General features: G+C 39.1%; 8 protein-coding genes and 1 long non-coding RNA gene across 22 annotated transcripts; 2 read left to right on the top strand and 7 right to left on the bottom strand.

Moving 5' to 3' along the window:
• Positions 1 to 26,633: 26,633 nt before the first annotated feature.
• Positions 26,634 to 39,105, top strand: LOC139974564 (acyl-protein thioesterase 1-like). 2 transcript variants are annotated; one of them, XM_071981792.1, is made up of 8 exons: positions 26,634 to 26,839; positions 30,858 to 31,073; positions 31,931 to 31,962; positions 32,260 to 32,325; positions 33,140 to 33,258; positions 34,207 to 34,382; positions 36,405 to 36,569; positions 37,214 to 39,105. In XM_071981792.1, exons 2-8 carry the CDS (start codon positions 30,873 to 30,875, stop codon positions 37,265 to 37,267), a joined length of 813 nt encoding a protein of 270 aa, XP_071837893.1. In that variant the 5' UTR covers positions 26,634 to 26,839; positions 30,858 to 30,872; the 3' UTR covers positions 37,268 to 39,105. The 2 variants fall into 2 exon arrangements, with proteins under 2 accessions (XP_071837893.1, XP_071837894.1); XM_071981793.1 differs by lacking the exon at positions 26,634 to 26,839 and adding an exon at positions 29,548 to 29,617.
• Positions 39,106 to 40,702: 1,597 nt separating this feature from the next.
• Positions 40,703 to 55,323, bottom strand: LOC139974556 (uncharacterized). Of its 6 annotated transcripts, none has more exons than XM_071981776.1 (3): positions 54,009 to 55,301; positions 43,278 to 43,491; positions 40,703 to 42,984 (listed from the first exon to the last, which is right to left on the bottom strand). In XM_071981776.1, exons 2-3 carry the CDS (start codon positions 43,476 to 43,478, stop codon positions 41,341 to 41,343), a joined length of 1,845 nt encoding a protein of 614 aa, XP_071837877.1. In that variant the 5' UTR covers positions 43,479 to 43,491; positions 54,009 to 55,301; the 3' UTR covers positions 40,703 to 41,340. The 6 variants fall into 6 exon arrangements, 4 of the variants coding, with proteins under 4 accessions (XP_071837877.1, XP_071837878.1, XP_071837879.1 ...); XM_071981777.1 differs by lacking the exon at positions 54,009 to 55,301 and adding an exon at positions 45,374 to 45,482; XM_071981778.1 differs by lacking the exon at positions 54,009 to 55,301 and adding an exon at positions 44,048 to 45,278.
• A 2,949-nt stretch (positions 55,324 to 58,272) lies between these two features.
• Positions 58,273 to 129,997, bottom strand: LOC139974557 (uncharacterized). Of its 4 annotated transcripts, none has more exons than XM_071981781.1 (3): positions 129,830 to 129,997; positions 61,112 to 61,349; positions 58,273 to 60,565 (listed from the first exon to the last, which is right to left on the bottom strand). In XM_071981781.1, exons 2-3 carry the CDS (start codon positions 61,310 to 61,312, stop codon positions 58,859 to 58,861), a joined length of 1,908 nt encoding a protein of 635 aa, XP_071837882.1. In that variant the 5' UTR covers positions 61,313 to 61,349; positions 129,830 to 129,997; the 3' UTR covers positions 58,273 to 58,858. The 4 variants fall into 4 exon arrangements, with proteins under 4 accessions (XP_071837882.1, XP_071837881.1, XP_071837885.1 ...); XM_071981780.1 differs by lacking the exon at positions 129,830 to 129,997 and adding an exon at positions 70,754 to 70,825; XM_071981782.1 differs by lacking the exons at positions 58,273 to 60,565; positions 61,112 to 61,349 and adding exons at positions 122,646 to 127,767; positions 128,321 to 128,558 and having other exon boundaries at positions 129,830 to 129,995.
• Positions 72,711 to 74,445, top strand: LOC139973565 (uncharacterized). The gene is made up of 2 exons (XR_011795246.1): positions 72,711 to 73,355; positions 73,905 to 74,445. It is a non-coding gene; the product is annotated as an uncharacterized lncRNA (long non-coding RNA).
• On the bottom strand, positions 77,983 to 84,388 carry LOC139974558 (uncharacterized). Of its 2 annotated transcripts, XM_071981785.1 has the most exons (4): positions 83,938 to 84,387; positions 82,976 to 83,086; positions 81,619 to 81,832; positions 77,983 to 80,421 (listed from the first exon to the last, which is right to left on the bottom strand). In XM_071981785.1, the coding sequence occupies exons 3-4, from the start codon at positions 81,817 to 81,819 to the stop codon at positions 78,778 to 78,780; spliced, it is 1,845 nt and encodes a 614-aa protein (XP_071837886.1). In that variant the 5' UTR covers positions 81,820 to 81,832; positions 82,976 to 83,086; positions 83,938 to 84,387; the 3' UTR covers positions 77,983 to 78,777. The 2 variants fall into 2 exon arrangements, with proteins under 2 accessions (XP_071837886.1, XP_071837887.1); XM_071981786.1 differs by lacking the exon at positions 82,976 to 83,086 and having other exon boundaries at positions 83,938 to 84,388.
• On the bottom strand, positions 86,076 to 93,488 carry LOC139974559 (uncharacterized). Of its 2 annotated transcripts, XM_071981787.1 has the most exons (4): positions 93,331 to 93,458; positions 92,667 to 92,977; positions 90,429 to 90,642; positions 86,076 to 90,040 (listed from the first exon to the last, which is right to left on the bottom strand). In XM_071981787.1, exons 3-4 carry the CDS (start codon positions 90,627 to 90,629, stop codon positions 88,397 to 88,399), a joined length of 1,845 nt encoding a protein of 614 aa, XP_071837888.1. In that variant the 5' UTR covers positions 90,630 to 90,642; positions 92,667 to 92,977; positions 93,331 to 93,458; the 3' UTR covers positions 86,076 to 88,396. The 2 variants fall into 2 exon arrangements, with proteins under 2 accessions (XP_071837888.1, XP_071837889.1); XM_071981788.1 differs by lacking the exon at positions 92,667 to 92,977 and having other exon boundaries at positions 93,331 to 93,488.
• On the bottom strand, positions 97,047 to 99,443 carry LOC139974562 (uncharacterized). The gene has a single exon (XM_071981791.1). The coding sequence runs from the start codon at positions 99,162 to 99,164 to the stop codon at positions 97,788 to 97,790; it is 1,377 nt and encodes a 458-aa protein (XP_071837892.1). The 5' UTR covers positions 99,165 to 99,443; the 3' UTR covers positions 97,047 to 97,787.
• Positions 105,073 to 119,519, bottom strand: LOC139974555 (uncharacterized). Of its 3 annotated transcripts, none has more exons than XM_071981774.1 (3): positions 119,404 to 119,519; positions 108,265 to 108,478; positions 105,073 to 107,971 (listed from the first exon to the last, which is right to left on the bottom strand). In XM_071981774.1, exons 2-3 carry the CDS (start codon positions 108,463 to 108,465, stop codon positions 106,328 to 106,330), a joined length of 1,845 nt encoding a protein of 614 aa, XP_071837875.1. In that variant the 5' UTR covers positions 108,466 to 108,478; positions 119,404 to 119,519; the 3' UTR covers positions 105,073 to 106,327. The 3 variants fall into 3 exon arrangements, with proteins under 3 accessions (XP_071837875.1, XP_071837873.1, XP_071837872.1); XM_071981772.1 differs by lacking the exon at positions 119,404 to 119,519 and adding an exon at positions 110,359 to 110,918; XM_071981771.1 differs by lacking the exon at positions 119,404 to 119,519 and having other exon boundaries at positions 108,265 to 108,918.
• LOC139974561 (uncharacterized) lies at positions 113,886 to 119,186 on the bottom strand. Its single transcript, XM_071981790.1, has 3 exons — positions 119,133 to 119,186; positions 118,343 to 118,556; positions 113,886 to 117,936 (listed from the first exon to the last, which is right to left on the bottom strand). The coding sequence occupies exons 2-3, from the start codon at positions 118,541 to 118,543 to the stop codon at positions 116,293 to 116,295; spliced, it is 1,845 nt and encodes a 614-aa protein (XP_071837891.1). The 5' UTR covers positions 118,544 to 118,556; positions 119,133 to 119,186; the 3' UTR covers positions 113,886 to 116,292.
• Positions 129,998 to 132,566: the final 2,569 nt, after the last annotated feature.

Raw genomic sequence — 132,566 nt, 5'->3', positions numbered from 1 at the left:
CCATCCATTTCCGGGAGTCATCATCAGGGGCAGACTGACCCATGACCTACACCCATGAGTAAAGCGCGGTCATTACGCCAGTGTTGTAAACAGCCACACTCAAGTCACAAAACAGTCAGGTAGTTAGCGAATCCAAGAAGATTGTAAAACAATTTCCCATAGAACTAACACAGTGACTTGAGTCTATGATTAAACTGGTGCCAGGAAAATCACTGATAATTACTTGTACTTAGGATGAGGTGTCTCATTACAACTCTGTACTATGCCAACTCGACCAGAAGCATAACCAGATATAAACAGGTGACATGCAATCATACCCCCACCCCCGCTTCTCATCCCCCTACTCCCTGGCCCAGTCCTACCAGTTGAGCTGCAGGGAGCAGTCTACCCTTGATGCAGCAATAGAAATGGGTCAACAGAGGAGAGTCTGCATTCACCTAGTAAGCCCACTCATGGTTTGGGTTTTGGCTGAGAACTTTCTAAACTTGTCACCTCTTGACATCTGGATATGACACTTTTAGGCTTTCTCTGTTGAGGACAGGTTTTGGTTTGAATTCCTAATGTGATTCGTGAGAGAACTTAACGAACTGAGCATTGCTTAAGAAAACTAATAAATATTCTGATTTTAAACACTTATCTTCAGGCGGTTATCGGTCATACCAAAGGGCCCTGGCAAAAATGAGTCCACACCAGCTGCACTGGCCTAGTTACGACACTGCCCATAGCCCCCATCCCCTCCTCGCATCCTCTCCCAGGACAAAGTGACTAGATTAATCCCAAGTTCTGAATGCAACTTTATTGTAAAAATGAATAAGGCCCACTGGTTCTAAATTACCAACTATCATTTTTACAGTCATTAACGAGATCATCATGAAGAGACATAATATTCAATGGCGTGCACGAACATCAGAAAAGAACTTGAAGGTTGACTGAGAGCACCAGATTAATTTTGGTATATAGACCGCTAAACAGTTCTGCTATCACCGCAGGATGTACTTCGTTACAACTTTTAATATTTGAGAAACAACCTTCAGTACATCCGAGGCGCCTATCAAGTAAAGCGGCTGGACTACATAGTTTAACACACTATCCCTTAGTTCAATTTCTCAGATGCAACACAAAACTCAATAGGAAAACAAGACCTATAAGCCTGAAATATTTGTTTAAATTAACATTAACAGTTTATCAGTTACAAATAGTGTTGAATGTCGACCAATGGTGCTCTGCTGTTCATATGAAGTTACAGGAACAATATTTTGGTTGAGTTATTGCCATTTTTGGTTTCTTGCTGGAAGCAAAGGACCTATGCAGTCGGGTTAGCGTGTGTGTGTGTGTGTGCGTCTGTGACACTTGCTTTGATTCACGATAACTCAACAACGTACGTAGTGTTGGATATCTGTGGATGTATTATAGTGAGGTGTGCCCTATCGTTTTTAGCATTGAACTTATGAAAATTAATGAGGTTATGGGGTCAAACGTAAAAAAGTTACATTGCAATAACTTGAGACCTTTGTTGGTTAATAGCTGGTACATGCAGGCCATAATGTTTTATTTACACCTCAAATGCATTCCGGCACGAATTTGTGGTGCCCAATATTTTGGGGTCCACAGTTTTTGGGATTCAATATTGCGGGAGGGGGCAATTATGTCTTTTAGCCACATTATTTGGGCCAAATATTTTTGGGGCCATTTATACGCAAATTTTATTGGGCCAAAGTATTTGGGAGGGGACCAACTTTTCAAATTTCAATAACGCCAAAAACTTAAATCAGATTGTATCCAAATATGGAATACATTGTTTGGTTAACATATGGTACACGTGGGCATAAATATTATGATATTGGGTGAGGACATACACCGCTTTAATATTCCACTAAGCAAGGAACCATTGTGCCCTTTGAGCTCTTGTTTGGAGAGAGGCCAAAATATTAAAATTCCAATAACTCCACAACCTTAAATCGGATTGTAACCAAACATGGAATACAGTTTTTGGTTAATAGCTGGTGCATGTATTACAACACTTTAATATTCCACTTAAGCTAGGAACCATAGTGCCCGTTGTGCTCTTGTTAAACAATGGATTAACATTTAGGCCTACACTAAGGAACTGACGTCATCATCGAATTATCCTTAAAGGAGCATTCCAGGACTTGAGCATACTTTAATGATTAATATCTCGCAAACCAGACTATATACAGAAACATTACCGACACTCAACTCATTCCTATTTCTTGGACAGTCAATATGACGTATTAAGACTAAATTCATCCTTAAATAATAACCAAACCTGCTTTGATGTGAGTGAAGCTAAAAAATATATATTCTTTTGTGCATTAAAAGCTTGTAGACGTTTCATTTCTTTCGTTTACTCTCTTTTTAATTGGGGTTGTCATTTTTGCTGTTTTAGTTGTTTAGTGTAGTATTTTTGCATTGAGCCGATGAGGGCGCTGCCGGAATCCGCCTGCTGCTGATAGTAGACCCACTTCGATTGTCATGAAAAGTCATGAAAATGAAAGAATAGTGTCTCTTACATTCATTTAAGGTGGTGATTTGATGGCACAAAAATTATCACGGGGTTAAATTGAGCAATTAATTGGGGTTGCCATTTTTGCTGTTTTCGCTGTTTAGTGTATCATTTTTGCAACTAGCCGATGAGGGCGCTGCCGGAATCCATCTGCTGCTGACAGTAGACCCACTTCGATTGTCATGAAAAGTCATGAAAATGAAAGAATAGTGTCCCCTCCATTCATTTATGATAGTCATTTGATGGCACAACAATTATCACGGGGTTAAATTGAGCAATTAATGGGGTTGTCATTTTTGCTTTTCGCTCTTTAGTGTAGTATTTTTGCATTGAGTCGATGAGGGCGCTGCCGGAATCCGCCTGCTGCTGATAGAAGACCCACTTCGATTGTCATGAAAAGTCATGAAAATGAAAGAATAGTGTCCCCCACATTCATTTATGATAGTCATTAGATGGCACAAAAATTATCACGGGGTGAAATTGAGCAATAAATGGGGTTGTCATTTTTGCTTTTTTCGCTCTTTAGTGTAGTATTTTGCATTGTACCGATGAGGGTGCTGCTGGAATACGCCTGCTGCTGATAGTAGACCGAATTCGATTGTCATAAAATGTCATGAACATGAATGAATAATGTCCCTTACATTCATTTAAGGTGGTTTTTTGATGGCACAAAAATGATCACGGTAGTAATTTGAGCAAATAATTGGGGTTGTCAGTTTTACAGTTTTCGCTCATTAGTGTAGCATTTTTGCATTGAGCCGATGAGAGCGCTGCCGGAATCCGCCTGCTGCTGATAGTAGATCCACTTCGATTGTCATGAAAAGTCATGAAAATGAAGAAATAGTGTCCCCTCCATTCATTTATGATAGTCATTTGATGGCACAAAAATTATCACGGGGTGAAATTGAGCAATTAATGGGGTTGTCATTTTTGCTTTTTCGCTCTTTAGTGTAGTATTTTGCATTGTACCGATGAGGGCGCTGCTGGAATACGCCTGCTGCTGATAGTAGACCCACTTCGATTGTCATGAAACGTTATGAAAATGAAAGAATAATGTCCTCTGCATATATTGATGGTGGTCATTTTGATGGCACAAAAAATATCACGGGGTTATATTTAGCAAAACATTGGGGTTGTCAAATTACCTGTTTTCGCTCTGTAGTGTAATATTTTTGCATTGCGATTTTATAAAATACCTTAAATCACATTCAATCCTCATGATTTTTAAGACCATCAGTAGTTTATTTCATCCTCTTTAATATCCAAGCATAAAAAAGAATGGTGATGACTCACAAAATCTCCCAAAAATCAATAAAGCAGGTTAGTTTAGGGTTATTTTCCGAAGTTTAACCTCTCAGGTACACTAATCTAATTAATTTGTGATACGTATAACCTAGGAGTTTATTTTCCAATCTCCTACGAGCAAACAGACAAAGAATATACAACATCGATAAAAACTTCACTTGTCAATTGAGTAATTGAGCCTTAAGAATGAGGTACAGTTTGTGCCTTCATTTAATTCCTTAAAATTAACAGACTAAAAAACTTCGCCAATTCTGTCTATTTCCCCTGTCCCTTCGTTCACAAAAGCATCTCACTTCGCATGGTAACGTTTGTGCTGTTAACAACATTTTCCGCATATTTCACATAATTTGCGGTCAGCCTTGGACCCAAACAGCCAAGCTCCGCGACTACAGTGTTGAACTTTAGCGACGACGTTTTTTTTGGAGATACCTTCCTTTGCTTCCTTGGAATGCTCGATTATCTGTGCAACCTGCATGAATTCAATACCCTATTCGAGGTAGACGGTGTTAATTTTTCAGCGATCTGTCAGAAGTCTGTTGGCCAGCTTCAGCCCGGTCTATTATTCCTATGGCATTGGCGCGAATGGAAAGTGTAAATTACTGGTACAGGTTGCTGATGACGGCTACTGTACTCAGATGTGAAGATTAACATGAAGATGACGGCAACTGGGCAACATGGGCTTGAAGCCTGGACGTAAAGTTTAGACTCAAATGTATTCACTTGACTTGAACTTTTTATGTTTGAGAAAATTATATGAGCCAGGCTTTGTGGCTGACGCAGCTTAGGCCCCAGGACGTAGCCTAAGCCCTTACTTACCAAGGTAGACCTACAGTACTAGAGTCAAGTGAGCCGCACATTCAGCCGTACATTCGTTAACGGCATAACCTTGTTAGACTAACGGTTGGTGAATTACTCTGTTGAACAGCTATGTTTAAACTAAATTGGGGGTCGATGGGGGCAGGCATAAATTTTGATAAGGACTATAATTCTAGTGGAGGTGCTAATAGGCATTTTGAAAGCAAGGAAAGTGATAGTCATAGTTCTAAGTAACATTATCAGGAGGCATGCTTAGGCTAGGTACAGTTTCAGGGATAAGCTGAAGATTGTCTTTACCAATGCTAGAAGTATTCGTAAAACTTTTGCTGAATTTACTGTTCTTGAGGATTTGAAACCTGATGTGTTTGGTATCACAGAATCTTGGTTAAGGGAGGACATTGATAGTGCTGAGGTTTCTTACCCGGGTATGTTGTGTATCGTCAGGACAGGAGGGATACTCGAAATAGAATTTGTGGGGGAGTTTAATGTATGTCAGGAATGATATTGTAAGTGTTGAGAAATCAGACTCAGTTGCAAGGTTCTTTTGTAAATTCTGTCTGGTGCGAGTTGTCCACACACAACTCCAAGAGGTCCAGTGATGTTATTACTATTGTTGTTGTTTACTGTTCTCCTAGTAGCAGTGAAGATAACGATGTCTTGCTGTTTGATTCAATTAGAAAGGCTGCTAAAGGTGATGTTGTTATAATGGGCGACTTTATTTTCCTGACTTTAATTGGATAGATGGTTCCAGTAGTAGGAAGGGTAGTAACTTTCTAGATGTTTTGCAAGATTGCATTTTACATCAGCATGTTACTTTCCCTACTGGGGGGGGGGGGTAACATCCTGGATCTTGTTTGGAGTTTTGATCCAAGCAAAGTTGTTCATTTGACGGATTTAGGAAAACTAGGATTAGGAACTAGAAATCATGATATACTAGCTTTTGATGTTGTTTGCAAGGTCGTAAATGCTGTTAGCAAGGAAAAAGTCCCTGATTTTTCGAGATCAGATACAGAGGCAATTGAAACTTTACTAAAGGGTACAGATTGGAGTAATTTTTTTAGAGTTATGAGTGCTTCTCAATCTTGGATCCGTTTAGCTGATAAGTTAAAGGTTATTATGGAAAATCATGTTCCATGGAAGAATCGTCGTCGTAAAAGCAGTATGCCTTCCTGGATGAATAAGAAAGAAAGATGTGCAACTAGGCAAAAATGTAGAATGTGGAAGTTGTTTAGAAGGGCTAATTCTGAATCTCTTTTGGCCAAGTTTAAAATTCATCAGCTAAAGGTAGAATGCTTAGTCTCTGCAAAATTGAATTTTGAAAGTAACATTGCCCTAAATATTAAGGATAACCCAAAAGCCTTCTTGTCTTATGTCAGGTCAAAGCAGAAAAATTAAAATACTATTTTTTCTTTTAGGGCACCACAGGCAGATAATATAGTTACTGATTGTCAGGATCTTGCAGTTCTTTTGAACAACTATTTTGTGTCGGTTTTTACAAGGGAAGATATTAGTGGTATTCCAGATTTTCAGGGGGGAAGTGATAGTCCTAAACTGGATACGATCTTATTAAAGGAGCTGCTTTGTCTAAATGTTTCTAAAGCTTCTGGAACTGATGCAATCCATCCGTATTTGTTGAAGACTTTTGCACACAATTTCTGCGTTCCACTCTCATTGGTTTTTAGTAAATTTATGAATGAAGGTTTTGTTCCTAAGGACTGAAAATGTGCTAATATTAACCCAATTTTCAAAAAGGGTGATAAGTCTAAGCCCTGTAATTATAGTCTCACTAGTGTTGTTCTTAAGGTCATTGAGTCTATTGTTAAAGTCTATGGTCAGTCACTTCAGCAGTCAGTCTTTGATCAGAGAGTCTCAAAAAGGCTTTTGTCAAAAAGTCTTGTCTCATTAATATTCTTGAGTTTATGGAAGATGTAACAAGCTCACTAAATAGGCAGAAGTATCATATGTAGATCTTGTGTTCCTGGATATCCAGAAGGCCTTTGATTAAGGTCCCCACCAGCGTCCTTTAGTAAGGCTAAAGAGTATGGGTGGTCAATGGGAATTGACTGTCTTGGATCGAGAATTGGCTTGGTAATAGGAAACAGAGGGTGGTAATTAAAGGCTGTGCTTCTTCTTGGCAGGACGTTACTAGTGGGGTTCCAGAAGGGTCTGTTTTGGGTCACTTGTTTGTCGCCAAATGACATTGACAGCTCTTTTGTGTACAGCTACAGTAAGAAGTTTGCTGATGACACCAAATTGTATTCTGAGGTCTCTTCCAAAAGCGATTCTGAGAAGTTTCAAACAGATTTGGATTAGGTTTTTCCTGGTCTCAGGGATGGCAAATTATGCTTTTTAATATTGATAAATGCAAGGTGATGCACATTGGTAGTAGTAACCAAAAGTATACCTAAAACCTTAACAGTGTGGAGTTACAGGAGGTCTTTGTTGAAAGAGACCAAGGTATCTACAATGACTCATCTCTGCAACCTTCTAAACATTGTCTCAAAGCTGCTAAAAGAGGTAATAAGGTGTTAGGTATGATCAAGAGGAACTTCAGTTTTCAGAAGTGAAAGAGGATATACTGTAGTTGTTAGGCTTTATAAGCAGTATCTAGAGTATGCTGTGCAGATTTGGAGCCCATAATTTGCTAAGGATAAGGAAGTACTCGAAAAGGTCCAGAGGAGGGCTACTATGATTAGTTCCTAAAGAGTGTTCCTTATTATAGGCGGTTACAACTGTTAAATATCACCACACTGGAGCTTAGGAGGTTATTTGGTGACTTGATTCAGGTTTTCAAGATTGTGTATGGTTGTGACAATTTATCTTTCACTGACTTTTTCATGTTTGCTATCAGTAGTTGTACCAGAGGTCATTGTCTTAAACTCCAAAAGTCACAAGGTAGGATTAATATTCAGCATAACTTTTTTTCTAATAGGCTTGTGAATGAGTGGAACGGTTTGCCTGAGAAAGTTGTACTTGCAAGTAGTGTGAATGGGTTAAGAATGCTTTGGACAAGCACTTTAAGCATTGTAATCGGGTCTGAGTGTTTGTGTCTTCAGTTTTTTCTTCTCTCATAGGGTCTTTGATGGGGACTTAAGTGTCCTTCTTGATCCTTTTTTTCTACTAAACTAAACTAATAATAACAATAAATACGTTTAGGTAGGTACTACGTTAGGTCTACAGACCAAAAGATTAGAAGTCTGGTAGAAGCTAATTTCAGTATTCAAGGTGCCAGTGAACTGTCGTTCTAAGTAACATATTTCTTCTTGGTAATTTGTTTGGCCGTAATAAAAGTCTGTTCAGGTGATGTAGAATTTATTCAGCAGGTGGTTCAAGTCCACCAACAGATAACATTAAGCCACTCAGTTTCCAAGAAGAATTTGACCATTTGTGAATGAAATGATGTGACTTAATTGCTATAGACAGAATGCAAAAATGCATAGTGGTTTCGATGATGTAACATGAGCAGTCTCTTCATGCACCTGATGTAATGTATAGTAAGGGTGTACAACATATATATACTTGATCTTAGTAATACAGTGAAAATCAGTGTGATGTGACAAACAATACATTCACAATGCCACAGGCTGTCCTGAAATGACCATTCACCTCAACAAGAAGCTTCATGTACTTCATGTCATAGATACATCAACATACTTAATATGACATCAGTCCTTGTTGAAATATTGTGTAAAACATGTTCCCCAATCTGACCCCTGGTGAACTCAAACGCCCATTGACCTCAGCCCACAACATTAAGGCTTCTTGTACTCAATGTGTCCTTTTTAAACAAGAAAACTGGGAGCTGATTTTGTTAAAGCTCATTACCAGCTGCTTTTGATTGGCAAGAAAACCTTGGCAGAGTGTGTACAGTAGGTCTAAAGAAAATTACAGCAGCTCTCAGTCCAGCAAACTTGGAAGGATCAAAAACATTGCCCACCTCAGGAAGGACAAAGAGTGTAGCAACTTCTAACAAACAGATAAAACTTCTTCATTTTATATTTCTTTGTTACACATACAATGCAAGAATCATATCAACGCAACAATCAATCTTTACAATGTGAAGTTTTTATCTGGCACACAAGAGGTACAAACAACCCACTGACAGGAATCTGAGGGTGGGGCAGGTGCACTCTATAAGGTCTTCTCCCACAGTTTCCCAGACCTTGAGCAAATTTTCAAATTCACAACTAGAAATACAAATTTCCCAAAGGGGATGGGTGGGGGAGGGAACCCCTTGTTCCCTCTCCCAGATTTGCCTCAAAACCATTACTTGGAAATAAGCTTACTAAAGCTTCACCATATTACATATAGGGGCTTCATAAACCACATTTTCTCTAATGGACAGGCACCTCACTTATTTCCTTCTCACTGGTACCCACTTCAGACCCAACATCCATGGACAAACATGTCATGCTTTCTCTTGTAGAGCTGCATAATATCTAATCGTGAAGGAAGAAGAGGCTCTGTATATATAGCCCAGATGAACAAGTATGATGTATCAGGCCACATATTCAAGAAACTGATCTAGGCTGGTAGAAGTGTTGTATAGGATCAAATCACATTGTGACATTTGTAACAAAAAGTTGTACTTTATGCTATATTCATCCTGAAGTTAGGAACAAGATTGATGAATATGTGGCACAACACATTATATCAGTAACCTTAATAAGGAAGAAACTTGAGCATTTTTTTTATACATATATATTTTTTACTATCATTCCATCAAGAGTCCAAACAATGTAAAATTCATAATAACATATACTTTATGACCATTAGTCAATATTATCAACAACCAATAAATCATTAAACTTCAAATAAAGATTTCCAGTTATGCCATCTGATATCAAAGCAAGCCTCTGAAACATGACAGGTGCCATTTCCCCACAAACAGAACAATAAGAAACTACATACATCTGGCACTATGTAAAGGCAGGTTTTCACAATTTGACCAACTCAATCTAGAAGAAAAAGTTAAGGCGTGGCAAAGTGAAGACAACCGAGATTGTTTTTTCTTCGCAAGTGCTCAGACAAGCCAAAACAAACAGCTATCTCAGATGTGCGGGTCCACAGAAAGCCCAAAACACAAGGTATTGTCCAAGAAACAGATGATAGGGATGACTTGGATGATGACAGCTATGACACCAGAGAAAGCACTACTTTCCTGTTCATCCATCAGACCAGCCAGTAACAACTGCTATTAAAGCATTTATGGAGACATGTACTCATTGATGCCACCTACAAGACCACAAAATATGCTCTGCCCATTCTTGGTACAGTAGTTGTGAGGACCAATGTTGGTTATATTCCTGTGGCTGAATTCATCACAGAGGATGAAACGACTGTTGCGATAACAGAGGCCCTTGACATCAAAAGATGGAACCTTGAATGGAACCCCAAGTTCTTCATGCTTGACTATTCCGAACAAGAACACCAAGCACTGCATGCAGTGTTTCCTGGTACACAGAAATTTTTATGTGCCTTTCACAGGGAACAGGCATTGGAGCAAGGAAATAAGTTAACTCAACCCTACACAAAGTTATTAGTACTTTTCTTTTTCAAAGTTTTTAGCAAAGCCACACAGCAAGAGCTTCCTAGTTTGATTCCTGGTCAATGCACCTGTGTTATGTCTTTATGCAAAGCACTTATTAACTCTTTGCCGACAAAGTTGGTGAAGAGGGGACATAACATTGTTACTGTTCATCTGTGCATTTGTCTGTTGGTCAATTTGTCTCTCTGTATGTTCACACATTAGCCTTCCCTCTGTATGTAAATCTGTCAGATCAACCTCCACAAAGCGTCTGGAAAAGTAGTAAGGAAAAACAATTGTCAATAGAAATATAATACACTTTAATAATAATTTATTCTGATTTGGTAAATAGGTAAGCCCTAGTTGGTGTCTATGGGGCAAAAGTTGAGCATGTTTCTTTTAGAAACTAATGTCAGACTAATGTGGAAGGCTGGGTGTGTTGAAGTGCAACAGAGTGAGTAAAGGTTGTAATTAAGCTTGGACTGACTATATTGTTAGAAGTACATTTGGTAGATCAGTGGATGGCAAAAGGTGGGTGGGGAGAGTAGGTGAATGAATGGAGGTATGTGAATGGTGTGTTAGATGAATTGGGTATGGTAGATTAATGGGGCACAGTGAGGAATAAAGCATTGGATTAATGGAGCATGGGAAGTGAATGAATGATGACTTGGTATTGCATTCTGAGGGTTTCACTGAAGTTAGTGTCAAGGTGTTTCGACAACACAGCTAGTTGAGGCTAGTGTCAAGGTGTTTCGACAACAAAACTTGGTATTGCATTCTGAGGGTTTCACTGAAGTTAGTGTCAAGGAGTTTCGACAACACAGCTAGTTGAGGCTAGTGTCAAGGTGTTTCCACAACACAGCTAGTTGAGGCTAGTTTCAAGGTGTTTCGACAACAAACCTTGGTATTGCATTCTGAGGGTTTCACTGAGGTTAGTGTCAAGGTGTTTCGACAACACAGCTAGTTGAGGCTAGTGTCAAGGTGTTTCGACAACAAAACTTGGTATTGCATTCTGAGGGTTTCACTGGAGTTAGTGTCAAGGTGTTTCAACAACACAGCTAGTTGAGGCTAGTGTCAAGGTGTTTCGACAACAAAACTTGGTATTGCATTCTGAGGGTTTCACTGAAGTTAGTGTCAAGGTGTTTCGACAACACAGCTAGTTGAGGCTAGTGTCATGGTGTTTCGACAACACAGCTAGTTGAGGCTAGTTTCAAGGTGTTTCGACAACAAAACTTGGTATTGCATTCTGAGGTTTTCACTGAGGTTAGTGTCAAGGTGTTTCGACAACACAGCTAGTTGAGGCTAGTGTCAAGGTGTTTCGACAACAAACCTTAGTATTGCATTCTGAGGGTTTCACTGAGATTAGTGTCAAGGTGTTTCGACAACGCAGCTAGTTGAGGCTAGTTCCAAGGTGTTTCGACAACAAAACTTGGTATTGCATTCTGAGGGTTTCACTGAAATTAGTGTCAAGGTGTTTCGACAACACAGCTAGTTGAGGCTAGTGTCGAGGTGTTTCAACAAAACTTGGTATTGCATTCTGAGGTTTTCACTGAAGTTAATGTCATGGTGTTTCGACAACACACCTAGTTGAGGCTAGTGTCAAGGTGTTTCGACAACAAAACTTGGTATTGCATTCTGAGGGTTTCACTGAAGTTAGTGTCAAGGTGTTTCGACAACACAGCTAGTTGAGGCTAGTGTCATGGTGTTTCGACAACACAGCTAGTTGAGGCTAGTTTCAAGGTGTTTCGACAACAAAACTTGGTATTGCATTCTGAGGTTTTCACTGAGGTTAGTGTCAAGGTGTTTCGACAACACAGCTAGTTGAGGCTAGTGTCAAGGTGTTTCGACAACAAACCTTAGTATTGCATTCTGAGGGTTTCACTGAGATTAGTGTCAAGGTGTTTCGACAACGCAGCTAGTTGAGGCTAGTTCCAAGGTGTTTCGACAACAAAACTTGGTATTGCATTCTGAGGGTTTCACTGAAATTAGTGTCAAGGTGTTTCGACAACACAGCTAGTTGAGGCTAGTGTCGAGGTGTTTCAACAAAACTTGGTATTGCATTCTGAGGTTTTCACTGAAGTTAATGTCATGGTGTTTCGACAACACACCTAGTTGAGGCTAGTGTCAAGGCGTTTCGACAACACAGCTAGTTGAGGCTAGTTTCAAGGTGTTTCGACAACAAACCTTAGTATTGCATTCTGAGGGTTTCACTGAGATTAGTGTCAAGGTGTTTCGACAACGCTGCTAGTTGAGGCTAGTTCCAAGGTGTTTCGACAACAAAACTTGGTATTGCATTCTGAGGGTTTCACTGAAATTAGTGTCAAGGTGTTTCGACAACACAGCTAGTTGAGGCTAGTGTCGAGGTGTTTCAACAAAACTTGGTATTGCATTCTGAGGTTTTCACTGAAGTTAATGTCATGGTGTTTCGACAACACACCTAGTTGAGGCTAGTGTCAAGGCGTTTCGACAACACAGCTAGTTGAGGCTAGTTTCAAGGTGTTTCGACAAAAAACCTTGGTATTGCATTCTGAGGGTTTCACTGAGATTAGTGTCAAGGTGTTTCGACAACACAGCTAGTTGAGGCTAGTGTCAAGCAGGGGCGTATCCAGGATTTTCCAATAGGGGGGCGTCAGGCATGAATGATCGCCATCCTGGGGGATGGGTCTAAGGGGAGCAGTGTACAATTTTTGCTTTCCAAGAAGGGCTGAAATGCAAAATGGTGTCAAATGCATGGGCGGCGATCCGTACTTCCGAGTGGGGGGGGGGATATGACCTTGTTGCCTATCTAAGCGTAGCGCCACCATGGGTTGGCGCGAAGCGTATAAGAAAATTTTGGGATTAACAAACCCTCTAGATGGCCGGAAACGGCACTTCCCGAGGTTTCCAAGCGGCATATACCCAACTTTAAAATAGGGATGTCATGTCCGAAATATCTCATAATCAGGATCCAAAATACTTTTTTTTTTTAATTTTGGGTGTTATTTTGGGAAAATTGCCCCTGTCAATCTTGTTTCAGGCGCAACGTTAGAATGTTCGAGAGCTCTTTTATATTATTCGATGAAGAAAATGGCCTCATGCAGGCTATTATAGGCCTATACACATGCAATACACAATTACACATAGTTACATTCCTAGGTACCGATTGCTAGGGCATCCAGGTGAAACGTGTATTAAGCATTACCCTGGTAACATGAGATTCTCAGCTGTTCGAGGGAACATGTACGTGTGTAGGCCTACTATAGGGACTATATGAATACTATGAGGGTGCATATACTATATCAATCACCGACATCTCACATAAAGGTCGTCATTAATTTTTTTTTTTTTTTGCTAAACTTTTTTTTTCTTTTTTTTTTGGTGACGGCCAATAGGGGGGGGGCGCGCGCCTGTTGCGCCCCCCCCCCTGGATACGCCCCTGTCAAAGTGTTTCGACAACAAAACTTGGTATTGCATTCTGAGGGTTTCACTTACCAGACACAGTGATTCAAACACTTGGAATTCCATGCAGGGTGTTTCACTTACCAAATCCCAGACACAGTGATTCAAACACCTGGTACAGCAAACTGAGTGTTTCGTGTACCATCTTAACCTAGGGCCTAGATCTGAGGGTTTCGCTTACCTTAGTGATGCAAACAGTTAGTACCGCACACTGAGTGTTTCGTTTTCCATCATTTCTTGACTTGTTTTTATGCATTTCGGTTTAACAATGCTCTAAAAGTAACTAGCATCTTCATCTCTATCCCCAGCACATCCCAAAACTCCACAATACGATCAGCGAATCTGAAACGGAAATGACGTTAGAGGTCAACTAGCTGTTTTGTCGAAACACCTTGGAACTAAGAGGGTGACGGTGTCACAGTATGTTAGCACCAATCAAAATAGATCTTAAAGAAGGTTTGGGGTTTCAGCCAATCGCTGCCAAGCACCCCAAATCAAGATGTCTGCGCCCATAGATGTAAACAAAGTGCAAAGCGTATACGGGAAGAATGGCGATTTCCAGCCCGACTTCAAGCGTGTATAGTCAAGGTGAAGGAGCATAGAAATAGAGAAATGGCGAGCGGTCGATTCGGGCGCTTTGGAAGTGATGGAGAAGTCCGAATTTCGATATAGCCTACCTATAACTAGTAGTAGGCATAGTATTAACTACTGTACAGTAGTTACTACTAGTACTACTACTAGTAGGCGTAACTGTATTTTAGGAATGTAACTGTGTTAGCCTTACTTAGGCCTGCAAACTGTACTGCCAGTGTCATGCACGGCAATTCACTCTGGTATTAATAATTATTAGTACCCTAGGGCCTAGGATCAATACTTAGCTTTGTACTGTTGGATCCAAGGGGAGGGGTGTCATGCTTTCCCAAAGGCGATTCACAATATGTCTAATGCCCCATTGTTTGTCCTTTGTACACTGTATAACAATGTGCAGTGTATTGTCTGCAATTTTGAAAAATATAATATTATTATCAAGTACTCACTCCACATGTTCTTCAGCACTAGGCTATACTGTACGTATTTCATGGACTTTTGTGGATGAAATTGGAAGCCCGTAGTTTGTAATGACTTTATAAACTGCAGTGATTGAGATCCTTGTTTGGACAAGGTGTTGAGCTATTTTAATAAAATTGTGACAGGTGATCAGCATAAGATCCAAGAGAACTTGATATGTCATTCAAAAGCATGACTATCCAGTCTGGCCTTAATTTCAAAAGATGGTTTCCTGACAACACACCCTGGCAGAAGATGCCAATGATCGTTAACATGCTGATAAAAAAGATAGTACAAGCAGTATAGAAGCACAACCAAAAAACACTGGAAAGGAAAGTTAAGCTGCACTCAAAGACACACAAAATATTTTGCATGGTTCCATGACTGGTCTATGGAAGTTGTCATCATGGTATTGTATGAACGGAGACTCTGGAGCAAAATGTTGTTATTCCATATTTAATGGAGTGGCACCTGGTTAATGGAGATCAAGCACAGTGTATGTAAAATACTGGTGTAAGTCTGAGCAACTGGATATTCGAAAGACTCCCCCATATTGGAATGTTACTTTTAGCTCAAACAAGCTATGCCACTTGAACTATTGTGACTCAGAATCTTCACTCTGTAAATCTATCTAGCTGTTATCCATCTGTTATTCATCTTTCTACAGTACCTTTTTGAAGTAACTACTGAATGGGTGGTGTGAAAGCCCCTCATAGCACTGGGACTGTATGACATCCTTTGGCTTAGCTATCCTTTACCAACTTTAAACCGTGCAGTCTTGTGTTTGAGGCAAGTGGGATTGCTTGACAAAAGATTGAACTATTAAGTTTATGTAGACAGCTCAAAATTGGCAAAATACAATTAGCTTCCTAGTTGTATTAACATGTAATAGATAACCATCAAGGTGGTAATTTTGTTCACCATACATGTATCTGTGCTAGCAGCCTAGGATGTCATCATTTACAGTTTGTATTTAGGAATTCTATAAAAATTATGTCTATTTCTTTCAGGTTGACACACGATGTAGTCGATTACTTATTTATGAATCAAGTAGAGCCTTGTTTACAGGAAATCTGCAGCATATCATACAACATGCCAGTTTCAGGGTTTGCAAATCACTCAATCTTTTGGTATATATGACCAGTTTACAGCACTTGGTAATTATCAGTAGTATTAAAAAAGCTATATAAATTTAGGGTTAAAATTTCACAACTTGAGTGTGGTATTACATTTATCTATGGTTGTTTAAGTGCTCTGGAAACTCTTTTTGTGATGGATTTTTGTGAAAGTTGGATGCAATTTCCTCTGCAATGTCACAATTGCAACCACAAGCATTCCTCTGGCAACTAGAAATGTTCATCCTCTCAGTTTAGTCACAGAGCCGGTGTTCGTTCAATCATCTGTTGGCAAAATTTTCAGACATTGAATGAGAAGAAATTCAATAATTTCACCTATGGCAGTGAGCAAAACTTTTGCCAAAAGTGGGCAAAACTGGCAAATACTCTACACAAAATACCAGACATCACACTCATATTTTCATGCATATTGTGTTGAAACTTTTTATCTTTTCATTCTATTTATGTCAAGAGACATGTTGAAGGGCATAAGATGCCTCATAGAGAAAGGTTCATGAGTGCAGTAGTAGCAGAAAGACATGACAGTAATCACATAGAGACTGATTCGGCTGGATAACTGAAAATTATATGTTCTACTAGTTTTATCAATTTTTATGTCTTTCACCAGCCATGATTGCTAATAATGAAGGCATACTGTGCATACCTGAAAAGGCAATGGGTTGGGAGGAGGCATATTTCTTGGTTTTGCAGGTTTATGTGTATGTAGTTGTTTAAAGCTGCAGTATGGTATAATGCAGTTGAACCTCATATTGTGATAAGTTAAATACTGTCCCTGGATACAGTTAGTATTTTACCTTTGCAGACATTCTTAGATGTTTACTCATTTAGGTACTGTAAAACTTCATAGGATCAAGCAAATGATCCAAATAACTATGATTGATCACAATTCAAGTCAATTGAGAAAGCACTGTATGCAAGCAGAATAACAATTAGAATGGTTGTTCAGTGATGATAAAAAAAGGGGGTGTGGCAGAAAAGGTTTGTAGGTATATTTGCTCTAGTTACTATCATAATTATCATGTTTCTGCCACCTAATCATACAGTTAATCAAGAGGAATTTTATACTAGTGACTAATAATTAGTAAGCAATGTTAAAATAAATAACAATTCTCAACATTAAAACGCTATAGAAATATGCCCTTTGCAAATCACAGGTGATATATGTTCTGTTCCTTTATTAACAGATCTATTTAGTCTAAAAAGGTTCTTTTCACTGTGAAAAGGTATTTTTTGTGGCATGAAATAGTTATCTTTCGGCAGGGTTCATATTATGTTATTTTCTGAACATTGCAGTAAATGAACCCACCCATTGTATGTTAAGCATTCTGTGGTTTCAGTCAGTCTTTTCAGTCAATTAACATTTTCTTGCTGTCAAGGTAAAGTAGTATGCAATTACCTCTTTGTTTAATTAACAAGACATATCATGTTGCATTGTGCCTGGATCAAAAACAACAGTTAACTTAAATTTATGTGCATTTTGTGTACGGCATTTTGTAGTTTTGGTTCCTTGCTGAAAGCAAAGGAACCTTTGTAATCAGGTCGGTGTGTGTGGGTGTATATGTGTATGTGTGTGACACTTAAGTTTTTATGCACGATAACTCAACAAGGGCTATGATTGATCAATGCTATATTTGGTGGGTGGGTGGGTGGTCCATAATTTGTTGATAAATATATTGATTTTGGTGCTCATATCATGAATATTAATGAGGTCACAGGGTTAAACCTACAGTAGACAACCATAAGTCACAGTCCCATCAAAAGTGAGTGTGTTATTGATAGGTAGCTTACACATGGATGTGTGTTACAATTGATAACGTGTGTATTTATGAGGTGTGGCTTTGTAAGGCAATTACTGATCTTGCTTCATCATTACATACTTGGAGTGTTCCCTGTTAATCAATGAGCAGCAGCAGGAACCATGAAATGTTTTCATTCTGGTTGACAGTACCTTGCCATGCCAAATGTATCTTGGAAATACCATAGCTGGTTGTGTTTCATATGTAAATTAGTATGTGTGCTTTGTGCTTGCTTATTTCTACTTACGATCTAGTTGCTGGAAAAAAGCAGTGATTTGTTTTGTTATTCAAGTGATATCAAAGCATATTTGTGGTGAATAAAGGCAATACTTTAATCTGGTGACATTGCAACAAGAGGACTGTACTTGGTGATTTCAATAAACTCAAGTCGCAATTGATAATGGTATTTGGTTGTTTATTTCATTAACTATTATTGACAGATGGATAAAAATCCACATTCTTGACATTTTTATTATTACGGAAGGGACTCCGTCAGCATGTCTACAGCACATACTGAGCAGAACATTTTGGGTGTGTCTCCCCTGGGGATACTGAGCAGAACATTTTGGGTGTGTCTCCCCTGCCCCCCCCCCCTATCTGTCATACCCTCACACTGGATGTGAATGACTTTGCAAGTGTGGGGGTCCATGTTTAATGTTACCACAAAAAACATGACCCTCTAGGGAGGCTGATTTATTTATAACATTTCCACTTTGCCCCCTCCCCCATACCCAAGTGTTTTCGTAAGGAAAACTCGGAAAGTTGCACCTACAACAGCACTCCTATAATGCTAACAACAGCCCGATCATTTAAGTTTGGAAAAGGCAATGGTCAGGCAAAACTCTTCTTCGCACCAACATCATGCAGTATACTACTGCCAAGGGGAGTGGGGGGGGGGGGGTATCAATAACCTCTCATAGGTTGGTCTGATAGGATGAAGAATCTCAACACTTTAAGGCTTATAGCTTTGAAATATGACAGGTTATGTATCTTACATTAATGTAAACAAAAAGGTATACATGGCTCTGAATGTAAGTAGAACATAAATTAGCTCTAAATGTAAGCTAACAAGAGCGCCCTCTACTAATATTTATTTGTTCCTTGGCCACATTTGCATGCCATTTTAATCACGGGACATTTTAAATCGGGCAAGACTATAAACAATAGTGAGTCCCATCTGTGGTCTTGTACCAACAACATAAGTTCTAAATCAACGTGGCCTCCCACTGTGGCGTAGCCAACATTCAATTGTTAGGGGGCAAGATTTTTCTTAAGAGGGGTTGATGGTAGGAATTACCAAGAAATTTAACGGGCACCTCGTCTGCACAAATACACATCTAATGGTTCAGTGGAACATGACACACTTTCACTTAATTTACCTTTATTGCGGAGACAGTCGTCGTGGTTTCTGCATAATTCCGCACAATATGAAAATGATACAGTGAATAAATTTGCTACTCTAATTCACAAGATGCCCAGATTCCCACAGAAACAAGTTTCACTAGGCCTATAGGACCTATACGTGCAGTGAATATTCTCCAGAAGTGGCATCATTGGTCGCTGAAAATAAACATGGGTTGCTAGCGTTAGTTTGTAACGGTTATACAACTGGCCAAATTATTGGCGCTTATTCTGTAGGACGATATTGTGGGTATGATGAAGGCCCAAAATGTATAATATTTCGGTCTGATTACCAAGTTCTGACCTTACATGAAGTATGAACATGAGCCCTGAGGTATGAATACTTGTGATCAGAACACGAAGAAATGTTAAAAAAAAAGTATAATTTTGAATACATCACTGGATCTCATTTGGGGGGGGGGGGGGCAAGACTGTAGCACAAAGCAAATTTGAAGAAGAAAAAAACCTGGCTCCCTCTGGCTACGCCACTGGCCTCCCCTAGCTGTATAGACTCGGAATGATATCATAATTATCTACCCTTTCATTCTCCTCTCAATCCCTACAATAATGCATTTGATCGTCGACCTGATCATTGCATCAATGGACCCAGCGAGTCCAATTCTATCACAAACAGTATTTTTATCTATATTTATGACGTTATATTGTGGAGCGGTATTTTGCACCAATGTAAACTTTGCCCGACTGGCTTGAAATTCTATATTTAAATAATATAAAGACAAAGCTCAGTTTTGCAATGTCATATCGATTGCCTCCGACCTCTGGTAATTGTTTTATTATATATTTTAAATTTTTGTATGTCTTTTATAACATGCCGCCTTTTATTCAAGTATAAGAAAAGATGTGAAACTTAAGAAGTAGGCCTAAGAGAAAATGTCATGCTGTATATACGCCACAAATTATCATGCCATTGAATGTTGCATTTCCGACTTATTGACGTACACGACTACGTCACATCCGCTTGGAGTTAAAAAACGGGAAAATCGGGATTTAATTTACAAAACGTACCTTTCCAATTAGCTTTCAAGGTAATTATAAGTTTCAAGTTCACAAATCTTTCCAGTGCTGTGGGGTTTGCCTTAGAAAGTATTCTTATGAAGCGCCCTCACATGGAGAGCAACTTCCAATGAGCTTATACATGGATATCACGTGAAAGCATCGGTCTGCCATAATATGCATTCGGAGGTTCAGCTTCCTATAGACCTCTTCATTTAGACACCATAATTAATCAGGCTAATCCAAATGGTAAACCTTTAGGGTGTGGGTTAACGCCATAATTGTTTCGAAAATTCTTTTCGAAGTCGAAATCCTTTCCACTGAATGCCGCACTTTTTAGTTCCAACCAAGATTTTGACTTTCTTAAGACTTTAATATTTTGGACATGCCATTCTCCTGTGATTCTGTGACGTTATCACACTCGTTTGGAAGGTGTGGAAGTTTTCCATAGAAACTATTAGTTCTGCAAGTTTCTTTCGATTTTTAGCCTCAGTTTGAAAATATGGCCAGTTTAGCACTCTAACCTTTAACCTTCTAAACCAGAAATGGTATGAGCATCCGTCTCGAATATGTTTGGGAACTAGTGACCCACTAAGCCATACAATTAGAAGATCGGACCCCCACCCCCTTCAAAGACCCCCCCCCCACTCTTACGGAATACCTTTGAGAAAACAGGTGTATTGGACTATATATGCTACAAAACATGTGCATTACTGTGTATAGCTGATCATGTGAAGGTTTATTTAGAAGCACTCCTTCCTTCCGCAAATTGTTCTCATCTGTTATTGGTATATTTCGAATCAGCCTGCTGAACTTTGGTCCGGTGGTTAGCTATTCAAACATCTTACATCACTGCTCATTTATTAGCCGTGCTGCTGTGGTATTTTTCTTTATTATTCACTTTTCTTAAAGGATAAGAACATCATTTACAAAAGGGCAATGAGCAGCCTATAGTAATGAACAAATAAGAAACCAGAAAGTCAAAGATTTAGTGATTCCTTGCCGGGCCCATAGGAGAAATTTTGTTAGGGCTTTGATTTCAACTAGAGATTTGGATATACCATGTTTGTAGGTTATTCACAGTTTGGGCTGTATTGACCTTCACCAAAACATGGATCATCGACATACCAAGTACATATCAAAATCTTATTGCTTACTACAAAGATACTGGCCAGAGAGAACCTACAGGAACTCAGCAACTTACGCGAAATGCAGCTCGTACACCGGTTTCGTTGCGACAGTTTTGTACGGATGCCTGATCCGGACGACGAAATGATATAGGCTTGTGCATCATGATCGTAATGCAGAAACATGTATGTGATGATAGTATGGTCGATGTTGGGTACCGTAGATTGGGTTTTCTGAAAACTACTTCTCTTGACCTCAAAGGAAATTTGACACGCATGAAATTCCACAGCGATTTTGTTCTCACCAAAGGCAATCTACGTGCTTTGTTTGTACATTAACGCAATTTCACTTTTAGAGTAATTTCTCACAAGATTTTCAGACTTTCACCTCAGATCTGCTGACCTCACATGGCTGTTGACCCGCGTCCAATATAATAGGGATCTCCTACACAATATGGGCCATCTACATACTAAGTATGAAATCCTTCCAAGTTACCCCTTCCTACAAGATATTGTGTTTACAAGCAGTTTAAGAGGTTTTTTAGTTTGACCTCTGGTGACCTCAAATGACCTTTGACCTCCACCAAAAACAATAGTAGTCTTTTTCCTAATATGGGTTACCCATATGAAGAGTATGAGTTACATACAATCTTCAATTGTTGAGATACGTGTTTACAAGAAAGTGTCTCATACACACACACACACCCACGCACGCACGCACGCACGCACACGCACTAACCCACACAATCACCATCGCATTGATTTCTTCAGCCTTTGGCAAGGAATCAAAAGAGGCCTCTTTCTGGATATAATGCCCCAGAGAACTACAGCAACTGAAATACAATGACTCAGACTTTTCTATTTTATTCCTTTTATTTCAAACCAAAAATATAGTATAAATGTAAAAATACACGAGGTACACAAAATATGAATATATAGGGTAAGAGAAAAGATGTGATAAGGAGCTTGAAATAAACTTGATTGAAATGTACTGTAAAAGTCATTACAATCCCAGTTACCTATACCACTCCACCCCCTCCGAAGACTTAATAATAGAAATATTGATGATAATGATGATAATGACGATAATAATAGTAACAACAACAATAATAATTAGAATGATGATGATAAAGATAACAATAGTAATCATAGTAACAACAACAACAAAAATAATAATAGCAATAAGAATGATGAGGATGACAATGACGATAATCATAATAAAAGTAATAATAGTAAAAACAACAACAATAATAATAATAACAACAATAAGAATGACGATGAATAATAATAATAATAATAATAATAAAAGGCATTTATACATTAAGTTGCCCATGGATTGGTGTACCTGAAACTCTCGACCTGCCCACCCTCCCTCACATCACCCCTCCGCTTTTCTTAATGGATGTGTGCAAGTAACCATGGTTCACTATTTCACTCAACAAATGCTGCAACATGCTTGGACCACAGAAACAATGAGTGCTCCAAACCACCGTACTTCAGATGTTGTCAGCAACTGTTTCCATCGTCGAGGCATTTCAAGTAACACACTTTGCATTGAATTGGTGCCTTCATGAATAAAATGTAGTAAAATAAACGAATAGTTTGGAAGCAATACAATATATTTCGTAGATTTCAGGAAGTTAAGAAAACAAAATTAACAACTGTTCATAACTTTCTGCAGATCATTTCTCATGTTTTTGCTTTGTCGTGGCTCCTGCTTCAAGGTGTCCTTGTTATTACAGGGTATTAAACAAAGTCATTGCCCACGAAACCATGAGTATGATGCATTGAATTCAATGAATTTTTAATTATTTCTAGAAGTATAGAACAAATTAAAACCATGGGATAAACACAATCATTTCACATACTGAAAGGTGCCTTGTACTTACTGCATTGGTCAGGAGAGAAAACCCATAGGTTACCTTCATGTTTAAAGTTAAGCCTCTATTTTTCCATTTCTTCTTTGTTATAAGTGATTTGCTTGTAATACTATCAAGAATATTGTTTCCCAGAAGACATACTGTGTTTATGCTTCTAATTGGCAACACCTATCAGTTTTAGTCAGATACCTCCAGCCCCTCAACCTCCACCCTAAAGTACTACAAAGTGCTTACTGGCAGGTGGTGGTTCCCAGTGTCAGCCACTATAGAATAACAATACTTGTCCATACTTTTGGGGGTATATTGGAACAGAGATTAGTCGAACTTTTGGCTTTAAAGGTAGTCAGTATAGGCCCCAAATTCTAGCATGCTATAACTGCTAGAAGTTTTCAAAAAGTACTTTCCTGGAGGTCTTTACTATACAAACTGTTCTCAGAAATTTTTAAGGAACACACAAGATGACTAAATGTCCCAGTTAGGAATTTTCCTCAAAGTTTGTAATAAAAAAATTTAAAGAATATTGACCAAAGGTGACCATATTTGAATATCTAGCATAGTTAGCCAATAAAGTACACCTTTAAGAGGAACCCCACCTGGAATTAGTGATTTACTTGAAACACTCTCAATGCATATCTACTTTCTTTTAACCGGGCCTCTATATTGCACAAAACTTTTTACTCATTAACTTTTTCCTTGCAAGAATATAAAGAAATTACAAGAGACCTTTACATAGCCACAGGAACAGTGACACCAATTTATGTGTTCATTATGCTGTCCCCAATTCTCCATAGGCTAAATGTATGCTGTGTCCACCAATTTCCATTTACCAGTTTCAGTATTAAACACTTCTGGGGTGGTACAGTGCCCTAAAATGGACAAAAACTAGACAGATAATATATGTGATTCAGTGACTAATGCATGTCCTTAATGGAAAACTGGGGAACACAGAATAGCAAATACGAAGGGAGAATTTATGGAGAACACTATACAAGATGAACATTGTTCATGATAACTTTATCTGGGGTGGTTAGGTGCAAAGTTAAGCACAAATGGATTACATACAAGTGAAAATATCGGTTTTTTTCCAGTCATCTAATGGTGCTTATGAACACATTGGCTTTACAAGAGGTGCTCAAAATCATCCAATGTTAGCTCAGCCATGCCAACATGCTGTAATATTTGCATAGTTCAACAATTTGTTTCGCTGATGAGAAATGTATGCCTATGTGTGTAATAAAAATTTCTTTTGTTTAAACATATGGGCCTACAGAGCATCCGGGTGGGAAACTTCAGGTCCACTAACTACAGACATTTCCATACACATGTCTTATGGTGGATAACCAGTTTGCTGAAAGCTGTTCTTCTCTATAATAGTTATCTGTTCCAGTAGTTCCAAAGTCTGAGATGGCAACATCCAGACACATTTTCTTTAAACAGTTTTTGTTGTTGTTTAATCTGAAGTTAGCTGCCGAGCTAACAACTCATTTTGAGCCTTTCATTGGAACACCAGTGGATGGTCTATAATGAAGTCATGATAACTTTAAAATTACCCCTACTGTTCGCATTTGTTATGTAGAGTGATTGACACTAGAAAGCTAGATTACTGTATCACAAAGAAAATTCCTATGTAGACAATGTGAGGAAATTCAACGAGAGCTTTGCCATTGAAAAATCCTGTAATTCCTTTTGTTACAAGTCTCATGATGGTGCCGAATACTTGACCTTCTTTTTGGAAACTGTATGGCTGTATGATATCTGTTGATGGAATTGAACCATCTGCTGAATGAATTCTGCATCACCAGAACAGATTATATAATGGCCTAACAAGTTCCAAAAAGAAAAAAATCAATTTGGTCTATGTTTCTAGCACCTGGAACTTTAAAACTGAAGTCCAATTTTGGAGTTGAATGTCAAAGAACAAATCATACCTCAATACAATTGCCACACATACTGTAGGGAATGAAACTTTGGAGAACCATCAGCAGGGGGATGAATGTATGAATATGATGAATGTGGAGTAAGTCATGGATGTGGAGTAAGTCTCCACTATATGGAAAATACATTGCATTCCACACAGCCCACCTATTTTGAGAAGACTTCATCAGGGGAAGAATAATCTTGTGCAACCTTTAAAATGTTTTTTTTTGCAGACAATGTTATTAATGGCACAATCAATTTACAACGAATATCATTACATGTACAGGCCTATTGAAGTTCAATGAGTTTACACAGTTGGAGACCATTGCATTTCAATATCTCAATCAGACCTTTGTTTGTCTTCAAATCTATCATATTTCTGAAATATCATGGGGAAGTAGGAATAATATCTTCTTGTTTGAACAAATGTAGGACTGGAAAAGAAACATTATATAGCCTAGACCAGGGTTGTCCAACCTACGGCCCGCGGGCCACAGTCCGACCGGCCTCAGGGCTGCGTCCGGCCCGCCAGAGATTATCTACGGTGCAGAATTTTTGTGAGCAGATATATTGATAACAATTTGAAGCTATATAATCATCATCCGAACCTTCTGCGTCCAAAAAACTGCATACAGGTCAGTTTTTGTGACACTCTCTCAGTGGAGGGGGAGGGGCGGGCGGCTGAACTTTATTCATCCGTTTTATCAGGACGGAAAATAAATCAGTAGTACCATCAGGGCCTGACTTTAGAATCCGTACCATATGAATGTGAAAGCTTACTTCGAATCGGCAGAATAACAAACTGTATAATCAGTGCGCTCTGCTCGCAGTGCTCACATTTTGTTGCCTTGGGCTTCGGGCAAAAAATCGAGCGTAGACTAGGGTTCATGCGGCCCCCTCCTTCATCATAATCATTCCATGTGGCCCTCCTCTGCAAAAGGTTGGACAACCCTGGCCTAGACCTACCTGCCTGGAAGATCCACATGAATCTTCAACACGTCCCTCATCATGAGTTTGGTTTTCAGATAAATAGGTACAGGTGCCATACGAGCTGTAAACGTTAGGCCTTTGCCTATTTAATTATTAGGGCCTAGCCTACTCCAGTCTCACGTCTCAGTGTGTAACTGACTCATATGGACGAATTGTCAATTTGTCAAGTAACGCAATAACGTTATTTTGTGAAAATCCGAACACTTTTACCTGCTAGTCCTCGGCACAGTCACCGGGCACACATGCATTGCGTTCATATCAAAAATAGGAACTGAAGCCTTCACTTTGGTTGTTCAGCGTAATAAAGTGACTGTAACTAGCATAGGCCTTGGCTATTAGTGCGTAATTCCATGTACACTACTGAAACCAGGATCGGCATAAGTTTACACAAGGGCGCAGACATGTTGTTTATCCAGGAAATGCCTGCGATTGGCTGAAACCCCAAACCTTCTTTAAGATCTATTTTGATTGGTGCTAACACTCTGTGACAACGTCGTAGTGCTAACCTCAGCCCTTGCTACCGCGACTCCGTTCAATGTTGTCGAAAGTTATGTGTCAGCATGGTTGCGAGTCTGTTTTGCATAAAAGGCGGAGTCTTAGTGGAGGGCATAGTAGTTATCAAATGAAAGGTCCTCCCTTTTTGCAAATTTAAACCGCTGTACTAGTGCCAAAATATACAACAATGTCGCATTGTGTAACCATTTTGGGGCGTAGATTTCAGCCATTTCATGTTGTACTTATGATAGCCGAAATAAGTTGCCAAAATTGACATCAAAAACCTCTTGCCAGGGCAGCGAATGATCGTCGTTTTGGGGTACGAAAGGCACCTGTCACCCCAAATTCCTGAAAAAAGGAGCACAGACATAGGATATCAACTTGTGAAACGAAAGCTTTAACATTGGAGCATTTTTGTTAGTTCGAGTGAGTCTGCATATCAAATGACCTGGATAGTATTACTGGTTGAGGTCTAGCCTAGGCCTCACGTTAGGCTATGACTTAAAATATTTATAATATACAGTAGGGCCATTCCACGTCACGTAAGTCACAAATCAGAGAGACATTTGACACTTGTTTTCAATCTCCAGTTCAGTGCAAGTCTAGAGTTAAGTCATATGCCTATCATTCCTGAACTTTGAATACCCACAATAAATTCTGTCACCACTGCAAAACGTTAATGCTTTCCCATTGCGAATTATAGCGCCCTCAACTTGTGTCACGTAAGTCACGCAGAGAAATGAAGAATTTCAACTTTTTGAAGGAAATCAATAAATCCTGTGAAGTATTGAGAGAAATCTGCTAAATTGCCTATTATATCTGAAAAGGACACATTGAGGAATAACTTCAAGGTAAAATTTAATTGATATGCATTTTATACCGGTATTCGTATGCAAATTAGCGACGTCACGTAAGTCGCAAAAAATTGTCACGTAAGTCACACGTGTGAAACTGCTCAGTTTCCTCTCACAGTTTCCAAAGATACAAGTAACACAGGCTAAGGACATGTTTACAAGTTCATTATATTGAGATTGGGGGAAGGGGAGGGGTCTATTCCACATAAAAATAGAATCTAGAAGTTCACTTGTACACAAAAAGTCCTATAGACTAGTTCTGCGAAATATCTTAACTTAAGTGCTACAGTAGCTAAATAGTTTCTTAATTAGGAGTAAACAAGTTTTTCTAGACTGGTTAATACAGAATACTTAAAATGTATTTGCATTTCTACATTTTTGGTTATAATCTAAACCTTTTTGGTAACACTTTAGTCACTTTTGGGAATTTGGATTAAAATAATTAATCCATATAAATCCATGGGGTAAAGGCAGAAGGTGTCAAGATGTGTATTTGGAAAACTGCATTAGATACTGAAGGAGATCCACTAATGTCAGTTACTTAAGTTGTTCTCCCAGCTCTGACCTCTCATATTAAGGTAGATGACAGGGTTGTTGTAAAATATGATGATGTACTGTACCCAGGAGAGGTTACAAATATGGTTCCTGCCACCACCACAATGTGGAAATGGCCTCTTACGGTAGATAAAATCTTCTACCAGCCCGAAAACATTATTAAAACAAATTTTACCCCCTGAAGCACCTTGTGCATTTCAGGGGAAGACTGCAATTCACATTTAAAGAAGTCTCAATACGTGTTTGCTGATGAAATTCGGAAAACAAAAGTTCTGAAGCAGATTCAATGTTTCTTAACTTCTAAATGCACTCTGACCAGGGGGGTTTAATGGAGAAAACTGTCGCAATCAAACAAAAGAAATTTATTTTCTGCCCGTATGATGCGAACGATTTACTGTAAAATCATTGCAACTGCCCATATCAGCACGTTCATTACACAAATGTAACCTACTTTACTTATACTCTTATCGTCCACTTTTTTTTACCCAATTAACGGAGGAAACTCTTGAAAATACCTGTTTATTCATTGCAATGGAAGGAAATGATACAATTTTGCAACGTACTGTAAATCAGTAAGACCGAAAGAAAGATACTATTCAAGAGAATGAAAGAAAGATACAATTCACGAGAACAAACCTACCACAGGAGAGCCACGAAAGTGAAAGTACTGTAGTCCTAGGCATAACCGTTGTAAACAAAACAGAGAGATTTGATTGGCGCATGATCTGCCGGCTGGGTTTGCACATTTTGATTGAATTTTGTAGAATCTATGGACTTGCTAAGAAATCTGTTGTTTATGGACATATATAAACAAATAAAAATAACGAATATTGATATGGAAACTGCATAAAAGGGTGTCATTCTCACTGAGCTTTCAGTGCAGTAAACTGGAAAAGTTGAAGTTTAAATTTGGCAAACCCGTCATGAGACTTTAAGGTAACAAGAAATATTGTTCTTAGTTTGAGCTGTTTGAGACATTTTTTGCAATTCACTTATGTAACCTTTCAATTTTACTTCAATTATAAATATTGTTACTGAATTTTAAAACTGAGTAGGTATCTTTGATAAAGAGGAAGGTGTTATAAACTTTTTATAGTATAAAAGACATCAAAACTGTGTGAAAGTGTTGAGAATTAACTTGTCACGTAAGTTACACTTCCCTTTGTGACTTACGTGACGTCACGTAAGTCACACATTTCTGGAGTCCATAAATTTGTTAAAGTTTCTTAAATTTATCAAAAGTGGTGGTATTACAGATCAATCTTTATAGCTACCTTTTCAATTGTAGCTCACTTTGCTCTAGCACACTACATATCATGTGAGGAAAACATTTGCTCTTATTCTTGTCACGTAAGTCACAGCCTGAGTGTGGCATTTTTAACATAATCTGTGTTAACAGTAACAAAGAAAATTTGTTAAATTTTGTTATTAAATAGATTAGCAGACTGCATTTAACTGCCACATTAAAAGAAAGCTTGTACTTTCCTTTCATTTAAGGATTTTTTCTACTTTAAATTATTGTTTGATAATTCACAGTGAAGGTGCCTACAGTTTGAGATGGATACTCATTGCTATAACCCAAGATTGAGAAATCAGAAGAAGAAAACTTTAACAGTTTAAGAAAGTCTAACCTTCTTACTTTCAATTAAACACAAAGTTAGACATCTAATAACCCTTTCTAATTTTGCCATGTTGGGACCACTTGGTGTGGAATGGCCCAGTAGCAAGAATATAAGAATGAATTGCAGGCCCACTGGAACTTAAGCTATGCCGGATAAACGAACCAATGCCTGCTGTAAGATAACTTTGTTACATAACTTACAGTACAGTCCCATAGATTGTGTGATAAAAAAAAACTAAAAAAGAAAACAATGGCTTTTGAATGCCTGGGCCTAGCTATTATTAAAGGCCGTGGCTATTCTTACGACTAGTCGTAACAATTATTTATTAACTATTCTTACGACATTGGCGAATTCATGCGCTATAAAGTAAATAAAGCAACTTCGCATGTAGTAGCGGTAACCCTTACCCCTAACCCTAACCTAACCCAACCCCTAACCGGGAAATATTGTTACTCCTAGTCGTAAAAATAGTACTCCTAGTCGTAAAAATAGCTGCGTTAAAGCAACTGCGCATGCGTAAAAGGGAATTATTGTTACGACTAGTCGTAAGAATAGCCACTTTGATTATTAAAAGTATTTTTTATGCTTGACCTCAGTTGTTGGGCTTCCTTTTCTCATATTTATCTTGAATCTTAATCATGCCATTTCAAGACCATCACCATAAGTCATAGTGTAAATAGATCAAACAAATCATATGCTGGCAGGCAGTTACTTGAAAATCTTTTTGGCATGTGACCAACAGAAAATGGTACAGTAGTTGGTCACCTCTAAATCCTCCTTAAAACTTTGTAAATATTACAATCTGGAATCTAGGAATGGCTATGGTAATTGCACTGCAGGTTTGACCTAGTTCAGACAGACACACAACCAAAACTAGAGGCTGCATAGAAAGTAAACTGGGCTTATGTGTAAAACTGTGTATACAAACTGTAAGGGGAAATCAAATGTTATGCTTCTGTTGAGCGGCCCTCATCTAGGAATCACTCAGTGTGCAACTGTGAGGTGTGTGCTGTATGAGGTTTGTTTTGCAAGCTCCACATGCAATACCAACTATCATGGAATAGGCTTAAGAGTTATCTATCTCTCACTTACTGAACAATGATCATTAGAACTTATTTCAAAGTCATAAATAGAATTTTAGATGTTTATAATGTTTATGTTATTTCAAGAACAAGTTCATATTTTGTGGCTTTAACCAGTAGTCGCCATGATACATAGAGACCTTAAATAAACATGACAAGCAAAGACCTCAATGCTGCTTGATTTCTTTAAATGAAATTAATGTGCTAGACTTTTTGGTATGTTTACTTTTTGGTATGTGTGCTCACATAACATACATTTTTAAGAGCTTAAGTTCATTGTTCGTAAGTATTCACCTCTTCATAGATGAGAGCATGTTGAATTTATCTCCAGACCCATTCATCTTGAATGCTTGGCCAAGTCTTGACTCGGGTGTCTGTAAGGGGTCAACCAAGTGGACTTCATACAGCTGGCCACCTGTTACGTTTGACCACCATACTGAGCACCCATTGTTTCTCATCAACGTTTGGTTTCCAAGAAACATTTATGAATGTGATGGCTGCAACCAAGTCAGCAGATGTTAACCCAAAGGCTAACCACACAGCTACTGTAAGTATTCAACAATCACTGCTTCATGAACATAGTCAAATCTGGCAACTTTGATGTAATCTTGAATTAAACAGGAAACACGTTACATGTAACAGAAGATATCACAGATTATTGCCCAAATAATATAAACATCAAGATTTGTATGTTATATCTCAGTAACAGAACAAGCTGTTATGCTAGGATTGGATCAATGTACCACAATATACTATACTTTGCAAGCAATAAATTACATATTTTTGAAGTCACAAACTTTGCTCTCCCCTTATTCCATCACCAAAGACCCAACCTTTTCTTCTATTTCATCTTAAAGGAACATCTTAGGCAATTGACATACTTTAAATGTGAATATTTTAAACACTAGGAGAATATACAGAAACATTACTTTAACCAATTGTTTTGTTTGATGAACTGTGATGTAGTAGCACACACTTTCTGCCTAAAATCATCCTGTAATAAGCAAAACCGTATGTTAATGAGAGTGAACTTACTGTATATATACTGGTGTAGCAGTTAGAGCCCCACAACCAATCGCTTATTAGTTATAAATCCACCAGGAAGCAGACTCTCTTGCCCTATTCAAATGGAGTACCTTCATCTATATCAGTATTTGAGAGTGGTCTGATGCTGAGGTACACGCTCCTCTAACAGTCCCAGTCTGAGCAGAAATGATTGTGACAATTGTATACCTGCATGGGCATTACCCATTGAGAAGAGGAAGGCATCATTTAAGCCTGGTGATCCTCACATGAACAGGGTTTCAAATGAGCAGTGATAGGATTCCCTAACCCTTGGGTTCAAAAAGCTTCAACAAAACTTAAATAGATCATGGATATTCCTGTCTCTTTCGTTTCTTACAGGTTTTCTTTCTTCATGGACTCGGGGATACAGGGTAAGTAACTGTTTGGAATTTCAATTCTATTTACATGTTTAACTTGAGGACCTTTGTGATACTCAATTTATTTGAGTTTCTTGCAGAAAACTGTTGTGAGAGTTACTGACAAGCTGTAGCATCTTTAGGATAATTTTTACATCTGTCAAGCTTGAGAGGTAGTTATCTCTCAGGTTTGATATTGTTAAAATGGTTTCTTCTCTGTGTGTAGTATTTCAGTGCCAGACTGGTATTGGTTTTGTATTTAAATGCCTGAAATAATGTATTCAGTTTCAATCTTTCTTTGTTACATTTCAGGCATGGCTGGTGTGATGGCTTTAGTGGTATTAAGGAAGACTATATCAGATATTCTTGCCCACATGCGTAAGTGTCTTAGGTCATTACATAACTGGTTTTATTTCATTCCTAAATTCAGTTCTTTATATTGTAATTTGGAAGTATTTCTGGTTTCTGTGTATTTTACTGAAAGGGCATGTGTGGAACTGTTTGTCATCAGAACAGCACCACCCAACTGTGACTACTTTATCTTTTGTGATTGGTGATTACAATGTACACTTCAGTTCATATTAAAGTACCCTAGCCTAGGGTTAGTTATTTCTGTGCTTTTGTATGCAGGAAAAGGTACCAATGACTACATGAGTTTAACTTCAAGTGACTATCAGTTAATTCTGTGTCTTTGTAAGTAGGAAATGTACAAATGAATTAATGAATTTAACTTCAAGTTACTATCAGTTAATTCTGTGTCTTTGTAAGCAGGAAAAGTATCAACGACTAAATTAGTTTAACTTCAAGATACTATAAGTTAATTCTGTGTCTTTGTAAGCAGGAAAAGTATCAATGACTAAATTAGTTTAACTTCAAGATACTATAAGTTAATTATGTGTCTTTGTAAGCAGGAAAAGTACCAATGACTAAATGAGTTTTAACTTCAAGTTACTATCAGTTAATTCTGTGTCTTTGTAAGCAGGAAAAGTACCAACTACTAAATGAGTTTTAACTTCAAGTTACTATCAGTTAATTCTGTGTCTATTTAAGCAGGAAATGTTATAAAAAGTCCTTAATTGAGTAAAACTTCTAATCAAGCTGATTGTGGACTTGGTCGGTTGGTCTGTAATTTATTCTGTGTACTTTAAGAGTATTATTTCTCATTCATTTCATTCTCATTTTGATCATACAGGCCTGTTCAAAGTGTGTCATTGAATCATGGTATGAAGATGCCCTCATGGTTTGACATCCAGTCACTCTCATTCTCTGGGCCTGAAGATGAAGCAGGAATCAAACAGGCTAGTTTAAATTGTAAGTGAGAAAAACACGATGCCCTCATGGTTTGACATCCAGTCACTCTCATTCTCTGGGCCTGAAGATGAAGCAAGAATCAAACAGGCTAGTTTAAATTGTAAGTGAGAAAAACACTCAAGTTACTCTCATTCTCTGGGCCTGAAGATGAAGCAGGAATCAAACAGTCTAGTTTAAATTGTAAGTGAGAAAAACACTCAAGTTACTCTCATTCTCCGGGCCTGAAGATGAAGCAGGAATCAAACAGGCTAGTTTAAATTGTAAGTGAGAAAAACACTCAAGTTACTCTCATTCTCTGGGCCTGAAGATGAAGCAGGAATCAAACAGGCTAGTCTAAATTGTAAGTGAGAAAAACACTCAAGTTACTCTCATTCTCTGGGCCTGAAGATGAAGCAGGAATCAAAAAGGCTAGTTTAAATTGTAAGTGAGAAAAACACTCAAATAAGTTATAGCAAAAAAAGATTTGATTGATGGAGTAAGTGGGCTGCCAGGTTGGGGAATACTTTACCAAATCAATCCTCGAAGGTGGAAGTTAGGAGTCTTAAACGAGGGAGTCCTGTGATTGAAATATGCCTACAATCCACCATATGTGATGATATGATCAATCTGTATTGACATTTATGAGTGTACTCAGTATTGCTTACTGAGATTGCTGAATATGAATTATTCTTTGATTAGTATGTTTCACAAAATTGAATGAGTCTCTAAGAATAAGTTGGTATATTTAGTATTCCAGAGACTTAGTCATTTCATCATGACAACATTTTCTGACAATATAGATTTTTCAATTTCATCTGTTACGAATCAAAATTAATAACAGTAAAAAATATTCATTTAAACTAACTCAAAGTTATTTCTTTTAAGAGAATAGTTAAAATCAACAGAAGCTTTCATAATTGATATTTGAGTAATCATTACTTTTCTTTCATATTTTGATGGAATTTGCAGTACAGTCTTTAGTCCAAGATGAGGAAAAGAAAGGAATTCCGTCGGACCGAATAATAATCGGTGGCTTTTCACAAGGGGGCGCTGTTGCATTACATGCTGCTCTAACAATGAACAAGAAAATTGGTGGTTTGATTCTTTTGAGCACTTGGCTTCCTCTTCATGCAAAAATTTTGAAAGTGAGTTTTTTTTTTTATGACTTTTCTCTTGAGAATCAGTTATCATTAATTTACTTGCAAGTGTTATTTTGTGCTTTTATACAGTTTCATCAAAGAGAAATATGTAGTTACAATCTGAGTTGCCAGATGAAGATTTGAGCAATTGGTTGTAATTGCCATTATCATTGTTCAACTGATATCTCTGATATTTTAAATCCTTACATTGGTCAATATCAACTCCTTAACAATACTTAATAAAATCTGTACAGAATCAAAACCTGCACAGTGCCAGAGTAGGAAAATAAGAATAGTAGTAGGCGTAGGAACCGGGGGGGGGGGGGGGGCTGGGGGCACCAAAAAAAAATATGGAGGGGCGGAAGTATCATTCCACCCCCCCCCCCCCCCGGTTCGCAAGTCAGAAAACCCCTTTTTCATTTCCAAATGAGAAAAAAATCTCATTTGGAGCACCAAATTGTATCTAAGGCCAGGTGAAAATGCAAAATTATATACAAAATGGAGTGGGTGGGTTGAAGTGTGCTATATTGCACCAAATTGCATCTGAGGCCACCTGGAAATGTAAAAAAAATCATTTAGACCCCTCCCCCAGGTCGGCCATCAGTCTTCAGCCCCCCCCACTCATAAGTACCTTCCTACGCCACTGGTTTTATCCATTTATAGTACACCACAATTCCTCGTTATTTTGACCTTTTGATAAAACATCAATGAAATGCCATATAAAACACCAAGTATTGGGTAAGTTTATACTTCAGACCAGTAACCTGTACCAGCAGAGGAAACATTCCATACTGTTCGGTATGCATGTATTTGTCAATGGCAATACCATGGCTGTAAAATATCTTCTATATTGAATTGGGTGTTTCAACTTTCTCATTCCGGCTTTGGAATATAGAGAACATTAAGAAATGACCCTTAGTGTCCAAACTTTCCAGTAATCTTACTGAGTGAGTCTTGTAAATAGTGTTAAAGTAGGATTGGTTGAACTTTAACCTCTTCATTTTGTGGCTGTGATGGTAAATTAAAGAGGAAAAGACCAGCAATAACAACACACAATACCACAGATTCTCTCTGCTCTTAATTAATTATTGTATTGTTCAGTAAGAACATCAACTATATTTCTCACTCAAGATGATGCAGTTACAGTATCTGTTAGTTAACCTCAAGTGGCCTAATCATTTGGTGGTTCCTCCAGCTATGAGTTCAATTTTTCAAGTTAAGCAGAGAGGAGCAGAGAAATATAAGTATAACAAAGGGCCAGAGAGAACCATAATCTCAATTTACAGAGGTTGAACAATGTATGGGATAAGCCAGGTTGGATGCAGTAGTTTAATGTGCAGGGCAAGCTGGTTGGGTGCAATAGTTTATTGTGCAGGGTAAGTCGGTTGGGTGCAGTAATTTAATGTGCAGGGTAAACAGGTTAGATGCAATAGTTTATTGTGCAGGGTAAGTGGGTTGGGTGCTTTAGTTTATTTTGCATGGTAAACAGGCTAGGTGCAATAGCTTAATGTGCGGGTAAGCTGGTTGGGTGCAATAGTTCATTGTGCAGGGCAAGTCTGTTGGAATGCTGTTGGGTGCAGTAATTAAATGTGCAGGGTAAACAGGTTAGATGCTATAGTTTAATGTGCGGGGTAAGCCGGTTGGGTGCAATAGTTTATTGTGCAGGGTAAGTCTGTTGGGATGCTGTTGAATGCAGTAATTTAATGTGCAGGGTAAACAGGCTAGGTGCAATAGTTTAATGTGTGGGGTAAACAGGCTAGGTGCAATAGTTAAATGTGCGCGGTAAGCCGGTTCGGTGCAATAGTTTGAGACATTAAGGGCCGTCCCAACTGTTAAGAACAAGATTGTGGACCGAATTGTTTTTGTGGACCAGATTGAAATCCTTTGGCAGGCACTATTAGGCCTCTATACTGCGTATTAAGAACCTATCTTGTTTTATATCTCCCTCAAAGTTTTATGTTGTCTACCTTTTCATCTGTTTGCTATAACATTTTCTCTCTCTTTTCCTGTATTTTACCTTATTTCCAGGAAGTTAAAGGAGATAAATCCTTTCCAGTATTTCAAGCTCATGGCACATCTGATCCAGTGGTGAATTTTGCCCTGGGTAAAATGTCCTATGAGAAAGTAAAATCAGTACTACCTAATATTACATTCAAGGATTACGGCGGAATGGGGCATTCATCCAGTCCAACGGTGAGGAGTAGTCTTTAATGAATGTATTGTGAATTAAATGATACACTTTGTCTTCATATGTGCAGTTGTTTGTGTCTGTGTTTGCAGAAACACTGCCCCTCACATCTCATTCCTCAAGGCACCACTGATTCATAGAATGCCATTGAATTATTTATATGCAGTCCCAAATAACTGATATGTAAATGAATGAAGTATAGATTGTATATAGTGTTGGGGGTTGGAACTTGTTTTTCTAGAGTTATATCCAGTATTCCAAAGCTCCTAAGATATAGCTTTATTAGATTGGATGAATCAGCACAGTTCAGGAGTGCTACTACATGGAACTGTTGAAAACATTCATCCCAGCTCCCAGATGTCCCATTTGGTGTGAAACCTTCCATTATCCCAAAGAGCCTTACACAGCTACGATTGGTTAGATATTACAAACTGAAACCTCAAGTGTGATGTCCACCTGTGGAGGTAATCTCTCTCATAATACTGTGTATAAGGTGAAAAGTCTTTCATCTTAATGCAAACAAAAGTATGCTCTTGACAGAAGAAAATGTAAAAACAACTGCATCTATCTGTTGATTTGTGTTTAATCTTTGTTTTGGTACTCTTTGAAAATGTGTTTTGAAACCCCTTCTCTTGTTCTTTTCCTGCAGGAAATGGTTGATGTGAAAGAGTTTATCAAGAAGGCACTTCCAAATGCATCATAATTGACAAGTTGGTTTACTTGTCTTATTCTCAATGGTTCCTCGTCTCTGGTCTCTCCTTCAAACAACCCCCATCTCTCACTGGCTGCAAATTCGTCCATCTTATCTTCTCATATCCTCATTTTTAGGGGGAGGATCCTAGAGGCATGCCATCTTGCCCATACAAGCTCAAGAAAGAAAGTAGAAACAGCAAAACCTTCCATAACCATGACAAGTTCGTTGCACTACGTTGTTTTGTTATCAATTGATACTCAGCAAGTTTGCCTAGGCAGAGAATTTAATCCATTCTACCGAAAAAATATCAAAAGTACTTCAACTGACATTGTAACCATAAAAAGCAGTGATGTCATCTATCAATCATGGAACTAGTTAAATCAACTAATTGGAATTTGATATTGACAGTGATGTCTTCTATCAATGATAGAACTACTGTAGTTAAATCAACTAATTGGAATTTGATATTGACAGTGATGTCTTCTATCAATGATAGAACTACTGTAGTTAAATCAACTAATTGGAATTTGATATTGATATTGACATTTTCAATTTCAGTTCATTGGAACAGGTTAATAATCAAGATGTATTTTAATAATAGAATAGCAATTGTAATGACATCTTGTGCAAAACCATGGCTTGCAATATATATATATATTTCATAGTATAATGCTTTAAAACTTTTTGCATAGTTGGAAGTTAAAAATGGTTATCCAATTTTGGCTCACTTACATGTGTAAATTTTGTGAAACCACCCCGTTCGAGTCCACCAAATATGATGTGGTTTTGAATAATTCTCAGATAATTTGGTAAAACCGGTTCAACCGGCGCAGAAGTATCAACACTTTACTAACAAGCTGAGTCCTCTGCCCCTTCATTTCAACAGAGTTTCATTAGTTCCAAGTTAAGTATTGGCTTGTGCAAGTACAGATTTACTGTAAATGATTTAAATAATTAATACTTCATTAACTGTAAATGATCAGTTTAATCTAAGATGGATTATCTGCGGAGTACCAAGCATACCTCTTGGGTTTTGGTGATCCTGTGCTTTGACCTTGGTTGTGGGCGGTCCATCTGTCATAGTAGCTTAAAACAAAGATATGCAGCTGGTAGTTTATTTTGCAGTTATTGTTAGTGGTTTGCATTATTTGGTGTGATATATCCAATAATTGAATCTTTCAGAAGCATGTGTTGGGGTAAAGGTTAAGAGGTGTGAGTGAAGGGGGGGGGGGAGAGACAGGTTACCAAAGGGACAAATGGGGAATCAATCATGGATGTAAACATACAAACTCATCCATGAAGTACATCACAAATATGTTTTTTTTTTAATTCCTTCAAATGTTTTAAGATGTATTTATTTGTTGATATTGTGCATTCCTAAATCTGTGTTTCTATCTCGTAAAATGGCAAAGATTCTAACACACAGAACCGTAACCTTCCAGTCAGACCCTGGTCCTCTCATACTCACCCCAGTTATGACCCTGCCCATCCCCCACCCCAGTTATAACCCTGCCCATACCCCACCCCAGTTATAACCCTGCCCATCCCCCACCCCATTGTTGGTATACAGGTGTATCTGTTGTGATGTGGGAATAGTACTTGTTACATTGTAGTTAGAGACTATAGTAAACCCATAGTTAACCCTATCATTCTTTCTGTGTAGTTTGTCCGAACAGTAATACTGCTCTGCTCAAGGGTTTCAATGGAGTTATACTTTATGTGGATGTCTTAAAATGATCTTTTGTGAACATAGATTGAAATGCAACAATGCCAAGAAGCATTTGATTACATCTATTTGTGCTCAATGTACGTGTACAGTAAATAATATTGATAATGAACAGTACCAAATATTCCTGTTTTGTAATCTCTTGACTCTGTTGGTGTTCTGCATTACATAATATTGAGAGATAAATGAAAGGTATATAATTATGAACGAATGGCTTGAGGCACAATATGTGATAGGCCAAGAGAACAGAGAAATTGATAGCTAGGAACGTTTCTGTGTATATTCTGGTTTTCAGGATATTCAGATAAAAAGGTTTAATTGGTGAAAACGTAAGCTCCTTACTTCATGCTTAAATGCATTTTACCACTATGAATAAGCTAACCAAAGATATTTTATATTAACTTAAATTATAAAGCACATCTTTGGATAACATGAATACAATTTGTACTTGACAAATTTGTAATACATTGTAAACATCATTTGAGGGTCTAAAAGTTTTATGTTTGCCTATTTGAGATTTGTGTTGCATTAGGAACTGACCTGATAGTCTGTGTATTAGACTAGGTAGCCCAGCCACTTTAACTCATGTGCCACCATGTTTTAAGTGTCATTTCTCAGAAAATTCAGTTATAGAAATCCAACCTGGACAGATAACAGTTTCTTTCTTACTAAATGTTACTCTTCAAAATTATTGCCATTAGATATTAAATTGTGGTAAAAACTTTACTTTTGATCACAAACCATATGATTACCTCAACATTTTCTAACTTTCTCCAGTATTTTAATAATCTTCAACAAAAGGGTAATTTTAATCACTTTTCTTGTGTTCATTTTACAACAACAATTAATTACAAGTTTATTAATTTGATATTAATATTGCAACAAAGGAGCCCTTTTGAATAATAAAAGTGGTTTTAATAACAAAATGGGATAAAGTCTTGGTTATACGAAGATAAGAGCGAATAATTATATAACGTAACTGTCCTTTTCAATTGGTCTCATGTAGTAATTTAAAATTGTTCTTGCAGACGTGTCCGTAATCGAAAATTACTTCAGAGCCCAACCCATTAAGTTCTTTCATATAAGATAGAAAACTACGTATTCCAATCATTTCAATACATGTCAATGGCATAGAACGGAACTTGTACCAAGTATTGACTTGGCATTGGATGTAGTAATAGGTCCTCCTTGCAAAATTGTTTATCTGATCTGAATTTATGTCTTTAGTACTTGATCATCACGTTACATTGAGTGTGAATTTTTTTTCTTCAATAATCGAACAACAGATGTTATAAGGCCTTAGCTGTTTAAAGAGTTTATACCATAAATAATTATGTACGTGACGAAATAACAAAATAGACCTCTTATTGATACTACCGGTCATGTGAGGAACTATGTAATCAGCAACGTCTAAATTATCACAGGTATTCGAAAATGCCTTGATTAAAAAAACCTGCATCCCCATTGGTTCTTCAATTTCTTTTGACACCTTGTTTGTTTGTCTGCACGATATAGTGTTAGTTGACGTTCATATCCCACATAAGTGTACATGATGATAATGAGTGAGGAAAGATTTATTAAGCAATGAATTTGAGAGCACTGAGTATCAGTTATGACACGAAATCTAGATCATTCTCTGCATTATCTCTCCTTTTCTTTTTCTTTTCTTTTTTACATTTTTATTTTATATATTATATATTTTTTTAATTTTTTTTAAAATATTTTTTATTATTGGTAAGATACAGCAATGTTTGGTGGCAGACAATCTAACGCTTATCATAGAGAGGGAAAAATCCACACACTGTTAGTTGCACACCGAAAACCCTATCTCAATATCATTTCCTTGACCCTAGAAAAAAGTTGATTGATTATAACACATTATGACTAGATAAATTTTACATTACTCCAGGAAGTATATCACAGTAGGTGGTTTGTGATCCGATTTGAGACAATTCTTCTCTGAAAAGCGTCATTTTCCTTAAATAACACATTCATTGTGTTTTCATTGAAATATGAATCATTTCGAATGTTTGCTCAAAGCTGCCATATGTTCTTAATATTTAAAAAAAAAAATGTTGACGGAATATTATTTCCCTCGGCTAAACGATTTACATAGTATAAAGAAAAACAACGTTTTTCAGCTCCATTGCCATGACGACATCATTTTCTACATTGTTGCCAGATGTATTCACAAAATATCACACAATTCGAGAAAGTTATAATCATCGCCATACAATTTGCTATGCAGGGATGTGGTTTTGAAATAAAGATACAGAACATTTTCAGAATTTTGTCAAGCAATCAACTTGAACCACCTGAATATCCTCTTCAGCTTTGCCTTGGTCATAGTATGTGATTAAACCTCCTTCCGATACCATTCGAGGGTACGAACACTACCACGCTGCATGTTTACCGCGCGAGCGTTCACCCTTCGACAAAATGGAACAACCTTATGCCTACCGGCGCGAAAGTCGCGGAGGTGTAACCCTCCCCACTTTTTCACATCTGACCATGTTGGTAATTTTGGTTTAGTTCCTTCGTATCGAAACTTGCCTGAATCATTGAGCTTTCTGCCTCTGAGGTAAGATATGAAGTAATCCATATTATTATAATATTCACGAGAGATGCTACAATTGAAGTCCTTCATAGAAAAGAACCGTTTCATCGTTGGATCTATATCCCTTGCTGCACGAAGGGCATACATCGCTTGGACTTTCTTATCAGTTGGTAGATCCGCACCCTCCATCCCCGCATACCAGTTAAAGGTTTCCGTCAAGATGACAGCGTGGGGGTTCTCCTTGTTAAGGAGGGGCTCAAGTGTCCCCAGCACCGTTCCCACTTGGTGATAATCTATCAGATTGGATGTGAAAATACGATCAAATTGCGGACTGTCGGTCAGAAATGATTCAATGTTAAGAAAATCTTCAACGAAGGTCTTTATGATCAGTCGTTTCTCATTCATCATTTTCGTAGCTTTGATGACGCAATCAGTGGTGAAGGCATGACACATTTCGGTGACCGAGTCACAGTCGATGTGTTGAATCATATCAAGATAATCCCACATCTGAAACGGAATACAATCACATCTGACGCAGTATTGAAATACAAAATCATGAGGAATGGACTCCCCTGGTCGGAAACTCTCGCCCAGTTGACGACCAGTGAAGGTCGGGTTGCAATACCGCAAGGTGTTCCCTAGTCGTTTGTCTCCGGAAGCTATTACACCGTCTTCCATCCATTTGCGAATCGACGGTGCGTGTCGCTTCGGAACTTGTTCGATGTATCCATTGGTGCTTTCAACTGCTAAAGGGTCGAGGGCAAACATTACGTTCCTCTGATTTCTAATAAAATCACCAAAATGTGTCCATGTCCCTACCTCGAGGTTCTTCCAGCCAAGCCATACTCCACGCAAAGTGTTGTAGGACCTCTCACTTACTTCAAGCACACCGTTCGTTCTCTTCTTCAAATGCATGGAGTCCATCTCGGTTAGATTTTTGAGGGAGTCTTGGAGGAGGGAATACTCTTCCTCAGAGAGAAGGAGAGACAGCCAAATAGACGAAATAATCGGAGCGGTGTCGTCTTTTGATGAACTAAACATGTAGAGAAGAAGGACATTTCTGGCCAAGACGAACGGGTCAATATCATTCAAAACAAATTTCAAGCTACCAGTGAAGTTTACAGGGAGGGAATACACCGTCTGGATCATCTGACGTAGGTCACCGCAAGCAGGAATTAAAATGCTGAAGTCGGAAGTGATTTTATCATTGTTGCTAAGGTCAGCAGAAGACAAACTGCCCTTTCCTTCGTTACTTTCTAGATTTAGGAGATCATTAGCGAAAGAATTACTGAAGTAATAAGGAAAATCTTGAATATATATCAGCGATCGCAATGCTGTTTGCTTTACTCTTTCTTTCCAAATTTGACAAACAGGTTTATGCCGCTTCCAGTGTCGCTTCTGACAATCACCATTACAGTAATTAGTTGTCAAGCAATCAGCACACTAGAGAAGAAATTAGAAAAAGAAACTGTTGCTAACTCCATCCATAAAGTTTCGCTACATAAATCTGTTGAATTTGTTACTCAACTGTAGTTCTAAAATGAATTTGAAACGATGACTTGTATATTCATATGAAGACTATTAAATAAATAACCATGAACATTTCTACATATTTAGAATTAGACGTGAGTAAACTTTCAATTACATGCCAGCATAAACCCCTCGCCCTCATGTGATCTTGCTTCGTGTATAAATGTAATGACTGAAATTTCGGCAACAACCTGTGTGTAACTTACTTGATATTTAGCTCCAATGTTCTGACAATTTCCGCAAGGTTTGGTTGACCATGTAGGACATTCTACACTTTTATGACGTAGCTGGTCAGCTTCTTTGCACTTTTGACTGCAGTATTGAGCGATTTTACACGAATCACATATTACCATTCCTTTTCGTAACTTTAAGTTACACCTCCAGCAAAATCCTTCCTTCACGTCCATTGTTTGGGAAAATCTATTACGATAAAGACAATTTAAGAAGATTCTTTCAGGTAACAAGGGTTGCATACAAACGTCTATATATACTTAAACTATTTCAACAGCCGCTCGCAGTATGTTCAACTAGGTGATATCGTTCATTCCGATATTACTCATTGCAGTACTGGTGCCCCACAGGTGACAGTTCTAACACCATTTCTGTTTACTGTCTACACATCTGAAATTCGCTCAACACACCCTAACTGTACCTTAGTGAAATTTGCTGATGACACTGCCCATATTTGTTTGGTTTCTGATGGCAACCATAACATGTACCTTGAACAGATAAGCAGATTCGTAGACTATTGTGATGAAAACTATTTGGAATTAAATGTAACTAAAACCATAGAAACGGTTATTGATTTTAGAACTAGACATAAGGTATTAGCAAACGATGTGATAATATTAAAGGTAGTATTGTTGATAGAGTTAGTAGTTACAAATATTAGGGGTGATAATTGATGATAAATTAAGTTGGGGTGAACACATAGATTATCTTGAAAAACGGATAAAACCAAGATTATACTGCTTACGTAAGCTGAATTCTTTGAATATAAATCCAGATATTCTCGCCATCTTCTATAACTCCATTATCTGTAGTGTTTTGACCTATTTTATTACTTGCTGGGGAAGTAATGCGGGAGGTATCAGCATAAAGGTTCTGGATGTTGTTATTAAACGTGCTGGTAAAATTATTAGGGAAAGTCTTCCGTCAGTGCCCTCGGTCTACGAGAATTATGTACGAGACAAGCTGCTGTCCGTGTGGAAAGATCACAGTATTTGCACAATCATCTAACCAACCGTATCATTGCTCGTAGCGGTAGATTGAGGTCGCTGACGTCACACAAAAATAGACATCGTTCCTCGTTTATAGGCACTGCCATTAGTATTCACAACAAGAACTTCACGAGGTAGGGGGGGGGGGGTGGCCGTTAGTTACGCTTAGTTGCGCTGTCGGAGCTAGTTAGTGTATATATATTTTTAGACTGCATTTAACTATTGTATATTATCAATGTTTTTTTTGTATTTTGTATCATTCATTGTATCAATGTTCTTTGTATTTTGTATCATTCATTGTATTGCTCACCGCAGATAGGTAATTTCCTTCTGGGATTCAATAAAATTGACTTACTTACTTACTTAGGATTGTGATACAGACCCATAGCTAACCAAAAGCCCAAAAGGATATAACACATACGCTGATACTGGCGAGGCTGGTGCAGGGGTAGAAAAGTAATTAACATTTAAAGCCGAGGTAAAAAACCATATATTTGAATCCAATGAACGTGTGCTTCAGTTGCCAGGTTTATGTTTAGCTCAGTATGCACCATTTGACGTTTATGTTTCTGTAGTTCTGTTGTTCTGTTGTGAGGATTCTCCCAACCCTCCTTCCCTTACATGTAGAATCGGCTTCAGCGGCCACGTAGTTATAACCCCTTTTATGAAATTCTGGATCTGACAAGCCTGGAACTGAGTGATGGATATACGCTTATATCAAATATCCACGCTGAGCGTGTTAAATTATGCTGTGTATCTTTAATCATAATCTTGCAAAGAAAGGTCGTGCTTTCACTACACAATTAATTATTCAATCTTTCAGTTAATTATTACATGCAGGCATCCAACGCACGTTGTGAAGTACTTTAACTTAACAACAGTTATCGCTACGTGTGGGCTATCAAAGTATATGAACCTGAAAAATCATTGTTCATGCACAAAATGGCATAGTATGGTTGATACAGCACATCACGAAATATAACATAATGACTATGGAACTCAGTCTTTGATGATACATGCATGGTTCAATTTCAAATCCCACCTTCGCCTGATTATCGAGAGAAACAAACAATTCAACTTACCTGAAACTATTCCAACTTAAAATATTCAACCACAGAGCAGCAGTCTACTCGCAATTGTTCGATGCAATGGCAGGGTGTGAAGTAATTTGTCCGGTTTCCCTAGTATGCAATTCCTGCAATGCATGCTGAATAAGTTAATTATGTGTACGGGGATTTCCGTCTGGTATTGCGACAGAATTGACAGAACAGGATCTAACTATACGCACGGGTGAACCTAGAATAGTTGGTACAAGGGGCGGATCCTTCTTTTGTCAAACCGTGAAGGGGAGGGGTCTACGGGTAGGAAGGGTCCCCTCCCCATTGAGAAACTTGTGCTTATGTAAGGTGGTTTAGGTGGCAAAAAATAATAATATTGGCAACGCTTTGAACTGCTTATATGGTCAACACGTGGCAAGGCACCCTCCAGAGCGGACCGCACTGGAGGTTGGAACTTGTGTTTCTAAAGTTATATCCAGTATTCCAAAGATCCCAAGACATAGCTTTATTAAATTGGATGAATCAGCACAATTCAGGAGTGGCTTCTACATGACACTATTGGGTGCATTCGTCCCATATTTCCCAGGGCGGAAGACACTGACAAAGAAAACAATAAATAAGATATAATTATAGAAAGTAATGGAAGAAAATGAAAACCGATTTGACGATATATAACAAGGATTCCTCTATGTGAATCAATCATGCACAATTACTACCATGGGCACAATTCGGTTTTTTTCAATAGCTTGTTAATCATCCTAGGAATTACCCGGTTTACAATAAAATAACTAAACGGTTAGCGAGCGAACTTGAACCGGGTTTATCGGGTGTGTAGGTCTGCGGTAGTGGCGCAGCAAGGAACAGTGCATCAATGGAAATGGGCTCGAAAGAAGAGTCCATATTTTATATTTGGCATCTCGGCTTTCTCTGGTGAGCACAAGGTTTCTTTTGAATTGAAATCTTTGTCGAATCGTCGTTATCATTAGTAAATTTGATTGTCTCTTTAGTACGTCAACTTCAGTGGATCGTCTTTAAAGACCAATTAGCTTTTTGGTACCGACTGAAGTGACTGGCTCAGATGCGTTTTAAAAATGAAAGCAATAAAGTGACAGTTGTTTTATAATTACAGCATCTAGTGACCCATTGTATACACTGTTATTGGCTGGGAGTATAGGGCTGCAGCATTTTCAGGTTTATATTTTTGGCCTCTGCTAGTGATTTTGAAGCAATATATACATGTCAGAAAGAGAAATTTGTTCTGTGGAATATATCTCAGAGCCTCACAATGTCCCGGGACGGAGCAGCGTTTCAGAGACTTCTTGTTCTCTCCTAGCCTCATGTTGTAAAGCGCGAAAATACATGTCACAGAGAGCAGTTAAGTTTCCTTTTAAGTTACCGGTTGGGTGCAGTAGTTGAATGTTCAGGATGAGCAGGTTGGATGCAATAGTTTGTAGATGTAAATGTAAATGAATGTAGTATAGAATGTTTATAGACAAATCTCCCCTCTCCCTTCTCCCCTGTCCCCTCTCCCCTGTCCCCTATCCCCTTTCCCCTCTCCCCTCTCCCCTCTCAAAAACCATTGCTTGCAATATATATATTAATTTCATAGCATAATGCTTTAATTTTGTGAAACCAACCGTTCCAGTCCACCAAATATTATGTGGTTTTGAATAATTCTCAGATAATTTGGTAAAACCGGTTCAACTGGTGCAAATGTATCAACACTTTACTAATAAGCTGAGTCCTCTGCCCCTTCATTTCAACAGAGTTTCAGTATTTCAAGTTACGTATTGGCTTATGCAAGTATAGATTTACTGATGATTTAAATCAGCGGCGTAACGATGAGTCTGGGGGCCCCTGGGTCCAGGGAAGGAAGGACCCCCTGGCTGCTGCGGAGAATCAACAGATGTGCGCTGCGGAACATCACGAGCGCGGAGCGCGAAGTCCCAAAGGCGTGGGTCCAGGGACCACCTTAGGGCCCTGGAAGCTCTGGGGTTCTACAAGCTCTCTGGTGCAATGTAAGCCGTATATGGAACACACGTGGTGATTTTATCGACTGAGATTTTGGGGAAAATCTGCGTTCATAGACACATATTGGTCCGCCTTGTCTGTCATACTGTAAATATGTTGCAAAGCTAGAATACATTAAGAGATGAAAGGACAATAAGACCAAATGATTAATGTCCAACTAACATAAACATGTATATTTCCACCCGTGGCAAAATATAAGCAAAACGGTGAAATATATGACAAATTCGATTCACTGTATGATACGGAAACATACAAATCTACACACAAATATTAGGCATCGGCGATTTGACCGATAGCTGAGGAAAGCATCAGCCAAAGTAGTTCAAAATATGCCAAATTTGTGTCATTTGGCCTAGATTTCGGCCAATGTCATGTGGCAACCCTGACCGAGAGCGAATTCATTGAAATTATAGAGGCGATATTTCGTTATAATATGTACCAGCTTAGCCTATCAAGTTCCAGTGTGTACCTCAGGCTCTTGAGTCAGTCGTGCGGAAAGGCGGACACGACATTTGCAGTTGCAGGGGCATATGATTTATGACGAACGTATTCACGCACAGAAAAATATGTCCATTGTCTCGTTTATAGTTTCTTTTCCAACGAAAACGTGCCGCATCAAAAAAGAAAAGAAAAAAAAGGGTACCCCTCTTCTAAGTTCTGAACATCAGTGCAGCGGGGGCCCCGTTTGGTCGGGGCCCCTGGGTTTGCCCCGTCCGAGCCCATAGACGTTACGCCGCTGATTTAAATGATTTAAATAATTACTACTTCATTAACCCTGTAAATGATCAGTTTAATCTAAGATGGATTATCTGCGGAGTACTAAGCATCATTTAGGGTTTTGTTATCCTGTGTTTTGACCTTGGTTGTGGGCGGTCCATCTGTCATAGTGGCTGAAAACAAAGATATGCAGCTGGTAGTTAATTTTTCAGTTATTGTTAGTGGTTTGCATTATTCGGTGTGATATATCCAATAATTTAATCTTTCAGAAGCATGTGCTGTGGAAGAGGTTCAGAGGTGTGAGAATGGGGGAAGGAAGGGGTCAACAAAGGGACAAATAGGGAATCAATCATGGATGTAAACAAACATACTCATCCATTAAGTCTACATCACAAAGATGTTTTTTTTAATTCCTTGAATGTTCTAAGACGTATTTATTTGTTGATATGGTGCATTCCTAAATCAGTATTTCTATCTCTCGGAAAATGGCAAAGATTGTAACACACAGAACCGTAACCTTCCAATCGGACCCTGGTTCTCTCATACCGCACCCCAGTTATAACCCTGCCCATCCCCCACCCCAGTTATTATGCTGCCCATCCCCACCCCAGTCATAACCATGCCAATCCCCACTCCAGTCATAACCCTGCCAATCCCCACCCCAGTTATAACCCTGCCCACCCCACCCCAGTTATATCCCTGCCCATGCCCCACCCCAGTTATATCCCTGCCCATCCCCCACCCCAGTTATAACTCTGCCCATCCCCCACCCCAGTTATAACCCTGCCCATCCCCAACCCCCAGTGTTGGTATACAGGTGTATCTGTTGTGATGTGGGAATAGTAAGCTACTTGTTACATTGTAGTTAGAGACTATAGTAAACCCATAGTTAACCCTATCATTCTTTCTGTGTACTTTGTCCGAACAGTAAAACTGCTCTGCTCAAGAGTTTAACTGGAGTTATACTTTATGTGGATGTCTTAAAATTATCTTTTGTGAACATACATTGAACTGCAACAATGCCAAGAAGCTTTTGATTACATCTATTTGTGCCCAGTGTACGTGTACAGAAAATAACATTGATAATGACTCTGTTGGTGTTCTGCTTTACATAATATTGAGAGATAAATGATAGATATATTTATTTAAGAATAGCTTAAGGCACAATATGTGATAGGCCAAGAGAACAGAGAAATTGATAGCTAGGAACGTTTCTGTGTATATTCTGGTTTTCAGGATATTCAGATAAAAATGTTTAATTGGTGAAAATGTCAGCTCCTTATTACATGCCTAAATGGTCCATTAGTTTACCATTATTAATATCCTAACCAAAGATATTTTATATTAACTTCTTATAAAGCACATCTTTGGATAACATGAATACAATTTGTCCTTGTCAAATTTGTAATACATTGTTAACATCATTTGACGGTCTAAAAGCCGTATGTTTGTCTACTGAGATTTGTGTTGCATCCGAGGAACTGGCCTGATGGTATGTGTATTAGTCTAGGTAGCCAGAAACTTTAATTCATGTGCCTCCGTGTTTAAAGTGTCATTTCTCAAAAATTTAAGTTATAGAAAAATCTAACCTGGACAGGTAACAGTTTCTTTCTTACTAAATGTTACTCTTCAATATTATTGCCATTACATATTAAATTGTGGTAAAAACTTTACTTCTAATCACAAATCATAAGATTACCTGAACATTCTCCAACTTTTTCCAGTATTTAAATAATCTTCAACAAAAGGGAAATTGAAATCACTTTTCTTGTGCTCATTTTACAACAACAATTAATTACAAGTTTATTAATTTGATATTAATATTGCAACAACGGAGCCCTTTTGAATAATAAAAGTGGTTTTAATAACAAAATGGGATAAATTCTTGTTTATACGAAGATAAGAGCGAATAATTATAAAACGTAGCTGTCCTTTCGGTCTCATATAGTAATTTAAAATTGTTCTTGCAGACGTGTCCGTAATCGAAAATTACTTCATAGCTCAACCCATTAAGTTATTTCATATATGATATAAAACTACGTATTACAATCATTTACAATATATCTCAATGTCATAGAACGGAACTTGTACCAAGTATTGACTTGGCATTGGATGTAATAATACGTCCTCCTGGCAGCATGGTTTATCTGACCTGTCTTTATAATGGCTTAATTTCTTCATCACTTTACATTGAGAGTGATTGAGAGAGATGTGGTAAGGCGTTACCTGTTTAAATAGTTTATACCATAAATAATTACGAACGTGACGAGGAACTTTGTATTTAGCGACGTCTAAAACTATCACAGGTTTTCGAAAATGCCTTGAGTAAACAAAATGCATCCTCATTGCATTCTTCAAGTTTTCTTCGACATCTTGTTTATTTGCACGATATGTAATGTTAGTTGACGTTCATATCTCACATAAGTGTACATGATGTTAATGAATGAGGAAAGATTTATTAAGCAATGAACTTGAAAGCAATGAATAGCAGTTATGACACGATATCTAAATCATTCACTGGATTATCTTTCCCTTTTTCTTTTCTTTTTTATGGTTTTAATTTGTTGTGGTTGCTAAGATACAGCATTGCTTTGGTGGCAGACGATGTAACGCTTATCCTACAAAGGAAGAATCTACACTTTGCTAGTTGCACACCGAGAACCTTATCTCAATATCATTCCCCTAACTCGAGAAAAAAGTAGATTGATTGTAACACATTATGACTGGATAAACTTTCCATTACTTCAGTAAGTGGATCACAGTAGATGTTCGTGATCCGATTTGAGATAATTCTTCTCTGAAAAGCGTCATTTTCCTTAAATAAGCTGTTCGTTGTGATATCATTGAAATATGAATCATTTCGAATGTTTTCTCAACGCTGCCATTTGTTCTCAATATTTAAAAAGAAATGTTTTCGACGAAATATTATTCCCTCCTTGGCTAAACGATTTACATAGTATAAAGAAATCAAAGTTTTCAGCTTAATTGCCCATTATCTGCGCTGTTGCCAGATGTATTCACAAAATATCACACAATTCGAGAAAGTTATAGTCTTCGCCATACACTTTGCTATGCAGGGATGTGTGGGTTTGAATTAGAAGATTTTCAACAATTTTGTCAAGCAATCAACTTGAACCACCTGAATATCCTCATCAGCTTTGCCTTAGTCATAGTATGTGATTAAACCTCCTTCCGATACCATTCAAGGGTACGAACACTGCCACGCTGCATGTTTACCGCGCGAGCGTTCACCCTTCGGGAAAATGGAACAACCTTATGCCGAGCGGCGCGAAAGTCGCGGAGGTGTAACCCTCCCCACTTTTTCACATCAGACCATGTGGGTAATTTTGGTTTAGTTCCTTCGTAGCGAAACTTGCCTGAATCATTGAGCTTTCTGCCTCTGAGGTAAGATATGAAGTAATCCATATTATTATAATATTCACGAGTGAAGTTATAATTCATGTCCTTCATAGAAGAGAACCGTTTCATCGTTGGATCTACATCCCTTGCTGCACGAAGGAACAAACTTGATTGGACTTTCCCATCAGTTGGTAGATCCGCACCCTCCACCCCCGCATGCCAGTTAAAGGTTTCCGTCAAGATGACAGCATAAGGGTTCTCTTTGTTAAGGAGAGGTTCAAGTGTCCCCAGCACCGTTCCCACTTGGTGGTAATCTATCAGATTGGATGTAAAAATACGATCAAATTGCGGACTGTCGGTCAGAAATGATTCAATGTTAAGAAAATCTTCGATGAAGGTCTTTATGATCAGTCGTTTCTCATTCATCATATTCGTCACTTTGATGACGCAATCAGTGGTGAAGGCATGAGACATTTCGGTGACCGAGTCACAGTCGATATGTTGAACCATATCAAGATAATCCCACATCTGAAACGGAATACAATCACATCTGACGCAGTATTGAAATACAAAATCATGAGGAATGGACTCCCCTGGTCGGAAACTCTCGCCCAGTTGACGACCAGTGAATGTCGGGTTGCAATACCGCAAGGTCTTTCCTAGTCGTTTATCTCCGGAAGTTATTACACCATCTTCAATCCATTTGCGAATCGACGGTGCGTGCCGCTTCGGAACTTGTTCGATGTATGCATTGGTGCCTTTAACTGCTAAAGGGTCGAGGGCAAACAATTACGTTCCTCTGATTTCTAATAAAGTCACCAAAATGTGTCCATGTCCCTACCTCGAGGTTCTTCCAGCCAAGCCATACTCCACGCAAAGTGTTGTAGGACTTCTCACTTACTTCAAGCATACCGTTCGTTCTCTTCTTCAGTTGCATGGAGTCCATCTCGGTTAGATTTTTGAGGGAGTCTTTGAGGAGGGAATACTCTTCCTCAGAGAGAAGGAGAGACAGCCAAATGGACGAAACAATCGGAGCGGTGTCGTCTTTTGATGAACTAAACATGTAGAGAAGAAGGACATTTCTGGCCATGACGAACGGATCAATATCATTCAAAACAAACTTCAGGATACCAGTGAAGTTTACAGGGAGTGAATACACCGTCTGGATCATATGACGTAGGTCACCGCAGGCAGGAAGTAAAATGCTAAAGTCGGAAGTGATTTTGTCATTGTTGCTAAGGTCAGCAGATGATGAACTGCCCTCTCCTTCATTATTTTCTAGATTTAGGAGATCATTAGCGAAAGAATTACTGAAGTAATAAGGAAAATCTTGAATATATATCAGCGGTCGCAATGCTGTTTGCTTTACTCTTCCTTTCCAAATTTGACAAACAGGTTTATGCCGTTTCCAGTGTCGCTTCTGACAATCACCATTACAGTAATCCGTTGTCAAGCAATCAGCACACTGGAGAAAGAATTAGAAAAAGAAACTGTTGCTAACTCCATCCATAAAGTTTCGCTACATAAATCTGCTGAATTTGTTACTCAAGTGAAGTTCTAAAATGAATTTGAAACGATGATTTGTATATTCATGTGAAGACTATGTGCTCGTTTAAATAAATAACCATGCACATTTTTACATATTTAGACGTGAGTAAACTTTCAATTACATACCAGCATAACCCCCTCGACCCTCCTGTGACCTTGCTTCTTGTATAATGGAATGTCCGAAATTTCGGGTATAATATGTGCAACTTACTTCATATTTAGCTCCAATTTTTCTGACAATGTCCGCACGTTTTGGTTGATCATGTAGGACATTCTACACTTTTGTGACGTAGCTGGTCAGCTTCTTTGCACTTTTGACTGCAGTATTGAGCGATTTTACACGAATCGCATATTACCATTCCTATTCGTAATTTTAAGTTACACCTCCAGCAAAATCCTTCCTTCACGTCCATCGTTTGAGAAAAGCTATTATGATAAACAAAATTTAAGAAGAATCTTTCAGGAAATTGTGCTGCATGCAAACGTCTATATATACTTAGGGTTGTGAAACAGACCCATATCTTGCCAAAAGTTCAAAAGTAGAGCGCATACGCTGATCCTGGGGGGGGGGGGCGGCTGGGCAGGGGAGTCAAGTACTTAATATTTAAAGCCGAGGTAAAAAACTATTTTTGAATCCAATATACTTGTGCTTTAGTGGCTAGGTCTATGTTTACTCAGTATGCACCATTTGGCAGTTATTTTTCTGTTGTCCTGTTGTGAGGATTCTCCCAACCCTCCTTCCCTTACACGTGGAATCGGCTTCAGCGACAATATAGTTATAACCCCTTTTTATGAAAATTCTGCATCTGACCAGCCTGGAACTGAGTGATGGATATACGCTTATATCTATGTGAGCGTGTTAAACTATGCTGTACATTTATGATCAAAATCATGCAGATTAAGGTCGTGCTTCATCCGTTTCACTACACAATTAATTATTCAATATTTCAGTTAATTATTACATGCAAGCATCCAATGCACGTTGTAAAGTACTTCAACTCACCACAGTTAACGCTACGCGTGAGCTATCAAAGTATATGAACCTGAAATATCGTTGTTCATACACAAAAAGGCATAGTATTGTTGAAACAGCACATCACGAAAATTAACATATGGACTATGGAACTCACGTCTTTGATGACACATGCATGGTTCAATTTCAAATCCTACCTTCGCCTGCTGATATATTTACTTTCGTCGTGAAGTGGAGGTTTTTTGTGCGTAAATCAACAGATAAGTATCGGATCTTAAGGAGCTTGAATAGAAACAAATAATTCTACTTACGTGAAACTATTCCAGACTCAAAATATTAAACACAGAGCAGTCTACTCGCAATTGTTCGATGCAAGGCTAGGTTAGGTGTGAGGGAAGCTGTGCCGTCTCTCTAATGTGCAATGCTGTGTAAATTCTGTAATCCTGTGCATGCTTACGAAGTTAATTACGTGTACAGGGATTTCCGTCTGGTATTGCAACATGCGACAGAATTGACTGGTCAGGGTTTAAGTATACGCAGGGGCGTACCTTGAATAGATGGCATCCCGTGCAGGAGGGGCCGTCCTGGGGGAGGCTCTAAGTGGAAAAATTTGTGTATATGTAAGGTGGCTTCGATGCAAAATGGTGCTATCTCTGGAAAGGCTTTGAACTGATTGTATATTCAATACGTGGCAAGGCACCCTCCGGGCGGCCTGCATGCTTAGTATGGCATTAAAATAGAAAACAATAAATAAGATATAATTGTTAAAAAGTAATGACGTAAAAAAAAACAGAGAATGAAAACCGATTTGACGATATGTAACAAGTATTCCTCTACATGAATCAATCATGCTCACTTACTACCATGTACGTTCGCACACTTCGGTGTTTCAATAGCCAGGTTTGAAATAAAATAACTAAACAATTAGCTGGCAAAATTGAGTCGGGTTTACCGGGTGTGTAGGCCTGCGGGAGTGGCGTAGCAAGCTGCAGTGTATCAATGGAAATGGGGTACGGAACAAGAGTCCATATTTGTTATATTTGGCACTTCTAGATGCCCGCATATGGCTGGCACTCTCGGGCATTCTCTGTTGAGGACAATAATTTCTTTTGGATTCCCATCTTCGTCGGATAGTCGGTATATGATTGTGACTGAATTTGATCGTTTTCTTTAGTACGTCAACTTCAGTGGATCGTTTCTCGAGGGTGTGTACAGTAGACCAATTAGCGTTCTTGGAACCGACTTAATGGACTGGCCCAGCTGCGTTTAAATATTGAACTAATAGAGGGATTATATGTTTTATAATTACAGCTTTAGATACTGTGTTGACCTCATGTATTATTTAGTTTGGTTTTGTAGACACCTGCCCAAGTTAGGCATCGGTTTCGTATTAAATATGTAGAACAAAATTCAATGTATTTGTTCGTGTTTTATTGGTTCAGGTTGTGTTATCTTGTAGTTGGCACACATTCATCCTGACATATGGTGGCCGACAGCGGCCCTATCGATCCCACAGCCGCTCGGCTAGTTACAACCCAGTTGGGGTCGCTTTAATGCCCATTGTGTACACTGTTATTGGCTGGGAGTATAGGGCTTCAGCACTTTCAGGTATATATTTTTGGCCCCTGCTAGTGATTTGGAAGCAAATCAATACATGCCAGAATAAGACACGTTGTTCTGTGGTATCTAAGAGTCTCACAGTGGGTCCAGGGGCGAAGCAACGTTTCGGAGACTTCCTATTCTCTCATAGCCTCAGGTTGAAAAGCACGAAACTACATGTCAGGCACAGCAGTTAAGTTTCTCCAGAATGGATTCTAAGCCCTGGTGGGGGCTTCAGCTGTGAAGTTTTCAAATGTTTAATTCAAGAACAAATATAAATTTTGAGAGAAGAATAAAACATAAAGATATAATGCATCTAATTCGAAAGAAAGAAATTAAAAAAACGATCTGTAGTAGACCTTTTTAAAACATGAGCTGTCATTCCAGGTAGAATTTCTATTCGATACTGTCTCGCGTACGGGATACACGAGAAGAATCTATACGAAAACTAAGTTAAGTCAAACCAGTGCTGTCAATGCCAATTGAAAGTGGGTGGTGGGTCGGTGGGGGCCATCATTCATATTTCAACCCTGTTACAAAGTTCAACTTTTCATCTGGTGGTCGAGCAGATCAGAATAAAACATTAATAACTACTAATCTTATGTAGCATTACGTGTTTGAGCTCTCGTTATGAGATGCACAAGTCATTATGAGCCTGAATGATATGCCAAGCGCCTATACGAGTCAGTCACTAAACCTGGGTGGGGGTGGGGGGACATTAGATATTGTGTTCCCGCCCTTCAGAAAGTGGGGCGTATCCCCTGCCCCTCACCCCATGTTTGACGCCCCTGAGTCGAACTGAGGGTTACTCTCCGTGTATTGCTTACGTATTGTGTGTCTGCTTCCTATACAACCACTGTTACCCGTCTGCCTTGAGGCTCTTATCTTAGCATTTTAACTGCACATACAAAACAGATGCAAAAGAGACATTGAAATCCTGCATAAGTACAAAGTGAGCAGACAATTGCATGACAAGAGGTATATATTTTAGGTGCATGGCTGTAGATGCAACATGTAACATTACTTTCAATTTTTGAGAAATGACCTTGTAAACATCTGACACTAATCAATAAAGTGGTTGACTACTTAGTCTAGCATAGAGTCAATATAGGCTACACAAAACTAAAAGGGAAACATAGTGCTTATGGTCTTAAATATCACAATAAAGCTGTGCATTTCAAAGGGGGGGGGGAAATGATGTTGAAATAATACAATACAGTGGTATGTTCAGGGAAAATACAATACATGTTGACTGCATTCACACCTTGTAATGCCAAATTCTTAACACAGTACAGTTGGGTCCATTTATGCGATGCATTTGAGTACATTATTTAAATTTATCTGACGGTATAATGATTTTACTTTATTACTGACGAGTTTCCTTATGTATTGGGGATTAACAAGCCAGTTTTATTCGTTCAGTGTAGAATTTTGATGGTTTTAGTCAGCGGCCCGTGTATCTCTGAAATAAGTCAAAGAGCAGTAAATCAGAAACCAGAAACAGATTGGTGAAGCTTAATCAAAAAATAAATGTGTGAAAGACCTAACCGAAATATATATATACTTACAACAGAATGGAAAAAAAAAATCGGGAACGGAAAGATAACATGTAGAGGACTGGAATGAACGTATGAAACGGAGATAATATATAACGGGGAACAGAAAAAGGACGCTGGGGAACGACCGGACCTGATATGTAACGGAAATAGAACGTATAGGGAACGGATACATAACATGTAGAGGAATAGAATGGAAGCGGACATTGTAGGTAACGGAAATAAAATATACAAGGAACGGAAGCAGAACTAATATGGAACGGGAGCAGAAGTTACAGCGAACGCTCGTAAAACGAAGAAAGAAAATGAACCATTAAAAAATAGTTATTGTTAAATGTTCCGTTAAGTATTCTTTTCATGTGCAGAAAGTTCTGTCTATCATAGAAACAGAGGAACTACCGTTGATATTAGTTGGATTATTATATCGAAGGTTGCACGCTGCTCAATAACATATTCAAGCGCTGGGTAAGTAGATGGGTATTGTCCTTTCCATAAAAAATGGAAATATTTCCTTCGATGACAAATTTTATAGTCCTGTCAGTGGGTTGTTTAGTCGTGGTAATGCTTCCATGGTACTCACTGTATTAGCCACTAATTGGCGAGACAATCAAACCCGGACCGCCCCGTCATGGCCTGTTGTGGTAATGCCTTGTAAGTCTTAAAGCGACGGTAAAACTTCACCTCTAAGATGAAGATTCCGGGACAAAGGTTGGAACCGCAATGACACATCGGTTGTAATTATGTGATTATCAATCAAACGAAGAAGGAAGATTTTGATATAAGCTGCCGGGTCATGATACACGATCAGCATACTGATACGGATTCAATATTTACCATGGAAGGTTATCTAATGGCTCCGTACAGACAACGGTTAGACGGGAGTAACATACAAGTTACCGGCGACGTCATCAATGGACAGTGAGTTTGAATGATATTACTATTGGGTGACGACATTTGTCGTTACACACCAGTTGCGCTTTGGAGGTGTTCAAAGACATGTGATTTCCTGTACAGATGATCTTATAAATCGCGGTTCGGTGTTAGAGATTAGTGTGTGAGTTTACAAAGGAGATCCATTGCCATGGATTCTTTTCAAGAGAGCCGTCGACAACGGCGTAAAGACAGACAGAGAGAGTATATGAGTTTCAAAGGTTCAATATAATTACTAACAACAACAATAAAATTAGTTGCGTTACATAGAACAATAAAAAGTCATCATTTACTGCATATATCCTTTTAAACGTTTTAACTTCTATACTTCATATGGCATCCTTTCCTTCTTATGGTCCTAGTTTTGTTTCGTTGACGGTTCTGTCAACGTGTATGGTTAATACAAATGAATGTTCCTTAATTCTTTCTATACGAGCGTCGGCATTTTCCTTTTCGAAGTTTCACGTTCTCTTTCTTTCCTCGTTCAAGCTTTAATTTAGTTTCTTCCCTGCCTCTTTTACCATCTATAAAAGTACCAAAAACACCGAATTTAATTCGTAAAGTAATGAGTCCATGTTATCTCAATGAGGGTGGAAATTGGTTTCTTTTGAACTAAATTCTGACATTTTATAATTAAACAAGTGCAACTTACGGTTTTGCTTTCGGTTCAAGACCGAGATTGAAAAGAGAGAGCACGTGGCTTTAATGTTCTATTTATACCCCATGCCGACGGAATTCCGATACTCGTTAACAAATAAATGATTACGTAATGCTTAAGGATGCACAAAACCATGGCTAAATAATTAGCATCCAATTAACTAAACACGTAAAGCAATCAATAAAATACTTCAGGGGGTTATCCCAGAACGGGTTGTGACATCCATCTTCTCGATACCATTCAAGGATACGGTTACTTCCGCGACATCTGGAAACAGTCCGGGCGTTTACCCTTCGGCAAAGTGGCACAACCTTATTTCTACCTGAGCGAAAGTCACGAAGACTAAGTTTACCCCAATTTCTCAAATCCAACCATGTTGGAAGTTTTCTCCTTGACTGCCCAGAATAGGGTACCTCTGGTTCATGGATCCTTCTAGCTCGTAGATAAGTTACAAAATATATCATGTTATTGTAGAATTCTCGCATTATGCTAACTGTGTTACCCCTTGCATCGGCGAGTATACTTTGCACAAGTGAATCCCTCCTATGTCGAAGAAGTAATTCGTATCTAGTGTTCGGATCAGTAGGAAGGTCTGCATCCTTCTCCAAATTACCGTACCAATTAATTGTCTCAGTAAGAAGAACGGCGTGTGGATTATCATTACTCAGAAGGGGTTCCAACGTCTCCAACACGACAGATATTTTGTGGTAGTCAATCAGATTTGAGGCGAATATGCGGTCGAATTGAGCATTGCGGGGTAAAAGCGGTTGAAGTCTCAAGAAGTTTGAAATATAAATTCCCAACTTCATTCTTCTTTGCTTGATCATGTTCGTTGTTATGGTAACACATTTGGTGGTAAACGCATGACACATTTCTGTGACGGAGTCATGGTCTTCGTTCTTGATCATGTCTAGATAGTCCCACATCCGGAAAGGGACGCAATCATTATTGACACAGTAATTAAATGTTATATCTGAAGGAATATTGGTTCCTGCAAAGAAACTTTGTCCAACTCTCCGGCCGGTGAATGTGTAGTTGTAATAGGGTAGTAGGTCTTTTTGGGTTTCCTTTGCCATTATAACGCCATCAGAGAACCATTTATCAATGGATGCAGCGTGACGCCTTGGAACTTGACCTATGTATCCCTTAACACTTAATTTTGATTCCTCGTCTTGTGGAACCATATTTTGTCTCTCTTCTTCTAACTTGATACAATCCTTACTGCCTTTATGACACTGCAGTTTGTCCCATCTCATCCAAACTTCACGCATTGCGCTATATGAATGCGCACTGACATCAACTACATCGCTCGTGCTTTCCTTGAACCGAGCGGCGTCCATCTCTATGAGTCTATGGAGCGATGTACGGAGGAGGGTGTACTCTTCCTCAGAGAGATGGAGTGATAACCAGATGGATGCAATCTTTGGAGCGATGACCTCGGTAGATGAACTTATCATATAGAGTAGCAGGACATTTCTGGCCATGGAGAACGGGTCAATATCATTCAAAACAAACTTCAGACTACCAGTGAAGTTTAAAGGGAGTGAATACACCGTCTGGATCATCTGACGTAGGTCACCGCAAGCAGGAAGTAAAATGCTGTAATATTGTTGGGCGGACTCTAAATCATTTTTGTCTTTCATTTCGTTACTCTCCAAGTTCAAGAGGTCATTCGCAAATGAATTACTAAAATAAAACGGATAGTCCTGCGTGTAGGATAATCGCAGCCTGGATGCGAGGTTCTTGGCTTTTTTCTTCCACTTGACGCAATCACGCTTGTGGCTCTCCCAGTGTAACTTTTGGCAAGTATCATTGCAGTACATGATCGATAAACACCCACAGCACTGTTAAAGAAATAGGAAGATCAAAGATTTGCTGCAATCTTAGAACAACAACACGCTCTTACACTTGTTCAATAAAACTGCTAGGAATAAACGTTACGAGAACGAATGTTTGGTTTGTACATTGAATATTCAGATCCTCCATGCATTCATACGGATGGATCTTTATTATTATTCCACACATTAACAGAGTACGTTAATTTAGCCTATTTAATGCACTGTGTATCACTAGAAAAGCTGATTGACATATTCTCAGTTGAATGACAAATCCTGAGCTGACAATCTCTTACGTCTGTATAAATAAATATTGTTTGGGGAGACGAACAGCCAAATTGTGACGAGCATCCAAACATCTTTTATGAGTGCAAATCGCGTTTTATTTTCTCGGCAAACGCAATGATTGTCGCAAATGTGTCCATTCTGACAACCGTCCGGACTTATTAGTCACCCGCGTACATGAGCCATTTATATGTTAAATCGCAATCTTCGTTTGGCTTTGAACAGAAAAAGATAAAAAAAAAACATGTAACATGCCGAAACAATACCAACCTCACATGTTGCTCCGATTTTCTTACAACTTCCACATGGTTTGGCCGACCAATTGGGGCATTCTACACTCTCATGTCGAACCCAGTCGTCACGGAGGCAAAACGTACTGCAATACTCAGCTGTCGCACAAGAGGTACATTTCTTCGGCGCACCCCGTAAAGATTGATTACATCGCCAACAGTAGCCTTTTTTAACATCCATTATGGTTCCACAGTTAACGAACAACTTGTGTTGGTAGCTAAAATGAAAAACGGTACATTAGTTGAATGTATTTGAATAAACCTCTGACATCCATTTAGAACACTGAATAAAAATGAGCCGAAAGTATTTGGCAGTATATATCAATCATGCGACAAGCGAGTCAAGAAGGGGATGTTATACCGAGAACATGTTGTTGAAAATGTTTTCTGTTTCTTTATAAATATGATTTCATGTGTTTTAAAATAAATGTATTTGAGATAAAGTAGTAAATCAAATGCATCACGACAACAACTTATGATCCTCAGTCGTGGTTGGGTTTGGGGGGGGGGGGAGCAGTGTTCTCCGCTTGTCACTTTTTTGTCCGGGTGCTGTTGTCAGTACTAAGCGCGGGTGCTGTTGTCAGTACTAACTAAGCGGAGCGCCACTATCGGTTGGCGCGTAGCGTACAAAAACAAATTTAGCCAAAAATGTCTCCCAGATTGCAGGAAATGACACTTTTCAGGCATTTATAAGTTGCATAAATTTTGTTATTCTGAGATTTCATGTTTCACAAGTTTGCACTTTTTACAATTTTTTTTCAGTAAAAACACTTTGTATGAGAAAAGCTGCCAACACCTGACATTACTTTATTAAATCTGATGTATTCATGTTGAACAGGTATATGCCTAATGTGACCCTAGAAATAGCCCCTGGTATACTTGAAACCATGGATCCCTTTACTTGTTAAAATTAATGGTTGTTCACAGGTTAGCAGATGTTGTTTGTCTTTCAATTATATAATGTATTGCTGCTTAAAACTTTTAATCAATTACGTGATTGGCCAGGATAATACTGATAATGACGTCATAAGTTATGACACACGTGGCTGAAATCATATGTAAATAATGCCATCCATGTGATCAGTTTACAATTAACGATAAATTTAGTGTTTGATTATTTGGTATCATTTAAGATCTTAGATAGGGTAAAATGTCAAAAGCATTTCATCGTTTGAATTTCTGCCTTACTGCATGTAATGTTAGATGCTCAAATTCTGTAGCCTACGTGTACCACTGTAATACTTTTTGTTTTAATTTTAGTTTAAGCGTTGAATGTTTGTTAACTTATAATTATAACATTGTTAGAAAAAAATGCACACTTATGTCACAATCGGAAAGATCATACTCTAAACAACTTGTTAAATTGAATATACAATGGCTTTTTTAGAGAATGTTGAACAGGATTTAAATGGCGATGTTTTCATGTGTATACGGCACAAGTAACGTTAAGAGTTACGACAGAACATATAGAGTATCTGCATATAGCGAGCGAGTGATTTAAGCCAACAAACATTTAACGTTCCACATAAAATGTTGGTCTCTGCGTGTGATTGTATTCCTAGAACGAGATTACACGAAGCCACGAGGAGCATATAACCCTTTACCGCCGGAAAAAAATGCATATCTCCTTCCGTTTTGGAGTTATGGGCGTTTTGTCCAACAATTCCCTGTTATTACTTTCCTTTATGTTCACATTCATGTAGCAGAAAATTATATTCGCGGAACTGGTATTTACATTGCGGACCGCGGAAAACCACGGATTTTGGAAAATTCGTGCACATAATTCGTGAAGAAAAAATCGGAATCGGGCCGATGATGAAAAAAATAATCGGTATTATCCGATATTGCATAATCGTTTGACCACTACATGTGTGTATGCCATAGATCAATATAGTGTTTAGTTGTTATAAATAAAGACACGATGTTCTTGATTCATGAAGATTGATTGCCTGTTTATTTCTTACTCGTAAGTGTGTAGCACTGCCATCTTGGAGAGGGCGTACTTCAAGAATACATATCATAAATACATAAAGAATGTCATTACAATAACTGAACACAACATTTCCCCCTCCTTATAACTGAAGTGTAACCCCTGCAGTAGGGTCATAGGATTTTGTTTTCTTCAGAATTCATGTTTGTAAAAGAATACCACATGCATAAATCAACAACTTTAATAAACTTGAATAATAAACATAATAAACTTCAAACTGATCAAATCTCTTGACTACTTTAAACACTAAATTAGTCCATCACATAATCCCTCACCCAAGTGGGTGGTCTACGGTTCCTGATGGGCCGTTCCCTAATTGCTTCCCGTCCTCTGGGCCTCTCACATGGTTCTACTTGACCAGCCACAGGCAAGAGCCACTCTTCATTCCTGCCCTGGTTTGGGGCCCAACCTCCCATGTAGGGAACCAATCGCTCTACATTCCAGGTCTTGCCATCAGACAGAATGTAGGTGCTTTGACCAACTTTCTTGGTTATTTGTAAAGGATCAGAATAACTGCTTTTGCCCTTTGGAATATGTCCTGGTAAGTGGACACGTACCCAGTCATGCACCTTAAATACTCTGTGCTTAACCCTCTTTCTCTTGTCAAAATAATGCTTGCTCTTAGTCTGCGCATGCTCTACACGCTCTCTAACTCTATCTGGGTCAGTCTGTGTAGGTACAGGGGTTGCTCCCACTATATCTAATTTGGTTCGCAGATGACGACCATGCAATGCCATCTTTGGGGATTCCCCCGTTGTAGCATGAGGGGTACTCCTGCATGTAAATACACAGAAATTCTCGCACTGTGCTTTTCCTATTGGTGTTCTCTAGCCTTGCTGTTTGTAAGTAACCCTTGAACACCCTATTGAATCGCTCTACCGTACTATTCCCTTGAGGGTGGTAGATAGCGGACATTCTATGTACTATGTTTCTCGAACACAAGAATTCTTTAAATTCATGAGAAGTAAATTGTACACCATGGTCCGTCACAATCTCTTTAGGGTAGCCTTCCCTACTGAACACAGTTTATAAAAACTCTATCACCGTGCTTGATGTGACAGTATCCGTAAATGCAACCTCTGGCCACTTAGACTTGTAGTCTATCAGGGTTATTGCAAATCTGCATCCTAATGGTGCAGTCTCATCAGGACCCACTATGTCCAATCCCAGTTTGTCCCAACTACATTCTGGTAATGGTACTGGCTGCATTGGAGCTACTCTTGTGCTCACCGACTTATCAGCCAAGTTGCATGTTGCACAATGCTTTACCATTGTGGTAACCTGGTTGTCCATGCCTGGCCACCAATATAGCTTCCTTATTCTCTGTTTTGTCCTTACCATACCCTGGTGTCCCTCATGGGCCATGCTAACTATGATACTTGTTAGTCCTGTAGGGACTACAACTTTTTCACCCCTGAATATGATATTGTCATGAACTGACAATTCATCATGCACACTGCAGTATGGCTTCACTTTATCATCTACTCCTGATTTACTCTGAGGCCATCCCTGCTGTATGTACCCTTTTATAGTTTGGCAAGCCTCGTCCCTATTCGTCTCACTTTGTAGCTGAGTATAGGTAACGCTACTCTCCTGTAATACTGTTTGACAAACCGCAGCAATGTCGTCATCGTCATCATCGACTACGCCAATTGCTGGGTTATGTTCCACTGGCAAACGGGATAGGGCGTCTGCCACTTTATTTTCTATACCAGGTTTGTATTCCACTGTATAGTTGTAATGACAGAGGCGTGTAGCCCAGCGGGCAATCCGCATTGGCCTATGGCCAGTTCCACTAGTGGCTAACAATGTAGTCAATGCCCTATGATCTGTCCTTAGGGCAAATGGTCTACCCCATAAGTATGTATGCCATTTTTCAATCGCCCATACACATGCCAAGGCCTCCCGTTCTCCCACTGAATATTTCTGTTCTGCAGCGGTTAGTTTACGGGATGCAAAACACACAGTGACCTCTTGCCCCCCTTGAATTTGTGTCATTACAGATCCAACACCATACCCACTAGCATCAGTTGTAACAATGGTCTCCCTATCCGGATCAAATAAGGCTAGCGCCGTACTATTGATGATTTCATGCTTTACTGCCTGAAATGCCACTTCGGCCTCCTTTGTCCATTCAAAGGCATCAGCTACCATTGTATCCCTAATGTGCTGAACTCGCGTGGCAAAGTGGCGAATAAATTTGGAGTAATAACCCACCAGCCCCAAGAAAGATTTAACTTGATCCCTATTTGTTGGGGTGGGTGCCTCATTAATTGCTCTCACCAGGTCTGGGTTTGGGGATAGTCCCTTGTGATCCACCACGTGACCCAAGATTTCAATTGACCCCACATTGAACTCACACTTAGAGTTCAGTTTCATCCCCACTGACCTGAGTTTGGTCAACACTGCATGCAATCTCTTATCATGCTCCCCCCTGTTTACACCATATACAATTATATCGTCAATGAAATACTGAACCCCTTTAACCCCCTGTAAAACAGAGCTCATGACACGTTGAAAACAGGTAGGAGCTGAGGCCAGGCCAAAGCAAACACGCTTATAACGATAAAGGCCTTCGTGTGTCACAAACGTTGTTAAGTAACGTGAACTCTCTTCTAACTCAAGCTGGTAGTAAGCCGACTTAAGGTCTAATTTTGAGAAAAATTTGGCATTCCTAAGCTCAGACAGGAGCTCATCAATATTCGGTAGGGGGTATTTTTCAATCACTACCGCTTCGTTAACTTTTCTCAAATCAACACAAATACGGATCCCCCCATCCTTTTTCCACGCTACTACTATTGGGGATACCCACTCGGATGCCTCCCGAACTGGTTCAATGACCCCCTCGTCTGTCAGACGCTTCAGCTCATTCACAACTTTACCCCGAACTGCAAATGGTATGCGTCGTAGTTGCTGTTGCACTGGCTTAAAGCCAGGCTGAAGTTTTATTTTGTGGGCATAGCCTTTGATTCGCCCCACACCCTCAGAAAATAAATCCTGAAATTGCCCTGTAATGGCACTAGAATCATGTGTGTAACTGTTAGCATCATTACTGATGACTGTACCATCATTAGGTATAAGTGTAGGCCTATGTCTAGTAGTTTTACCATGACTAATACCTGTGTTATTATCACTACTAGTGTCAGTGCAAGTGTTAGGCTTAAAAACCCCTCATAACACCAGGCGCACTAGGCATATTAGGTGTAGGCCCAACATTACTTGTACCCACCTGTAGGCATGATAATGATGTGCCATCCAACTGTAAGCCTAGTCCTTGGATGACATCTTTACCAATAAGGGAAATCCCCACCTCAACAACATAAATGTTGGCATGCATGCTCTTTCCTTTATGGCCTACTTTGGCCGTAAAACAACCTAAAGTTTGGATAACAGTGTTGTTGTAGGAGACAAGTTTCTTGTTTATTGGACGGAGGGATTCCCGCAAAAAATACTTATCAAACCTTCTTGCATTCATGAGGGTAATATCACTGCCGGTGTCCACCACAAACCTCAGACTGATGCTGTTGATTTCCAGGTCACAGACGATGCTTGGTTTCGCGGAACCGGCTTCAACCGCTGGTCCTGTAACGTTAGAAATTCCCAACACCTGTACACTATCTGCTCCTTCATCGGTAGTACTAGGATTATGTAGCGTACTGCTCTGTGTAGAATCCACCTTTCGAACACTCGCATTATTGTTGTTTTGTAAACAAACCCTCGCGAAGTGTCCTGTTTTACCACACGCGTCGCACTTAGCATTCTTTGCTCTGCATAGATGTGACTTGGCTAAATGTTGTTTCGATCCACAACGATAACAACACTGGCGCCCTCTGTTATCTGGAGTGTTCTGGTTTGTAAAACTAGAATTTCCCCGAGACTTTGTGAACTGCGACTGCGAGTTTCTAGCATCTCCTGATCTATGGTTGGAACGGTCAGAGTTCTTGCCCCTCGTAAACTTGACATTTGCGCACGTCGCTTCTTCAGGCATTTTCCCAGATATGGAACGGGAGTCTCTTACTGCTTGTTCCACCTGTCGGGCGGTTTCTAGTGGGTAACTTCAAATCCGTTTCCAAGAGTAGTCGTTCTCGTATACGTGTCGAGTTCGTTTTTTCGACGAGTTGATCCCGCAACATCTCGTCCAGGAAGGTTCCGAAATTACAAGTCGAAGACAACTCGCGTAATGCAGACATGTACGTGTCTACCGGCTCACCTGTTAGTTGTGCTCGCTTTCTGAAACGGTAGCGGGCTGCCACGACGTTTACTGTTGGTTCAAATCGTTTGTCCAAAACTCGGATAGTCCGATCGTAAACATCCTCGCCTTCTACAACGGGAAGGTCTGGCAATGTGTAGAAAATTCGCTGTCCTTCTAGTCCAAGCGAATGAAGCAGTATCGCCTGCTTTCGTCCGGCGGATGACGTATCCGTACCTGCCGCTAGCATGTAATTACTGAACATGCGCTTCCATTGCGGCCACAGTGTAGGCGGCTCTCCAGGGCTTGATAGAAAAACGGGCGGAGGGAGTAGTCCCGAGGTAGCCATGATTGTAAAAACACGTCCAAATTGTAAAATTTTCTCCTCGTCGCCAAATATAGTGTTTAGTTGTTATAAATAAAGACACGATGTTCTTGATTCATGAAGATTGATTGCCTGTTTATTTCTTACTCGTAAGTGTGTAGCACTGCCATCTTGGAGAGGGCGTACTTCAAGAATACATATCATAAATACATAAAGAATGTCATTACAATAACTGAACACAACAATCAACCATTCTGATTCGTTACTTACCGCGATTCTCTATCACATCCGAAAGTATTGCGCTAAAATTGTATTATTGCAAAATATACGGTTGCTATACACAATTTCGCGAACGATGATATTTGGTCTCGCTAAGCGTTAACAGCCATTGTTTGTTGTTATACATAATTTAGCACGCGATATGTGGTTCACAAATCGTTACAACACATCACTACCACGTGCATTTATAAGAATAACGTTAATGTGCAATGTAGGGGCGCTACTATATGCAGTGTGAATATTTTTTGATAGCTGTCGATGTTGATCCAAGGTTTCGTAATGTATCATTCCTTTTTTCTCAAACGGAGTTACCACTTGATAAGAGTGAGCTTGCTCGGTCGTTTCTTTACTTGCCCCGGGCAATCGGGCAGTCGTTAATGTCGAGCCCTGCAAAATGCCGTACCGTACGCACTGGCGGATCCAAGGGGGGGGGCCAAGGGGGGCCATGCCCCCCCCCAAAGGTGAGCCAAAAAGTGTTTCCGAACATCCGCTATATCATATGATTGGAAATTAAAAAAATCGAGAGGAATAGCAGTGGTAGACTAGTCTAAACCTTTTCGTTTTCTGGTTTAAAATTAAATGCAGAGCTCCCAACTGACCCGCAATTCGCGGGAATCATACCCGCATTCTAACACCCAAACCCGCTGACCCGTACAAGCGTCCGAAAAAACCGCATTGTAATTGTCAAGTATACATAAAAAAATGCATCAAATTTTGACTTAGCAACCATCATTTCTTTAGCATTTAGCATAATAGAGTATAAAACCTCCTTTACAGCATCATTTGAACCTCAAATTAGCCTATATTTCTTTTCATTGGGGCGAGCAGCGAACATTTTCATGCCACGGGAAAGAATGAATTATCACCTACTATTCAATTTATTGATGTTACACACAAAAAAATGCATATTTCTCAGAAAATTTTGGGTGACAAAAGCCTTTCTAAGTGCCACCATTTTACATGTAGGCATCACCAGAATTCAAAAAAAAAAATCAAAAGGGGAGGGGGACACCCTCTCCCCTTATACCCCTCCCCCAGGACGGCGATTCGTGGCATGGACCAGCATTTGCCTTCTCAAGAGTTGGGAGCTATGTAAATGTATGAGCATGAGGATTTACAGTTTAACACCATTTTGCAGTTACAGGCTGGTTGTAAGAAATTTATAACCTATGAGAAATAAAATTTCTTGAGAAAGATGATCCCAACTTTGTTTTATAAATATTTTAGAAAATTACACCTGGGAAACATTTTTCTTAGAAGTAAATTAACATCACCATTGTACACTTTTGTCGCACCAAATTGCATCTGAGGGCATTCAGCAATTGAAAATTTTCCAAAGGGGGATGGGGCACCCCCTCCCCTTAGACCCCACCCCCATATCACGCTAATGCCACTTTGGCCCCTCCCAAACAAAGGCCCTGGATCCGCCAGTGACCGTACGAAAATATCAATATAACACCTGACGCAAATGAGTTTTTGACGTCATAAGTTTGCTGGCCAATCACGCAATTTGTCATTAATTTGTAAAATATGTACCTTGAAAATGTAGATTGCAAAGTATATCCATTCAATTAATTATTTTTATGTTATTACTTTTTTAAATGTTACTAATAACAAGTAAAAGAAGACTTTAACAGAACTGTATAAGAACACTTAAAATATGGAAAATGTATACACTTGTGATGATATATATTATAATATATAGGCTTTATACAGGTGAGCTGGACGGGGCTGATATCGGATGGTCTGTTTGGATAATTTTGCCGATACCGATATTCCGCCGTTAACGGCAATATGTTTGGCACACTTTGGAAAATTTTCCCAAATAGTAAATGCAATGGTCTCGTACGGGCAGCCGAATAATTTGTCCGGGCGGTAACTTTTCGTCCGGGCGCTGACGCACCTTTTCAGATTTTGTCCGGGCGCGGCGCCCGTACAAAACAGCTAGTGGAGAACACTGCGGGGGTCAGTCTGGGTATATTGACATTCTGTAAGGAAGAAAAGAACCGCTACTACGGTTGTAACGTCTTTCCTTTTTTTTGTGATCTGACACAAATTATGTATTAGAGCTACATCAATAGACCTATAACTTATAACTTATAATATGTGTCAGAATGCATCACTTTAGGCCTAATTTTCTTCTCTCTGAGCGAGGGGGCACCACCCAACCGCCAACACAGTAGATAGCTACAATGACGCCAAGGCAACACCCCTTCCAGTATCGTTCGCCTCTGCAGGCCATCCCGTAATAGTGCAGGTCCCTACTTTAATCAGTCGGGGACATTTATTATTATTTATTATTGCAACCCTCCGTTTTGAGCTACTTTGAAACCTTATTTATGGTCTAAATATATCTTAGAATTCACGGCTTGAATTTCTAATCCGTTTCTGAAAGTTGACCCCTAATACCCTAGTTATACATGAAAGTTGGCGTCAATGACAGAACGGCAGCACCCTTTATTTGGTAAAATACTTTATTTACATCAGCGCCTAGCAGGTAAAGATTCAAGTTACTACCTAACTCAGTCGGAGGAATGTTGGAGTTTATTATTATTAATTAAAAAGATTGTCCCGCACTTAGAGTTACATGTATATACATCCATTCATTTGACGTTTAACACTTATATAAAAACAATTCTAAGGGCGGACGGCCACAATGTCCCAAGTGCAGATCTCTCCTTTATTTAAAAAAAGAAGCTCCATTCACCTCTGGCCCTTCCACAAAATTCCACCCCCATTGAAGTTAATCAGTCGGGGATATTTCGACTCCCCCTCCACATTTCAAATCCTGTGCAGGCTAATGAATATGGTTCTTATGTACAAGAAATCAATGGATTACCTTCCAGTATTCTGTAATGGATTCCAAACTGCCAGTCAAGACTTCAGACCTGTAATACTGCATGTGTTGTATTTGTGGCGCTTATTCCTTCAATATGAGTATTTATAGCTATTGTCATTGTACACCTATAGTTAATTTTAAAGCCGGTGTTTTCCGTCCTGATGTTGCAATAAAGATAAGTAAATGAACGTAGGCCCTATCTATTACAATACAAACATCAGCCTGCTGCAGGGACATATTTACGAAGATGCAGCGTGATAATAATATACACTGACTGCAACATTCAGTATCCATAGGAGTTTACTGTTTACTATCTGTCACAAGTTGGCTATATGAGAAAAGCTAAGAATCTTTTTAATAGCACCATACGTCCTTTCCTTCATAAGCAAAAAATATATTTCAAAAAAAGAAAAAAGAATCTAATGTGGTTAACAACGTATCTACACTGCAAAAACTCCGGTGTTGAATTTAACACCGACGGTGTTGAATTTGATTCTCCGGCGGTGTACATATATGACCACACCGTGGGTGTTAAATTAACACCGGTCTTGGAGTACTTTTCCAACACCTTATTGGGTGTTAAAATTTAAAACAACACCACCGAGTTCAAATCTCAGTGGTGTTGTTTCTTGTAAATCCATTGGGTGTTGAAAAAGGTGCAATCTGTGCAATATAATGGCACAACATACATATTGCATACCCGGTATACCATCATATTAGCAGAGAGTTCCTTTATGAATATGATGGAGTCCGTGCAAAAAGCATTACGTCATCAAAGAATAACAGTTGTATTTATCTGACACTATTCATCTTTGTAGTTTTCAAAAAAGTATACAGTGAATACCAAATTTGTTGAAGAATTCAAGAAAACTAAATATATCTCGTTATTTCATTGGCTTATTCGGTTACTGAGTTAATAAGACACTTTTATAACATTATTAATCCTGCAATAACCTCGTTTATTATGTTATTTTTCGAAATATATTACTATAGCCACCATAATTGAATGGATCGTATCTAATTTGCATATCAACAGTCAAACTTACAGTCTTCAATAATTAGGCAACTCGTGTTGAAAATATCCTATGCCAGGTCAGCTTCGGGAGTTATTGTTGTGTTTTGGTACAATTTAGCCTACAATGAGATACAAGAAACAATCGATCAATTTCCATATATTGGTACAACCCGATTACGTAGGCCTGATGAAATCGATACTGCTTGGTGTTAATTTAACACCGAATTTAAACACCGAGATTTGAACACCTAGAATTTCAACACCAAAATTTACAACACCAATTTTTTTTAAAACCCCATTATTCCAAAATATTCTGTCTGGTGTTAATTTAACACTCAATTTAACACCGTAATTTTAACACCGATATTTTAACACCGCAGTTTTTGCAGTGTATCTTATCAAGTTTTATTTTTGCACATTTAGTGAAGTTTCTGATCAGTAGTAAAGAACATAATAGAGGAAGACTGTCAAATTAGAGGGAGACTTTCAAGCTAGCAGAGAGAAATGAAGAATGTTAACGCTGTAAGCGTTGCACTGAAAGACCACAATCTTTATTGTGCAGCGCCATCAGAAGACGGCTGAAGACAAATGGTGATTTTTGTGGTGTGTTTAGTGCGCATCCAATGCCATTTGAAGATAGTTAAATGCTTCATTCTAATGCCCACAGTGTTGTTATATCCCAAAGCTTTCCGGGAACCACCAATGGTTCCACACCTTGGCGTTGCCTCTGGACCCCAACAGGGGCCGTAGGCCCTTGAGGAGCGCTTGGTTCATTCCAACCTGAACCCCCCCCCCCCACTCATGAATATGTTGGGCCCCCATAACTAAAAGTGGCTAAACCCCTGGGAAATAATAATAGAAACCGTTCAGACAGTAGAAGCTCAAAGGAAAGAAGAACACTGAATCACAGATGATCGTGTTTGTGCAATATATCGATGTCACATTAGAGTAGATAGGACAGTGTATTTTACTATTGGTAATGATAAGCTTGGTCATCTTTTGCATGAATGAACAAGCTGTTGTGTATTAAAACTTTTAATCCAGGGAACCAGTCAGATCTAGTATAATGATGCTGACTAGGTAGTAGGAATGTGTCAGCATTATAGGGGCAGGTATGAATAGGGAAGGCTTGGGTAGACTGAGAATGCTATAGAATTGCTCACAATGTCCAGGTGATCCTATTGTCTGCGCTAATAGATGCGACATATTTTCTTTACAATGGACTAGCTATTACATGTATAGGTTAGTGCTGAACAAACACATCACTCTTAGCTAAAACACCATGCTGTGAGAGTCATATGATTTCTATATGTATATCTCTTGGTAAGGCGCCCGATTTAATTTTCCGTTGCAACACATGGCATGGGATTTATTTCACTTATGAAAACCTATATAAGCCGGGAGGCCAAAATGTTGTGAATTTGGATTTCATCATTGGCAAGAATTGTGTTGGGAAAAGTCGCCTGGGTACCAGAATCTTGATAGAGTCTGAGGAGGGCAGCTGTTTGTTGGCAGTATTGGATGCTGACCTGTATCGCTACAGCTGTACTACGGGGCTTACCAAGGGACGTCAAATGTGATATCATTGTAAGTAAAACTTTGACATAAAGCATGTATTTACAGTAAACATTATTTGGTTAAATATTGAGATTTGCTGTAAGGGAGAAACAATGTAAAAGGGTTTGTAATTGTTCTATGAAATTCATTTCCATGTATGCATTATTTATGGCATTTAGGTAATGAAAGTATAGCATGCATGAAAAGAGATAAATTGTGTTAAATTAGTGAATTTACCGTAATGAAAGATATTATTTTAATGTGCCGCGCCTAGTTTTGAAGTTGTACGACATGTGGCAATAACATTATTCTACAAGCGTATAAAAGTAAAGTTATTTTTACGTTAGAAATGAGTTTAATGTAATTATAAAATTATTTAGGTCAACTTTTGGAATGACCAAAAAGATGTATAATTTTTAGTAAATGATTCCATTTACTAGCGGCTTGAAGTTATTATTTTGGAAATATGAAAATCATCTCAAAATTGGTTGAAATGAAAGCATATATATATATATATTGCATTGTGAATTGGAATTCAAAATATTATAAAAGTTTTGGGTTCTTGCTTATTTAATACAGTGCCACTTTTATATCCGTTTGGGATTCAACGAGAATTACGAGTGACTTTCATCTTACTGGGATAATCAATCCACACTGACTGGTGTAACATCTTATACTACTGAAGAGCGGTAGAACTTTATGATTGTAACATCTATAGTTACGAGAACTGTCTCTTACTGAGAAGCATTGGACACTGGAACATCGTCGAATTTTGAACTTTAAATATTGTGTTCACAAGTAAACTTGTTCTCAACTACTGGTAATATCGTATTGTAAAATCAACACTATTGAGGTATGAGTAATTACGTAGTTTTTCTGGGGCAAACAAACTACTTTGGTATTGAGTAAATCATACGTTTTGGAAAACAACCAAATTTTGTCTGAGCACCTAAAACATGTTAAACTCCTGTAAATGGTTTCAACTTTGTGAAGTATCTCAATTCCATGCTTGCAGCAGGAGAATATTAGAATCCATGGTATTATTGACTTAGAATTATATTCATTTATTTATTTAAGAAAGAAGAGACTTTGATGAATTAAATTTGTATTATTAAGATTACTTGGATGTCTTTGTGAATTACTTAATTGTACTGTGTCTTTATATCGGTCGGATAGCCTCCATTCGAACGCGCTAAATTGTACCCCGCTCTTGTAGGTGACAATCGACTGTGTTGATTCAATATTATTCAGTACGGTATTTCACAATTAAAGTTAGACCATGATATCAGGACGACCATTTTAATCCCCCCCCCCCCCACACCCCATCCGGATCGACATGGCTGGGAATGCGCCTGAATGTGTGCATGTTTTATACATCTGTATAACAAGTTATTCTAGTGTTGCAAAGTTTAAGAATGTTCCCGTTTTGGGTTTAAGTTTCAATTTTATTAATCACTATAAAGGCCTTAAGTCACACCTGGATGTTCAAGAGATAAGTGTTTCTTAACTTAAATCTACTCACTTATCAGATGTGACTTTGTTAGAATATATTTAGGACTGACATTTCAATGCAGGGAGCAAACAGAAGCAAACATAAAGTTTCATAGATGTGAGTCCCCCCCCCCCCCCACTGGACCTCTTAATAGGCTTCGCCCCGCGCCCCATCAGGGGCCCTTAGGCGGTCCCAGGGCCCCGGCCGACAAAGGCTTTGCGCTAAGCGCACACTCCTTCAGTTTTATCCATGTCCAGTAATTTATGTCTTCCACTGCTATTGACGCCCATGAGCCCATTTAAGCTACAATTCTATGACCATCACTCTTGCGTTGCCAATGACAGTTTCCTTATCATACATAGCTCCAAATGTTAATTTAATTTTGGGTAAGCGCCCTCTATTAGTAAACTTTTCGCCTTGATTGCTGGTAAGACATTACGCCTGTGTTTATGCATGCATGTGCCTAACTCCATCTCCAGTATATTACATAGGCAGGACTTTTTTTCTACCAGTTCCTAGTATCGCTTCATAGTGGAAGCGCTGCTTGTATTTTAGAAAGTAAATGTTTGACTAAAATATAGGAACAATGGATTTGTACTTCGAACTTCGTCGACTGGTCGTCTGCGTTATTTTTTGGCATGTTTACTAAAAGAAACTCAACAACAAACGTTTGTTCTTAATCCAGCTTACTTCAATGTTGCGGAAGGAAAAAATATCCAAGCAACTGCTATTTGCGGAGAAGGCTTTTCCTTCCCAGGTGAACGGTATTGTAAACTCACTGGAAATACCGCCGATGTCTTTCGACCTGGGGAACAAGAAATTATTCAAGGCCAATATTGTGATTATTCACTCTCCCCTCTCCCCTCTCCCCTCTCCCCTCTCCCCTCTCCCCTCTCCCCTCTCCCCTCTCCCCTCTCCCCTCTCCCCTCTCCCCTCTCCCCTCTCCCCTCTCCCCTCTCCCCTCTCCCCTCTCCCCTCTCCCCTCTCCCCTCTCCCCTCTCCCCTCTCCCCTCTCCCCTCTCCCCTCTCCCCTCTCCCCTCTCCCCTCTCCCCTCTCCCCTCTCCCCTCTCCCCTCTCCCCTCTCCCCTCTCCCCTCTCCCCTCTCCCCTCTCCCCTCTCCCCTCTCCCCTCTCCCCTCTCCCCTCTCCCCTCTCCCCTCTCCCCTCTCCCCTCTCCCCTCTTGAAATGTTCTAAGATGTATTTATTTGTTGATATTGTGCATTCCTAAATCTGTGTTTCTATCTCTCGTAAAATGGCAAAGATTGTAACACACAGAACCGTAACCTTCCAGTCGGACCCTGGTCCTCTCATACCGCACCCCAGTTATAACCCTGCCCATCCCCCACCCCCCAGTTATAATGCTGCCCATCCCCCACCCCAGTCATAACCCTGCCAATCCCCACTCCAGTCATAACCCTGCCAATCTCCACCCCAGTTATAACCCTGCCCACCCCCACCCCAGTTATATCCCTGCCCATGCCCCACCCCAGTTTTAACCCTGCCCATCCCCCACCCCAGTTATAACCCTGCCCATCCCCCACCCCAGTTATAAACCTGCCCATCCCCCACCCCCAGTGTTGGTATACAGGTGTATCTGTTGTGATGTGGGAATAGTACTTGTTACATTGTAGTTAGAGACTATAGTAAACCCATAGTTAACCCTATCATTCTTTCTGTGTACTTTGTCCGAACAGTAAAACTGCTCTGCTCAAGAGTTTAAATGGAGTTATACTTTATGTGGATGTCTTAAAATGATCTTTTGTGAACATAGATTGAACTGCAACAATGCCAAGAAGCTTTTGATTACATCTATTTGTGCCCAATGTACGTGTACAGAAAATAACATTGATAATGACTCTGTTGGTGTTCTGCTTTACATAATATTGAGAGATAAATGATAGATATATTTATTTAAGAATAGCTTATGGCACAATCTGTGATTGGCCAAGAGAACAGAGAAATTGATAGCTAGGAACGTTTCTGTGTATATTCTGGTTTTCAGGATATTCAGGTAAAATGTTTAATTGGTGAAAATGTCAGCTCCTTATTACATGCCTAAATGGTATTCCATTAGTTTACCATTATTAATATCCTAACCAAAGATATTTTATATTAACTACTTATAAAGCACACCTTTGGATAATATGAACACAATTTGTCCTTGACAAATTTGTAATACATTGTTAACATCATTTGACGGTCTAAAAGCCGTATGTTTATCTAATGAGATTTGTGTTGCATCCGAGGAACTGGCCTGATGGTCTGTGTATTAGTCTAGTTAGCCAGCCACTTTAATTCATGTGACCCATGTTTAAAGTGTCATTTCTCAAAAAGTTATAGAAAAATCTAACCTGGACAGGTAACAGTTTCTTTCTTACTAAATGTTACTCTTCAATATTATTGCCATTACATATTAAATTGTGGTAAAATCTTTACTTTTACACAAATCATAAGATTACCTGAACATTCTCCAACTTTTTCCAGTATTTTAATAATCTTCAACGAAAGGGTAATTGAAATCACTTTTCTTTTGCTCATTTTACAACAACAATTAATTACAAGTTTATTAATTTGATATTAATAGTGCAACAACGGAGCCCTTTTGAATAATAAAAGTGGTTTTAATAACAAAATGGGATAAAGTCTTGGTTATACGAAGATAAGAGCGAATAATTATAAAACGTATGTGTCCTTTTGGTCTCATATAGTAATTTAAAATTGTTCTTGCAGACGTGTCCGTAATCGAAAATTACTTCATAGCTCAACCCATTAAGTTATTTCATATATGATATAAAACTACGTATTACAATCATTTACAATATATCTCAATGTCATAGAACGGAATTTGTAGTAAGTGTTGACTTAGCATTGAATGTAATAATACGTCCTCCTGGCAGCATGGTTTATCTGAACAGTCTTTTTAATGGCTTAATTTCTTCATCAGCACGTTACATTGAGAGTGATTGAGAGAGACGTGGTAAGGCATTACCTATTTAAATAGTTTATACCATAAATAATTACGAACGTGACGAGGAACTATGTATTCAGCGACGTCTAAATTATCACAGGTTTTCGAAAATGCCTCGAGTAAACAAAATGCATCCTCATTGCATTCTTCAAGTTTTCTTCGACATCTTGTTTATTTGCACGATATGTAATGTCAGTTGACGTTCATATCTCGCATAAGTGTACATGATGCTAATGAGTGAGGAAAGATTTATTAAGCAATGAACTTGAAAGCAATGAGTAGCAGTTATGACACGATATCTAAATCATTCACTGGATTATCTTTCCCTTTTTCTTTTTCTTTTCTTTTTCTTTTCTTTTTTATGTTTTTAATTTGTTGTGGTTGCTAAGATACAGCATTGCTTTGGTGGCAGACGATGTAACGCTTATCCTACAAAGGAAGAATCTACACTTTGCTAGTTGCACACCGAGAACCTTATATCAATATCATTCCCCTAACTCGAGAAAAAAGTAGATTGATTGTAACACATTATGACTGGATAAACTTTCCATTACTTCAGTAAGTGGATCACAGTAGATGTTCGTGATCCGATTTGAGATAATTCTTCTCTGAAAAGCGTCATTTTCCTTAAATAAGCTGTTCGTTGTGATATCATTGAAATATGAATCATTTCGAATGTTTTCTCAACGCTGCCATTTGTTCTCAATATTTAAAAAGAAATGTTTTCGACGAAATATTATTCCCTCCTTGGCTAAACGATTTACATAGTATAAAGAAATCAAAGTTTTCAGCTTAATTGCCCATTATCTGCGCTGTTGCCAGATGTATTCACAAAATATCACACAATTCGAGAAAGTTATAGTCTTCGCCATACACTTTGCTATGCAGGGATGTGTGGGTTTGAATTAGAAGATTTTCAACAATTTTGTCAAGCAATCAACTTGAACCACCTGAATATCCTCATCAGCTTTGCCTTAGTCATAGTATGTGATTAAACCTCCTTCCGATACCATTCAAGGGTACGAACACTGCCACGCTGCATGTTTACCGCGCGAGCGTTCACCCTTCGGGAAAATGGAACAACCTTATGCCGAGCGGCGCGAAAGTCGCGGAGGTGTAACCCTCCCCACTTTTTCACATCAGACCATGTGGGTAATTTTGGTTTAGTTCCTTCGTAGCGAAACTTGCCTGAATCATTGAGCTTTCTGCCTCTGAGGTAAGATATGAAGTAATCCATATTATTATAATATTCACGAGTGAAGTTATAATTCATGTCCTTCATAGAAGAGAACCGTTTCATCGTTGGATCTACATCCCTTGCTGCACGAAGGAACAAACTTGATTGGACTTTCCCATCAGTTGGTAGATCCGCACCCTCCACCCCCGCATGCCAGTTAAAGGTTTCCGTCAAGATGACAGCGTGGGGGTTCTCCTTGTTAAGGAGGGGCTCAAGTGTCCCCAGCACCTTTCCCACTTGGTGATAATCTATCAGATTGGATGTGAAAATACGATCAAATTTCGGACTGTCGGTCAGAAATGATTCAATGTTAAGAAAATCTTCAATGAAGGTCTTTATGATCAGTCGTTTCTCATTCATCATTTTCGTAGCTTTGATGACGCAATCAGTGGTGAAGGCATGACACATTTCGGTGACCGAGTCACAGTCGATGTGTTGAATCATATCAAGATAATCCCACATCTGAAACGGAATACAATCACATCTGACGCAGTATTGAAATACAAAATCATGAGGAATGGACTCCCCTGGTCGGAAACTCTCGCCCAGTTGACGACCAGTGAATGTCGGGTTGCAATACCGCAAGGTCTTTCCTAGTCGTTTATCTCCGGAAGTTATTACACCATCTTCAATCCATTTGCGAATCGACGGTGCGTGCCGCTTCGGAACTTGTTCGATGTATGCATTGGTGCCTTTAACTGCTAAAGGGTCGAGGGCAAACATTACGTTCCTCTGATTTCTAATAAAGTCACCAAAATGTGTCCATGTCCCTGCCTCGAGGTTCTTCCAGCCAAGCCATACTCCACGCAAAGTGTTGTAGGACCTCTCACTTACTTCAAGCACACCGTTCGTTCTCTTCTTCAGTTGCATGGAGTCCATCTCGGTTAGATTTTTGAGGGAGTCTTGGAGGAAGGAATACTCTTCCTCAGAGAGAAGGAGAGACAGCCAAATGGACGAAACAATCGGAGCGGTGTCGTCTTTTGATGAACTAAACATGTAGAGAAGAAGGGCATTTCTGGCCATGACGAACGGATCAATATCATTCAAAACAAACTTCAGGATACCAGTGAAGTTTACAGGGAGTGAATACACCGTCTGGATCATATGACGTAGGTCACCGCAAGCAGGAAGTAAAATGCTTAAGTCGGAAGTGATTTTGTCATTGTTGCTAAGGTCAGCAGATGATGAACTGCCCTCTCCTTCATTATTTTCTAGATTTAGGAGATCATTAGCGAAAGAATTACTGAAGTAATAAGGAAAATCTTGAATATATATCAGCGGTCGCAATGCTGTTTGCTTTACTCTTCCTTTCCAACTTTGACAAACAGGTTTATACCGTTTCCAGTGTCGCTTCTGACAATCAACATTACAGTAATTCGTTGTCAAGCAATCAGCACACTAGAGAAGAAATTAGAAAAAGAAACTGTTGCTAACTCCATCCATAAAGTTTCGCTACATAAATCTGCTGAATTTGTTACTGAAGTGAAGCTCTAAAATGATTTTTAAACGATTACTTGCATATTCATGTGACGACATGTTCTTGTTAAAATGAATAACCATACACAATTCTACGTATTTATATGTGAGTAAACTTTCAGGAGCCTCATTTGATCGGGGGGGGGGGAGGGGGGGTGGGCTGTAATAACTTGCCCGAAAAATGTAACCAACATTTTTTCGCGCGCTCCGCGCTCTTTCCACATGTTAATGTGCATATCATGTAGGCATTTTTCGGTTATTACATCACATGAAAAATAACATACAATCATTTTCCGTGTTATTACCCTTCCATATTGGTTATAATTATTGGGGAAGTCGTTACAAAAATAATAATAATAAAAATAATATAAGTTTAACCATTGAAAAACACATTGCAAATTATTCATCTTTCAGTACGTGCCAGTGGCGGAGCTAGGAGTATTGGTCAGGGGGAGAGAATGGTCTGTAGGAGCGGAGCGTACAGATTTTTTTTAGTAAAGATACTCCCTAGATCGCCGGAATGACCCTTTCCAGGCCTTGCTAATTTGCAGATAAACAAAGAATAAAGAGGTGTTATCGCCATTTGTCAGAAAATTGCACCAATAAAATGTGACAAATGTCAATAGGTATTTGAGAGCGCAATAGAAAAGTCATTAATCGCGAATAAGTAAAAAGTGGTAAAAAGCTGAAAAGGGCGCCAGCAGTCCATTTGAGTCCGTCAGGGGGGAATCTGCCCCTCTGACTGTATGGACGCTCCGCCACTGGTAGGTGCCCGGAAAAATTATCAGCATATTGACCGAATTTCACCAAAATTTTTGAAAAACACATTGCAAATTATTCTTCTTTCAGTAGGTGCTCGAAAAATTCTCAGCATATTGCCCAAATATTCACCAAAAAATTGAAAAACACATTGCAATTTATTATTCTTTCAGTAGATGCCCGAAAAATTCTCTGCATATTGCCGAATTTTCACCCCAGAAGAAATGAAAAACACACTGCAAATTATTGGGGGCTGCAGAACCCAGCCCCCCCCCCAGCCTCCTACGCCTATGCCCGCATAACCCCTTGCTCCTCCTGTGACCTTGCTTCGTGTATAAATACAACCTGTGTATAACTTACTTCATATTTAGCTCCAATTTTCTGACAATGTCCGCACGTTTTGGTTGACCATGTAGGACATTCTACACTTTTGTGACGTAGCTGGTCAGCTTTTTTGCACTTTTGACTGCAGTATTGAGCGATTTTACACGAATCGCAGATAACCATTCCTTTTCGTAACTTTAAGTTACACCTCCAGCAAAATCCTTCCTTCACGTCCATCGTTTGGGAAAAGCTATTATGATAAACAAAATTTAAGAAGAATCTTTCAGAAAATTGTGTTGCATACAAACGTCTATATATACTTAGGTTTGTGAAACAGACCCATATCTTGCCAAAGGCTCAAAAGGATAGATCGCATACGCTGATCCTGGGTTGAGGCTGGGGCATGGGAGTAAATTACTTTAAAAAAAAAAATTAGAGCCGAGGTTTAAAAAAAAGAAGTTTTCTTGAATCTAATGAATTTTTGCTTCAGTTGCCAGGTCTATGTTTAACTCAGTCATTTGACGTTTATTTTTATGTTGTTCAGGTGTGAGGATTCTCACAACCCTCCTTCCCTTACACATGGACTCGAGTTCAGCGACCATATAGTTATATATCCTTTATGAAATTCTGGATTTGACCAGTCTGGAACTGAGTGATGGGTACACTAATATCGAATATCTAAGTGAGCTTGCTAAAACTCTGCTGTGTATTTGTAATAATAATTATGCAGGTGAAGGTTGTTCTTCATCCGTTACATTACACAATTGATTTCCCAATTTATATTTAATGCAGACATGCTACGTATGTCGTGAAGTACTTTAACTCACTAACAGTTAACGCTACGCGGGGGCGTGATTGGGGTGGGGGAAGTGGTCTTCTTAATAAATATTGACAGTGGCAGTTTTATTTAAAGTGTTACACTTTACAATAATCGTTTGTTCTGTGTCAATCACATCACTATAGGCTTACAGATCTGAACATGATCTAAACTGCAGCTTAATACAAATAATCGTATCAGTTTGTGCTGTGCTTTCACTTAGACTATGTTATAGCATGACTTACAGCCTAGGAATTGATGTCATAACTGAAGACTAAAAAAGAAACATGTCTTTCATCAGTGAGTTACAACCTACGTAGGCTAAAAACATGAAGCCGAAATATTGTTGTTCGTACAAAAAAAGCATATTATTGGTACAACATCACGATCCGTTGGAAAATTAACATATGGACTATGGAACTCACGTCTTTTATGCCAAATGGTTCAATTTCAAAACCTACCTTCGACTGCTGATCGATTTACCATTGTCGTGAAGTGGAGGTTTCTTTGTGCGAAAACCAACAAATAAACATCGATTCTTAAGGAGCTTGAATAGAAACAAATAATTCTACTTACGTGAAACTACTTCAGACTTTAAATATTCAACCAAAGAGCAGTCAACTCGCAATTGTTCGATGCAGTGGCTAGGTGTGAAGTAATTTGTCCCGTCTCTTTGGTATGTAATGCCTGTAATGTCTGTAATCCAGTGCTTATATATAATCACGAAGTTAATTATGTGTACGGGTATTTCCGTCTTGTATTGCAACATGAGACAGAATTGACAGTTCAGGGTCTAAGTATACGCAGTGGCGTACCTAGAATAGTGAGCATCCGGGCGTATCCTTCCAAGTTTGTCAAACCGTGCTGGGGAGGAGTCTAAGGGGAGGTAGGGTCCCCTCTCCTTTTGAGGAATTGTTCATTTATGGTGGCTTGGATGAAAAAGATAATCTTTGGCAACGCATTGAACTGATAACATGATCAATAGACAATAAATAAGATATAATTATGAAAAGTCATGAAAAAACACGAAAAAATGAAAACTGGTAACGATTTGTAACAAGTATTCCTCTACATGAATCAATCATGCCCAATTACTACCATGAGCCTTTGCAAACTTCGGTTTTCAATAGCCTGTTAATTTTCCTAAGAATTACCCGGTTTTCAATAAAATAACTCAAAGGTTAGCGGGCAAACTTGAACCGGGTTTATCGGGTGTGTAGGTCTGCGGTGGTGGTGCAGCAAGGAACAGTGCATCAATGGAAATGGGCCCGAAAGAAGATTCCATATTTTATATTTGGCACCTTTAGATGCCCGGATATGGCAATCTCCGTCGACTTTCTCTGCTCAGCAGAAGGTTTCTTTGAATTCAAATCTTCGTCGAATCGTCGGTATCATTAGTAAATTTTATAGTCTCTTTAGTACGTCAAATTCAGTTTATCGTATCTTAAGGGGTGTACAGCTAGTAGACCAATTAGCTTTTTTTGGGACCGACTGAAGTTACATTCAGACCTGTAATTATGTAAGAATGAATACATTACCTTCCAGTATTCTGAAATGGATTCCAAGCTGTCAGTCAAGAATTCAGACCTGTAATTATGTGATGTATTTGTGGTGTTTATTCCTTCAAGATTCCTTCAAGTCTATATAGCTATTGTCATTGTACATCTATAGTTAATTTTAAAGCCGGTGTTTTCCGTGCTGATGTTGCAATAAAGATAAGTAAATGCACGTAGGCCCTGTCTATTACAATGCAAACATTAGCCTGTTGCAGGATTTTTTTATTAATTATTAATTAAAAAAATTGTACCGTACTTAGAGTTACATGTATAGAAATCCATTCTTTGACGTTTAAAACTTATATAAGAAAAAATTCTGAGGGCGGACCCCTATACCCACTTTACAGGGGTCAACCACAATGTCCCAAGTGCAGCTCCCTCCTTTATTTAAAAATAGGTTCATTGACCCCTGGCCCTTCCACAAAATTCCACCCCATTGAAGTTAATCAGTCGGGGGATATTTTGACTCCCCTCCCCCTCCTCCACTTTTGAAATCCTGTGTACGCTAATGAATATGGTAATTATGTAAGAATGAATGGATTACCTTCCAGTATTCCAAGCTGTCAGTCAAGAATTCAGACCTGTAACTATGAGTTGTATTTGTGGTGCTTCTTCTTTCAATATGAGTATATATAGATACAGTCATTGTACACTTATAGTTAATTTTAAAGCCGGTGTTTTCCGTCCTGATGTTGCAATAAAGATAAGTAAATGAACGTAGGCCCTATCTACCACAATGCAAACATTAGCCTGCTGCAGGAACATATTTACGAAGATGCACCGTGATAATAATATACACAGACTGCAACATTCAGTATCCATAGGAGTTTACTGTTTACTATTTGTCACAAGTTGGCTATAGGATAAAAATTAAGAATCTTTTAATAGCACCATACTTCCTTTCCTTCCTTAGCAAACAATATATTTCAAAAAAAAAAAAACTAATGCGTTGAATTTCTTCACCGTATGTATCTTATCAGATTTTCTTTGATTTTTTAGTCCTTGACATGTTGTGAAGTTTCTGATCAGTAGTAAAGACCATAATAGAGGGAGACTGTCAAATTAGGGGGAGACTTTCAAGCTAGCTGAAAGAAATGAAGAGTGTTAACGCTGTAAGCGTTGCACTGAAAGACCACAATCCTTAGTATGCAGCGCCATCAGAAGATGGCTGAAGACAAATGGTGATTTTTGTGGTCTGTTTAGTGCGCATCAAATACCATTTAATTAAATGCTTTATTCTAATACCAACAATTTTGTAAATACCCCAGAGCTTTCGGGGAACCACCAATGGTCCCCCACCTTGGCGTTGCCTCTGGACCCCAACAGGGGCCGTAGGCCCTTGGGGAGCGCTTGTGTCATTCCAACCTCAAGCCTCCGCCCTATGAATATGTTGGGCTCCTAGAAATTGAAGTAGCTACACCCCTGGAAAATAATAATAGAAATCGTTCAGACAGTATAGAAGCTCAAAGGAAAGAGTCAAGCTGAGTCCTCTGCCCCTTCATTTCAACAGAGTTTCATTAGTTCTAGTTAGGTATTGGCTTGTGCAAGTGTAGATTTACTGTAAATGATTTAAATAATTACTACTTCATTAACTATAAAGGATCAGTTTAATCTGAGATGGATTATCTGCGGAGTACCAAGCATCCGTTTGGGTTTGGTGATCCTGTGCTTTGACCTTGGTTGTGTGCGGTCCATCTGTCATAGTGGCTTAAAGCAAAGATATGCATCTGGTAGTTTATTTTGCAATTATTGTTAGTGGTTTGCATTATTTGGTGTGATATATCCAATAATTTAGTCTTTCAGAAGCATGTGTTGGGGTAGAGTTCCAGAGGTGTCAGTAAGGTGGACAGAGAAGGGTCACTAAAGGGAAATATGGGGAATCAATCATGGATGTAAACATACACGCTCATCCATTAAGTCTTCATCAGAAAGATGGGTTTTTTCTTGGGGGGGGGGGGGGGTTTCCTTCAAATGTTCTAAGATGTATTTATTTGTTGATATTGTGCATTCCTAAATCTGTGTTTCTATTTCTCGTGAAAGGGAAAAGATTGTAACACACAGAACCGTAACCTTCCAGACGGACCCTGGTCCTCTCATACCACACCCCAGTTATAACCCTGCCCATCCCCACCCCAGTTTTAACCCTGCCCATACCCCACCCCCAGTGTTGGTATACAGGTGTATCTGTTGTGATGTGGGAATAGTACTTGTTACATTGTAGTTAGAGACTATAGTAAACCAATAGTTTATCCTATCATTGTTTCTGTGTAGTTTGTCCGAACAGTAAAACTGCTCTGCTCAAGAGTTTAAATGGAGTTATACTTTATGTGGATGTCTTAAAATGATCTTTTGTGAACATAGATTGAAATGCAACAATGCCAAGAAGCTTTTGATTACATCTACTTGTGCTCAATGTACGTGTACAGTAAATAACGTTGATAATGAACAGTACCAACTATTCATGTTTTGTAATCTCTTGACTCTGTTGGTGTTCTGCTTGACATATAATATTGAGAGATAGATGATAGATATATTTATGAAAGAATGGCTTAAAGCCCGATATGTGATAGTCCAAGCGAATAGAGAAATTGATAGCTAGGAACGTTTCTGTATATATTCTGGTTTTCAGGATATTCAGATAAAAATGTTTAATTGGTGGATACGTCAGCTCCTTATTACATGCCTCAATGGTAATCCATTGTTTTACAATTTTTAATAACCTAACCAAAGATATTTTATATTAAATTCTTATAAAGCACATCTCTGGATAACATGAATACAAGTTGTCCTTGACAAATTTGTAATACATTGTAAACATCATTTGAGGGTCTAAAAGTCTTATGTTTGCCTATTTGAGATTTGTGTTGCATCTCAGGAACTGACCTGATAGTCTGTGTATTAGACTAGGTAGCCCAGCCACTTTAATTCATGTGCCTCCGTGTTTTAAGGGTCATTTCTCAGAAAATTAATTTATAGAAATCCAACCTGGACAGATAACAGTTTCTTTCTTACTAAATGTTACTCTCAATATTATTGCCATTACATATTAAATTGTGGTAAAAAACTTTACTTTTAATCACAAACCATAAGATTACCTCAACATTTTCCAACTTTTTCCAGTATTGAATAATCTTCAACAAAAGGGTAATTTTAATCACTTTTCCTGTGTTCATTTTACAACGTCAATTAATTAAAAGTTTATTAATATGATATGACTATAGCAATAAACGAGCACTTTTGAATAATAAAAGTGGTTTTAATAACAAAATGGGATAAAGTCTTGGTTAAACGAAGATAAGAGCGAATAATTATATAACGTAGCTGTCCTTTTGGTCTCATATAGTAATTTAAAATTGTTCTTGCATACATGTCCGTAATCGAAAATTACTTCATAGCTCAACCCATTAAGTTCTTTCATATATGATATAAAACTACGTATTCCAATCATTTCTATACATGTCAATGTCATAGAACGGAACTTGTACCAAGTATTGACTTGGCATTAGATGTAATAATGGGTCCTCCTTGCAAAATTGTTTATCTGATCTGAATTTATGCCTTTAGTACTTGATCATCACGTTACATTGAGTGTGATTTTTTTTTTGTCTTCAATAATCGAACAACAGATGTGGTAAGGCCTTAGTTGTTTAAAGAGTTTATACCATAAATAATTATGTACGTGACAAAATAACAAAATAGTCCTCTTATTTATACTACCGGTCATGTGAGGAACTATGTAATCAGCGACGTCTAAATTATCACAAGTTTTCGAAAATGCCTTGATTAAAAAAAAAAACTCCATCCCCATTGGTTCTTCAATTTCTTTTGACACCTTGTTTGTCTGTCTGCTTGATAAAGTGTTAGTTGACGTTCATATCCCACATAAGTGTGCATGATGCTAATTAGTGAGGAAAGATTTATTAAGCAATGAATTTGAGAGCACTGAGTAGCAGTTGTGACACGATATCTAGATCATTCACTGCATTATCTTTTTTCTTTTCTTTTCGTTTTTACATTTTTATATTTTTTGTTATTGCTAAATTACAGCATTGTTTTGGTGGCAGACGATGTAACGCTTATCCTAGAGAGGAGGAATCTACACTTTGCTAGTTGCACACCGAAAACCCTATCTCAATATCATTTCCCTAACCCGAGAAAAAAGTTGATTGATTGTAACACATTATGACTAGATAAAATTTCCATTACAAATCACAGTTTTTCTGCTTAATTGCCCATGGCGACGTCATTCTCTACGCTGTTGCCAGATGTATCCACAAAATATCACACAATTCGGGAAAGTTATAATCATCGCCATACAATTTGCTATGCAGGGGTATGGTTGTGAAATAAAGATACAGAACATTTTCAGAATTTTGTCAAGCAATCAACTTGAACCACCTGAATATATCCTTTTCAACTTTGACAGAGTAATAGTATGTGATTAAACCTCCTTCCGATACCATTCGAGGGTACGAGCACTACCACGCTTCATGTTTACAGCGCGAGCGTTCACCCTTCGAGAAAATGGAACAACCTTATGCCTACCGGCGCGAAAGTCGCGGAGGTGTAACCCTCCCCACTTTTTCACATCTGACCATGTTGGTAATTTTGGTTTAGTTCCTTCGTATCGAAAATTGCCTGAATCACTGAGCTTTCTACCTCTGAGATAAGATATGAAGTAATCCATATTATTATAATATTCACGATAGAAGTTACAATTCCTGTTCTCCATAGAAAAGAACCGTTTCATCTTTGGATCTACATCCAATGCTGCACGAAGGAACAAACTCGATTGGACTTTCACATCAGTTGGTAGATCCGCACCATCCATCTCCAAAAGCCAATTCAAGGTTTCCGTCAAGATGACAGCATAAGGGTTCTCCTTGTTAAGGAGGGGCTCAAGGGTCCCCAGCACTGTTCCCACTTGGTGGTAATCTATCAGATTGGATGTAAAAATACGATCAAATTTCGGACTGTCGGTCAGAAGTGATTCAATGTTAAGAAAATCTTCAACGAAGGTCTTTATGATCAGTCGTTTCTCATTCATCATTTTCGTCACTTTGATGACGCAATCAGTGGTGAAGGCATGACACATTTCGGTGACCGAGTCACAGTCGATGTGTTGAATCATATCAAGATAATCCCACATCTGAAACGGAAAACAATCAACTCTGACGCAGTATGTAAATACAAAATCATGAGGAATGGACTCCCCTGGTCGGAAAGTCTTGCTCGGTAGACGACCAGTGAAGGTCGGGTTGCAATACTGCAATGTCGTCCCTAGTCGTTTATCTCCGGAAGCTATTATACCGTCTTCGATCCATTTGCGAATCGACGGTGCGTGTCGCTTCGGAACTTGATCGATGTATCCATCGGTTCTCTCAAATGCTATAGGGTCGCGGTAATAGATAAGATTCCTCTGCTGTCTAATACTGAAACCAACTTTTGTCCATATCCCTGCCTCGAGGTTCTTCCAGCCAAGCCATACTCCACGCAAAGTGTTGTAGGACCTCTCACTTACTTCAAGCACACCGTTCGTTCTCTGTTTCAGTTGCATGGAGTCCATCTCGATGAGACTTTTGAGGGAGTCTTGGAGGAGGGAATACTCTTCCTCAGAGAGAAGGAGAGACAGCCAAATAGACGAAATAATCGGAGCGGTGTAGTCTAGTGATGAACTAAACATGTAGAGAAGAAGGACATTTCTGGCCATGGCGAACGGGTCAATATCATTCAAAACAAACTTCAGGCTACCAGTGAAGTTTACAGGGAGTGAATACGCCGTCTTGATCATCTGACGTAGGTCACCGCAAGCAGGAAGTAAAATGCTAAAGTCGGAAGCAAACTTTTCACTTTTGTTAAGGTCAGCAGCTGACGAACTGCCCTTCCCTTTGTTACTTTCTAGATTTAGGAGGTCGTTAGCGAAAGAATTACTGAAATAATAAGGAAAATCTTCAAAGTATTTCGGCGGTTGCAATGCTGTTTGCTTTACTCTTTTTTTCCAAATTTGACAAACAGGTTTGTGCCGTTTCCAGTGTCGCTTCTGGCAATCACCATTACAGTAATTCGTTGTCAAGCAGCCAGCACACTAGAGAAGAAATTATTTTAAAAAAAACTGTAGCTAACAAGATTCATAATCGTATGGTGCAATACTTCTCCTAGTCCTTTACATCAGTCTCACAGCAACAAAGGAAGTAAGAAATCATAACAGACTCCTAACTCCCAACCGAACTAAGGCCGATTCAAAACGTTTCGCTATATAAATCTGCTGATTTTGTTACTCAAGTGAAGTTCTAAAATTAATTTAAAGCGATGACCCACATATTCATGTGAAGACGATGTACTTGTTAAATAAATAACCATACACATTTCTACATATTTATATGTGAGTAAACTTTCAGTAACATACCCGCAAAACCCCCTCGACCCTCCCGTGACCTTGCTCCATGTATAAATACAACCTGTGTATAGCTTACTTGATATTTAGCTCCAATTTTCCGACAATTTCCGCACGTTTTGGTTGACCATGTAGGACATTCTACACTTTTGTGACGTAGCTGGTCAGCTTCTTTGCACTTTTGACTGCAGTATTGAGCAATTTTACACGAATCGCATATAACCATTCCTTGTCGTAACTTTAAGTTACACCGCCAGCAAAATCCTTCCTTCACGTCCATTGTTTGGGAAAATCTATTATGATAAACAATATTTAAGAAGAATCAATCAGGTAACAAGGGTTGCATACAAACGTATATATATATATACTTAAACTATTTCAACAACCGCTCGCAGTATGTTCAACTAGGAGATATCGTTCATTCCGATATTACTCATTGCAGTACTGGTGCCCCACACGTGACAGTTCTAACACCATTTCTGCTTACTGTCTACACATCTGAAATTCGCTCAACAAACCCTAACTGTACCTTAGTGAAATTTGCTGATGACACTGTCCTTATTGGTTCGGTTTCTGATGGCAACCATAACATGTACCCTGAACAGATTATCAGATTCGTAGACTATTGTGATGGAAACTATTTCGAATTAAATGTAACTTAAACCAAAGAAATGGTTATTGATTTTAGAACTAGACATAAGGTATTAGCAAACGATGTGATAATTAAAGGTAGTATTGTTGAAAGGGTTAGTAGTTACAAATATTAGGGGTGATAATTGATGATAAATTAATTGGGGTGAACACATAGATTATGTTGAAAAACGGCTAAAACCAAGATTATACTGCTTACGTAAGCGGAATACTTTTAATATAAATCCAGATATTCTCGCCATCTTCTATAACTCCTTTACCTGTAGTGTTTAGAACTATTTTATTACTTGCTGGGGAGGTAATGCGCAAGGTACCAGCATAAGGGTTCTGGATGTTGTTATTTAACGTGCTTGTAAAATTATTAGGAAAAGTCTTTCGTCAGTGGCCTCGGTCTACGAGAATTGTGTGCGAGACAAGCTAGCTGCTGTCCGTGTAGAAAGATCACAGTCACCCATTGCACAATCCTCTAACCAACCGTATCATTGCTCGTATCGGTAGTTTGAGGTCGCTGACGTCACAAAAAAAGACATCGTTCTTCGTTTATAGGCACTGCCATTAGTATTCACAACAAGAACTTCACGGGGTAGGGGGGGGGTGGCCGTTAGTAACGCTTAGTTGCGCTGTCGAAGCTAGTTAGTGTATATTTTGTTTAGACTGCATTTAACTGTTGTATATTATCAATGTTTTTTTGTATTTTGTATCATTCATTGTATCAATGTTCTTTGTATTTTGTATCATTCATTGTATTGCTCACCGCAGATAAGTAATTTCCATCTGGGATTCAATAATATTGACTTATTTACTTACTTAGGTTTGTGATACAGACCCATAGCTAGCCAAAAGCCCAAAGGATAGAAAGCATAAGCTGATACTGGGAGGCTGGTACAGGGGGAGTAAAGTAATTAACATTTAAAGCCGGGGTAAAAAAATACTGTATATTTGAATCCAATGAACTTGTGCTTCAGTTGCCAGGTCTATGTTTAACTCAGTATGCACCATTTGACGTTTATGTTTCTGTTGTGAATATTCTCCCAACCCTCCTTCCCTTACTCGTGGAATCAGGTTCAGCGGCCACATAGTTATAACACCCTTTATGAAATTTTGGATCTGAACAGCCTGGAACTGAGTGATGGATATACGCTTATATCAAATATCTATGTGAGCGAGTTAAACTATGCTGTACATTCAAGGGCGTATGAATCTCATTTGGAGCACCAAATTGCATCTAAGTCCAGGTGAAAATCCAAAATATTTATAAAATGGAGTGGGTGTTGAAGTGTGCTATTTTGCACCAAATTGCATCTGAGGCCACCTGGATATGCAAAAAATTCCAAAGGGGAGGGGGCATCCGACGCACGTTGTGAAGTCCTTCAAATCACCAACAGTTAACGCTACGCGTGAGCTATCAAAGTATATGAACCTGAAAATTCGTTGTTCATACACAAAAAGGCATAGTATTGTTGAAACAGCACATCACGAAAATAAACATATGGACTATGGAACTCACGTCTTTGATGACACATGCATGGTTCAATTTCAAATCCTACCTTAATTCGCCTGCTGATATATTTGCTATCGTCGTGAAGTGGAGGTTTTTTGTGCGTAAAACCAACATATAAGCATCGGATCTTAAGGAGCTTGAATAGGAACAAATAATTTTATTCACCTGAAACTATTCCAGACTCAAAATATTAAACACAGAGCAGTCTACTCGCAATTTGTTCGATGCAAGGCTAGGTGTGAAGTAAGCTGTCCCGTCTCTCTGGTATGCAATGCATAATTTCTGTAATCCTGTGGCATGCTCACGAAGTTAAATATATGTGCGGGGATTTCCGTCTGGTATTGCAACATGCGACAGAATTGACTGGTTAGGGTCTGAATATAGCAGTGGCGCATAGCCTTCTTAGAATAGTTGGTACCCGCAGCGGATCCTTCCTTTGTCACCCCGTTCGGGGAAGCCGTCCTGGGGGAAGGGGTCTTATGGAAAAATTTGTGTTTATGTAAGGTGGCTTGGATTCAAAACTGTGCTATCTTTGGAAAGGGTTTGAACTGATTATGTGCAATACTTGGCAAGGCACCCTCCGGACGACCCGCATGCATAGTATGGCAAACAAAGAAAACAATAAATAAGATATAATTGTTAAAAAGTAATGAAGAAAAAAAACAGATAATGAAAACCGATATGACACATGCATAGTTCAATTTCAAATCCAACTTTCGCCTGCTGATATATTTACTATCGTCGTGAAGTGGAGATTTTTTGTGCGTAAAACCAACAGATAAGCATCGAATCTTAAGGAGCTTGAATAGAAACAAATAATTCTACTTACCTGAAACTATTCCAGACTCAAAATATTAAACACAGAGCAGTATACTCGCAATTGTTCGATGCAAGGCTAGGTGTGAAGTAAGCTGTCCCGTCTCTTTGGTATGCAATGCCTGTAATTTCTGTAATCCTGTGCATGCTCACGAAGTTAATTATGTCTACGGGGATTTCCGTCTGGTATTGCGACATGCGACAGAATTGACAGGTCAGGATCTAAGTATAACAGGAAATATTTGTGTTTATGTAAGGTGGCTTGGATTCAAAATGGTGATATCTTTGAAAGGGGTTTGAACTGATTACATATTCAAGGCATTTACAAAGAAAACAATAAATAAGATATTATTATTAAAAAAGTAATAAAAAAAAACAGAGAATGAAAACCGATTTGACCGATATGTAACAAGTATTCCTCTACATGAATCAATCATGCTCACTTACTACCATGTACGTTCGCACACTTCGGTGTTTCAATAGCCAGGTTTGAAAATCAAATAACCCAACGATTAGCGGACGAAATTGAGCCGGGTTTATCGGGTGTGTAAGCCTGCGGGAGTGGCGCAGCAAGCAGCAGTGCATCAATGGACATGGGGTACGGAACAAGAGTCCATATTTGTTATATTTGGCACTTCTAGATGCCCGGATATGGCTGGCACTCTCGGGCATTCTTTGCTGACGACAATGATTTCTTTTGAATTCCAATTTTCTTCGAATAGTCTGTATATCGTGACTGAATTTGATCGTTTTCTTTAGTACGTCAACTTTAGTGGATCGTCTCTCGAGGGTGTGTACTGTAGGCCAATTAGCTTTATTGGGACCGACTGAATTGACTGGCCCAGCTGCGTTTTAAAAACTTGAAACTTATAAAGTGATCATTTGCTTTATAATTACAGCATGTAGAGACCCATTGTGTACACTGTTATTGGCTGGGAGTATAGGGCTGCAGCACTTTCAGGTATATATTTTTGGCCTCTGCTAGTGATTTTGAAGCAAATCAATACATGTCAGAAAGAGACATTTGGTTCTGTGGTATCTCAGAGCCTCACAGTGGGTCCAGGGGCGAAGCAACGTTTCGGAGATTTCTTGTTCTCTCATAGCCTCAGGTTAGAAAGCACGAAACTACATGTCAGGCACAGCAGTTAAGTTTCTCCGGAATGGATTCTTAGCCCTGGTGGGGGCTTCAGCTGTGAAGTTTTCAGATGTTTAATTCAAGAACAAAGATACATTTTGAGAGAAGAATAAAACATAAAGATATAATGCATCTAATTCGAAAGAAAGAAATTTAAAAAAAAAGAAGATCTGTAGTAGACCTTTTAAAATATGAGCTTCAATCCAGGTAGAATTTCTATTCTATACTGTCTCGCGTACGGGATACACGAGAAGAATCTATACGAAAACTAAGTTAAGTCAAACCAGTGCTGTCAATGCCAATTGAAAGTGGGTGAGTGGGTCGGTGGTGGGCATAAATTACTGGTTTCTCATTAAATTTATGCTATAATTGAATGCCATTATTCATATTTCAAACCGGTTACAAAGTTCAACTTTTCATCTGGTGGTCGAGCAGATCAGAATAAAACATTAATAACTACTAATCTTATGTAGCTCTATTTGTTTGAGCTCTCGTTATGAGATGCACAAGTCACTATGAGCCTGAATGATATGCCAAGCGCCTATACGAGTCAGTCACTAAACCTGGGTGGGGATGGGGACATTTGATATTGTGTCCCCGCCCTTCAGAAATTGGGGCGTATCCCCTGCCCCTCACCCACATGTTTGACGCCCCTGAGTCGAACTGAGGGTTACTCTCCGTTTATTGCTTACATATTGTGTGTCCGCTTCCTACAACCACCGTTCCCCTCTGCCCTCTTATCTTAGCATTTAAACTGCACATACAAAACAGATACAAAAGAGACATTGAAATCCTGCACAGAGTGAGCAGGCTAATTGCATGATAAGAGCTATATATTATAGGTGCATGGCTGTAGATACAACCTGTAACATTACTTTTCAATTTTTGAGAAATGACCTTGTAAACATCTGACACTAATCAATAAAGTGGTAGACTACACAGTGCTGATGGTCTCAAATATCATAATAAAGCTGTGCATTTCAAAGGGGGAAAAGGAGAAATGATGTTGAAATAATACAATACAATGGTATGTTCTGGGAAAAAATGCAATACATGTTGACTGCATTCACACCTTGTAATGCCAAAATCTTAACACAATCTTAACACAGTACAATTGGGTCCATTTGTGCGATGCATTTGAGTACATTATTTAAATTTATCTGACGGTATAATGATTTTTCTTTATTACTGACGAGTTTCCTTATGTATTGGAGATTAACAAGCCAGTTTTATTCGTTCAGTGTAGAATTTTGATGGTTTTAGTCGGCGGCCCGTGTAGCTCTGAAAAAAGTCAAACAACAGTAAATCAGAAACCAGAAACAGATTGGTGAAGCTCAATCTAAAAATAAATGTGCGAAAGGCCTAACAGAAATATATATACAACAGAATGGAAAACAAATAACGTATCGAGAACGGATACATAACATGTAGAGAACTGGAATGAACGTATGAAACGGAGATAATATAATGGGGAACAGAAAAGGAACGCTGTGGGAACGGAACCGGACCTTATAGGTAACGAAAATAGAACGTATATGGTATACCGTATACGGATACATAACAGGGGAATGGGAGCGGACCTCATAGGTAACGGAAATAAAACGTATAGGGTACGGATACGAGGAATGGAAGCGGACATGATAGGTAACGGAAATAAAACGTATAGGGTACGGATACATAACTTGTAGAGGAATGGAATGGAAGCGGACATGATAGGTAACGGAAATAGAACGTATAGGGTACGGATACATAACATGTAGACGAATGGAATGGAAGCGGACATGATAGGTAACGAAAATAGAACGTATATGGTATACCGTATACGGATACATAACAGGGGAATGGGAGCGGACCTTATAGGTAACGGAAATAAAACTTATAGGGTACGGATACGAGGAATGGAATGGAAGCGGACATGATAGGTAACGGAAATAAAACGTATAGGGTACGGATGCATAACATGTAGAGGAATGGAATGTAAGCGGACATGATAGGTAACGGAAATAAAACGTATAGGGTACGGATACATAACATGGAGAGGAATGGAATGGAAGCGGACATGATAGGTAACGGAAATAGAACGTATAGGGTACGGATACATAACATGTAGAGGAATGGAATAAAAGCGAACATTATAGGTAACGGAAATAGAATGTACAAGGAACGGAAGCAGAACTACTATGGAACGGGAGCAGAAGTTACAGCGAACGCTCAAAAAATGAAGAAAGAAAATGAACCATTAACACATAGTTATTGTTGAATGTTCCGTTAAGTATTCTCTACATGTGCGGAAAGTTCTGTCTATCATAGAAACAGAGGAACTACCGTTGATATTAGTTATATTATGATATCGAAGGCTGCACGCTGCTCAATAACATATTCAAGCGCTGGGTAAGTAGATGGGTATTGTCCTCTCCATAAATGAATGAAAAATATTTCCTTTGATGACAAATTATATAGTCCTGTCAGTGGGTTGTATAGTCGTGGTAATGCTTCCATGGTACTCACTGCATTAGCCACTAATTGGCGAAACAATCAAACCCGGACCGCCCCGTCATGGCCTGTTGTGGTAATGCCTTGTAAGTTTAAAGGCGACGGTAAAACTTCACATCTGCGATGAAGATTCCGGGACAAAGGTTGGAACCGCAAGGACACATCGGTTGTAATTATGTGATAATCAATCAAAAGAAGAAGGAAAATTTTGATATAAGCTGCCGGGTCATGATACACGATCAACATACTGCTACGGATTCAATATTTACCATGAAAGGTTATCTAATGGCTCCCTACAGACAACGGTTAGACGGGAGTAACATACAAGTTACCGACGACGTCATCAATGGACAGTGAGTTTGAATGATATTACTATTGGGTTAGGGGGTTCAAAGACAGTGGCGGAGCCTGGGGTATTGGTCAGGGGGCGAGAATGGTCTGTAGGGCGCTTTCGACACTATCTAAGCGGAGCGCCTTAAGGTTGGCGCGGAGTGCACAGAAATTTTTTGAGCAAAGTTACTCCCTAGATCACCGGAAATGACCCTTTCCGGGCCATGCTAGTTTGCAGATAAACGAAGAATAAATAGGTGTCATCGCCATTTTGTCAGATAATTACACCAACAAAATGTGATAAATGTCAATAGGTAGATGAGAGCACAATAAAAAAGTCAATAATCGAGTATAAGTAAAAAGTGGTTAAAGCTGAAAAGGGCGCCAGCAGTCCATTTGAGTTCGTCAGGGAGGGGGGGGGGGCATCCGCCCACTGACTGTATGGACGCTCCGCCACTGTTGAAAGACATGTGATTTCATGTACAGATGATCTTATAAATCGCGGTTCGGTGTTAGAAATTGGTGTGTGAGTTTACAAAAGGAGTTCCATCTTCTCGATACCATTCAAGGATACGGCTACTTCCACGACATCTGGAAACAGTCCGGGCGTTTACCCTTCGGCAAAGTGGTACAACCTTATTTCTACCTGAGCGAAAGTCACGATGACTAAGTTTACCCCAATTTCTCAAATCCAACCAAGTTGGAGGTTTTCTCCTCGACTGCCCAGAATAGGGTACCTCTGGTTCATGGATTGTTCTAGCCCGTAGATAAGTTACAAAATATATCATGTTATTGTAGAATTCTCGCATTATGTTAACCGTGTTATCCCTTGACTCGGCGAGTACACTTTGCACAAGTGAATCACTACAATATCGTAATATTAATTTGATTCTAATGTTCGGATCAGTAGGAAGGTCTGCATCCTTCTCCAAATAACCGTACCAATTAATTGTCTCAGTAAGAAGAACGGCGTGTGGATTATCATTACTCAGAAGGGGTTCCGACGTCTCCAACACGACAGATATTTTGTGGTAGTCAATCAGATTTGAGGCGAATATGCTGTCGAATTGAGCATTGCGGGGTAAAAGCGGTTGAAGTCTCAAGAAGTCTGAAATATAAATTCCCAACTTCATCCTTCTTTGCTTGATCATGTTCGTTGTTATGGTAACACATTTGGTGGTAAACGCATGACACATTTCTGTGACGGAGTCATGGTCTTCGTTCTTGATCATGTCTAGATAGTCCCACATCTGGAAGGGAACGCAATCATTATTGACACAGTAATTAAATGTCATATGTGAAGGAATATTGGTTCCTGCATAGAAACTTTGTCCAACTGTCCGACCGGTGAATGTGTAGTTGTAATAGGGTAGTATGTCTTTTTGGGTTTCCTTTGCCATTATAACGCCATCAGAGAACCATTTATCAATGGATGCAGCGTGACGCCTTGGAACTTGACCTATGTATCCCTTAACACTTAATTTTGATTCCTCGTCTTGTAGAACCATATTTTGTCTCTCTTCTTCCAACTTGATACAATCCTTACTGCCTTTTTGACACTGCAGTTTGTCCCATCTTATCCAAACTTCACGCATTGCGTTGTATGAATGCGCACTGACATCAACTACATCGCTCGTGCTTTCCTTGAACCGGGCGGCGTCCATCTCTATGAGTCTATGGAGCGATGTACGGAGGAGGGTGTACTCTTGCTCAGAGAGATGGAGTGATAACCAGATGGATGCAATCGTTGGAGCGATGACCTCGGTAGATAAACTTATCATATAGAGTAGCAGGACATTTCTGGCCATGACGAACGGGTCAATATCATTCAAAACAAACTTCAGGCTACCAGTGAAGTTTAAAGGGAGTGAATACACCGTCTGGATCATCTAACGTAGGTCACCGCAAGCAGGAAGTAAAATGCTGTAATCTTGTTGAGCGGACTCTCCATCATTTTTGTCTCTCATTTCGTTACTCTCCAAGTTCAAGAGGTCATTCGCAAATGAATTACTAAAATAAAACGGATAGTCCTGCGTGCTGGATAATAGCAGCCTGGATGCGAGGTTCTTGGCTTTTTTCTTCCAATGAACACAGTCACGCTTGTGGCTCTCCCAGTGTAACTTTTGGCAAGTATCATTGCAGTACATGATCGATAAACACCCACAGCACTGTTAAAGAAATAAGAAGAAAAAAGCTTTTTTAGCTGTGCTGCAATCCTCGAAAAACAACACGCTCTTACACTTGTTCGATAAAACTGCTAGGAATAAACGTTACGAGAACGAATGATTGGTTTGTACATTAAATTTTCAGATCCTCCATGCATTCATACGGATGGATCTTTATTATTATTCAACACATAACAAAATACGTTCATTTAGCCTTATTTAATGCATTGTGTATCACTAGATGAGTTTTGTGCTGATTGACATATTCTCAGTTGAATAACGAACACGTCCAAAATCATGATCTGACAATCTCTTACGTCTGCATAAATAAATATTGTTTGGGGGAGACGAACAGCCCAATTGTGACGAGCATCCAAACATCTTTATGAGTGCAAATGGCGTTTTTTTCTCAGCAAACGCAATGATTGTCGCAAATGTGTCCATTCTGACAACCGTCCGAACTTATTAGTCACGACCACTACTTATGATCGTCAGTCAGGGTGGGGGTGGGGTGGGGCATGGCTCAGTCTGGGTATTTTGATAGTCGGAATGCATCACTTTCGGCCTAATTTTCTTCTATCTGAGCGAGGGGGCACCACTCAACCGCCAACACAGTAGATAGCTACAATGACGCAAGGGCAACACCCCTTCCATTATCGTTCGCCTCTTCATGCCATCCCGTAATAGTGCAGGTCCTTACTTTAATCAGTCGGGCACATTTATTATTATTTATTATTGCAACCCTCCGTTTTGAGCTACTTATAAAACCTTAATTATGATCTAAATATGTCTCAGAATTCACCTCTTGAATTCGAACTTTCTAATCCCTTTTTGAAAGTTGACCCTTGTTATACATGAAAGTTGGCGTCATTGACAGAACGGCAGCACTCTTTCGTTTTTCAAATACTTTATTTATATTTGCGCCTAGCATGTAAAGATTCAAGTATACTACCTAACTCACTCGGAGCAATTTTGGAGTTTATTATAATTTATTAATTAAAAAAATTGTACCGTACTTAAAGTTACATGTATATACATCTATTCATTTGACGTTCAAAACTTATATAAAACAATTCTGAGGGCGGACCCCTATACCCCCTTTACAGGGGTCGGCCACAATGTCCCAAGTGCAGCTCCCTCCTTTATTTTAGAAAAAAAGCTGTATTCACCCCATTGAAGTTAATCAGTCGGGGGATATTTTGACACCCCCCCCTCCTTCACTTTTGAAATCCTGTGTACGCTAATGAATATGGTAATTATGTAAGAATGAATGGATTACCTTCCAGTATTCTGAATGGATTCCAAGCTGTCAGTCAAGAATTCAGACTTGTAATTATGAGATGTATTTGTGGTTCTTCTTCCTTCACTATGAGTATATATAGCTATTGTCATTGTACACCTATAGCTAATTTTTTAAGCCGATGTTTTCCGTCCTGATGTTGCAATAAAGATAAGTAAATGAACGTAGGCCCTTTATATTCCGATGCAAACATTAGCCTGCTGCAGGCAGTGGCGGAGCGTCCATACAGTCAGGGGGCGAATGCCTCCCCCCCCCCCTGACGGACTCAAATGGACTGCTGGCGCCCTTTCAGGTTTTTACCACTTTTTAATTATTCACGATAATTGACTTTTTTATTGCGCTCTCATCTACATATTGATATTTGTCACATTTTATGGCGATGACACACATTTATTCTTCATTTATCTGCAAATTAGCAAGGCCAGGAAAGGGTCATTTCCGACGATCTAGGGTGTATCTTTACACAAACACAAAAATTCTGTACGCTCCGCGCCAACCTGTGGTGGCGCTCCGCTTAGATAGTGTCGAAAGCGCCCCTACAGACCATTCTCGCCCCCTCTGACCAATACCCCTAGCGTCGCCACTGGCTGCAGGGACATGTTTACGAAGATGCAGCGTGATAATAATATACACAGACTGCAACATTCAGTATCCATAGGAGTTTACTGTTTACTATCTGTCGCAAGTTGGCTATAGGAGAAAAGCTAAGAATCTTTTAATAGCACCATACGTCCTTTCCTTCATAAGCTAAATATATATTTTTTTTAAAAAGAAAAAAACTTCTAATGCGGTGAATTTCTTTACCGTATGTATCTTATCATGTTTTATTTTTTATTTTTTAGTCCTTGACATTTTGTGAAGTTTCTGATCAGAAGCAAAGACCATAATAGAGGGAGACAGTCAAATTAGAGGGAGACTTTCAAGCTAGCTGAAAGAAATGAAGAATGTTAACGCTGAAAGCGTTGCGCTGAAAGACTTTAATCCTTATTGTGCAGCGCCATCAGAAGACGGCCAAAGACACATGGTGACTTTTGTGGTCTGTTTAGTGCGCATCCAATGCAATTTGAAGATAGTTAAATGCGTCATTCTAATGCCCATAATTTTGTAAATACCCCAGAGCTTTCTGGGAACCACCAATGGTCCCCCACCTTGGCGTTGCCTCTGGACCACAACAAGGGCCGTAGGCCCTTGGGGAGCGCTTGTGTCATTCCAACCTCAAGCCTCCGCCCTATGAATATGTTGGGCTCCTAGATATTGAAGTAGCTACACCCCTGGAAAATAATAATAATAAAAACCATTCAGACAGTATAGAAGCTCAAAGGAAAGAGTCAAGCTGAGTCCACTGCCCCTTCATTTCAACAGAGTTTCATTAGTTTTAGTTGGGTATTGGCTTGTTCATGTATAGATTTACTGTAAATGATTTGAATAAATACTACTTTAATAACTATAAAGGATCAGTTTAATCTGAGATGGATTATCTGCGGAGTACCAATCATCCTTTTGGGTTTGGTGATCCTGTGATTTGACCTTGGTTGTGGGCGGTCCATCTGTCATAGTGGCTTAAATCAAAGATTTTCAGCTGGTAGTTTATTTTGCAGTTATTGTTAGTGGTTTGCATTATTTGGTGTGATATATCCAATAATTTAACTTTTCAGAAGCATTTGTTGGGGAAGAGTTTCAGAGGTGTCAGTAAGGTGGACAGAGAAGGGTCACTAAAGGGAAATATGGGGAATCAATCATGGATGTAAACATACACGCTCATCCATAAAGTCTTCATTAGAAAGATGGGGTTTTTTTTTGGGGGGGGGGGTTTCCTTCAAATGTTCTAAGATGTATTTATTTGTTGATATTGTGCATTCCTAAATCTGTGTTTCTATCTCGTGAAATAGCAAAGATTCTAACACACAGAACCGTAACCTTCCAGTCGGACACTGGTCCTCTCATAACACACCCCAGTTTTAACCCTGCCCATCCCCACCCCCAGTTTTAACCCTGCCCATACCCCACCCCAAGTGTTGGTATACAGGTGTATCTGTTGTGATGTGGAAATAGTAGGCTACTTGTTACATTGTAGTTAGGGACTATAGTAACCCAATAGTTTATCCTATCATTCATTCTGTGTCGTTTGTCCGAACAGTAAAACTGCTCTGCTCAAGAGCTTAAATGGAGTTATACTTTATGTGGATGTCTTAAATTATCTTTTGTGAACATAGATTGAAATCCAACAATGTCAAGAAGCTTTTGATTACATCTACTTGTGCTCAATGTACGTGTACAGTAAATAAAATAGATAATGAACAATACCAAATATTCCTGCTTTGTAATCTTGTGACTCTGTTGGTGTTCTGCTTTACCTATAATATTGAGATATAGATGATAGATATATTTATTTAAGAATGGCTTAAAGCCTGATACGTGATATTCCAAGAGAAAAGGGAAATTAATAGCTAGGAACGTTTTTCTATATATTCTGATTTTCAGGATATTCAGATAAAAAGGTTTAATTGGTGAATACGTCAGCTCCTTATTACATGCCTAAATGGTAATCCACTGTTTTACAATTTTTAATAACCTAACCAAAGATATTTTATATTAAATTCTTATAAAGCACATCTTGGATAACATGAATACAATTTGTCCTTGACAAATTTGTAATACATTGTAAACATCATTTGAGGGTCTAAAAATCTTATGTTTGCCTATTTGAGATTTGTGTTGCATCTCAGGAAATGACCTGATAGTCTGTGTATTAGACTAGGTAGCCCAGCCACTTTAATTCATGTGCCTCCGTGTTTTAAGTGTCATTTCTCAGAAAAATTAATTTATAGAAATCCAACCTGGACAGATAACAGTTTCTTTCAAACTAAATGTTACTCTTCAATATTATTGCCATTTCATATTAAATTGTGGTAAAAACTTTACTTTTTATCATAATTAATCATTTAATCATTATTACTTTTTACCAACATTTTTCAACTTTTCACCGTATTGAATAATCTCCAACAAAAGGATAATTTTAATCACTTTTCTTGTGTTCATTTTACAACGACAATCAATTAAAAGTTTATAAATATGATTTTAATGTTGCAATAAACGAGTACTTTTGAATAATAAAAGGGGTTTTAATAACAAAATGGGATAAAGTCTTGGTTATACGAAGATAAGAGCGAATAATTATATAACGTGGCTGTCCTTTTGGTCTCATATAGTAATTTAAAATGGTTCTTGCATACATGTCCATAATCGAAAATCAATTAATAGCTCAACCAGTGGCGTAGCCAAGGGGGAGGGGGGCGTGGGGTGCGACAGCCCCTACCCCATGAAAGCTTGTCGCCCCCACTGGGATTTTGGGTGTCGAAATAAAATTACATGTGCGAAAAATATATCATTGGTCTGAATGGTTTCGAATCTCCATGATGATCAATCATGAACGACCGCGGACCGGCAGTAGGCTATAGTTGCTGAAAAACCGGACGTGACATAGCGCATAGGCCGGGTTTTCACTTCATGTACCCTGATGCTCGTAAAACCGCTAAAAAAAAACAAATTTTCAAGATAGGAGACAATACTATCGCTGAGAATCAGTCTATCACCCTAATAATGTTTCAGACGCAATCTTTGATCATGTCAGTTTGACCTATAGTTCGGTCATTCAGTATGTCACTTGGCTGAAAGCCCAGTCAATCTTTCCTTATTTTCCACGCGCAACTTGCAAATTTGTCGAAAAATGTCAATGCCGGTGTCAAACTCACAATTTTGTGGTATGACTCCCAGGACGGAAAGTCGAGAAACTTACATGCAGTCGCGGCGGATAGCTTCCTTCGCCTATAGTATGTCCGGGGACATTTTGGGGCATCGTTCCTATGGGCCTATATCTGAGGCCCTGTGGTCATTCCTTAACCGACTTGGTGCAATATAATGTGCCCATTTCGAAGTAAATGTATTCACAGATTGTTAGTTGCCATGGGTTTGAAGTTTGAACAAATGATTGGTATTCTATCCTGAAACCAAGGGCAAAATGGGGCTGGGGTTTCCAGTTCGCCGCATCATTTGTCAACTTGCACTGGGTTCTAATGTTGATGTCAATTGGAATCACTAATAACAGAAATAATCCACCAACAACTATGGCCGCATGAACTTTATTGCAGATTTCCTGAGTGTAATTTTCTTCAAAAATCACGCAACTAGATGGCTGATATCCAGCTTGGCAAGTGCCATCTCCAGCGATCTGGCAGATATTGAAATCTGAAATTTTCTTGGTACGCTGCGCGCCAGCCAATGGTGGCGCTCCCCGGAAATGGTCAAGCCCCCTGCCCCCCCACCCAGCGCCCCCACTGAAAACATCCTGGGTACGCCACTGAGCTCAACCCATTAAGTTATTCCATATATGCTATAAAACTATGTATTCCAATCATTTCAATACATGTCAATGTCATAGAACGGAACTTGTACAAAGTATTGACTTGGCATTGAATGTAATAATGGGTCCTCCTGGCAGTATTGTTTATCTGACCTGAATTTATAATGGCTAATTACTTCATAATCACGTTACATCGAGAGTGATTTTATTTTAAATAATCGAACAACAGATGTGTTAAGGCGTTACCTGTTTAAAGAGTTTGTACCATAAATAATTTTGAACATGTCGAGGAAATATGTATTCAGCGACGTCTTAAACTATCACAGGTTTTCGAAAACGCCTTGAGTAAACAAAATGCATCCTCATTGCATTCTTCAAGTTTTCTTCGACATCTTGTTTATTTACGCATTATATATGCACGATATGTAATGTCAGTTGACGTTCATATCCCACATAAGTGTGCATGATGCTAATGAGTGAAGAAAGATTTATTAAGCAATGCATTTGAAAGCAATGAGTATCAGTTGTGACATGATATCAAGATCATTCTCTGCATTATCTCTCCTTTCTTTTTCTTTTCTTTTTTACATTTTTACATTTTTTATTATTGATAAGATACAGCAATGTTTGGTGGCAGACAATCTAGCGCTTATCATAGGGAGGGAAAAATCCACACACTGTTAGTTGCACACCGAAAACACTATCTCAATATCATTTTCCTAACCCGAAAAAGTTGATTGATTGTATCACATAATGACTAGATAAACTTTCCATTTCTCCAGGAAGTGGATCACAGTAGGTGGTTTGTGATCCGATTAGGAACAATTCTTCTCTGAAAAGTGATATTTCCCTTATGTAACCTGTTTGTTGATTTATCATTGAAATTTGAAACATTTCGAACTTTTTGCTCAAAGCTGCCATATGTTCTTAATATTTAAAAAAAATGTTGACGAAATATTATTTCCCTCGGCTAAACGATTTACATAGTATAAAGAAAAACAAAGTTTTTCAGCTCCATTGCCAAGACGACATCATTTTCTACGCCGTTGCCAGATGTATTCACAAAATATCACAAAATTCGAGAAAGTTATAATCATCGCCATACAATTTGCTATGCAGGGATGTGGTTTTGAAATTAGGATACAGAACATTTTCAGAATTTTGCCAAGCAATCAACTTGAACCACCTGAATATCCTCTACAGCTTTGAAACAGTCATAGTATGTGTTTAAACCTCCTTCCGATACCATTCGAGGGTACGAACACTACCACCCTGCATGTTTACCGCGCGAGCGTTCACCCTTCGACAAAATGGAACAACCTTATGCCTACCGGCGCGAAAGTCGCGGAGATGTAACCCTCCCCACTTTTTCACATCTGACCATGTTGGTAATTTTGGTTTAGTTCCTTCGTGTTGAAACTTGCATGAATCATTGAGCTTTCTGCCTCTGAGGTAAGATATGAAGTAATCCATATTATTATAATATTCACGAGAGAAGCTATAATTCATGTCCTTCAAAGGAAGGAACCGTTTCATCGTTGGATCTACATCCATATCTGCACGAAGGAGCAAAGTCCATTGGACTTCCTCATCAGTTGGTAGATCCGCACCCTCCATCTCCGCTTGCCAGTTAAAGGTTTCCGTCAAGATGACAGCGTGGGGGTTCTCCTTGTTAAGGAGAGGTTCAAGTGTCCCCAGCACCGTTCCCACATGGTGGTAATCTATCAGATTGGATGTGAAAATACGATCAAATTGCGGACTGTCGGTCAGAAATGATTCAATGTTAAGAAAATCTTCGATGAAGGTCTTTATGATCAGTCGTTTCTCATTCATCATTTTCGTAGCTTTGATGACGCAATCAGTGGTGAAGGCATGACACATTTCGGTGACCGAGTCACAGTCGATGTGTTGAATCATATCAAGATAATCCCACATCTGAAACGGAATACAATCACATCTGACGCAGTATTGAAATACAAAATCATGAGGAATGGACTCCCCTGGTCGGAAACTCTCGCCCAGTTGACGACCAGTGAAGGTCGGGTTGCAATACCGCAAGGTGTTCCCTAGTCGTTTGTCTCCGGAAGCTATTACACCGTCTTCCATCCATTTGCGAATCGACGGTGCGTGTCGCTTCGGAACTTGTTCGATGTATCCATTGGTGCTTTCAACTGCTAAAGGGTCGAGGGCAAACATTACGTTCCTCTGATTTCTAATAAAATCACCAAAATGTGTCCATATCCCTACCTCGGGGTTCTTCCAGCCAAGCCATACTCCACGCAAAGTGTTGTAGGACCTCTCACTTACTTCAAGCACACCGTTCGTTCTCTTCTTCAAATGCATGGAGTCCATCTCGGTTAGATTTTTGAGGGAGTCTTGGAGGAGGGAATACTCTTCCTCAGAGAGAAGGAGAGACAGCCAAATAGACGAAATAATCGGAGCGGTGTCGTCTTTTGATGAACTAAACATGTAGAGAAGAAGGACATTTCTGGCCATGACGAACGGGTCAATATCATTCAAAACAAATTTCAAGCTACCAGTGAAGTTTACAGGGAGGGAATACACCGTCTGGATCATCTGACGTAGGTCACCGCAAGCAGGAATTAAAATGCTGAAGTCGGAAGTGATTTTATCATTGTTGCTAAGGTCAGCAGAAGACAAACTGCCCTTTCCTTCGTTACTTTCTAGATTTAGGAGATCATTAGCGAAAGAATTACTGAAGTAATAAGGAAAATCTTGAATATATATCAGCGATCGCAATGCTGTTTGCTTTACTCTTTCTTTCCAAATTTGACAAACAGGTTTATGCCGCTTCCAGTGTCGCTTCTGACAATCACCATTACAGTAATTAGTTGTCAAGCAATCAGCACACTAGAGAAGAAATTAGAAAAAGAAACTGTTGCTAACTCCATCCATAAAGTTTCGCTACATAAATCTGTTGAATTTGTTACTCAACTGTAGTTCTAAAATGAATTTGAAACGATGACTTGTATATTCATATGAAGACTATTAAATAAATAACCATGAACATTTCTACATATTTAGAATTAGACGTGAATAAACTTTCAATTACATACCAGCATAAACCCCTCGCCCTCATGTGATCTTGCTTCGTGTATAAATGTAATGACTGAAATTTCGGCAACAACCTGTGTGTAACTTACTTGATATTTAGCTCCAATGTTCTGACAATTTCCGCAAGGTTTGGTTGACCATGTAGGACATTCTACACTTTTATGACGTAGCTGGTCAGCTTCTTTGCACTTTTGACTGCAGTATTGAGCGATTTTACACGAATCACATATTACCATTCCTTTTCGTAACTTTAAGTTACACCTCCAGCAAAATCCTTCCTTCACGTCCATTGTTTGGGAAAATCTATTACGATAAAGACAATTTAAGAAGATTCTTTCAGGTAACAAGGGTTGCATACAAACGTCTATATATACTTAAACTATTTCAACAGCCGCTCGCAGTATGTTCAACTAGGTGATATCGTTCATTCCGATATTACTCATTGCAGTACTGGTGCCCCACAGGTGACAGTTCTAACACCATTTCTGTTTACTGTCTACACATCTGAAATTCGCTCAACACACCCTAACTGTACCTTAGTGAAATTTGCTGATGACACTGCCCATATTTGTTTGGTTTCTGATGGCAACCATAACATGTACCTTGAACAGATAAGCAGATTCGTAGACTATTGTGATGAAAACTATTTGGAATTAAATGTAACTAAAACCATAGAAACGGTTATTGATTTTAGAACTAGACATAAGGTATTAGCAAACGATGTGATAATATTAAAGGTAGTATTGTTGATAGAGTTAGTAGTTACAAATATTAGGGGTGATAATTGATGATAAATTAAGTTGGGGTGAACACATAGATTATCTTGAAAAACGGATAAAACCAAGATTATACTGCTTACGTAAGCTGAATTCTTTGAATATAAATCCAGATATTCTCGCCATCTTCTATAACTCCATTATCTGTAGTGTTTTGACCTATTTTATTACTTGCTGGGGAAGTAATGCGGGAGGTATCAGCATAAAGGTTCTGGATGTTGTTATTAAACGTGCTGGTAAAATTATTAGGGAAAGTCTTCCGTCAGTGCCCTCGGTCTACGAGAATTATGTACGAGACAAGCTGCTGTCCGTGTGGAAAGATCACAGTATTTGCACAATCATCTAACCAACCGTATCATTGCTCGTAGCGGTAGATTGAGGTCGCTGACGTCACACAAAAATAGACATCGTTCCTCGTTTATAGGCACTGCCATTAGTATTCACAACAAGAACTTCACGAGGTAGGGGGGGGGGTGGCCGTTAGTTACGCTTAGTTGCGCTGTCGGAGCTAGTTAGTGTATATATATTTTTAGACTGCATTTAACTATTGTATATTATCAATGTTTTTTTTGTATTTTGTATCATTCATTGTATCAATGTTCTTTGTATTTTGTATCATTCATTGTATTGCTCACCGCAGATAGGTAATTTCCTTCTGGGATTCAATAAAATTGACTTACTTACTTACTTAGGATTGTGATACAGACCCATAGCTAACCAAAAGCCCAAAAGTATATAACACATACGCTGATACTGGCGAGGCTGGTGCAGGGGTAGAAAAGTAATTAACATTTAAAGCCGAGGTAAAAAACCATATATTTGAATCCAATGAACGTGTGCCTCAGTTGCCAGGTTTATGTTTAGCTCAGTATGCACCATTTGACGTTTATGTTTCTGTAGTTCTGTTGTTCTGTTGTGAGGATTCTCCCAACCCTCCTTCCCTTACATGTAGAATCGGCTTCAGCGGCCACGTAGTTATAACCCCTTTTATGAAATTCTGGATCTGACAAGCCTGGAACTGAGTGATGGATATACGCTTATATCAAATATCCACGCTGAGCGTGTTAAATTATGCTGTGTATTTTTAATCATAATCTTGCAAAGAAAGGTCGTGCTTTCACTACACAATTAATTATTCAATCTTTCAGTTAATTATTACATGCAGGCATCCAACGCACGTTGTGAAGTACTTTAACTTAACAACAGTTATCGCTACGTGTGGGCTATCAAAGTATATGAACCTGAAAAATCATTGTTCATGCACAAAATGGCATAGTATGGTTGATACAGCACATCACGAAATATAACAAAATGACTATGGAACTCAGTCTTTGATGATACATGCATGGTTCAATTTCAAATCCCACCTTCGCCTGATTATCGAGAGAAACAAACAATTCAACTTACCTGAAACTATTCCAAACTTAAAATATTCAACCACAGAGCAGCAGTCTACTCGCAATTGTTCGATGCAATGGCCCGGTGTGAAGTAATTTGTCCGGTTTCCCTATTATGCAATTCCTGCAATGCATGCTGAATAAGTTAATTATGTGTACGGGGATTTCCGTCTGGTATTGCGACAGAATTGACAGAACAGGATCTAACTATACGCACGGGTGAACCTAGAATAGTTGGTACAAGGGGCGGATCCTTCTTTTGTCAAACCGTGAAGGGGAGGGGTCTACGGGTAGGAAGGGTCCCCTCCCCATTGAGAAACTTGTGCTTATGTAAGGTGGTTTAGGTGGCAAAAAATAATAATATTGGCAACGCTTTGAACTGCTTATATGGTCAACACGTGGCAAGGCACCCTCCAGAGCGGACCGCACTGGAGGTTGGAACTTGTGTTTCTAAAGTTATATCCAGTATTCCAAAGATCCCAAGACATAGCTTTATTAAATTGGATGAATCAGCACAATTCAGGAGTGGCTTCTACATGACACTATTGGGTGCATTCGTCCCATATTTCCCAGGGCGGAAGACACTGACAAAGAAAACAATAAATAAGATATAATTATAGAAAGTAATGGAAGAAAATGAAAACCGATTTGACGATATATAACAAGGATTCCTCTATGTGAATCAATCATGCACAATTACTACCATGGGCACAATTCGGTTTTTTTCAATAGCTTGTTAATCATCCTAGGAATTACCCGGTTTACAATAAAATAACTAAACGGTTAGCGAGCGAACTTGAACCGGGTTTATCGGGTGTGTAGGTCTGCGGTAGTGGCGCAGCAAGGAACAGTGCATCAATGGAAATGGGCTCGAAAGAAGAGTCCATATTTTATATTTGGCATCTCGGCTTTCTCTGGTGAGCACAAGGTTTCTTTTGAATTGAAATCTTTGTCGAATCGTCGTTATCATTAGTAAATTTGATTGTCTCTTTAGTACGTCAACTTCAGTGGATCGTCTTTAAAGACCAATTAGCTTTTTGGTACCGACTGAAGTGACTGGCTCAGATGCGTTTTAAAAATGAAAGCAATAAAGTGACAGTTGTTTTATAATTACAGCATCTAGTGACCCATTGTATACACTGTTATTGGCTGGGAGTATAGGGCTGCAGCATTTTCAGGTTTATATTTTTGGCCTCTGCTAGTGATTTTGAAGCAATACATGTCAGAAAGAGAAATTTGTTCTGTGGAATATATCTCAGAGCCTCACAATGTCCCGGGACGGAGCAGCGTTTCAGAGACTTCTTGTTCTCTCCTAGCCTCATGTTGTAAAGCGCGAAAATACATGTCACAGAGAGCAGTTAAGTTTCCTTTTAAGTTACCGGTTGGGTGCAGTAGTTGAATGTTCAGGATGAGCAGGTTGGATGCAATAGTTTGTAGATGTAAATGTAAATGAATGTAGTATAGAATGTTTATAGACAACTCTCCCCTCTCCCTTCTCCCCTCTCCCCTCTCCCCTCTCCCCTGTCCCCTGTCCCCTATCCCCTTTCCCCTCTCCCCTCTCCCCTCTCCCCTCTCAAAAACCATTGCTTGCAATATATATATTAATTTCATAGCATAATGCTTTAATTTTGTGAAACCAACCGTTCCAGTCCACCAAATATTATGTGGTTTTGAATAATTCTCAGATAATTTGGTAAAACCGGTTCAACTGGTGCAAATGTATCAACACTTTACTAATAAGCTGAGTCCTCTGCCCCTTCATTTCAACAGAGTTTCAGTATTTCAAGTTACGTATTGGCTTATGCAAGTATAGATTTACTGATGATTTAAATCAGCGGCGTAACGATGAGTCTGGGGGCCCCTGGGTCCAGGGAAGGAAGGACCCCGTGGCTGCTGCGGAGAATCAACAGATGTGCGGTGCGGAACATCACGAGCGCGGAGCGCGAAGTCCCAAAGGCGTGGGTCCAGGGACCACCTTAGGGCCCTGGAAGCTCTGGGGTTCTACAAGCTCTCTGGTGCAATGTAAGCCGTATATGGAACATTTCGTGGTGATTTTATCGACTGAGATTTTGGGGAAAATCTGCGTTCATAGACACATATTGGTCCGCCTTGTCTGTCATACTGTAAATATGTTGCAAAGCTAGAATACATTAAGAGATGAAAGGACAATAAGACCAAATGATTAATGTCCAACTAACATAAACATGTATATTTCCACCCGTGGCAAAATATAAGCAAAACGGTGAAATATATGACAAATTCGATTCACTGTATGATACGGAAACATACAAATCTACACACAAATATTAGGCATCGGCGATTTGACCGATAGCTGAGGAAAGCATCAGCCAAAGTAGTTCAAAATATGCCAAATTTGTGTCTTTTGGCCTAGATTTCGGCCAATGTCATGTGGCAACCCTGACCGAGAGCGAATTCATTGAAATTATAGAGGCGATATTTCGTTATAATATGTACCAGCTTAGCCTATCAAGTTCCAGTGTGTACCTCAGGCTCTTGAGTCAGTCGTGCGGAAAGGCGGACACGAGATTTGCAGTTGCAGGGGCATATGATTTATGACGAACGTATTCACGCACAGAAAAATATGTCCATTGTCTCGTTTATAGTTTCTTTTCCAACGAAAACGTGCCGCATCAAAAAAGAAAAGAAAAAAAGGGTACCCCTCTTCTAAGTTCTGAACATCAGTGCAGCGGGGGCCCCGTTTGGTCGGGGCCCCTGGGTTTGCCCCGTCCGAGCCCATAGACGTTACGCCGCTGATTTAAATGATTTAAATAATTACTACTTCATTAACCCTGTAAATGATCAGTTTAATCTAAGATGGATTATCTGCGGAGTACTAAGCATCATTTAGGGTTTTGTTATCCTGTGTTTTGACCTTGGTTGTGGGCGGTCCATCTGTCATAGTGGCTGAAAACAAAGATATGCAGCTGGTAGTTAATTTTTCAGTTATTGTTAGTGGTTTGCATTATTCGGTGTGATATATCCAATAATTTAATCTTTCAGAAGCATGTGCTGTGGAAGAGGTTCAGAGGTGTGAGAACGGGGGAAGGAAGGGGTCAACAAAGGGACAAATAGGGAATCAATCATGGATGTAAACAAACATACTCATCCTTTAAGTCTACATCACAAAGATGTTTTATTTTTAATTCCTTGAATGTTCTAAGACGTATTTATTTGTTGATATGGTGCATTCCTAAATCAGTATTTCTATCTCTCGTAAATGGCAAAGATTGTAACACACAGAACCGTAACCTTCCAATCGGACCCTGGTTCTCTCATACCGCACCCCAGTTATAACCCTGCCTATCCCCCACCCCAGTTATTATGCTGCCCATCCCCTACCCCAGTCATAACTATGCCAATCCCCACTCCAGTCATAACCCTGCCAATCCCCACCCCAGTTATAACCCTGCCCACCCCCACCCCAGTTATATCCCTGCCCATGCCCCACCCCAGTTATAACCCTGTCCATCCCCCACCCCAGTTATAACTCTGACCATCCCCCACCCCAGTTATAACCCTGCCCATCCCGAACCCCCAGTGTTGGTATACAGGTGTATCTGTTGTGATGTGGGAATAGTACTTGTTACATTGTAGTTAGAGACTATAGTAAACCCATAGTTAACCCTATCATTCTTTCTGTGTACTTTGTCCGAACAGTAAAACTGCTCTGCTCAAGAGTTTAAATGGAGTTATACTTTATGTGGATGTCTTAAAATTATCTTTTGTGAACATACATTGAACTGCAACAATGCCAAGAAGCTTTTGATTACATCTATTTGTGCCCAAATGTACGTGTACAGAAAATAACATTGATAATGACTCTGTTGGTGTTCTGCTTTACATAATATTGAGAGATAAATGATAGATATATTTATTTAAGAATAGCTTAAGGCACAATATATGATAGGCCAAGAGAACAGAGAAATTGATAGCTAGGAACGTTTCTGTGTATATTCTGGTTTTCAGGTAAAAATGTTTAATTGGTGAAAATGTTAGCTCCTTATTACATGCCTAAATGGTAATCCATTAGTTTACCATTATTAATATCCTAACCAAAGATATTTTATATTAAATTCTTATAAAGCACATCTTTGGATAATATGAACACAATTTGTCCTTGACAAATTTGTAATACATTGTTAACATCATTTGAGGGTCTAAAAGGCGTATGTTTGTCTACTGAGATTTGTGTTGCATCCGAGGAACTGGCCTGATGGTCTGTGTATTAGTCTAGGTAGCCAGCCACTTTAATTCATGTGCCTCCATGTTTAAAGTGTCATTTCTCAAAAATTTAAGTTATAGAAAAATCTAACCTGGACAGGTAACAGTTTCTTTCTTACTAAATGTTACTCTTCAATATTATTGCCATTACATATTAAATTGTGGTAAAAACTTTACTTTTAATCACAAATCATAAGATTACCTGAACATTCTCCAACTTTTTCCAGTATTTTAATAATCTTCAACAAAAGGGTAATTGAAATCGCTTTTCTTGTGCTCATTTTACAACAACAATTAATTACAAGTTTATTAATTTGATATTAATATTGCAACAACGTAGCCCTTTTGAATAATAAAAGTGGTTTTAATAACAAAATGGGATAAAGTCTTGGTTAAACGAAGATAAGAGCGAATAATTATAAAACGTAGCTGTCCTTTTGGTCTCATATAGTAATTTAAAATTGTTCTTGCAGACGTGTCCGTAATCAAAAATTACTACATAGCTCAACCCATTAAGTTATTTCATATATGATATAAAACTACGTATTCTAATCATTTACAATATATGTCAATGTCATAGAACGGAACTTGTACCAAGTATTGACTTGGCATTGTATGTAATAATACGTCCTCCTGGCAGCATGGTTTATCTGACCAGTCTTTATAATGGCTTAATTTCTTCATCATTACGTTACATTGAGAGTGATTGAGAGAGATGTGGTAAGGCGTTACCTATTTAAATAGTTTATACCATAAATAATTATGAACGTGACGAGGAACTATGTATTCAGCGACGTCTAAAACTATCACAGGTTTTCGAAAATGCCTTGAGTAAACAAAATGCATCCTCATTGCATTCTTCAAGTTTTCTTCGACATCTTGTTTATTTGCACGATATGTAATGTTAGTTGACGTTCATATCCCACATAAGTGTACATGATGCTAATGAGTGAGGAAAGATTTATTAAGCAATGAACTTGAAAGCAATAAGTAGCAGTTATGACACGATATCAAGATCATTCACTGCATTATCTTTCCTTTTTTCTTTTCTTTTTTATGTTTTTAATTTGTTGTGGTTGCTAAGATACAGCATTGCTTTGGTGGCAGACGATGTAACGCTTATATCCTACAAAGGAAGAATCTACACTTTGCTAGTTGCACACCGAGAACCTTATCTCAATATCATTTCCCTAACTCGAGAAAAAAGTAGATTGATTGTAACACATTATGACTGGATAAACTTTCCATTACTTCAGTAAGTGGATCACAGTAGATGTTCGTGATCCGATTTGAGATAATTCTTCTCTGAAAAGCGTCATTTTCCTTAAATAAGCTGTTCGTTGTGATATCATTGAAATATGAATCATTTCGAATGTTTCTCAACGCTGCCATTTGTTCTCAATATTTAAAAAGATATGTTTTCGACGAAATATTATTTCCCTCGGCTAAACGATTTACATAGTATAAAGAAAAACAACGTTTTTCAGCTCCATTGCCATGACGACATCATTTTCTACGCTGTTGCCAGATGTATTCACAAAATATCACAAAATTCGAGAAAGTTATGATCATCGCCATACAATTTGCTATGCAGGGATGTGGTTTTGAAATAAAGATACAGAACATTTTCAGAATTTTGTCAAGCAATCAACTTGAACCACCTGAATATCCTCTTCAGCTTTGACAGAGTAATAGTATGTGATTAAACCTCCTTCCGATACCATTCGAGGGTACGAACACTGCCACGCTGCATGCTTACCGCGCGAGCGTTCACCCTTCGGGAAAATGGAACAACCTTATGCCTACCGGCGCGAAAGTCGCGGAGGTGTAACCCTCCCCACTCTTTCACATCTGACCATGATGGTAATTTTGGTTTAGTTCCTTCGTATCGAAACTTGCCTGAATCATTGAGCTTTCTACCTCTGAGGTAAGATATGAAGTAATCCATATTATTATAATATTCACGATAGAAGCTATAATTCCTGTTCTCCATAGGGAAGAACCGTTTCCACGTTGGATCTACATCCAATGCTGCACGAATGAGCAAACTCGATTGGACTTTCTCATCAGTTGGTAGATCCGCACCATCCATCTCCAAATGCCAATTCAAGGTTTCCGTCAAGATGACAGCATGGGGGTTCTCCTTGTTAAGGAGGGGCTCAAGTGTCCCCAGCACCGTTCCCACATGGTGGTAATCTATCAGATTGGATGTGAAAATACGATCAAATTGCGGACTGTCGGTCAGAAATGATTCAATGTTAAGAAAATCTTCGATGAAGGTCTTTATGATCAGTCGTTTCTCATTCATCATTTTCGTAGCTTTGATGACGCAATCAGTGGTGAAGGCATGACACATTTCGGTGACCGAGTCACAGTCGATGTGTTGAATCATATCAAGATAATCCCACATCTGAAACGGAATACAATCACATCTGACGCAGTATGTAAATACAAAATCATGAGGAATGGACTCCCCTGGTCGGAAAGTCTTGCTCGGTAGACGACCAGTGAAGGTCGGGTTGGAATACTGCCATGTCGTCCCTAATCGTTTATCTCCGGAAGCTATTATACCGTCTTCCATCCATTTGCGAATCGACGGTGCGTGTCGCTTCGGAACTTGATCGATGTATCCATTGGTGCTCTCCAATGCTATAGGGTCGCGGTAAAAGATAAGATTCCTCTGCTGTCTAATAATGAATCCAACTTTTGTCCATATCCCTGCCTCAATGTTCTTCCAGCCAAGCCATACTCCACGCAAAGTGTTGTAGGACCTCTCACTTACTTCAAGCACACCGTTCGTTCTCTGTTTCAGTTGCATGGAGTCCATCTCGATGAGACTTTTGAGGGAGTCTTGGAGGAGGGAATACTCTTCCTCAGAGAGAAGGACAGACAGCCAAATAGACGAAATAATCGGAGCGGTGTCGTCTATTGATGAACTAAACATGTACAGAAGAAGGATATTTCTGGCCATGGCGAACGGGTCAATATCATTCAAAACAAACTTCAGGTTACCAGTGAAGTTTTCAGGGAGGGAATACACCGTCTTGATCATCTGACGAAGGTCACCGCAAGCAGGAAGTAAAATGCTAAAGTCGGAAGCAAACTTTTCACTTTTGCTAAGGTCAGCAGATGACGAACTGCCCTTCCCTTCGTTACTTTCTAGATTTAAGAGGTCGTTAGCGAAAGAATTACTGAAGTAATAAGGAAAATCTTCAAAGTATTTCAGCGGTCGCAATGCTGTTTGCTTTACTCTTTTTTTCCAAATTTGACAAACAGGTTTGTGCCGTTTCCAGTGTCGCTTCTGACAATCACCATTACAGTAATTCGTTGTCAAGCAGCCAGCACACTAGAGAAGAAATTATAAAAAAAGAAACTGTAGCTAACAAGAATCATAATCGTATAGTGCAATACTTCTCCTAGTCCTTTACATCAGTCTCTCAGCAACAAAGGAAGTAAGAAATCATAACACACTCCTAACTCCCAACCGAACTAAGGCCGAGTCAAAACGTTTCGCTATATAAATCTGCTGATTTTGTTACTCAAGTGAAGTTCTAAAATTACTTTAAAGCGATGACCCACATATTCATGTGAAGACGATGTACTTGTTAAATGAATAACCATACACTTTTCTACATATTTATATGTGTCAACTTTCAGTAACATACCCGCAAAACCCCCTCGCCCCTCCTGTGACCTTGCTTCGTGTATAATGTAATGTTCGAAATTTCGGGAGCAACCAGTGTGTAACTTACTTGATATTTAGCTCCAATTTTCTGACAATGTCCGCACGTTTTGGTTGACCATGTAGGACATTCTACACTTTTATGACGTAGGTGGTCAGCTTCTTTGCACTTTTGACTGCAGTATTGAGCGATTTTACACGAATCGCATATTACCATTCCTATTCGTAATTTTAAGTTACACCTCCAGCAAAATCCTTCCTTCACGTCCATTGTTTGAGAAAAGCTATTATGATAAACAAAATTTAAGAAGAATCTTTCGGGAAATTGTGTTGCATGCAAACGTCTATATATACTTAGGGTTGTGAAACAGACCCATATCTTGCCAAAAATTCAAAAGTAGAGCGCATACGCTGAACCTGGGGGCGGCTTGGCAGGGGAGTCAAGTACTTAACATTTAAAGCCGAGGTAAGAAACTATTTTTGAATCCAATATACTTGTGCTTTAGTGGCCAGGTCTATGTTTACTCAGTATGCACCATTTGGCAGTTATTTTTCTGTTGTCCTGTTGTGAGGATTCTCCCAACCCTCCTTCCCTTACACGTGGAATCGGCTTCAGCGACAATATAGTTATAACCCCTTTTTATGAAATTCTGGATCTGACCAGCCTGGAACTGAGTGATGGATATACGCTTATTTCAAATATCTATGTGAGCGTGTTAAACTATGCTGTACATTTATGATCATAATCATGCAGATTAAGGTCGTGCTTCATCCGTTTCACTACACAATTAATTATTCAATATTTCAGTTAATTATTACATGCAAGCATCCAACGCACGTTGTAAAAAACTTCAACTCACCACAGTTAACGCTACGCGTGAGCTATCAAAGTACATGAACCTGAAATATCGTTGTTCATACACAAAAAGGCATAGTATTGTTGAAACAGCACATCACGAAAATTAACATATGGACTATGGAACTCACGTCATGCATGGTTCAATTTCAAATCCTACCTTCGCCTGCTGATATATTTACTATCGTCGTGAAGTGGAGGTTTTTTGTACGTAAAACCAACAGATAAACATCGAATCTTAAGGAGCTTGAATATAAACAAATAATTCTACTTACCTGAAACTATTCCAGACTCAAAATATTAAACACAGAGCAGTCTACTCGCGATTGTTCGATGCAAGGCTAGGTGTGAAGTAAGCTGTCCCGTCTCTCTGGTATGCAATGCCTGTAATTTCTGTAATCCTGTGCATGCTCACGAAGTTAATTATGTCTACGGGGATTTCCGTCTGGTATTGCAACATGCGACAGAATTGACAGGTCAGGGTTTAAGTATACGCAGTGGCGTACCTAGAATAGTCGGCATCCGGGCGGCGAATTTTTTTTTCCCAAACAGGTTCTCAATTGTGTATAAATAGTCGCTCATGATTGGTCGGAAAAGTTACGTCATAACAATGAAACCCTTCACTTCGAGGTTATCAAAATGTCTGCATCCATTCGTTGCAACGAAGATATACCCGTTCAAAATTACCCGCAACTTTTCGTAAATATATGTAGATGTGTTTGGAATTGGTTTAGACATAATGAGCACACTAGTATTGTATGATCTACTTTGATCGAAGATTTCTGTGAAGGCATTTATCGATAACATCGCACAGTGAGAGTTTCGTACAGGGGTACATAACACATGCGATATAGGCCTATATGTATTATAACTGTGTACACAGTGCAGTGACGGAAATACATCATACTGTAGCATGGTGGGCTCATAATTGACGCACTTAAGGATTTGATCAACGATTTCTATCAAGGAAAAATCAAAATCACTCAACTACATGTGTTTTTCATATGTGTGGTTCCTCAGAAATGTAATGATCTCAATATATTTATTGTTCTGTGCATATGCAACGTACAATTGAGCAGAACTTGACCACAAAATGTCTGCCGTGTCAAGTTCTTTCATACCCCTAAATCGACACATTCGTCGATAAGCTAACTGTAGTGAAGGCTTTAGTATACATCCATTGACTTTAGATGCTGTTTGTTGTACTTTGAGCCTCTAAGCTTAGACAGATCAGGTCCCAGAGAGTAGTGTTGTCCATGATATTGAGGAAATGTTGGTTATTTTTAGGGACAGAACCCTGTGCAATATTTCCAAATGCCCAAAAACTGAACGTACAAAACCGGGGGGAATTCGGGTGTTAAAAGCTTAAAAATTCCACAATTTGGTCAGCAAATAGCTGAATGGATTCAAACTCATGAAATATGTAATTCTGCTTGACTGCAAAAAGTTTAGGTGGCCTGCTCTATCGTTGCTAGTAATACTTGAAGGTGCGTCAATTACGGGGGTGCGTCAATTATGAAGCCTTGACTATACACTAAACTGTTTTGCGTATATTCATTCAAGGCTGAACTCGCGTCGTGAAGTTCATTTTGGTGTAGGCCTATACCCATTCCACGAAACGAATTCCGATTTCAATAGAACGGCTGACGAATCTTGGATGGCGTAAACACGAAACCGATAGAATGTAGCGTATGTATCATAAGTAAGGTCAACATGTTATCCAAGCATTAAAAGTAAAAGTCAGGGCGTTTGCAGGGAAACCGCGTAACAAGACTTTAGGTGTCAGTGTGTAACTCAGTGTATGTCTTCGAACTATCAAGCGTTTGATGCTGACGTCACGAGCAATCTGATTGGCTGAAAACTCCGCAATTGAGAACCTGTTTGGGAAAAAAAAAATTCGCATCCGGGCGGATCCTTCCTCTGTCACCCCGTGCAGGGGTAGCCAGCCGTCTTGGGGGAGGCTCTAAGTGGAAAAATTTGTGTATATGTAAGGTGGCTTGGATGCAAAATGGTGCTATCTCTGGAAAGGCTTTGAACTGATTATATATTCAAAACGTGGCAAGGCACCCTCCGGGCGGCCGCATGCTTAGTATATAGCATTAACAAAGAAAACAAGAAATAAGATATAATTGTTAAAAAAGTAATGGAAAAAAACTTAGAATGAAAACCGATTTGACGATATGTAACAAGTATTCCTCTATATGAATCAATCATGCTCACGTACTATCATGTACGTTCGCACACTTCGGTGTTTCAATAGCCAGGTTAGAAAATAAAATAACCCAACGATTAGCGGGCAAAATTGAGTCGGGTTTATCGGGTGTGTAAGCCTGCGGGAGTGGCTTAGCAAGCAGCAGTGTATCAATGGAAATGGGGTACGGAACAAGAGTCCATATTGTTATATTTGGCACTTCTAGATGCCCGGATATGGCTGGCACTCTCGGGCATTCTATGTTGAGGACAATAATTTCTTTTGGATTCCCATCTTCGTCGAATAGTCTGTATATCGTGACTGAATTTGATCGTTTTCGTTAGTACGTCAACTTCAGTGGATCGTGTACTGGTAGTGTACTGTAGACCAATTAGTTCTTTTGGGTACCGACTGAATTGACTGGCCCAGCTGCGTTTTAAAAACTTGAAACCAATAAAGGGATTATTTGTTTTATAATTACAGCTGTAGATACCCATTGTGTACACTGTTATTGGCTGGGAGTATAGGGCTGCAGCACTTTCAGGTATATATTCTTGGCCTCTGCTAGTGATTTTGAACCAAATCAATACATGTCAGAAAGAGACACCCTGTTCTGTGGTATCTCAGAGCCTCACAGTGGGTGCATGGGCAAAGCAACGTTTCGGAGATTTCTTGTTCTCTCATGGCCTCAGGTTATAAAGCACGAAACTACATGTCAGGCACAGCAGTTAAATTTCTCCAGAATGGATTCTAAGCCCTGGTGGGGGCTCCAGCTGTGAAGTTTTCACATGTTTAATTCAAGACAAAATATACATTTTGAGAGAAGAATAAAACATAAAGATATAATGCATCTAATTCGAAAGAAATAAATTTAAAACAAGATCTGTAGTAGACCTTTTTAAAACATGAGCTTCAATCCAGGTAGAATTTCTTTTCTATACTGTCTCGCGTACGGGATACACGAGAAGAATCTATACGAAAACTAAGTTAAGTCAAACCAGTGCTGTCAATGCCAATTGAAAGTGGGTGGTGGGTCGGTGGGGGCCATCATTCATATTTCAACCCTGTTACAAAGTTCAACTTTTCATCTGGTGGTCGAGCAGATCAGAATAAAACATTAATAACTACTAATCTTATGTAGCATTACGTGTTTGAGCTCTCGTTATGAGATGCACAAGTCATTATGAGCCTGAATGATATGCCAAGCGCCTATACGAGTCAGTAACTAAACCTGGGTGGGGGTGGGGGACATTAGATATTGTGTCCCCGCCCTTCAGAAAGTGGGGCGTATCCCCTGCCCCTCGCCCCATGTTTGACGCCCCTGAGTCGAACTGAGGGTTACTCTCCGTTTATTGCTTACGTATTGTGTGTCTGCTTCCTACAACCACTGTTCTCCCTCTGCCCTCTTATCTTAGCATTTTAACTGCACATACAAAACAGATGCAAAAGAGACATTGAAATCCTGCATAAGTACAAAGTAAGCAGACAATTGCATGGCAAGAGGTATATATTATAGGTGAATGGCTGTAGATGCAACATGAAACATTACTTTCAATTTTTGAGAAATGACCTTGTAAACATCTGACACTAATCAATAAAGTGGTAGAATACTTAGTCTAGCATAGAGACAATTAGGCTACACAAAACTAAAAGGGAAACATAGTGCTTATGGTCTCAAATATCATAATAAAGCTGTGCATTTCAAAGGGGGGGGGGGAGAAATGATGTTGAAATAATACAATACTGTGGTATGTTCAGGGAAAAATACAATACATGTTGACTGCATTCACACCTTGTAATGCCAAATTCTTAACACAGTACAGTTGGGTCCATTTATGCGATGCATTTGAGTACATTATTTAAATTTATCTGACGGTATAATGATTTTACTTTATTACTGACGAGTTTCCTTATGTATTGGGGATTAACACGCCAGTTTTATTCGTTCAGTGTAGAATTTTGATGGTTTTAGTCGGCGGCCCGTGTAGCTCTGAAATAAGTCAAATAACAGTAAATCAGAAACCAGAAACAGGTTGGTGATGCTTAATCTAAAAATAAATGTGCGAAAGGCCTAACAGAAATATATATACAACAGAATGGAAAACAAATAACGTATCGAGAACGGATACATAACATGTAGAGAACTGGAATGAACGTATGAAACGGAGATAATATAATGGGGAACAGAAAAGGAACGCTGTGGGAACGGAACCGGACCTTATAGGTAACGGAAATAGAACGTATATGGTATACCGTATACGGATACATAACAGGGGAATGGGAGCGGACCTTATAGGTAACGGAAATAAAACGTATAGTCATCATATAAGTCATTATAGACTTCCGGAGAGCGAACAAGATAGTGCCCGAACCTGTGGTCATTGACAGTAAGACAGTGGATAGGGTAACTGAGTACAAATATTTGGGTGTAGTTATGGATGATCAGCTAAAGTGGGATGCACATGTTGAGTATGTTGCCAAACGTTTGAAACCAAGAATGTATTGCTTGAGGAAATTAGTCTCTTTTGACGTGAACCAGAACATTTTATCCATTTTTTACAACTCTATTATTAGTAGTGTTTGGTCATACTGCATAACTTCCTGGGTTGGTAACATAAATAAGACATCCAAGAAAGTCTTAGATGATACTGTTAAACGGGCAGGTAGGGCTGTTGGGAAACGCTTGCCAATGGTTGACGAGGTCTTTGATAGTCGGGTTGATGATAAGCTTCATTCAGTTCTCAAGGATATCGATCACCCTCTCCACGCGCCATTAAATAATTGTATCATCCCTCGTAGTGGGAGGATGAGACCTCCGAAGACTCATACTAATCGTTACCCCTCATCTTTCATGGGAAAAGCTGTTAGAATTTTTAATGCATCTTTTAATCGCTAATCTCTTGCCTTTGTCTTTCCTTCTTTCATTGGGTTCTTATCATATTTATCGTTTGTGATTTGTTTATACTTTCTATTCCTTGCCATTCTGTGAGCTTCGGCCCATCTGTTCCCGTTCCTTGTTATTAGCATTTCTTATGCTTTTATTGTCCTACTGTTTGTTCTCTTATTGTTGTATAGTATCGTTTTTATATCTTACTGTTTTATCTGCAAGCATGTAATTTCCCTATCGGATGCAATAAAGTTTATCTTATCTTATCTTATAGGGTACGGATACGAGGAATGGAATGGAAGCGGACATGATAGGTAACGGAAATAGAACGTATAGGGTACGGATACATAACATGTAGAGGAATGGAATGGAAGCGGACATGAAAGGTAACGGAAATAGAACGTATAGGGTACGGATACATAACATGGAGAGGAATGGAATGGAAGCGGACATGAAAGGTAACGGAAATAGAAAGTATAGGGTACGGATACATAACATGGAGAGGAATGGAATGGAAGCGGACATGATAGGTAACGGAAATAGAACGTATAGGGTACGGATACATAACATGGGGAGGAATGGAATGGAAGCGGACATGATAGGTAACGGAAATAGAATGTATAGGGTACGGATACATAACATGTAGAGGAATGGAATGGAAGCGGACATGAAAGGTAACGGAAATAGAAAGTATAGGGTACGGATGCATAACATGTAGAAGAATGGAATGGAAGCGGACATGATAGGTAACGGAAATAGAACGTATAGGGTACTGATACATAACATGGAGAGGAATGGAATGGAAGCGGACATGATAGGTAACGGAAATAGAACGTATAGGGTACGGATACATAACATGGAGAGGAATGGAATAGAAGCGGACATGATAGGTAACGGAAATAGAACGTATAGGGTACGGATACATAACATGTAGAGGAATGGAATGGAAGCGTACGGATACATAACGTGTAGAGGAATGGAATGGAAGCGGACATTATAGGTAACCGAAATAGAACGTGTAGGGTACGGATACATAACATGGAGAGGAATGGAATGTAAGCGGACATGATAGGCCTATAGGTAACGGAAATAGAATGTACAAGGAACTGAAGCAGAACTAATATGGAACGGGAGCAGAAGTTACAGCGAACACTCGTAAAACGAAGAAAGAAAATGAACCATTAAAATATATAGTTATTGTTAAATGTTCCGTTAAGTATTCTTTACATGTGCAGAAAGTTCTGTCTATCATAGAAACAGAGGAACTACCGTTGGTATTAGTTAGATTATTATATCGAAGGCTGCACGCTGCTCAATAACATATTCAAGCGCTGGGTAAGTAGATGGGTATTGTCCTTTCCATAAATGAATGGAAAATATTTCCTTCGATGACAATTATATAGTCCTGCCAGTGGGTTGTATAGTCGTGGTAATGCCTCCATGGTACTCACTGCATGAGCCACTAATTTGCGAGACAATCAAACCCGGATCACCCCGTCATGGCCTGTTGTGGTAATGCCTTGTAAGTCTTAAAGCGACGGTAAAACTTCACCTCTACGATGAAGATTCCGGGACAAAGGTTGGAACTGCAAGGACACATCGGTTGTAATTATGTAAATCAATCAAAAGAAGAAGGAAGATTTTGATATAAGTCGCCGGGTCATGCACGATCAGCATACTGTTACGGATTCAATATTTACCGTGGAAGGTTATCTAATGGCTCCCTACAGACAACGGTTGGACGGGAGTAACATACAAGTAACCGGCGACGTCATCAATGGACAGTGAGTTTGAATGATATTACTATTGGGTGACGACATTTGTCGTTACACACCAGTTGCGCTTTGGAGGTGTTCAAAGACATGTGATTTCATGTACAGATGCTCTTATAAATCGCGGTTCGGTGTTAGAGATTAGTGTGTGTGTTTACAAAGGAGTTCCATCTTCTCGATACCATTCAAGGATACGGTTACTTCCACGACATCTGGAAACAGTCCGGGCGTTTACCCTTCGGCAAAGTGGTACAACCTTATTTCTACCTGAGCGAAAGTCACGAAGATTAAGTTTACTCCAATTTCTCAAATCCAACCATGTTGGAGGTTTTCTCCTCAACTGCCCAGAATAGGGTACCTCTGGTTCATGGATCCTTCTAGCTCGTAGATAAGTTACAAAATATATCATGTTATTGTAGAATTCTCGCATTATGCTAACTGTGTTACCCCTTGCATCGGCGAGTATACTTTGCACGAGTGAATCCCTCCTATTTCGAAGAAGTAATTCGTATCTAGTGTGTGGATCAGTAGGAAGGTCTGCATCCTTCTCCAAACAACCGTACCAATTAATTGTCTCAGTAAGAAGAACGGCGTGTGGATTATCATTACTCAGAAGGGGTTCCAACGTCTCCAACACGACAGATATTTTGTGGTAGTCAATTAAATTTGAGGCAAATATGCGGTCGAATTGAGCATTGCGGGGTAAAAGCGGTTGAAGTCTCAAGAAGTCTGAAATATTAATTCCCAACTTCATCCTTCTTTGCTTGATCATGTTCGTTGTTATGGTAACACATTTGGTGGTAAACGCATGACACATTTCTGTGACGGAGTCACAGTCTTCGTTCTTGATCATGTCTAGATAGTCCCACATCTGGAATGGGACGCAATCATCATTGACACAGTAATTAAATGTTATATCTGAAGGAATTTTGGTTCCTGCAAAGAAACTTTGTCCAACTTTCCGACCGGTGAATGTGCAGTTGTAATAGGGTAGTATGTCTTTTTGGGTTTCCTTTGCCATTATAACGCCATCAGAGAACCATTTATCAATGGATGCAGCGTGACGCCTTGGCACTTGGCCTACGTATGACTTAACACTGGATCTTGATTCCTCGTCTTGTGGAACCATATTTTGTCTCTCTTCTTCCAACTTGATACAATCCTTACTGCCTTTATGACACTGCAGTTTTCCCCATCTCATCCAAACTTCACGCATTGCGTTGTATGAATGCGCGCTGACATCAACTACATCGCTCGTGCTTTCCTTGAACCGAGTGGCGTCCATCTCTATGAGTCTATGGAGCGATGCACGGAGGAGGGTGTACTCTTCCTCAGAGAGGTGGAGTGATAACCAGATGGATGCAATCTTTGGAGCGATGACCTCGGTAGATGAACTTATCATATAGAGTAGCAGGACATTTCTGGCCATGACGAACGGGTCAATATCATTCAAAACAAACTTCAGACTACCAGTGAAGTTTACAGGGAGTGAATACACCGTCTGGATCATCTGACGTAGGTCACCGCAAGCAGGAAGTAAAATGCTGTAATCTTGTTGGGCGGACTCTAAATCATTTTTGTCTTTCATTTCGTTACTCTCCAAGTTCAAGAGGTCATTCGCAAATGAATTACTAAAATAAAACGGATAGTCCTGCGTGCTGGATAATAGCAGTATGGATGCGAGTTTCTTGGCTTTTTTCTTCCACTTGACGCAATCACGCTTGTGGCTCTCCCAGTGTAACTTTTGGCAAGTATCATTGCAGTACATGATCGATAAACACCCACAGCACTGTTAAAGAAATAGGAAGATCAAAGATTTGCTGCAATCCTAGAACAACAACAAGCTCTTACAATTGTTCAATAACACTGCTAGGAATAAACGTCACGAGAACGAATGATTAGTTTGTACATTGAATATTCAGATCCTCCATGCATTCATACGGATGGAGCTTTATTGTTATTCCACACATTAACAGAGTACGTTAATTTAGCCTATTTAATGCATTGTGTATCACTAGAAAAGCTGATTGACATATTCTCAGTTGAATAACGAACACGTCCAAATCCTGAGCTGACAATCTCTTACGTCTGTATAAATAAAACTTGTTTGGGGGAGACGAGCAGCCCAATTGTGACGAGCATCCAAACATCTTTTATGAGTGCAAATCGCGTTTTATTTTCTCGGCAATTGCAATGATTGTCGCAAATGTGTCTATTCTGACAACCGTCCGAACTTATTAGTCACCCACGTACATGAAGCCATTTATATGTTAAATCGCAATCTTCGTTTGGCTTTAAACAGAAAAAGATAAAAAGCATGTAACATGCGAAACAATACCAACCTCAAATAGTGCTCCGATTTTCTTACAACTTCCACATGGTTTGGCCGACCAATTAGGGCATTCTACACTCTCATGTCGAACCTTGTCGTTATCGAGGCAATCTGTACTGCAATACTCAGCTGTCACACAAGAGGTACATTTCTTCGGCGCACCCCGTAAAGATTGATTACATCGCCAACAGTAGCCTTTTTTAACATCCATAATGGTTCCACAAATAACAAACAACTAGTGTTGGAAGCTAAAATGAAAAATGGTACATTAGGTGAATGTATTTGAATTAATAAACCTGTGACATCCATTTAGAAAACTGAATAAAAATGAGCCGAAAGTATTAAACATCGGTTCTATGCATAACTAAAGTTAAGCCGGTGACTAATTTTAAATTTGCCTCATATATTTGGCAGTTTTTATCAATCTTGCGACAAGCGAGTCAAGAAGGTGATGTTATACCGAGAACATGTTGTTTACAATGTTTTCTGTTTCTTTAAAATATGATTTCTTGTGTTTTAAAATAAATGTATTTGAGGTAAAGGAGTAAATCAAATGCACCACGACAACTACTTATGATCGTCAGTCGGGGTGGGGTGGGGTGGAGATGGGGGGAGCATGGCGCAGTCTGGGTATTTTGACATTTTGTAAAGGAAGAAAAGAAAACGCTACTACGGGTGTAACGTCTTTCCTTTTTTTAATCTGACACAAAGTATGTATTAGAGCTACATCAATAGACCTATAACTTATAACTTATAATATGTGTCAGAATGCATCACTTTCGGCCTAATTTTCTTCTCTCTGAGCGAGGGGGCACCACTCAACCGCCAACACAGTAGATAGCTACAATGACGCAAGGGCAACACCCCTTCCAGTATCGTTCGCCTCTGCAGGCCATCCCGTAATAGTGCAGGTCCCTACTTTAATCAGTCGGGCACATTTATTATTATTTATTATTGCAACCCTCCGTTTTGAGCTACTTTTAAAACCTTAATTTTGGTCTAAATATGTCTCAGAATTCACCGCTTGAATTCGAACTTTCTAATCCGTTTCTGAAAGTTGACTCTTGTTATACATGAAAGTTGGCGTCAATGACAGAACGGCAGCACTCTTTCGTTTTTAATGTACTTTATTTACATTTGCGCCTAGCATATAAAGATTCAAGTTACTACCTAACTCAGTCGGAGGAATTGTGGAGTTTATTATAATTAATTAATGAAAACAATTGTATTGTACTTAGAGTTACATGTATAGACATCCATTCTTGACGTTTATAACTTATTTACAACCAATTCTGAGGGCGGACCCCTACACCCTCTTTAAAGGGGTCGACCACAATGTCCCACGTGCAGCTCCCTCCCTTTATTTAATAAAAGCTCCATTCACCTCTGGCCTTTCCCAAAATCCACCCCCATTGAAGTTAATCAGTCGGGGATATTTTGACTCCCCTCCCCCTCCTCCACTTTTGAAATCCTGTGTACGCTAATGAATATGGTAATTATGTAAGAATGAATGTATTACCTTCCAGTATTCTGAAATGGACTCCAAGCTGTCAGTCAAGAATTCAGACCTGTAACTATGAGTTGTATTTGTGGTTCTTCTTCTTTCAATATGATTATATATAGATACAGTCATTGTACACCTATAGTTAATTTTAGAGCCGATGTTTTCCGTGCTGATGTTGCAATAAAGATAAATAAATGCACGTATGCCCTATCTATCACAATGCAAACATTAGCTTGCTGCAGGAACATAGTTACGAAGATGCAGTGTGATAATAATATACACTGACTGCAGCATTCAGTATCCATAGGAGTTTACTGTTTACTATCTGTCACAAGTTGGCTATAGGAGAAAAAATTAAGAATTGTTTAATAGCACCATACGTCCTTTCCTTCTTAAACAAAACATATCTTTCAATAAAAGAAAAGAAAAATCTAATGCGGTGAATTTCTTCACCGTATCTATCTCATCAGGTTTTCTTTTTGAGTTTTTAGTCTTGCACATTTTGTGAAGTTTCTGATTAGTAGTAAAGACCATAATAGAGGGAGACAGTCAAATTAGAGGGAGACTTTCAAGCTAGCAGAGAGAAATGAAGGATGTTAACGCTGTAAGCGTTGCGCTGAAAGACCACAATCCTTAGTGTGCAGCGCCATCATAAGACGGCTGAAGACACATGGTGATTTTTGTGGTCTGTTTAGTGCGCAACCAATGCCATTTGAAGATCATTAAATGCGTCATTCTAATGCCCACAATTTTTTAAATACCCCAGAGCTTTCGGGAAACCACCAATGATCCCACCCTGGCGTTGCCTCTTGACCCCAACAGGGTCCTAAGGCCCTCGGGGAGCGCTTGGGTCATTCCATTATGAAGCCCCCCCCCATGAATATGTTGCGCTCCCAGAAATAAAAGTAGCTACACCCCTGGAAAATAATAATAGAAACCGTTCAGACAGTACAAGCTCAAAGGAAAGAAGAACAATGAATCACAGATGATCGTGTTTGTACAATATATCGACTATGTTGATTCAATATAATTCAGTATTTCACAATTAAATTTAGACCATGATATCGGGACGATCATCTTAACCCCCCCCCCCTCCCACTCCCGGATCGACAGGGCTGGGTATGCCCTTGTATGTGTGCATGTTGTATACATTATTATATTGTTATTTTATTATTTTTTATTATTATTATTATTTAGGACTGACATATCAATGCAGGGAGCAAACAGAACCAAACATGAAGTTTCATAGATGTGAGTGCGCCAACAACTACAGTTTCCTTATCATACATAGCTCCAAATGTTAATTTAATTTTGGGTAAGCGCGCTCTACTAGTAAACTTTTCCCCTCTCCCCTCTCCCTCTCCCCTCTCCCCATCTTGTGCAAAATCATGGTTTGCAATATATGATAATTTCATAGCATAATGCTTTAATACCTTATGCAAAAGTTGGAAGGTAAAAATGGTTATCCAATGTTGACTCACTAACATGTGTAAATTTTGTGAAACCACCCCGTTCGTGTCCACCAAAAATTATGTGGTTTTGAATAATTCTCAGATAATATGGTAAAACCGGTTCAACTGGTGCAGAAGTATCAACACTTTACTAATAAGCTTAGTCCTCTGCCCCTTCATTTCAACAGAGTTTCATTAGTTCCAAGTTAAGTATTGGCTTGTGCAAGTATAGATTTACTGTAAATGATTTAAATAATAACTACTTCATGAAAGAGGCCATGACACGTAAAATCCAACTAATCAAGAGTAACTTCCTCTGAATCTATGAGAAAATCTATGTACAAAACCATCCTCATCACCTTGAAAACCTCAAGGACTAATTAGAAATTAACGTTTTAATATTCGCATCCGAAAATAGATATCTGAAAATGCGATTTCAAAACAAGACAATGATGATGTCATGTTAGGAACACAAGTGCCAAGCCCAGGCACGTACCGGATGCGCGACGATCTTACCGTCACACATACATGCACATTTACACTGAGAGAACAACCACTGTATTACGATATATCGCTGGAAATTTCAAGTTTGTTTTACAACATGTTGTAAAAATTATCCGAGAGAAATGCCGGTCCGTTGTGTTGTTGGGGGCTGCACAAATGTCATAACCCATGCAATATGCCTTCATCGATGGCCGAAGGACGAAAAAAAAAACACGGCGATTATGACCAAGTTAGTGCACAACACCAGCGCCGATTCACTGGAACTGGCCAGTATACAGCTCCGTATGTAGCGAACACTTCACGGAAGCATCCCTTCTTTTTTTTTATGAAATAACACAAATGGGCTTTAACGGGTCGACATAAACGAGTCGTTCTCCTGTAAAGTATTCCACATTAAAAACTCCGAAGACCAGATTAGAGAACAGGAAACCTCTAATGGGAAAGTGGCGATCCTTGTACATGTATATGAATACATAGCCAACACACTGTACATATGGGTTGTAAGTCACCGTAACACAACGCACAATACGGTTTAGGGTGTTCCGCGAATTCCAACAACACATGCACAAAATGGACTGGATTTTGTTTTTAAATGCTTCGTTAATAAATTCTTAGCACGTTGTATGTTCCTTGCAATAGTTCCGAGCGGGTTTGTTCTTCGATCTGTTGTGGAGCTTCAATTTCGGCTCGTTTAACAGGCTCGAACTGATACGGTTCTAACACCTCAGGTCCACCCTCAACGTTCGGTTCAATATTGGCATGATCATCGCCTTCACTCTCTGCTTCGAATATGAGAA

Source organism: Apostichopus japonicus, chromosome 9, assembly GCF_037975245.1.
Source record: "Apostichopus japonicus isolate 1M-3 chromosome 9, ASM3797524v1, whole genome shotgun sequence".
In the NCBI taxonomy this organism is placed as follows: domain Eukaryota; kingdom Metazoa; phylum Echinodermata; class Holothuroidea; order Aspidochirotida; family Stichopodidae; genus Apostichopus; species Apostichopus japonicus.
The sequence above is the reverse complement of the archived record's forward strand: the minus strand, read 5'-3'. Positions and strand labels throughout refer to the sequence as shown.

Coding starts and splice junctions, on each gene's coding strand:
- LOC139974558 (XM_071981786.1), bottom strand. CDS start 81,819: ATGGACGTGAAGGAAGGATTTTGCTGGAGGTGTAACTTAAAGTTACGA. Junction 80,422..81,618: donor AAATTGGAGCTAAATATGAA/GTAAGTTATACA, acceptor TTTCTTCTCTAG/TGTGCTGATTGCTTGACAAC.
- LOC139974564 (XM_071981792.1), top strand. CDS start 30,873: ATGCTTGGCCAAGTCTTGACTCGGGTGTCTGTAAGGGGTCAACCAAGT. Junction 32,326..33,139: donor AGATATTCTTGCCCACATGC/GTAAGTGTCTTA, acceptor TTGATCATACAG/GCCTGTTCAAAGTGTGTCAT. Junction 34,383..36,404: donor TTCATGCAAAAATTTTGAAA/GTGAGTTTTTTT, acceptor CCTTATTTCCAG/GAAGTTAAAGGAGATAAATC.
- LOC139974561 (XM_071981790.1), bottom strand. CDS start 118,543: ATGGACGTGAAGGAAGGATTTTGCTGGAGGTGTAACTTAAAATTACGA. Junction 117,937..118,342: donor AAATTGGAGCTAAATATCAA/GTAAGTTACACA, acceptor TTTCTTCTCTAG/TGTGCTGGCTGCTTGACAAC.
- LOC139974557 (XM_071981781.1), bottom strand. CDS start 61,312: ATGGATGTTAAAAAAGGCTACTGTTGGCGATGTAATCAATCTTTACGG. Junction 60,566..61,111: donor AAATCGGAGCAACATGTGAG/GTTGGTATTGTT, acceptor TTTCTTTAACAG/TGCTGTGGGTGTTTATCGAT.
- LOC139974559 (XM_071981788.1), bottom strand. CDS start 90,629: ATGGACGTGAAGGAAGGATTTTGCTGGCGGTGTAACTTAAAGTTACGA. Junction 90,041..90,428: donor AAATTGGAGCTAAATATCAA/GTAAGCTATACA, acceptor TTTCTTCTCTAG/TGTGCTGGCTGCTTGACAAC.
- LOC139974556 (XM_071981775.1), bottom strand. CDS start 43,544: ATGCAACCCTTGTTACCTGAAAGAATCTTCTTAAATTGTCTTTATCGT. Junction 42,985..43,277: donor ACATTGGAGCTAAATATCAA/GTAAGTTACACA, acceptor TTTCTTCTCTAG/TGTGCTGATTGCTTGACAAC.
- LOC139974555 (XM_071981771.1), bottom strand. CDS start 108,531: ATGCAACCCTTGTTACCTGAAAGAATCTTCTTAAATTGTCTTTATCGT. Junction 107,972..108,264: donor ACATTGGAGCTAAATATCAA/GTAAGTTACACA, acceptor TTTCTTCTCTAG/TGTGCTGATTGCTTGACAAC.
- LOC139974562 (XM_071981791.1), bottom strand. CDS start 99,164: ATGATCCAGACGGTGTATTCACTCCCTTTAAACTTCACTGGTAGCCTG.